The sequence below is a fragment of the Brassica napus genome, chromosome C2, assembly GCF_020379485.1.
Source record: "Brassica napus cultivar Da-Ae chromosome C2, Da-Ae, whole genome shotgun sequence".
Classification (NCBI taxonomy): domain Eukaryota; kingdom Viridiplantae; phylum Streptophyta; class Magnoliopsida; order Brassicales; family Brassicaceae; genus Brassica; species Brassica napus.
The window spans coordinates 21,139,882-21,264,719 of record NC_063445.1 but is presented as its reverse complement, the minus strand read 5'-3'; the positions used below and the strand labels follow the sequence as shown (position 1 = coordinate 21,264,719).

Genomic DNA, 124,838 nt, shown 5'->3' with positions numbered 1-124,838 from the left:
TGGTTACAAGGACAGAACCAGAACATGAGCTCAATCAAAATCCACACCACAAGTGGAAACCGAAATCTGAACAAAGATTGTTCAAGTGCCAAAACCTGAGGTAAATTTCACTCTAGATCATCATGATATTATTAATTCCATGACAAGATTAATGCACTTGTCTTGTCAAGGAAAAGTGAAATTATTACAGGAAACCAAGGTGAGTACAAGGCAAAGAAAGAACAAAATTTCTTGCTGCCACAACTGATTTAAGGGTTAATTGTTCTATGTTTATATCATTTTATAAATCCCTTTATTTTGGTATAATATACTTGTCTTTACCAAGATGTTTTGATCCAGGGATAAGTCAAGAGGAACATAAAAACCGAACTGAGCTATCAAAAGAAGGTGATCATACCAACCAGATCGAAAGTTGCAAGAAAGCAGCCACCAAATCAAACTTGTCCAAGGAAGAATATCATTTTTCATCATGCTAAAGCATCCAAGGTAAATTCGACCATAAAAAATTCTGTTCATGAAACTCCAGTATCAGATATAATTCACTTGGTCTTTGTCCAGAATGTTGAAAAATTTTCAGGTTGCAAAGAAGAAAGCTTCAAAGAAATCCCACCGGATAATCTTTTGTTGCTAGGAGGATCAACCCCAAAGATGGTCAGAACCGAGCCTAGTAGGAGTATGAAGGACCATCCACTGAAGAAGAGAGGCAATGCCAAAGTCCATAGCAGAGGCGTGATCATATCCTATTTGCTGAAAGAAGAGCCACCTGATGCACAATCCATCCCCAAACCGAAATAATATCAAGGTAAGACCTTAGAATCTCAAAAGAATATGAAAGCTGACTTGCTCTATCTTTGTGCAGGTTATCCAGTTTCGAGGTCGAACCTTTGTCAAGGGGGAGGGTGTGATGCGGCAATCAGATCAGCAACTGAACCAGAGGTCAACCCAAAGCCCTACTCAACCAGCTAAGCCGCCAACCAGGACATACGTGCACTAAAAATGTCATATCTTACAAACCAGGAGGTTTTAAATGACGAAGCTAATTTTTATGGATTCTACACTCTAGAAGAAGTCCATGAAAATTGGAATTGGGCCGAAATAATCACGTAGGAAGAAGTTATGAATTTTACAAGTCAGAAGTTTCTTAGCCCGTCCATCTGCGTGTACCCGACTTTAGAAGAGGATTCAAGCCCAATGAAGAAGCGGTCTGAACCAAATCCGATCATAGAAGTCAAGAGGAGTTTATAAACTTTCCAGAAAGCCCAAGATCAGGAGAAATAGTCCCGGAAATTAGGAGATATGATCAATTTCCCAAAACCGGCCAAACCAGTTCTACACTTGCCTTATTTGGAAGATCCGGGGTTCACATCAAACCAACCTCAATAATGGCAACCAGGCGAACTTCTAAGTCATTCAGAGGCACTCCACAACATCCTAGGAAGCACCAAGCCACACTGGATCAGGCGGATCCCAATCAAACCAAAAGATCAAGCCGGTTTACTCAAATTGGCAAAAACGATATTATTTATGGAAAGTCTTCAACCAACTCCACTTGGTTCGACCCAGACTTATTCATGGAAGCCAGGAGATCTTCTCAAACATACATAAGACATCCAAGAAGCCCTCAGCTGCACCAGCACCTAGGAGATCAGGCGGATCTCTCTTCCCATCAACCTTCCATATTTGGCAGCAACTACACTAAATGCTTCGAGGAAGTCTCTACAGATTTTTGCCCAAGACCAACGGCCATATTCTCTTTTATTGAGGCCAATGAGTATTTCAGGAAGGCTTGAAGATCATGTCCACGTCCAGAAGCTATCAAGATACAAGTCTTCACAAGTTTCTCTTTTGGAAGGAAGCAAATCAAGCCTAACGGCTATATTCCATGGAGCCATCAAAGCCTTTGCTCCCAAGACTTTAAGTTCAAGTTATTTTGTTTCCTTTTATCATTTTATGACTGTTAGAGTCTTTCTTAGTTGACCCTATAAAGCTCTAGTCGTTGCTTCATTGTAAATCACCAATTTTTTAAAGTAATAAGAATTATTCAGTTTTTCTAGTTTTGTCAAAACTATTGTTCTAAGTCTTTTGAGTGTGTGTGAAGCAGCTCCAGAGAATCTTGACTTATCAAGCCTCCTTTCCATAGAGTCTTGTGGCGTCCTCAATTCACCATCCTTCCATTCCAATTCGTTTGTCAAGCTTGAGAGTGATATACATCCAGCAGGCAAAGCACCATCTCAATCCACTTCAATCATCAACTGATTAGGCTGAGAGTGTCACACGACCAGCAGCCTAATTCCATCATATCTATCTTTATTTATCTTGTTTTATCATAGTAGAATTCACATCTCATTTGTTTTGCATTTGTTTTCAGGTTTACAACTTGCATTCCATTCATATCGCCCATCCGATCATCTCTTTGGTCGACCCATCCAAGCTTCCATCATCCATCTCGTCCACCCTGATTCCCAGCCTGCAACACTTCTACTATCAAAGGATAATGAGCCAAGGAGCTTTAAGGAAGCTAAAGACTTGAAAGAATGGAAAGATGCTTACATGGAAGAAATCATCTCAATCAACAAGAACAAGATTTGGATTCGAGTTGATAAACCAAGTCATATAAATGTCATTGGTCTCAAATGGGTGTTCAAGATCAAGAAAGATGCGGATGGAACTATCAACAAGATCAATGCCCGACTTGTAGTCAAGGAATATCTACAAGAACATGTGCAAGGACGTGTGCATGGTGTTGAACACATTCAAGGAAGTGTTCAAGGCGCGGACATCTTGACTAAGGCGTTGGCAAGAATCAAGTTCAAAGAAATGAGGGAGCTGATTCGAGTTCAAGACCTTAGCAATGGAAGATTGAAGCTTAAGGGGGATAATGTTGGAGATAAGCTTCAACATTACTAAAAAAGAAGTCACGAAGAAAAGAAAGTTATCCTTAAGTGTAATTGGGATAACTAGAAAAGGAAGTTATCCTTAAAGGAATTAGGATAACTAACTAAAGTTATTAGAATTAGGAAAAATGAAAGACCTAATTCATTGTGCAATAGGTTAAGTTAAGGATCCCTATTACCTATATAAGGAGATCTAATGTAAGAGAATCTCATAAAAAAAATAAGAAAGATAATAGCTTGTTTTAGTTTTTGAGAAGTTTCTAAACATTAATAAAGGAAGAACTCTTTATTAAAGCTATTGTGTTCAACGCCTAGAACTAGGATTTAACGTGTTATCGTTTTGGGTTACACATTTGTTCTTGGTTACATTAAGTTATACCAAAATTGAAATTTGATCTAACTTAAACGCATATCTAGTGAACTATGCGGCAAACTAAATTCGATTTTCTTATTTTTCCTAGCAAAGTCAACATTTCAGTTATGATCTTTAATCTTTATTAAATGAAACAAAGTATTTCACAATGAAAAGGTATAAGCATTTCGAACTGTAGTATGAAATTAATCCACAGTAGGGATCATCAACCCCGCGCAAGCGCGGGTGTGTGTGTTTGATGTGTTGCTGTTCGTTATGCTTGTAAGTTACTGGTTAATTTGTGTCCATTTTGGGCTACAACTTATTTATTCATATCTATAGTGTTAGTGTTTTTTATTCCTTATTTAGGTTCGTTACTTATTCTTCACCCGTAAGAAATTTACGCTGTGCATGTTAATTTTCATCAAGCATTATAGGGTGCTTCTCTACAGTCATCTTTCTGGTTTCTTATTAGTCCAGGCTATCATCTTTCTCAAGAGTTTGTTAAAACCATTATGTTGTGCAATTGTGCGTTAAAGCTCGGCAACTTGCAAACAACAACCATAACAAATCTGTAGAAATATCTTATGTGTGTATATATATAACACATTCTTTCTGTCATTTAATTAAAAAACAAAAGGCATAAATCCATAGTCCAATATAGTAAGTCAGCACAGAGCAAAAGTTCAATCATGTAAATTATCAGTCACAGTGGTGACTTATAAGACCATGGTCAACACAACTTTTAAGCAGAGGGGGTGTAACTATTATGCTATTCTTCTTTTCGGAAGATCATTTTCTTTATACTTAACAGTTGAACGCCGGCTCTTCTCTTCCATGCTATTTTCATCTTTGGCCCACTCGATGCTATCACCGGCGATGGTAAATAAAGAGTCGATAATGCTGTTTCAAAAAAAAAGAGTCGATAATGCACCCAAATGAATATGTTTGATAGAGATAGAGAAAGAGGAAGAGAAGAGAATGATACATAAGGTTACCAAATGGCGTCTGTAGGGATCAATGCTTGACCATGTATTTTAGCATTTGAAGTCAAGAATGATACATAAGGTTATGGTGTTAATTAGGGTTGGTCTTGTTTGGACGTAGTCTATTTGGGCTTTGACTATACATGTCCAGGAAATGAGATTGTCCAACTGGACAAACCCATTTGGAGTCATCATTTCTCTCCTCGCCTCTTCCTGCTTTGCACCTTTTCTGTGTCTCAACCTCTTTCGTCTTTCTCTCCACTATGGGTCTGGGTTTCTTATTTTGGAATTTTCTCCGCTCACGAGGATGCTTGATATCGGCGGTGATTCACTTGCTCTGGAGTTCAAGCACAGAGGAATGGCACGGTTTCTTGCAGGAATTCGGCTTTTAGGGTATGGTTCAGATCTATTTTCCTTCCTAGATCTGTCTCGTGGTCTCAATTCTCAGTTGCGGGGATGTCGGATCGACTCCTCTGTTCGGCGGTTGCGGCAATGCAGTAACTAGCTCGGAGATGGCAGTGGGCTTTGGCGTTTGGTTCTCTGGATCTCTACGGTGTCGTGGAGATGTGCTTCATATTTCGTTCAAGCCAGGTGAGCTCCGACGATTGGTTGTCACGGAGGTGAGCTGAGGATCATTGTATGCAGGAGGTGATGGTACCCTGCCCTGGCTCCAGCTCGTTAGGGTCGTCTGAGATCATCGAAAAGTGGTCGTCTATGGCCTTCTAGTAGCTACTCGATAAACCCTTCTCACTTCAGATTCCTCGTTGTTGTCACTTTCTGGACCTTTTTCTTGGTGGCAATGGCCTTCCTTGTCGGAGTTTGATTCTAGGTTTTCTTGTTCGGTTGCTTCACCATCGACACAAGTGGATTACTTAACGAGTCACGGGCATCTGATACTTTGGTTCTCGAAGTCGACAAAAGGCGTACCGACTATGTCTTGGTCATGACGGTGTCACTTTTGAGTTATGTTTCACATTCCAGTACTGATGGTAAATGATTTTTTTTTTTTTTTTTTTGAATAAATGTTAAATTTTATTCACCAAAAAAGCCTTTTTACATTCTGTGTAATCCTTTTTAAAAACTAAGATCAAACTTTAAAATATTTCTAACATTCTATTTAAAGTCCTGTTTGAAACCAAAATTGAAGAGCAGTCTCTAAACCTCTCCTCTTCCTTGTACTCATCAAACTCAACTTGTTTCTAATCCCCTTCTCAGTAAACTTTTGTAGCATGGCAATAGGTAAAGGTTTCTCCCCATGCCTGATACGATTTCTCTCCCTCCAAATAGCATAGATAGCAGCCTGGAAAGCATATCTAATGCAGAACATTCCCTTTTTATCCAAACTTCCACTTGTAACTATCCTCACCAATGAAGACCAGTTGATGGAATAGATACCCAACAATATACCCTTTGCGAGATACTCCCATAGCTGTGAAGCATAAGAGCATTCGAAAAACAGATGATTGCGAGTCTCTATAGCAGCTTTACATAGCACACATGCAGTATCAACTCCTTGGCTCCATTTCATAATCCTATCCATTGTGGATAGTCTATCCTTCATAGCCAGCCAGGTTGTAAATGCAAATTTGGGAGTTGCTTTTGCAAACCAAACACCCCGAGACCAGTCACACTGCACGTTAGTCTCCCTTATCATCATCCAGGTTTCATTAGTTGAGAAAGCCCCTCCGAATCCCGACCTCCGTTTCCAATTACTGACATCATCTCTCTCACCCTGAATATTACTTCTCACCGAATCAAGTATCCTTTCAACTTCTTGAAGAATATCTGATCTGTGGCGCCTTCTTCTACGCAAATTCATGATCGCTTCCTCGAGAGTAGCCTCCTTTCTTATACCCAAATCTATGATGCCTCTCTCACCCAAAAGATCAAACATCACACCTCTAACCGACCAGCAATCATACCAGAATGATATATGTCTTCCATTCCCAATCTCCATTTTGTAGAAATCTTTTGCAATGTCCCTAAGCTTCAACATCTTTCTCCACATCCATGATCCCATTTGAGAGTTTGATTTTACTGCCCAGAAACTTCTCTTCTTCAACAAATACTTCTTTATCCATTTACCCCATAGAGAGTCAGCCGTAAGCATCCTCCAAATTAGCTTTAGACCATACACAGTATTCACCTCTTTTAAAGCTCGTACCCCAAGACCTCCTTCAATCTTAAGTTTACAGATTTCCCCCCAATTAACCTTTGCACCAGTTGACTTCAAAACTGGACCTGTCCAAAGAAAAGAGGCACATAACTGCTCTACCTCCTTCATACACCTGCTAGGAAGTCTGAAAACAGATGCCCAGAAGTTTATTATACTCATAAGAACTGATTGAATCAACTGAAGCCTCCCCGCATATGAAAGAAACCCGACAGGTCCACGAACATATTTTCCCCCGAATCCTTTCCACCAACGGAAGATAGTCAGATCTCCTCATTGCTTGGGTTAGGAGAGGAAGCCCCAAGTAGCGCACAGGAAGTGTACCCACAGCAAAAGGAAAGTTGACCAATATACTACTCTTTTCCTCCTCTTTAATACCAGCCATATAGATAGTCGACTTCTCAAGGCTTATACACAGTCCCGACCATTTCTCAAACCCATCAAACACTGATAATGCCCCCTCTATAGACTCTCTTGTCCCTTCCACAAATACCATTAGATCATCCGCGAAACACAAATGAGTAAGAGAAAGGTTCTTACACCGAGGATGAAACTGAAACCTCCTCTCTTTCACTGCCTTGTCTATTTTGTGTGAGAGAACATTCATGCACAAAACAAATAGGTATGGGGAGAGCGAACACCCCTGCCTCAATCCCCTCTTGCTCTGAAAATACCCCGCAAGCTCTCCATTCACCTGAACCGAGAACGAAGGAGTAGAAATGCAGAGTTTGATCCAGTGAATATATCTCTCCGGGAATCTATAGCTTCCAGACTTTTGAGCACAAAACACCACTGCACTGAATCAAACGCTTTTGAAATGTCTATTTTCATCACGCATCTCGGCGAGACAGACTCCTTTTGATAATCTTTCACCAACTCTGTTGCTAATAAAACATTTTCCATTAGCAACCGACCCTGAACAAAAGCAGATTGACACTCAGAGATGATGCGCGGGAGCAACCTCTTTAGCCTGTTTGCTAAGATTTTTGAAACCACCTTGTAGAGCACATTGCAACAAGCTATAGGCCGAAAATCTTTCATCTCCAGTGAATCAGTTTTCTTTGGCACAAGAGCTAGGATTGTCGAATTTACTCCTTTTGGTAGAAATCCATATCTAAATACTGATTGAACAGCAATAGTGAAGTCCTGAGCAACAATGGACCAGGAGGTTTTGAAGAACTCACTGGGAAAACCATCCGGACCAGGCGATTTGTTAGACGGCATAGCAAACACAACTTTACGAATCTCATCTGCAGTAACCTCTGCTTCCAACAGAGTACAGTCTTCTTCTGAACACCGAAATTCCAACAGCTCCTTCAGTTCTTCAATAGATGCACCAGTATAGCCATCAGGTATACGGTTAAGAAATTCAGAAAAGAATTGAACTGCTTCTTCTTTTATATCCTTCTGCTGAGTAACCGTGCTCCCATTTTTACACTTTATCTCCCGAATGGAATTTTGCGCTTTACGAGAACGAATAGCATTATGAAATGTCGTATTATTTTGATCCCCCAAGTCTAGCCAGTGAAGCTTCGCACGCTGCTTCAGAAAATCCTCCTCCAGACTAGCAATATGAAGCCAACGTTCATAAGCAGCTGCTTCTTCCTGAATAGCCAAGTCACTTGGCATAGCAAGAGTCTGATTTTGCTTCTCACATAACAACCCGTGCGCTTCCTTTGCTTTCTTGGTGAGATTCCCCAACTTCTCTTTTCCCAACTCCCGAATGAGTGGCTTCAACCCCTTTAACTTCTTTGAGAAACGAAACATAGCAGAAGTTGAATGGAATAGTCTTGGAGTCCCATCCCAATACTCCCTCACCAAGGGAAGAAAAACTTCCAATTTCCCAATAGCATTTACATATTTAAACGGCTTCCTCAGCTTTTCTCCAGTAGGAAAGAGATTGATCTTACATCGTAGATGGTCAGAGCAACCTCCCGCCTCAAAGATTGAATAAGCAGACGGGAACCTCTGGATAGCAATATCATTAAGCAAAACTCTATCCAGCTTCTTACAAATAACACCCACCTCTCTCTTATTGCACCACGTAAATTTAGCTCCTTGATAACCCATATCAAAAAGTTTGCAGTGCAACGCCATTTTTTGAAAATCCCTCATACCTCCTGAAATTCTACCAGCCTCCAGATAAGCAGAACTCTCTTCCCCATCCAAAATCTCATTAAAATATCCTACTATCATCCAAGCTTTACCACTAAACATAGCAGAGTCTTTATGATGACACAAATCCTCCCAAAGTTCCACCCTATCTTCAGCCAAATTTTTTGCATAAACTCCAGTGTAAAGAAAAGCTTCTTGACCCTGCAGCTCCACAGAACAGGTTATAAACTGATCTGATTTATACACTGGAGTCATACTTACATCATCCCTCCAAACCAACCAAATTCTGCCTCCCCTATTATGCTCATAATTTGTTATATAAGACCAGCCCGGAAAAACCTTCTTCAAAATCTCCCCTGCCTTACTTTCTTTTACTCTTGTCTCCAAAATGCACCCAAAACTCAGATTACTCCCTCGTACCCACTCTTCTATCACGGAATGTTTTAAACTTTTATTGAACCCACGAACATTCCAGAAGAAACTCCCCATGTATTAGTGTTTACGTCGAGGCCGAGAGCTCTTTCCTGGATTTGGTTTGCGATTGGTAGTATTATTGGCTGCTTTGTGCAGGTCATTAGAGTTTCCATAATAGGTTTTGGTGTCAAGATCAGACCCGCTTTGGCGACGAAGGCACGGGTGTACAATCTGGCTATCAGATACTTGGTTAGTGTCTTTGCAGTACCTCTCTTTCAGTCGTCTGGAGCTTCAGTGTTGGGGACAATTACGAGCTTAGACAAGTTCATCGGAAGTTAGCTACACCGAAAATGACTGGGTTAGACTCGGCATCTGAGATAACGAGGTGCATCTCACCTTTCTGGGGTAATCATCAAAAGTTGAGAATGGCTCTCGATTTTCATTGAGGTTGAATCCAAACTAGTGGAATGTGTCGGATTGCAAGTCGAACGAAACTACCTAAAAACGGTTTAATTTGAGTTATTTTGTACGAGACGGTTTGTAATTAGAACCAAATTCCTGGTTTACGGGTCGAATGAATATAGTATAATATTAAAAAAAAAGAAACAGCCCGTTCTCAAACAAGTTACGTTTCATATCACTAACACTCCGTCTCAACCCTCACAAGCGTATTGTATTATCCAGGCCCAACTTAATGATGATAATATGATATAAAAAATCTATATTATTAAAAGAGAAGTACCTATTAAAAAACACCCCTAAGTTTTCTAATTTATTTACACTTCCCAGCCATTAAGAATTAAATTAAACTACCTATTTTAATGCTTGTCATTTCCAGTTAAATTAATGAGTTTTTCTTAATCAAATTTAAACTTAATGTCATTAAATGAACCTAAATATTTTAATGCTTGTCTTTTTCAGTTAAATTAATGAGTTTTCCTTAATGAAATTTAAACTTAATGTCATTAAATGAACCTAAAAATACATCATATTTAACGTAGCTTATTACGGACGAGTACGACCCAATAATGAACTTGAATTTTATTTTTACGAAAACGTGAATCACTTCACGTATGTAATATTTAAAATATATTAACTACAATATAACAAATGCATATAACCTTCCTATACTTTAGTTTGAAATGATCATGCTCAAGTTTTATATAGTCAACTTACATCATGCATCGATCGATGTATAATATTCAAACCACTTATAGTTTTCGTTTTCCTTATAGGAAGTATCAACCAACCAATCATCCTATTGATTTTCTAAGCTTTATAAAAAACGAATCAATAAATACAAACTCAAAATCCAATATCTTCTATTAATCAAAACAGAATATCTTCAATGTCGTATCTTTAATGTACCTATTAAATATAGAAAATGTAACCATAATTACACTAATTATAAGAATAGATTTGATTACAACCAAATGATCTATTTTTCCGGTAATTGATTTGCTTGCAGAAGAGGAACAATAAATTTAAAATGTGTATGAATATAAAGATATAGAGATTCCAACCAATTGCCTATATTTGCGTATGATTTTCGCATAATAAGCTTCAAATTGAACATTGAAAAAGATAGAGATGTTTTTTTAATCTTTTACCGACACAGAACTTAAACAAAATGAAGAGTTAAATGTAATTTTTTTTGTTACACTTCCCGGAAAAAAACGGTTACACCATGGGCTTTCATAATATGGTCTTTTAACATATAATGTTATGGACATTTAATAATTATCTTGACGAAAAACAGAGACTATAAATAATTTATTATTAATAAAATTATGAAATTATTTACAATTTGATGACTAATTCATCGCCCTTTTTTATATGTTAAATTTTTCATAGAAGTTTAAAAATCATTGTATTTTCTTTAAACATGTATAACTAATTTATAATCTTTTATGCCATACTAAGTCATAATATAATATTTCTTCATATTTTACATTAATAACCATTACTTTTATATATCGTCTACAATTCTCTAATTACGTCTGTTTGTTCTATTTTTTATATGATATTGAATATTCGTCATAAATAGATGGTTTAAGATGCCAAAAAATTATTTACTTGGTGAATATAATACATCAAATATTACAAATACATCATTTAGTTAAATAAATAACCAAAAACCGAAAATTTATATCCGCGTTGGCGCGCGGATCACGGTCTAGTTGAGTGTTAAACAAAAAGAACAAAGATGTTTTAAAAATCCATGACACGTTACAATAAAATATATTACTCCTTCTGTTTATACTGAGTGTCATTTTAACTTTTTAAATTTGTTTCATTATAAATATCACTTTATATTTTCAAACAAATATTAAAAAAAAATTCCAATTTTTATTTTATCTTTAGCTCATTAATTAACAAAATCGAACAAATTAACCTATTAAATAAGGATAAAACAAAAAAAAAATCATTTTTTTAATTTGGATGCAAAAACCTTGCAGTTAGTGATAAGTTCTAAGATATTTGATTTAACGACTAAACACTCGCACTACAAGAAAACACATGCTTAACGACGAAAATTAACGAGGAAAAACAATCCTCGTAAATTTGCGTCGAGTTTACGACGAATTTACGTGAAAAACTAAAGTCATCGTTATTTCCTCGTAACGTAACGACAAAACTGTTTCGTCGTAAAGTGGATGTAATTTTACGAGTATTTTACGAGGAAAAACTATTTCCTCGTAAATACGACGTAAACTTTGCGTGGTATTTACGAGGGAATAGTTTACGTGTATTTAGCGAGGAAATTTTTGAATCCACCAACTTTATAGGTGTTACACGTTTTTTTGCCCACCTAATTAATTTTCGTCGTAAATTCATAGCAAAATTACAACTACCAGATTCGAATTTTCCTATAAATATGGATGTTTGAACATCATTTTAAACACACCAACAACAAAAAACGTGAAAGAAAAAAATGGCTGGCTCCGGGACTATTTACGAGTTGCGGAAGTGGATGTATATGCATAGAGATGCTAACGGGAGAGTGACGAAAGAATACCTTGCGGGTCTGGAGACATTTATGCATCAAGCAGATTCAACACCGCTCGCCCAAGAAAGTGGTAAGATGTTCTGTCCTTGTCGGAAATGCAACAATTCGAAACTGGCAAATCGTGAAAATGTTTGGAAGCATTTAATAAATAGAGGTTTCACGGCAAATTACTATATCTGGTTTCAACATGGAGAAGGTTTTAATTATGATCAGAATGAAGCTAGTAGTAGTAATAGCAATTTTCAGGAAAAAGAACCGGTTGATCATCATTTGCATAATGAACATAGTTACCATCAGGAGGAGATGGTAGATTATGATAGGGTTCATGATATGGTAGCTGATGCATTCGTAGCTCATGATGAAGATGAAGAACCTAATATAGATGCAAAAAAGTTTTACGAAATGTTAAACGCGGCGAATCAACCACTTTACAGTGGTTGTAGAGAAGGTCTCTCTAAATTGTCGTTAGCTGCTAGAATGATGAATATTAAAACTGATCACAATCTACCTGAAAGTTGCATGAACGAATGGGCGGACTTGTTTAAAGAGTATTTGCCGGAAGACAATGTGTCTGCTGATTCTTATTATGAGATTCAGAAACTGGTTTATAGTCTTGGGTTGCCTTCGGAGATGATAGATGTTTGCATCGACAACTGCATGATCTATTGGGGAGATGATGAGAAGCTAGAAGAATGTCGATTCTGCAAGAAGCCACGATTCAAGCCGCAAGGACGGGGACGTAATAGGGTACCGTACCAAAGGATGTGGTACCTACCAATTACAGACAGATTGAAAAGATTGTATCAATCAGAGCAGACTGCTGGAAAGATGAGATGGCATGCCGAGCATACTCAGACGGATGGTGAGATGACTCATCCATCAGATGCAAGAGCCTGGAAACATTTCAACAAAGTACATCCAGATTTCGCTAGCAATATCCGGAATGTGTATCTCGGATTATGCACAGATGGATTTAGTCCGTTCGGAATGTCAGGGAGACAATATTCATTGTGGCCAGTCTTTCTTACTCCATACAACCTGCCACCGGAGATGTGCATGCAACGGGAGTTACTATTCTTGACCATATTAATACCTGGTCCGAACCATCCAAAAAGGTCCCTGGATGTTTTCCTACAACCACTGATAAAAGAGTTGAAGGATTTGTGGTCAACAGGGGTGAGGACGTATGACTGTTCAACGAAGACGAATTTTACGATGCGAGCGATGCTTTTGTGGACCATAAGTGATTTCCCTGCCTATGGGATGTTGTCTGGATGGACTACACATGGGAGATTAGCTTGTCCATATTGTAATGGAACGACAGATGCGTTTCAACTGAAGAATGGTAGGAAGACAAGTTGGTTTGATTGTCACCGTCGATTTCTTCCCATTGGCCATCCTTACCGAAGAAACAAGAATTTGTTTAGGCACAAAAGGGTTGTGAGAGACACTCCTCCTCCATATCTAACTGGAGAACAAATTGAAGCGCAAATCGACTACTACGGAGCTAACGAAACAGTTCGTTGGGGTGGTAATTGGCATGTCCCTCGTAATATGCCAGATTCTTACGGTGTTCATCACAACTGGCACAAGAAGAGTATATTTTGGGAGTTGCCATATTGGAAGGATCTTCTTCTGCGCCACAACCTCGATGTGATGCATATAGAGAAGAATTTCTTTGAGAACATCATGAATACAATATTGAATGTCCCAGGGAAGACAAAAGACAACATAAAATCGAGGTTGGACTTGCCGGATATTTGCTCAAGAAGCGAGTTACATATTAAAAGCAATGGACAAGTTCCCGTTCCGATATTCAGATTATCTTCAGAAAAAAAGTCGGTGTTGTTCAACTGGGTGGCATCAGAAGTGAAGTTCCCCGATGGGTATGTTTCGAATCTCTCTAGATGTGTTGAAAAGGGTCAAAAGTTCTCCGGGATGAAGAGTCATGATTGTCATGTATTTATGCAACGACTACTGCCCTTTGCATTTGCGGAGCTACTTCCAACAAACGTACATGAAGCACTTGCAGGTACGTAGTGTATTATATCACAATAATTTACAAAATAATATATGACTAACAATGTGTTTAATTTTTTTTTGAATATAAAAGGCATTGGAGCATTTTTCAGGGATCTGAGCACACGCACTCTTAAAGAAGAAGTTGTGGAACAGCTTCAGGAGAACATTCCCATCTTATTGTGCAACTTGGAGAAGATATTTCCTCCCGGATTTTTTGACGTCATGGAGCATCTAGCTGTCCACCTCCCATATGAGGCATTGCTTCGTGGACCTGTACATTACGGATGGATGTATCAGTATGAGCGAGCCATGAAATATTTGAAGGGAAAAGCAAAGAACCTCGCCAAAGTTGAAGGTTCTATAATTGCTGGAAGTTTGACGGAAGAAGTTTCTCACTTCACATCGTACTACTTTGCGTCAAAAGTACGTACACGGAGAAGAGCTCCAAGAAGATATGATGATGGTGGTGTTGCGCCAACATATGCAGTTGCTGGTGTTCCAGACATCTTTAGCCAGATTGGGCGACTCGGTGGGAAGTCTAAAGAGGTTTGGTGGTCGAGTGAAGAAGACGCTCATAGTGCACACACCTATATTCTACTCAATTGCGAAGATCCATTGATGCGTTATTTTGAAAGGTAACATATATTGACACTTCGAAACACATATAAGTATAATTAATTGTATAATTGCGAGAGATTCATTCCTATAAAATGTGATTTTACAGCCTATTTGTTTCTCAAGTCGAAGAAACATTTCCTGGTATATCCACAAGTGACGTAGACAAAAGGAAAGATCAACACTTCATTAAGTGGTTGCGGAATCAGGTATTAACTAAAACTTTTTTTTCATACATTATCTGTATTTCATTAACATTCTCTTTATTTTTGCAGGTTGATTATGACGACGACGATGCAGATTATCCTAAGTGGTTACACGAAGTAATTCAATCTCCACTTGTAAAGGTCACCACATCACAGATGTATTTCACACGAGGCTATACTTTTCATACATATGACTATGGTAGACAGCGGGCGACCAGTAACTATGGAATATGTGTGAAAGGGGAAACAGATTTCTACGGGATCTTGACGGAGATTATTGAAGTCGAATTTCCAGGGATACTGAAGCTGAAATGCGTCCTCTTCAAATGTGAATGGTTCGACCCCGTCGTCAACAGAGGTGTTCGGTCTAACAAATTCGGTGTAGTTGATGTCAACGGTGGACGAAGGTACAACAAATTCGAGCCTTTCATCTTAGCTTCACAAGCAGACCAAGTTAGCTTCCTTCCATACCCTCGGATGAGAGATTCAGGTATAAATTGGTTAGCAGTGATCAAAGTTACACCTCGAGGACGAATCATCAGTGGAGAAGAACCACCATTGCAAGAAGAACAGAAAAATGAAGTTGAGGAACCTGAACAAGAAATTGATGACATCCTTCTCATTGATCCGCATAATCACGAGTACGAAGATCTTACCGATGATGCCACAGACGAAGCTGTTGAAGAGGAGTTTAATGAAAATGATGATGTTTCTAGTGATGACGAGAATGTTGATGTATCCGATTGATGTATTTGTTTTATGAATAAGATGAGGGAGTTTTTTTTATGAATAAGATAATGTGGGGTTTGTTTTATGAATAAGGTAATGCCGGGAGTTTGTTTTATGAATAAGCAAATGTGGGAATTGTGGTTTGGAATGGAAATAAAGATGGGGTTTGGAGTATATGAAGTAGAAAATAAGGAATATGGGGTTTGGGGTTTCGTATTCAAGGGATTTAAACATAACACTCGTTAATTCCACGTAACAAAAAATCGTCGTAAAGGACTCGTAGGTCAACGAGGAAATAACGACGAAATATAAAAATAAAGAACGCGGGACTCGTTAATTCCACGTAGGACAAAATCGTCATAAATACCACGTAGGATGAATTCGTCGTAAAAACCACGTAGGATGAAATCGTCGTAAATACAACGTAAGACAACGAGGAAATAACGACGAAACCTAAAAATAAAGATGGGGTTTGGAATATATGAAGTAGAAAATAAGGAATATGGGGTTTGGGGTTTGGGGTTTGGGGTTTGGGGTTTGGGTTTCGGGTTTTTGGTTTCGGGTTTCGGGTTTCGGGTTTAGGGGTTCAGGGTTTGGGGTTTGGGGTTCGGGTTTCGGGTTTCGGGTTTCGGGTTTGGGGTTTCGGGTTTCGGGTTTCGGGTTTCGGGTTTGGGGTTTCGAGTTTGGGGTTTCGGGTTTAGGGGTTCGGGTTTGGGGTTTCGGGTTTTGGATTTTGGGTTTCGGGTTTCGGGTTTCGGGTTTCGGGTTTGGGGTTCTAGGGATTTAACCATAACACTCGTTAAAAATAACGACGAAACTTAAAATTAAATATGGGGTTTGGAATATATGAAGTAGAAAATTAAAGATGGGGGTTTGGGTTTCGGGTTTCGGGTTTGGGCTTTCGGGTTTCGGGTTTGGGGGTTGGGGTTTGGGGTTTCGGGTATGAGGTTTCGAGTTTCGGGTTTCGGGTTTCGGGGTTGGGGTTTCGGGTTTCGGGTTTGGGCTTTCGGGTTTCGGGTTTGGGGGTTGGGGTTTAGGAATAACGACGAAACTTAAAATTAAATATGGGGTTTGGAATATATGTAGTAGAAAATTAAAGATGAGGGTTTGGGTTTCGGGTTTCGGGTTTGGGCTTTCGGGTTTCGGGTTTGGGGGCTGGGGTTTCGGGTTTCGGGTTTCGGTTTTCGGATTCTAGGGATTTAAACATAACACTCGTTAATTCCACGTAGGATGAAATCGTCGTAAATACCACGTAAGCATAAATCGTCGTAAAGACCACGTAACCAGAAATCGTCGTAAAGACCACGTAAGCAGAAATCGTCGTAAAGACCACGTAAAAAGATTTAAACATAAAACACGTTAATTCCACGTAAGCATAAATCGTCGTAAATACCTCGTAGTGTAAAAACTAAAAAAAGGGAAAATGATCAAAATACCAGAATAACATGTGGCGAGACTTCCAGCAATTATAATACGTAAGTCTCGCCCACATGAATTCTAATATCTTATCCTTTTCCTATTTTTTCAAATATTTATAATTTGAATATGATTTTGCTGAGGAATGTGATTTCAGATAGGTGTGTGATTTGGGAGTTTATGTGTGGTTTGAGAATGAGAGTTGTGAGTATATTTATAGGAAAGCAAGCCTCGTTAATTCCACGTAGGCAAAATCGTCGTTAATACCTCGTAAACAAAAACACGGGCCTTTGTGATTCCTCGCAATTTCCTCGTAAAAAAAAACACGGGCCTTTGTAACTGCTCGCTATTTCGTCGTAAACTTACGACGATATATAATCTTATATATACACCCGAGCGCTCACTCTTTCTTTCCTCTCTACTTCCTCTCTACTTCCTCTCCATTTCGTAGCAATGGTAAGCCTCTCTGATTCCTCTCTAATTTGGTTAGTTTAGGATAGATTAGGTGGTTAGTATAGGGAATTTAGATAGGTTTGCGGATTTTATGTTATTTAGTGTTGATTAGGTGGATAATGTTGGGAAATATATTGTTGATGTTAATTTTAAAAATTTCATTTTTTTCCCAGGTTCGAAAAGGAAGACTTACTGCCCATTACAGAGAGATCTTCGGTGAGTCGGGTAGTCGTTTAGACCCGGCCTCTTCTTCCGCTCCCAGTTCTTCGGGCCAGGAGACTGTCCCCGAGACTCAGTACACTCAGAGAGTCTCTGGGTCTACTTCTTCTAGTGCACCATCGGCTCCTCATGTGCCTCCTCCGATGCCTCCTCCTGTGCCTCCTCCGATGGCACCTCCGATGGCCGCCGATATTCATTCTGATCTGATGGTGCCTCCGAGTGCTCCTTACTCGCAGTACACTGTAGAGGACATTCTCAGTCTGCCAGGCAGAGAAGGTTTACCAGTCATCGACCCAGACCGACCGGACGGAACGTTGTGGTATGTTGCATTAATTTTTTTTTAATTCATTTAAATTTCTTTTATAACATTAAAAAATAATTTATATTTTAAATTTGTATTTTCCAGGTGGGGGGTTGACGGATGTCTTGCATCGAACGTAACCGACACGATCAAGGGTTACTTCTCCATGGCACATACAAACTGGAGTAAGACGCCTCACTACGTCAGAAAGACGTGGTTCAAAATTTACGCTGTAAGTTTCTATTAATTAATTATATATATTTTAATTTTTTCATGATTTATATATATACTTTCTAAAAAACTAATTGTTAATTTATTTTTCCAACAGCAAAAATATAATTGGGCCTTGGGGATCACTGAGAGGGTGAGGAAGAAGTTTAACGCGAAAGCGAAAGTTCGCTTGTTGGACACGGTCTCCAACTGGAAGGGTGACTGGATCGTGAAGGGGTATGAGCGTGGCAAACCCGCTGAGCTCACCACGGATGTGTGGGATGGCCTCATCCGTTATTGGCGCCTTCCTGATTCCATTAGAATCGCCCAGGCTTGCTCTAACTCCCGTAACACGGTCGATGAGCACGGGAACGGGCCGATGCTTCACACTACGGGCCAAAAACCCCACGCCGGTGTCCGTTTGGAAATGGTAATTAAATATTTTATTAAATAATTTTTTAATACATATATTAATTTATTCTAACTTTCTTAACTGTTTTTTAGGCCAAAGAGACGGGACATCTCTCGTCTCTTATGGAACTTTACGAGAGGACCCACAAGAACAAGGCGGGCGTATTTGTAGATGGCAAGTCTGAGCAAATCTACAACGACGTAGTTGCTCGGGTTGAAGACCGCCAGACTCAGCTGACCCAGCAGTCTACTGACGGATTACCCGTCACCTTATCCACACTTGAAGTGGATAAGATTTACGAGGAGGTAAATTTTCAAAAAAATTAATTTTTAATTATTCATTTAATTTAACTTTAAATTTTTACTTACAATATTTATTTTTTGTTTTTAAGGTTGTCCCTAAAAAAAAGGGACGGACGTTGGGTATTGGTTCTGTCAACGATGTTCCGAGAGCGACATCGTCTTATGGTCAGCGACGGGATGATGAAGTCACGGAGCTGCGTAGAGAGTCCGCTCAGCTGCGTAACGAGTTGACCGCGACAAAATCTCGTATGGGTGGAGTCGAGGGCTTCTTGGACGTTATTGCGGCCACAAATCCGGAATGGGAGTCCATGTTGAGAAACATGCGACAACAACATCCCATTCAAGGCGAGTCATCCGACGTACATAACGAGGCGGATGTTACGAGGAGGAGTGATGAATTCTACCGGGCGATGAACGACCCTTAGTTTTTTTTTTGGTTGTTTTATTATATAAATTCAAAACTTATTTATATATAAAATATTTTCATATTGATTTATTTTTATTGTGAATTTTAATTTATTATTAAATTAAATAATTTTAATTATTTTTTAATTATATTTTTAAATTCTGTAAAATAATAAAAACGAAGTAAATTCGTAACCAATGTACGACCTCTTTACGTGGAAACCTTACGAGGAAATGACGAGAAACATTTAACGAGTATTTTACGAGGAACCATTTACGAGGAAATAACGAGGAAAAGTTTACGACCATCTTACGAGGAAATCATTTCGTGGTTGTTACGTGTATTTTGCGAGGAAACTCTTTCAAGGTATTTACGTGTAGATTACGAGGAACTATTTTCGAGGTATTTACGAGGAATTATAGCGACGTCCTTACGTGGAATATTGACGTGGTCCTTACGACGAATCGCCCTACTTCGTCTTTACGACTAAATATATTCCTCGCTAAGTTACGACGAATTAGCGAGGAAATATGTGTTACGACAGACGTGTAACGAGCAAACGCGTTTCCTCGCTAATTCGTCGTAAAGCCTCTTTTACGACGAAATAACGAGGAAAACCGCTCTCGTTAAGATTATGTTTTCTTGTAGTGTCGTGATTACTAGGTTTATTTTTCGGGACCATAAATCAATATCTGGAAACCGAAATATACTCCAATTAATCATTTACCAGATTTTACCCGCGCTTTCAAAACGCGAGATTATTTTTTGTTGATAAAATTATTAACCCGTTTGTTAATTCATAAAAAAAATATAAAAAAAAATATTTGTTCGATCTGTTTCTACTTGATAAATATTTTGTATATTCGATGAAATAATGCGGAAAATAGTAATTTTAAAAGATCTACTCATTAATGGTGAGTTGGTTTAGAAAACTAAACTTTATTTAAAGTTTTTAAATATTAACTAAAAGTAATTAAACTTTATATTGTAAGCGCATATATTTAGCAGATTTATGTAATATAGATTTAGAAAATAATTACATTCAATTTAAAATATATCTGATGCAATTAATACTGGTAATACTATGTAACATAAAAGGTATAAAAGCTATGTTTTGTAGTTGTAATTTTTTATGGTTTAGAGTTATGTTTTTATGGCTTAGGGTATATATAGTTAGGATTTTTTTTGCTTTACGAAGGCATCTAAATAATTATAATATAGGGTCTCGTTGATTTTGTGGCATTAGTTAAATTAATAAATGCTGCTACAATATAATTGGACAATAAATCCTGCATTTTTATTGGTTGAATATTTGGTAAAATATATATAAAAAAGATTATATAATTAATAAGTGGCATTTTATTGTAAATAACTTAAAAATAAAGGCAGAATTCTGTGACGAATTATACTTTTATAGTATAGATTGGGATACTCGTAATTACTAATTGTATAATCTTCAATTTGACGTATATCTATATTATTAAAAGAGAAGTACCCATTAAAAAATACCCCTAAGTTTTTTAACTTATTTACATTTTCATGCCACTGAGAATTAAATTAAAGTATCTATTTAATGCTTGTCTTTTCCAGTTAAATTAATGGGTTTTCCTTAATCAAATTTAAATTTAATGTCATTAAATGAATCTACCTATTTTAATGTTTGTCTTTTCCAGTTAAATTAATGAGTTTTCCTTAATGAAATTTAAAGTTAATGTCATTAAATGAACCTAAAAATACATCATATTTAACGTAGCTTATTACAGACGCGTACGGTCCAATAATGAACTTGAATTTTATTTTTACGAAAACGTGAATCACTTGACTTATGTAATATTTAAAATATATTAACTACAATATAACAAATGCATATAACCTACCTATATTTTAGTTTGAAATGATCATGCTCAAGTTTTATATAGTCAACTTACATCATGCATCGATCGATGTACAATAGTCAAACCACCTATAGTTTTCGTTTTCTTTATAGGAAGTATCAACCAACCAATCATCCCACTGATTTTCTAAGCTTTATAAAAAAACAAATCAATAAATACAAACTCAAAATCCAATATCTTCTATTAATCAAAACAAAATATCTTCAAAGTCATATCTTTAATGTACCTATTAAATATTGAAACTGTAACCATAATTACACTAATTATAATAATAGATTTGATTCCAACCAATTGTTCTATTACTTCGGTAATTGATTTGCTTGCATAAGAGGAAACAATAAATTTAAAATTTATAAGAATATAAAGATATAGAGATTCCAACCAATTGTCTATATTTGCGTATGATTTTCGCATAATAAGCTTCAAATTGAACATTGAAAAAGATAGAAAGATTTTTTTTAATCTTTTACCGACACAGAACTTAACAAAACGAAGAGTTAAAGGTAATTTTTTTTTGTTACACTTCCCGGAAAAAAACGGTTACAACTTGGGCTTTCATAATATGACATTTTAACATATTAATGTTATGGACATTTAATAATTATATTGACGAAAAACAAAGAATATAAATAATTTATTATTAACAAAAGTATGAAATTATTTACAATTTGATGACTAATTCATCACCATTTCTTATATGTTAAATTTTTCATAGAAGTTTAAAAATCATTTTATTTTCTTTAAACATGTATAACTAATTTATAATGTTTTATGTCATACTAACTCATGATATAATATTTCTTCATATTTTACATTAATAACCATTGTTTTTATATATCGTCTACAATTCTCTAATTACGTCTATTTGTTCAATTTTGTATATGATATCGAATATTCATCATAAATAAATGGTTTAAGATGCCAAAAAAAATTATTTACTTGGTGAATATAATACATCAAATATTACAAATACATCATTTAGTTAAATAGATAACCATAAACCGAAAATTCATATCCGCACGGGTCAGGGTCTAGTAATCATTTATTGGAAGATATAAGAACGTACATACTTGATTAAATACAAACAAAAAAAGGACAAGAACTATAAATTTTTGAAAATCAAACTTTGCAATCTTTACGCCATTGTTCAATAATAAATGCATTATGAACAAACAGATTCACAAATCACAAGCATAGAAGAGTTTGTTTTTAAAATGGTGGTTTAAGCATGTTTCTTAGAAGCTTTTTGTTTCTCGAGTTTCTCGAAAAGAGAACCATCATAGACAGCTCTCACTGTATCTTTGTGCAACAACCCGTTCTTGTCTTTGCATAGATAATACAAGATCTTCCACTCCGTAAATGCAGCAATCCTGTAAAATTTTAATTCACATATTAGTACTATTTAGAATCAAGTCCATACAATTAAACCGAAATGAACCAACCCAGTTCGAATACTTACGCTCCTTTACGATCATTAGCCTCTTTGTTTGAGTTGAGAAGTTGTTTGAGTTCCTTGTTTGTCAATGCATCGGGATGTGTCTTTGAATGCTTAGCAAATATCTCCTCGAACTTCGATTCCACAAATCTCCAAACGTTTGATTATAAAAAAGACAAAAAAAATTAATAACAAAATATACTTTATAAAAACAAACAAAATTAATAAACACAATACACTTTAAAACAAAAACACTTTATCTCCCTTTCTTTTATAATATAAATAATTAAGAGTATTTTTGTTTCAAAATATAAATTATTTACCAGTTCTATATAATTTTCATATTTATTAGATACTGCACAACTAATTTAGTTGGAAAATTTTCAGAACCAATATTGAATTTATAGGTTTAATTAAATATTTGAAGGAATAATATTTTCACATTTTTTCTTTTAGTTAAAACAACTATTATAAAACATAGAGGATATTAAAACTATTGGATATTATGTAATTTAAATTGGAAAATTAAAAAGAGAAGGAGATACCTTCCCTTCTTGTCGTAAACGCCTGAATCACTGCCATGTTTGGCTAGATGGATATTCTTTACCTCTATCGGAAATGATATCGAGAAACCTTTTCCCTGCAAATCAGAATACACATCATTTAAAAAAAAAAAATCTTTTGTAATAATGTATTGCAGTTAGCTGTATCAATCTTTAATTTTTAACTGTGTCAGTAATAGTTGATTTTCAAATATACCGGACGAGTTTTGCTGCTTAGACCCATATTGATGAACAGAGAAGCGAATGCCGACAAGAGATATCCACATCCAATTGCTCTAAACCCTGTTATTGTTTTGTTTGTCATGTTTCAAAAGTAAAAACATCAAAAACGTACTTTAATCACAGATGAGAGTCATAAGATCCACACACATATATACAGAAAACAAAAAGATCTGTAAGACAAATCTATTTTTAGCTATTACGAGATTAGTTAAGACATTTGGTCGAGTTTTATTACAAGAAGAACGTACCTTGAAATGTCTCTGAGGGATAAACGATGCCATCTTTGTTCCTATCGAAGAAGGCTACATGTCTCTGTAAGAAGTTATCTTCTTCTGGCACAAATTTCGCTCCTAAGAAAACAACACAAAAACCTTTTAAGCGACCGATTTTGTTACGGGTACAGATGCAGAATCACAAACTCTAAGTTCAGAATGTGAATGTAAGAAAGAGTACCAGAGGATGCAGAGGAAGCCATGATCGGAGAGACAGCAAAACGGAAATGGTCGAGAGAGAGAGAGAGAATGAGGTTACAGAAAAAGGTGAAGAGAGAATGGCGAAACACACGCTTCTTTTATCCTTAGTTTTTTAATCTTTAGAATTAAGAAATGTATTGATAAATGATAATAATTCAATCAAAGATTCAACTCGATGAGTAATTTATAATAGAGAGAATTAGCTCAATATACGTAAATGGTGTCAAAATTAGCAATCTAATTTGACATATGGGTAGATTGCTCTACATTTTTTTTTTGGATTTTCAATAATATTCTTCTTTACACTTTTTTTCTTCTTACACATTAAGCTATCTTTTTTCTTACACTCTCTTTCCTCTTACACATTCTTACATTCTCTTTCCTCTTACACTATCTTTTCTCTTATACTTTCATATTCACTTTCCTCTTATATTTTCACATTCACTTTATTAGTCTTAATTTAGAAAAACTACGAGCATATGAAAAAGAATATATTTGAGGATCTTCCAAACTGTCTAACAACAACGAAAATACATAAAGGTTTTATCCTCTATTCTAAAACGCGCCGCCGAAAGCCGTAAAGTCGCCGGAAAAACGCTATTCGGCCATCAACCGTGGCGAGTTGGGGAAATTCGGTGAAAAAATCGGATTTCTACGAAAACTTCAAGTTTTGGCTCGTTTTGCTCAAAGAATTGACTAATATACATGGGATTTATGAAATTTTCAAGAAAACAGCAAAATATATGAATAAAGTTGAACTAAAACTCGTCCAAATGGAGGAGCCGTCGACTGGAAAATTGCAGAAAACCTAAATTTGTAAAGAGAAAGACAACATGTAAATGACAAAATTGCCCTTCATTTAACTTAAATAGTAAAAAAAATGTCTTTTCCAAAGCTCGAACCCGGGTTCTTATCCGGACAAGACTAGTTTTAACCACCACACTACACAATCTTTCTTGTATTTCATCACAAACGTATCATATTTAATCAAAACAAATCGCCGATTAATCCCTGCATAATCTCCGATTTTTTCATTCGGCGCTAGACGTTAACCAAGCGTACGCGTAACGCCTAGCGAGTTTCCGAACAGGGGTTTTATCTAATGTAATTTGTAACTGCCAAAATATAGTGTTATATATGATCTAACATAACATGTACCAGATAACAAATTATATATCAGCTACCATAACATGTACCAAGTAACAAACCATCTATCAATTTTTTTATACCAAATTATATATCAGAACATATATACCAGATAACAAATATTTTATCAGATAACAAGTCTATGTAGCATACCAACCACTTGTCTATGTATAAACTAAAATAATATGTACCATATAACAAAATAATTTATCAAATAACAAAACAATTTATCAAAAAATATATTAGCTCGAAAATCATGTATCTACCATTTTATCAAGTAACAAACCATTTATGAAACAATGTATAATTCGATAAACTATTCACCAAAAAATTTATCAGCTACTAAATTAAGTAGCAATTGGTAACAAATATTTTATAACATCTCACTTGACAATTATTAATCAAATTAGACTCATAATTTGAATTAAACTTCTAATTTGAAAATTATTAATCAAATTTGAAAATATCCATAATCTTCTCAAAAGTTAATTAAACTCGTAATTTGAAATCCTTAACCAGAAGGCGTCTAGGGAACATAATCTAAGAACAACATAAATTATATGATTAATAATTTAAAAATTATTAATCAAATTTGAAAATATCCATAATCTTTTCAAAAGTTAATTAAACTCATGATTTAAAATTATTAATCAGAAGAAGTTTAGAGGACATAAGCTATGAACAACATAAATTATATGATTATGTCTTATCAAACGAATACCATCAATGCATAAACTCGTTTCTATTTGAGTTAATAAGACCATCTCCAACAATAGATCCACCATTAGAAATCTAAATCAATTTTTTAAGCGAAAATAATTAAATTAAAAATTTTAGATACTTGTTTAATTTTATCCCTCCAATGGTAGAACCAATTAAAGGTTCTAAATTTCAAAAATTTGAAAATTTGTAATAAGAGATTTGATTACTTGCATCACACTCTTATATAAATGGCATAAGATGGAGCTAAACTTTCTTTACTTGGTTAATGTGTTTTGGCAAATTTCTATGGAGCAAGTACTGTATGTTCTTTGTCTTCAACCTGTGGTTTTGATTTCAAGTTTTTCTTTTCTTTTCTTGGGGCTGGTTTAATATGGTAATGATGTATTCTTGACAAAGTGAAACAAGTAAAAGATGAATTTCTTCCTTACTTTTCTTGTTTGGTGGTTTTTTAGTCACAATTTTTGTTGGATTTTCAGTTTTAATGTTCTTGACATGCAATGGAGATGATTCTCGTGTCTCTATACAGTAGCTTGATTATGTGTTTTGTTTGTATTTTGTTTGAAAGATTGGTCCTTATTATTATCATTTTTTTGAAATGAATGTGTTAAAAATGTATTCAATCAAATCTGTTTTTTTACAATGGTTGCATCTGAGTTTTCCGATTGTTATGGGTGAGTGACAAAGAAAAGATCATGGTGGCTTTGTTGTGAACTCACCTGTGACAAAGAACATTTTTTTTTTAAATACCACCTCTCACAAAATGACACCTGTCATTTAGATGTGGATCCAAAACCTCCAATTGTAGAACCATATCTATCTAAATGATGTCTTTTTGATTTAAATTTAATCACATAAATACTTAGATACATCATTTAGAAGTACTTTGGATACTCCTTTGGACATGCTCTAATCACTTCATGTCTATGAAACTGACACGGTTTCAGCTGCACAGAGTAGAGTCTAAGGGTATTATGGTTTTGAAATTATTAATCAAAAGGGAGAGACATTTTGCCAGTATAGATAGAGACCAATTAACTCTTTATAATAATTTGTATACCAAAACGTGTAAGCGAGTGGGAAGCGTAGGGCATTTGTTATTGCCTCGTTCATGCACCACGTAGCTTTCGCTGATACCCCGTTATATAGCCCATTTCCTTTTTGTTTGACTTCAGTTTTTCTAAATAAAATTCTCAATTATTATTATTATCTTTACTAGAGCAAGACTCTCAATTATTCACAATCTCGGAAAATACTTTATGTTTTAATTAATTACTCACTGTTTGCTTTTGTAAATATTTCAAAAATAGTTTGACATCACGGCATCAGCCTTAACTTCTTTATTTTTCTTTTCCTGATAAAACTTCTTTTTAATCAATGTTTTGATATGGTGTCAAAAAAAAAAATCAACCAATCGTTTTGATTATTAATACTCCCTCTGGATTTAAATGTATGATGTTTAAGGTTTTACACACATATTAAGAAACAATAAATACACTATTTTAATTGTTACTTTTTGGTTATATCAATAAATTTTCACCACTCATAATTTTACTTTTTAATTTATGTTTAAATTTTAAAGATAAATACATTAATTATATCTCAAAACATTATACACTTGTATACAAAATAAAAAGATAGAACATCATACATTCGTATCCGGAGGGAGTACCTTTCATGTGCTTCTTAGATAACAAAATTTGCCGTTTTTGTCCGTCTCGCATATCCGTCTGTCGTCGTCTTTTGTAACATAACTATTGTCTTCACATTATCATACTCAGTTTCAAATTAATGTTTTTAAAACACATTAAAACAAAGGGGAACAATGTTTTACTCCAAAAAAAAATTTAAACCAAAACAAGTTTAGCACTTTGACCCAAAAAACACAAGTTTAGAATAAATCCATCACATGAGTTATATGTCATGAAAATATTTTATTGATGAACTTATACTCATCACTAACAAGTCGTTTATTGTATTGTAGTTCGACACAAATAAAATAGTTTTATTCAAAATAGTGTTAAAATAACTTTTGAAAACGAAAATATTAGTCTAAAATGACAATCAATAAAAACAGATGAATTTAGCATTTAGAAGTTAATATAGGTTTATATATTATTATATTTTGGTTCAAAAAAGTTTATATTTAATACCAATAAAATGGGGTCGAATGAGCGGAGACTATATATATATATATACTCATTTATAAAGAATCGTTCTTTCCATTACCTACCCGCAAAGGAGATCAAATTGGTGATAATGCAACAACTGCCCAAGGTCCATTAGGCTAGTGGTTTAGTGTTTGGAGTAGGTTCCATTGCATCTCTAGTTCGATTTTTATGAGAAGGAGTGCTTTACGCCATGTTATTGGTATCAGCGCAGGCCGGCCCCGGACCTATGGAGGATTAAGGACGAAGGCCCGAACCCATCCTGGTTAACAAAAATAATAATGCAACAACTGTGGTGGGTGTATTTCAAAAAAAAAAATGTTTCAAAAAAGCAACTATGGTGGGTAGATATGATAAAATTATTAGATTTAAAAAGTGCTTTTTGTTAGACAAGTTATTAAGAGTAATATATTATATATCACACATGTATTTTCTTATGGTGATATCATCGTTTTCGTAGCTGTTCTATCTCTCTTTTATAATAACGAAAGCCTACAAACTTTAATTATTGAGTTTTTGACTAGTATGGATGACTAACATTTTATCATTTGAATTCTTACTATGTTGGCGGATGGGTAGATTGATAACAGTCATGTGATATAGACTTATAGTCATTATGAATTATAGAATACAATTCTTAAGATTATAAATATAGTAAATTCTGCTGATTAGCCATCTTTAGAATTCACGTTTAGATGTTATGTTTTGTATGAAAGAAATAGTTTATGCTTACACACATATACTATCAACTATTGACCTCAAAAAGATTATGGATTAATTTTAAAAATAATTAGGTTAAGATTTGCGCCTTGCGCATAATGAATATTGTATATATAAATGTTTTATATACTATTATTTATTTGCGTTCCTTTATATATTATGAAATAATATACATATATTAAGTAATTGAGAAGTCAATAAACAATTACATCTATAATAATTTGTGCGAGTTCATAAATCTAAACAATCACTATAATTTATTTACAATCATTTTATAGTAAATAAATCCAAACAATTGTTTTATCTATTTTATATGATATATAATTAAATTTAAATGATATTAGCATATATATATATATATTTAATATGCTTATTTATTAAATGATTTTTTCTATTCGTATGGTTTTATAATCATTTATAATTTTATAACAAAAAAATTAAACCATTAATAACAAAATTTTCGTTATGAGATTTTTAATGGTTTTAGTAATTTTTAATCATTTTTAAAAGTTCAATGTAAGTTTTGAAATTAAAATAAGTTATCAATACATTTTTAGTGAAAATTTGGAAAATTAATTATATATATACTATATATAATAGTATATATTTAATTAAAATGATATAAAAGATATATATATATATATATGATTATTTGTGTCTTGTTATAAAAAAAATGAAACCACTGATCACATAATTTCTATGTGAGACTTTTAACAATTTTGTTAATTGATTTTCATTTTTAAAATTTAAATATTACATATACGAAAAAAACTAAAATTTTACTATATGATTAATGAGATTATTTAATTTCTTTTAATAATATAAATTAAAATTTTATATAAAATACATAAATTATTATCAAATCTTTATTATTCAAAATTATTAATTGTCATATATATTTATATTTTTAATCACATTAGATAATCCCATAATTTTTTTTAAAGAAGGAAATACATTTTATACATTAATAATTAATTTTATGATTATTTTAATAAAAAAAACTAGATCTTGATCCGCGCGCCAGCGCGGATATGAATTTTAAGTTTTTAATTATTTATTTTATTAAATGATGTATTTGTAAAATTCATTCATATTATATTCATTAAGTAATTTTTTTTTTTTGCATCTTACACTATCTATTTTTTTACGAATGTGTGATATCATATAAAAATATATAGAAAAATGAGTATACATAGTTAATTAGATAATTGTAAAAACGTAAATTTTTCTTTCGTTTGCGATATCATATAAATAATGATCCGCCCAGTTAACAAAAATCATGATTTTTTTTATGTGTAATTTTTTTTTTTGACCATTTCCTTAAAACTATATTAAATTTTACATATTTTAATTAGAATTTTTTTAATATCTTTACTTTTTTATTTGAAATGCAACTCAATATTTTTTTTTAACTTATAACAAAATATTTAAAAAAATATTTTTAGAATTTGTTTGAAAAATATGAAAATTACATTTTAAATTAAAATTATCCTAAAATATGATAAGTTTTGATGTAAACGAAAACTCAAATTATGTCAAAAATAATTATATTCAATGATAATAACAATTTAAATTGATTATTTAAAAAAAAAATACATTTACAAAAATACTGTTTGAAAGAAAATTCATTTCTCTTTCAAATATAAAATAAAAATATTATAATTAAATAATAAAAAATATAAATAAAAACCATAAATTTAGCAAATGACAACTGAGTTATATTATGCTAAAATTTTATTTCTAACAATTTATCAAATGACAAATGAGTTATGAGCAAATAATACCATATAATTTTTAAAAACATAGTCATTCTTAAATAGTTTTTGAATAAATAAATATTTTTTAATTTAATCAACTGAAAATAATATCCGTATAATTGTGTGAGTCAAATTCTAGTTTTATTGATGCATGTTATATATTAGTTTTGTATGTTTTAGGTAACATTTTAATGATGAACTTTTTTTAAAATCTCCATTATTAAAATTATGCACGTAAGGATAACTCATGAGTTTTTTTTGTTGATTAAATGACATTATGTCCAAATTTATTTAAGGATATTTCATTAAGGTAACTGAAAAAGACAAACAATAAAATAGGAAGTTTAAATTCATTTAAGCATATTTCATTAATGTAACTAAAAAGATAAGTAATAAATTAGGCAGTTTTATTCGTTTTAGGATATTTCATAAATGCAACTTAAAAAGACAAGCAAAAAAATAGGGAGTTTAATTAATGAAGTAAGAACATTTTCAAATAGGTACTTCTCTTTTAATAATATAGATATAATATGTGTTTAGATAGACCACGTGGCCTCATTGTTCCACATAGAGGCTTACGTCAAGGAGATCATTTATCACCGTATTTATTTATTCTCTGCACTGAGGCTTTGATTACAAATATAAAAAAGGCATAGAGAGGGAAACAACTAACGGAAATGAAAGTGGCTAGAGCTTGCCCATCGATATCTCATTTGCTTTTTGCGGATGATAGTCTTTTCTTCTGCAAAGCTCAAAAGGAAGAGCGTCAATCCATCCTCAAGATTTTAAAAGAATATGAGGTAGTTTCAGGGCAGCTAATAAATTTTGATAAGTCTTCAATTCAATTTGGACATAAGATCGAAGAATCCGTCAGACAGGAATTAAAGGATATTTTGGGCGTTCATAATCTTTGAGGAATGGGATCCTACCTTGGTTTACCAGAAAACTTGGGGGATCAAAGATCCAAGTTTTTAGCTTGGTCCAAGATCGCTTAAACAATAGAGTTAATGGGTGGACTTTTAAAACTTTCACAAAAGGCGGAAAGGAAGTGATCATTAAATCAGTGATTACGGCTTTACCGAATCATACAATGTCTTGCTATCGGTTACTTAAGGCAACTGTGAAAAAATTGACGAGCGCGGTCTCACAATTCTGGTGGGGTCCGGGGGGAAGTACAAGAGGTATGCACTGGAAATCATGGGACAAGGTATGTGTAGACAAGGATGAAGGCGGTTTGGGGTTTAAAGACATCACTGATTTCAACACAGCGATGCTTGGTAAACAGTTATGGCGTCTGGTAGAGAAGCCAAACACTTTATTCTCTCGTGTCTTCAAAGGGAGGTATTTCAGAAATGCTTCACCTTTGAAACCGATTCGTTCATACTCTGCGTCATATGGCTGGCAGAGTATTGTTTCTACTAGATATCTGGTAAGCAAAGGACTAATAAAACGGGTGGGATCAGGTTCTTCTATTTCTGTATGGAATGATCCATGGCTCCCAACCACTCGCCCGAGACCAGCAAATAAAAATCAACACAATTTATATCCGGACCTTAAAGTGGAGTCTCTCATAGACTCTACCTCACACACTTGGAATTCACAGGCAACTCGGGCTTTGGTGGATCCACAGGATGCGAAACTTATAGAAAGTATACCATTGAGCATGACTCAGAGGATAGATAGAGATGGATGACACTTCACAAAGAATGGAAAATATACGGTCAAATCAGGATATCAGGTGGAACGGATTTATCCAGATAGAGAAAGGCCACCATTATTAATTGGTCTCATTGTAGATGTTCTGAAGGCTTACTGCTGGAAAATACGTTGCCCACCAAAGTTAAAACATTTCCTATGGCAATTACTGACAGGATGTATACCAGTAAAGAAGAATTTACATGCAAGGGGAATACAAGGGGATATTTGTTGTGGAAGATGTGGAGCCCAAGAGGAATCCATAAACCATGTGTTTTTTGAATGCCCTCCAGCAATTCAGGTTCGGGCGCTATCGAAGATACCATCAAACCCAGCTATCTTTCCGACAAGTGCTCTATTCACAAATTTGGATCATCTGTTCTGGAGAGTTGTACCGCAGATGGAAGATCATCAGTTTGCATGGATACTATGGTATATCTGGAAAGCTAGGAATAATAAAGTTTTCAATAATCTGGATATTGATCCTTTGGATACGCTTAAATTGGCAGAAACAGAATCAACATTGTGGGCTGAGGCACATATTTTGAAGGAGCAGAGGACAATACCAAAAATAGTAGATATGACCCTGCCGTTAATTCCAGGAAGATGGTGTTTTGTGGATGGCTCATGGAAAGAGGGTGATACTTTTTCAGGACAAGGTTGGTACAATACTTTAGAAGGATTCGATGGATTGTTGGGGGCAAGAAATGTTCGGGCTAGTCTCTCTCCCCTTCATGCGGAGATGGAAGCACTACTATGGGCAATGGTATGTATGAGGAATTTACGTCAATTTCAGGTCACATTTGCAACGGATTGTTCTCAATTGGTGAAGATGGTTTCGGAACCAGAAGAATGGCCAGCTTTTGCAAATTATGTGGAAGATGTCAAGAACCTGAAAGAGAGTTTCACCCGATCAGAGATTATCTATGTACCACGGACGCAAAATACAAAGGCGGATAGAATAGCACGCAGTGTTAGGAAGCAGCCGTCTTTCGTCGTTCACATGGATACAGATCATCTGATTTGGTTTACAGAGTCAGTATGAGTCTGTATAAGTCGATGACAAAAAAAAAAGGATAGACCAATTTACTTTTCTGAGAATTTCAAAAATCATTCTAATGATATCATGTGGCATAGTTCAAATGTTGCAGTGATGCTCAAATAATATATAAGTGATTTTGTTGTTATAATGTGGTTATAGTTTAGTGAAATTTTAAGTACATTATGTCAATAACAACGGATAGAAGTGGATAGGTTGTGAATGGTTTTTCCGCAGATTGGATTTACCAAACAATTAGACCATTTCCAATGTATTTTGCTATATTCTCTTCTAAAAAAAAGATCTCTATAATAGAGATGAAGTTTGCTTCAATGTATTACCCTATCATAGCAATCTTCAAAATACAGAGTAAAAAATAGAGATTGTTATTTCTTCTCCTAAATATAGAGGAAAAAATAGCAATCTCTATTTTAGAGGAATAAATAGCAATAAGTTAGAATGAAATTGATTCCAAATACTATAATAGAGGCAAAAATAGCAATGGGTTGGAGCTGCTCTCGGTATCTCATGAAAATTAAGATAGTTCGTAAAGATATATACAGTTGAGACTTTAAAAAAAAAATTATTATACTTTATTCGTCTTCTTCTCCTTAACTTAGAGACTTAACAGACTTTAAAAACGGTGTCAACAGTTCACACGCATTGGATGAGTGCATTAATCAAAATGTCATTGCGTAAAGCCGAGTGCAACGGATTCTTTTATGCTTCGATATATTGTCTTGTACAAAGCCAACGTCTGGTGTCTGGTGACGACAACGCTACAGCATTTTCCCCCACATTCACACTACGTATAGATCGTTGCTTCTACAAATTACCAAAAACATTCCCTTTTTATATTACAATCCATTTTCGTTATTATGATATTATTACTCAACAAAAAGGAAAAATCAAATCACACAAATCCGAATACGATAGACAAAGTGTAATAACCCAAACTGTTTTTCTTATCGCAAGACCAATAAAAAGATTTAGCTGATCTTAGTTCTATTATTACACGATAAATCTTTTTATTGGTCTTGCGATAAAAAAAACAGTTTTGGACAATCAAAAATATAGACTGTAATAGCAATTTCATTTTTCAAGTTGGCAAAATTTAATTTAAACTTTGAGGATGTTCCTTTCCAAAACAAACAACTTCAAATATAGTTTTAGATTTTTTTACATTTTACACTATAGACTTTTTATTATAAAAGTTAAATAAAAAAACTGTTACACAACTATCGAACGTATAATAAAATATTATACAGTATTAATTAATAATATACTATAATATATTATAGTAGAATATTACATGTATTTTAAAATGAAAATTGAATTTTTATTTGTGTTTGTAAATTACAAGATAAAATTGTAGAAATATTGTATTTTTGTTATTTACAAAAGAAATATTGTATTTTTGTTAATTGATATAATAGGTATGTTTTCATATAATTTTATATTCATTTGATATTTTGTATTAAATGTGTATTGGAACATTGTTTTGTATAATACTTTCTTTTATTGTTATTAATATATTTCAGTTTTACATTAGAATAATAATTTACAAAAGACTAAAATGATAATTATAAAAATTAATAAAATTATTTGAAAGATAAATAATGGAAAGGACTTAAAATTTTTGAAATTTCAAATATCAAGTTTTGAACTTCAAAAATTTAAAGTCGCTTTTGAAGTATGAAAGAATTTTGATTTGGAATTGCTTTTAGAGATGCCTTTACAAATAAATTAAGATAATGAATGGTAACCAATATGCGGTGCGTAATTCAATTTTTTTTTTTTTTTTTTGAAAATCCGCATTTTATAATCAGTGGTTTTTTTTGTATGATTTGCGTTTTTCTGTTTATTTTTTTTTCCTAAAATGCTATTCGCGTTTTTCCATATAGCATATTTCTTCAGTGGACCGTTTTTTTTCTTATGCAACAGCATAATACTAGCGTATTTCAAACACCGCACTCAAGACATAATTTTTTTTTTTTTTGTAAGTAAAAGTCTAGTTTAAATTTTTAAGAGGAAATTGCCAAAAAAGAACAAAAAAACAACATAGTTGTCCCTATAGTATAAATCTAACCTTAAGTTGTATAATATTTCTCATAATGCCAAAAATAACCTTTGATTAATCATATTAAACATAATTAATTGGATTTTTTTTTAAAATGAAAAAATGTTGGTTTAATATTGTTTCCAAACGGAGGAAAAATTAAAAAAAAAAAAGGAAAAAGGGATCTAAACATAACTTCCCCTAACTCCCGTAACCCTAACATGGATCTCTCCGACTCTCTCTTTCACGGCGAGCAAGATGGCGATTGTGTCTTCGCCGTTGTGTTTTCTCCGGTGAAATCAACGACGACGACTGCAGCCACCGGTGGAACCCCTTTCTCTTCTCCTACATACCGAAGGTAAACACCAAAGTTCTCCATCCAATTTCAGTCATAAAGTTTGTTCCTTTCTCCTTCTTGTTCTAATACTTTTCTTTAGATCTCTTTCTCTCTAGACAAACGCAAAGGAGGTTTCAGTGCTTCTCTCTCCACCTCTCTGTGTCTCCGCTTTTCTCCGCCTCTCTCCGCTTCTATCCGCCTCTCTCCGCTTCTCGCCGCCTCTCCGCTTCTCGCCGCCTCTCCGCTTCTCTCCGCCTCTCCCCTTCTCTCTGCCTCTCCGCTACTCTCTGCATCTTCGCTTCTCTCTGCCACTCTCTTTCTCTGAAATCGTGTTGAGCTAAGGTATTATGTCCGAACTTTATCTTTCTTCATTTCATGTTCCTCGATCCGGTTATTGTTTGATGTGTCTATGTGTTTGTGAATTGATATTGTTTAATATGGTTTGGTTAATTGATTTCGTTTGTAAACAAAAAGATAGTCTTTGTGTTTCTGAGTTTTGAATTTGGTTTTGTTCTTGTGTTTGTCTCTGTTTCACTGCAAAGTTTGTTTCTTTGACTTGGAAGAATATGTTCTGTAAAACTGAAGGAGAAGAGCTTACCTGATTTGTGAATTGTCTTAGTTTGCTACTATCTAATTATATGAACCGATTATGTTTCTGACTTATGGTTTTGGTTCATTTCATGATTCGTTTCACTAAAATCATTTTTTTTGTTTTTTTGTAGATATGGAGTTAGAGCTACCTAAGCGACTGTATGCAGAGGGTTTGGAACCTCAGGTGAAGAAGATCAACAATTGCTGCCGCATGGAACTTATCAGGGATCTGAAGAAAGCCATGTCTGCAGAGTACAATGATGTGAAGATAGATCATGTTTTCAAACATATCATGGTTATTGCGGATAACAAGCTCGGGTTTTCAAGGAAATTGGTGGATAGTTTCTTGTGTAAGCAGCTGATTACCTCGAAGATGCATGAGAAGTGGTTTGTCTTTGCGAGGACGCCTCTCCGGTTTTCACTTCAGGAGTACCATGTTGTGACAGGCCTCAAAGTTTCTCGGGAAAGCAGCAATGACGTAGTAACATGGAAATATGACGGGGGGTTTTGGAGTAACCTACTAAGGACTGGTGATAAGATCACCTTGAAGTCGATCCGAAAGGTGCATCTAAAAGAAGTTCACAAGTGGACTCGGATTGATAGGATGAGGTTGATCTACCTGTGTGTGATAATGGGTGTGGTGATGGGGAGAGATGAGAAGGTGAACATCCCTGATATGTACATCAAGTTGGTGATAGATCTTGACAAGCTCCAGAAGTTCCATTGGGGTCTTCACTCGTATGACTTCCTTCTAAGTTCCATTGAGAAGGCTAGGAAGAAGTTGGGTAAGAAGGACATCTACATTTTTGAGGGTTTCTCATATGCTTTCCAGATTTGGATTATGGAAGCAATTCCTGATTTTGGAGAAATATGTGGGAGACAAGTCTCTGGCAGCTTCGTCGGTCCAAGGTGTGGCAATTGGAAAGGAGTTGCAAACGTTTCTTATGAAGACATCATTGAGCTTGAGGACTCCTTAACTAAGAAGGTAACTATCTCACATTGTTTTCTTATATATGGTTGTTGTATATAATTTGTATAGCTTTTAATGCTTTTAATGCTTTAACTGTTTTATAGGGTGACTTGTTCTCGGTTATTTCAGAGACTGGTAATGGTGATATGTTTCTGCATGTTGACTATACAAGGAAGGGTGAGATGGAAGATGAACGAGTGGACCTTCTTCTAGATAGGATTAGACAGAAGTTTGATTGGAGCAACACAGAATGGCCAGTTTTAGAGCATGAAGAGCCTGAAATGGAGAAATGGTGTAATATTGTGTAACCGTTAAGTAAATTGTAATATGGAATGTGAAACTTTGTGTAATAGTTTTCTAATGTGTAATATGTTTGAATGTTTGTGTATGAAAATCTATGAATGTACTGCTTTGTTTGTGTTATGAATGTAATGATTTGTTTGTGTTATGAATAAATTGCTTCTTATATGCATTGTTATTAGTTTTAATGAATAGGATGGGAAAAAGATTGCTACAGAAACTATTGATTTTGATTTTGGATTGAGTACACAAGACTTGAGGGACCTATCCCAAGATACATTTGTTGAGGGTTTTGATTTTTGGCAAGTTAAAGTTAAGACCTCAAGGAAATCAAGACCTTTGACCATGTCTCCACTGCAGTTACATGATGAGCAAATATATCGAACCAAAGAAGACTCACCAGATGCGGCGTTGGTGTTTTTCCGTGAAGAGGATTGGGAAAAAGTTAGAACTTGGTCAACTTCCTCCACGTAAGTACCCTATTCTCATTCATCTGTCATGTATTGTTACATTTTAAATAAAACGTATAATTGTTCTAAACTTTTATCATTGTATTTGGTTTCAGACGTCTACGGATTGGACCTGCTACTTTAGATTTTGAGATTGCTAATCGTCTTATGGATAAATCTGAGTGGGTTGATAGCTTGGTAAACCTTAGAGACTATTAGCTTCCATTTGTGTCTTTTAAATACATTGTTTGTGCTAACATCATCGAAATATGCAGGAGATTGACGCCGCAATGTACGTATTCCGGGAGAGAACATCTTTGAAACGATGGAGACCTAATCGTGTCGCCTTCATGATTGTCGTCTTCAGCAATATGATTAAAAAAGAGTATGGTCTTTTAGAAGGTCAGGGTAGAAAGAACTACACGCTTCATAATTTGCTACTGCAGTACGGTAAAGGGGTCCTTCCACCACATTGCAGGACACAAGAGATATGGAATGTAGATGTGGATCGGTTGTATGTCCATGTTCATGTCAGTGGGAATCATTGGATCGCCTTGTGCATCAGTTTCTTGACGAGGAGCATTGATGTGTTTGACTGCTCGGGTAGTAAAAGGTACAAGGATTTGGATGGGTTCGCAAACCTTATTCTTCGTATTGTCAAGGCAGTTCAGCCTACGAGACACCAGAAGAATTTCGCAGTCGGTGCATATACTGTTTCCTATGTCCCCGTTGGGAATCTGAATAAAAGTGCATGTGACTGTGGTGTCTATGCAGTGAAGTTCATTGAGTGCCATGCGCTTGGATTGGAGTTGTCCTTGTTGAATGATGATAACATTATTGAAGCTCGCCACAGAGTTTTATGGGATCTTTGGGAAGCAGCTAATGATCCGGATTTGATTGACAGGATGTCAAAGTATTAATCCCAGAGTGTCTCTCTTCGACTGTAGAGGAGATTCTGTGAGACATCTTGGTTTCTAGTTCTAATATAATGAACAAGACTGCTTAATCTAATCTAGTGTTTTATTCTGATTTTTAGGAACAAGACTATTAAATCTAATGTACAACTTCTAGTGTTTTATTCTGATTTTTAGGAACAAGCATGCTAAATCTAATGTACAACTTCTAGTGTTTTATTCTGGTTTTATTATTAAGAGTTCTTAGCCGAAGAATGCTAGAATGCTTAATCTCTTGTATAGGTTATGGTTTTTATGTTTAATCCGAGACCACTGTCAACCCTAACCTAACCTAAACCCTAAACATACCCTAAACGAGACTCTAGAAAAAAACACCAAATGAGAACCCAATCATACCCTAAACGAAACCAAAACATGGAACCTTTCCACAAGGTAAGACAATACTAATCACATCCAAAATCATCCCTAAAGTTCAAAACACTAAACTATAGACACTGAGTAATCAAAACTGTTTTACTAATTATCTTCATCCCGTAGGAGTAATAAATCGAATCAAATGTAATACACTTAACCTAGTAAAGAAACAAAAGTGGATCACATCTTTGGTCGTCGACAGCACTATTTTGGTCATTCATAACTACTTCAACGTATTTCATATGTATAAAGACGAAATAATACGCAATTGACCAGTAAAAAGACATAGGATTACAAAAACGAAACATGGAATGATAATGAAAGAATGAGTAAAATGTTACATTCTTAAATGTAGAGATATTATGAAGAACCATAGATACGAACTGATTAGAAAATTTACAATTTCTAGCTTCAACTGAACATTTTGGATGTGTGTTGGTGTGTTCTGGCCGTTGATATCTACAAAACCATGTGATTCATCTTTAGTCATGAATCGGATAATATTTCAGTTTGCTCAGCATAGCGTAATGAAAAAAAAAAGAATTAGAGTCTCACCCTGTCTTGTAGGCGTTAAGAAGCTCTGCAGAGTGAATGACTTTATCAGCAGGACCCAAGCATCAAGAGGAATAACTTCTTTACATCTTTTGGGACTACATATTCCTCCAATAAGGAATTGAATCCAGACCGACCATCTTTATTAAAAGCTATGTTAAGCTACATCAATGATATGTGGATGGTCATATAGATCATGAGTCCCAACAACAGATATTCCACTATCTCATCCTGCAATAAACAAAACAAAACCCCCTCTTTAGCATAATCATTCAGTGAACAACACAATTTTCACATGAAAGACGGAAATATAAACTTATAACTTGGTGAAATCAGGTTTCCACTGGAGTTGCAATGATAAACTGCTAGAGAAGATTCGTGTAAGGTCTTCTATCCACTATCTAATCCGGTCAATATGAGCTAAAGAAATCACAACAGGGTTCCTCAAATTATCCATCCCACTGTAAGATACTTGCTAACTCAACAGCAGCAAGACATATTAAGGTCTCAGGAACATCACACAACAAAACACCCGCAGAACTGTTAGTTTTGTCTATTTGTCACATCAGAACATCCATCTTCACCACACTTCCCAATCACACTCGCTTAGCACCAAGTCTGTGCACTTTGGTCACACCATCAGGTAACTCCACAACTCATCGAAAGCTTACCATCTGCAAAAGAAGAACAAAGAGTTAAAAAAGATACCTTTAAACTATATTTTACAGAATGAGAAAATCTAACATAGACTGATGCTTCTGTGATGGAACAATCCAAGCCACTTGAGTCTAACATCAATATCTTTTTCTTCCATAGATTTATGGGGAGCTCTCGATTAACAGTTTCTTTGGCCTTCTCGATCTTTGACCGTCTCCTGTGGATTAATTTCTTTTGAAAATTTTATCTTCAGAATGATAAATCCATCTCCCAATTTGAATCTTGGCGCGACGACTCGATCTGCGTTCACGGCAAGAAAGGCGGGGGTACCCATCTCGACACGATCTTTGAAATTGATATTATTGTTTAAAATTTATGAAAACTAAAATCTCAATACAAAAAAAATTAACACTATAAATATTTTACAAATATTCCAATATGTAAATAAATATCTTAACAAAATATGTAGTCATTTTAATATTATTTACAGTTTTGAACAATTTCTTAATGTTTATATATTAACCGAATGATATTCTTTATCTATTATCTTAATTTCCACGACTGTAACTTTATTTTTGAAAAAACTATTATCAACAAAACATAGGAACTACTGTAACTTCTACAATTATATTTTCTCAACAAAAAAAAAACTTCTACAATTATGTACCTAGAAATATCTTGTGCTATTGGGTTACCTAAATTATTAATATAAATACAAGCATACTTAACAATTTTTACCATCACAATTTCAAGCAAAAAATCACGGATATCATGTTTTATAATTTAAAAATCACAGCAGGTCAAATAGTATTAATCCATCTTAATGCAACTAGAGACCCATTAGAAACCAAATATTTATTAGTTTGATATGTTTTTAGCCATTTGAAAAAACAAATCATGCCATTTTAAAATCAATTTGGTAAATGTTTAGATTATTGGGATGTCAAATTAAAATTAAGACATCTAATAATTAATTACAGTTAAGTTACTTTATATACTTTTTATAGTAGAAGTTAATTATAGATATTCAGTAGGTATATATATTTCTCTTTTGTTGCAACAAAAATATGTACAAGAAATATTTAAGGATATCATTATCAAATTTTGGCAACTGACATTTTTCATTGAAAACTTTATGCGCACAACAAAAAATTATGCACACTAAAAATATATACAGTGACCATATTTTCATAACTAATTCTATATTATATATTTGAAAAAAAAAACAAATTGTAAAATAAATAAATATATATATATATATATATATATATATATATATATATATATATATAAGTATGTACAAAGATGTTTTTTATAAATAAAATATTAATTCTGCGCTTTTAAGCATGAATCAAAATCTAGAAAATCAAGAGTATCCATCTACACTTGCATGACTAGAAACACCTGCCATGATTCTACCCAAATATAAAAGTTATATGCTTTCCCACCCTCCCAACTTTAACTTTTCCAGCTATCTATGCAAAAGTCACTTATTTTGATGCCCTCTTTTCCCTCAGATTGGGGCCCACACACATACAGGTAAAAATAAGGTGAACGAGGAGAAGAAGAGCTAGAGTTTATTAGGAATTGATATATTCTCAAACATTACATGATACATAATCAAATAGGTAGGATTAATGCCTGTAGAAGAAAGGGGAGTCTGAGGCAGACAATGTCAAAGCGTAAAAATCTGATGTTTATATATATTTACACTGTTTTTTCTCTCTTAAATTCTCTTACAAATTCCTCATTTACCTTGGCTTCACATGACACAACATTTCACCACAAGTCCCTTTGGGTCTGTTCTCTCTTCCTCATTACCTGATTGTGAGACGTTCAGTTCTGTGTTAGAATCTAAACCGGGTATGTAAGAAGTTACCTTGTCAACCCAAAGATTTCAAAACCAAATACAATTCCTGATGCCAATTAAAAGAATTTTTACCTTCCAAGGGTTGAGACAACTTGCGGTTATGGGTTGACATCATCTCTTTTTTAAGCTGCATAAGTAAATCTTCCATTGTGTATTCTCTTCTCCAGTTGGAAAGCATAGGGAAGTGACTTGGTTCGACCTGATGGTTTTATTTGACACAGCTTGTTAAAAATCCTATGTATGTTGCTGAATTATGCAAAACAAACTCTCCTTATCACACTTATGTTGTTAGTTGTTGAAGCTTACCACTCCATTATCAGGGTTAACGCAAGACATGTTAATCCGGGTCAGGAACCTGACAGTAGGTGGGCTTTGTGGATAATCTTTGCCACAAAAAAGCTTGAGCTGGAAGATTTTCCCTTCATAGGCAGTCTGATAATTCACATAAAACAAAAACATCAACCAGATGCCAAAAGTGCAAACATATATTTCCTTTGGTCTCTCTGTCTCATTTACCAAAACTGGTATAAGCTCCATACAGTTAAACGCAGCTAAGGAAGGAGTCATTTGCAGTTAAACCCTAACATACTATTGGATTTATACCATATAGCAGAAACTTATATTTAGACAAGGGAACATTGAAACAGATGTTGCTGTAGTAATTCAAAAATTGTTTGCATTTTTTCTCCACTTAACACACATATATTTATATAATAAGGGTAAGATGTAGGAAGAAACCAACGTACACTATGAGGACCAATGATGGTGCCAGTCCAAGATTGCATGAGAATATCGTCAGCATCATCCATTCCATAGCTGACGGTACCGTCTCCGATACCTTTCTCACCTCTTTCAAGCTCTTCCAACAATCGAAAGTTTCTTGTAACTGCAACCCAAATAAAAGAAGAAGGTTAAGAGTGAGTGAGACTAGTCTGAGCAATATACTCTCCCTAGCAAAAGAATGGACTTGTCAATCTGAATGGTAAGAACGCAGAACCTATTAGTCAAAAAAAAAAAAAAAAAAAAGAACGCAGAACCCTAGGTTCCTCCAAAATCGAATCGAAATAAAAAAAACGTAGAATGGATTGGAACTTACTAATGACCTTCTCTTCCTCGGAACTCATCGCTCTGAGATTGTAATCGGAAGTTCTTTTCACTTGTCTGAAGAAGGATTCAGCGAATAGTAAAGGAGAGAGGAGAGAGGAGAGAGGAGAGAAGAAAGGGAAGAGAGAGTCCTACCTACTGTTCATAATATGGTACCGTAAAATAATGGAAGAAGAAAGAAAGCTGGTCAAGTGCGGGTGGTCTCACGCTCGGTTATTCTCCAACTCTATTTTCAGGAGTAGTAGGGCAGGTCCGCCCTACAGACAGAAACATAAGGAAAATAATTTTATATAAACATATATTTTAGCTTTGTAATTTATTCTAATCTGAAAGGAATACTATTATCAAACAGATAATAAATATAATTTTGAGATAATATTGTTATTATTAAAAAATATTTTTTTTGGTTTTGAGCTAAAAATAACATTAACATTCACTATTTTCTATTGTATAGATAATACAAAATTAGTAAAGATAATTTCAAAAATTTAATGATATATATATCACTCTGACATAATAAAAGGAAACTAAAGTAGGAATATATAATATTTTATTATTTCAAGAAGCTTCAAGTTTTAATATTGTTTTACGCTAATTAGTTTTTTGATGACAATAGTTTTATTCACCTCCAAGCTAAATTAATTAAACATAATAAAATTTGATAAATTATATAAATGTAATTTTTTAAAATGTTGTATAAATAGTTTCATTAATATCATAATTATTAATTAATGTTTTCTTATTTTACAGAAAATGATGTTTTAGAATATCTGTTTGTTTCAGATCATAATTATATTTTGAATGAAATATTAATTAATTTTTAGTGTTTAACAGATTATTTTTTTTGTAAATTATTATAGATTTTGTGAACTTTGTTTAAAACAAAATTCTTTGTTTGAATTTTTTTTCATTCTATTTTAGATTGTTTTCTTAAATTATTATTTTATAAATTAATAAAATATAAAACTTAGGATATTTTACGTTAGTTATATATCACTCCGTATCATATCATTTAGTTGAAGAAATTAGAGTGAACCATACCGTAACTAAACAAAAAAACTTAAATGTAGTGTAAATTACACAAATTATAGAAATTAAAATGAACCAAACCGCATATAAATGTTCTATTAAATTCATTTCTCTCTTCGTCAACTAAAGCTTGAAGAAGTAACTATTAGGGAATTTTTTTTATTGTAGATGCACTTGATTGTATACAATGAAAGCATGTAACTCATATCTCATCAAATATCCCTTTCTCAGTTTTAACATAGTAAAAACGACAACGTCGTAATATATATATATATATTATATAATTAAATAGAACAAAACAATCAAAAAATATGTTAGCTTTTATATTACCAGACCAAAAAGAGGCACACCGCAAAGCAAGATTTTTATATTACCTTGAATGTTGTCTATTTTCTAGGTGAAGAATTGTTTCTTTTGTTCCTCTCTGCTATGCCTACCAGCCGTCTTGACCCAAAAACCAAAAGCTGGTTTTGACTTGTCTGCCTATTTCTACAGGTAGGAAAATGTGGCTCGGATTAGCTGCACAATTAATTAGTAGTTTTTAGTGAAGTTTGTATATGCTTAAAAGTTAGAAAGCAGAGAAATGGAGAATCACTTACTGATTACTGATTAGGTTTTGAGTTTATTGTTTGTGATCCTAGCGCTTGTCTTCCTGTATCTATAGAAAACATTATCATGTAAGGAAATTATCAAAAACTTTCAGTGATTTTCAAAGGTTAAAATTAATGCGACGATATCACTTTCTTTTTGTTCCTGCTGGTAGGTAGAATCACTAAGTATCATGTGGAAAGAAACATAGAGCATAAAGAAATTTAACAGTTCAAAAACGGAAAAAGCCTCTTACTTCATCAGCTGGTTTGACTCTTTTCATAGTTCTCACCATGATTTTTTTGTAAGCTATCATTCAACTTTACATAGGCTTTGCATTTTTACACTAAAGTTTAACACTTTTAAAGCAGACCATGTGATAAAAGTTGAATGTTAATCTACGATGAGGACCAAGAATCCAAGATGAAGAACATTACCTAGATATTCCGATACTAAAGATCTCATTGGCGATTTTCACCTTAGACTTATGTGGAAGTATCTATATATATAACATAACTTAGAATTATTCTCTAGTAATATCCCATAAAATGAATAAATCAGAGCGAGCTAGAAGAGTAATATTACATTTTCTTACCAAAGTTTGGGATAACATACATTCTCCTTGTAACGTTCCGAATGCTAGAGTTTGCGAACGGTTTACTCATATATCACTAACAGTCCCAAGCATTCTCGTCATGGAGAAAAGCTTCATGCACCTATTTCATACACTTGAAGTAAGCTCACCCATAAAGATTGGGTCAAAGTCTTAAGACTTTTATAATCAAGAAATATAAAAAGAACTCACTTGATTCAAGGAAAGAGAAGGTCATCACCATCATAATCATCATTATCCTCAATCAACTTTCTGAGAATCATAAATGAATGATCGATTCTGCAGAAACCAAAAAGCATAGATGTGAAAGTTAGAAGCTTTACCTCTCTTTCTCCTTGAAGATCACTTGTCTTCATGCTGCAAGCGCCACTGCTTCAGCCACTGCCTCCACCCTAACTCTTCTCCCTGGTGCGCTCACTTCTGTTGCACTGCATTTCAGCTTCATTAGCTTCGATGGTGTTGTCTCGTGGTCGCGGATGAAACCAGAATAAGGGTTGTTTTTGTTATTGGATCCGAGACAACCGCGCTAGTCCTGACGGCTTTCGACGCAGTGGTTGCCGAAATCGAAGCAAAGGAGAACGATTAAGTCACCAGCGATTACTTTCTTTTGGTTGGTGAATGTGCTCCAATCGATCGTCGAGAGATGACGGTGAGGCGTTCCCTTTAGATATGCCGGAATTTCCACGTTTAGCTGTCCATATCTTTAAACGATAACTGTTTGTACCGTAGGCTCCGCCGTGTAACCAAGCCGCATGTCCGACCCATCGGCGATTGACGAATTTAGCTCACATATTACTCTTTTTTGCTGCTTCGAACTTCTCTTCTTGTGTTTTTACTGAGAAGAATGAACGAATGATTTTTTGAGAAGCAAAATTTTGATATTTATGATGGAGGATTCACAAAGGAATGAATGTGAGATTCATTGAATGGAGATAATGTGAGAAGTGGAGGATTGGTGTTAATGAAGATGCATGAATCAGGTTGATTTCTGTAATGGTGCTGAAAAAGATTCCCGAGTAGAAGAAGTCCAATCGATGAGTTTTGTTCGTTCAAAGCCCAACAAACTGCATAGTCGGTTGACCTAATTACAGCAAGAAGAACATGATGAGATGATTCCTAGAAATTGAAGGTGTCGCCATTATTGAAGAAGGAGAATACAACAATCACGATAAGCTTCTATTTTTTTGTCAGCCCAAAACATTACGTCTAAGCCCAACTATTAGCCCAAAACACTATATATACACAAAATGATATAAGCCCATCAGACTGTAGTTTAAATGCAACGATTCTTTTTGTCCGGACAGGACACGTGTCGCAACGCCAGAGCTCGACTTTCCTATGTAGATGCTGACGTGGCGCGCCCAGGAGAAAGGAAACAGTATTATATATATAGGTTTTTATTTATTTTTATTTTTATTACATCCCCTCAAATATCATTCTACTCTCGACGCGTGTGATATCTACTGACATGACATGCTTCATTATTCAATTACTCCCGCTAATTATTCAATTTATGACAATTATTATAGCAAATCAACAGCAAGAAGCACAATTATGGAATTATCATAACCGAACCCACAAAAAAATCATAACCGTTTTTATGCCTTTTTCACTATCACAAAATACGACATTAACCAAAAGCCAAAATAATTAATAGAACCTACCACCGGTTTGGCTTAGAATAGTTATTTGTTGAAAAAAAAAAATACAACCATAGCATTTTCAAACAATAAAGAACCAATAAAAAATCTACTGTTAAAAAAAATAAATACTCTTACATTACACCATTGAATCTTTATTAGAAATGGAAAAGGTTGGATGATTGTATTCGTAATTCTAATCGTAATTGTTCAACGTTTAATATACAAAACTAGCACTGTTTTCTCCGAAAAGAAATCGACGAGAAAAATAAGCATATTTTATAAAAGTAAAGGAAAAGTCTGTCTTTATTCATAACATAAAAATTCCTTATATAAGATATTACACCGTCATAGATAAATGAAAAGAGTACAAATCATAATCCAACTAGGAAAAAGAAAACATAAAGACATAAGGAAAAGGAAAAGTTGGCCGACTCTCTCTTTCTTAGGCCGCCGACGGTATAATCTCTTGGTTATGAGTCATCCACAATCTGGTTCATAACACTCCCTCTTGGATGCCATAACCATTTAGAGCTTGTAATGTGCTTTAATGTTGCATCATTAAAACCTTATCAGGAAAACCCAATTGGAACAAAACCATGGTGAAGGAAAAAGAGTATAATACACATTACTCCCCCTGATTTGGACATTATTGAAGGTCCTTTGGACCTGTCCAATTTTCTGCAATCCGTGGGTGATGAAGATCTAGGGCAGAATATGCTTCGTCCTCGAACATGATAGTTGGTTCTTCTTTACCATCGGCCATGCCACAATCTGATCGAACATATTGAGTCATCGACCTCAAATACACATACACGAAATCTTGGATGATGTTGCTGTGATATGCGTGTACCACCATGTGTAAAACATAACCTGTCTAAAAAACAAATCAACAAAACCAAATAACCCTTCTTTGGGTTGGTTAGTATAAAATAAACCAAAATCAAAGGCTTCTTCATCGTCCTTCTTATGGACCAAACAGATCAGTATCTAAAACAAGACTTCTGCATCGTCCATCTCAGGACTAAATGGACTTCTTTATCGTCTACCTTTGGACTGAATGAATCAGTGTTCAAAATAAGTGATCTCACGCCCATGTACTAGGTAATGGGTGAGACTGGTCCATATTAAATCTCTTGAGTACCCTTTTCTGTATATACTATTTGATGCACAAGGATTTCATTGTTAATGTACTCAAGCTGTAATCTCAAACAAAACTTTGTTTTACAAGATCTTTCATCTCAAACTCTTTCTTGAGATATTCAACTGTTTGGAAAATTGTATCCAGAGGTTCCTAAGATATTCAGATCATATACTTTGATGATTATCAATATTGTTCTCGAGAACTTGTTGTTCTTTCAGCTCAATACCCTCTAGTACTTTCATTATCCAATGGACCATATAAATATGCGGTCACTACATCAATTTGCTGCAAGTCTAATTTTCTCTCTTATATAGCCAGACTTGTGAGAAATCTAAAAGTAGTTGCATCCACCACATGGGAGTATGTCTCCTCATAATCTATTACTGGTCTTTGTGAGAATCCTTGTGCAACATCAGCTTTATATCTCACGATTTCTGTTCCTCACAAGACTCATTTATATCCACTGGTTTTAACATCATATGGCGTCTTAATCATATGGCCAAATACGCCTTTCTTCTTTAAACTATTTAACCCCACGTTTTCATTCAATCCAACCTGTTCTACGAGTGCGCACTCTTATATTGACGTGGGTTCATGATCCTCGCTTATATTCATAAATTCAAGTGCTACCTTGTATGCAAATAAATCATCTTATGTCGACATTCCTTATTGGTTCCATTATGTTCCAGACATGATATAATCGATTGAGATTCATTATTATCAGGACCTTTAATACTTTGCAGCTTGGCGCCCCAAGCTACATTGTTTGGTACATGTACCTTAGAGCCGGCCGGCCTTATCTCCATGTCCGGGATAGTTTCTTTAGTAACCTCGGATTTGGATTTTGATTATCATTCTCTGCACCTTTCTTTTGTTTCCTAGGATTCTTATCTTTTGGAACCTATTGGTCTACCACGTTTCATACGTTGTCTAGACTCTGTAGCAACTTGACTGTGTCTCTTCTTGGACATCAAATTCGTTGGTGCTTTACAAGCTGGTTTATATATGACTTAGTCATTCTTTTTCGGGTCATCAAATGTATCTGGCATTTTATTAGCTAGCTTTGTAAATGTATAATCTTTGGACGTTTATTTCACATTCTTTAGTCCGATGATCTTGCCAAGACATTGATGGTTGATTTCATTCTATTTCATTTACCATTCTTTTACCAGCTTTATTATTTTTCTCCTCCTGGTCTTAAAATAATTTGTGTACCTGGCCTCAAATATAATCACCCATAGTTGGCTCAAAGTACTTTATTATTGTGGGAGAATCATATCCAACATATATCCCCATCCTCCTTTTGAGGTCCCATCTTAGTTCTCTGTGGTGGAGCAATTAGTACATAGACAGCACATCCAAATGTCTTATGATGGGGTATGTCTGGCTCTTGACCCGTTAATAATTTTGATAAGGGATATCTATGCTCACTAAATGGCCTGATGCGTATTAACTTAGGTGCATGTAAATTCTGTGTGGCCCAAGCTGTGAATGGAAGTTTTGACCTCATAAGTTATGGTCTATCAATCAGCTATTTGCGTTTTAAAAGATTTCGGCCAAGCCGTTCTTGCTATGGACATGTATCACAGAATTATCCACACTTACCCCCATGGACATACCATAATCATTTAAACGCTTGGGACATGTATTCACCAGTATAGTCTTTATTATGAAAAAGGGGCTCGTAGCCGTTTTACTGGTGATGGTCTAATGAGTTTTCCTTGTGTACATGCTACACACGTGAGATTCTTTGGGATAACTCTTCTTATCTTTTAATGTGTGCCTTTTGAATATCAATTTTTGCATCATGTTTGGACCAGGATGGTCAATCCGGTCGTGCCATAAAGTGTATATTTTCGCGGGCTTTTAGCCTCTATCATACTGATCTATGCATAGTCTAGGTCAGTAGAGAATGCAGGTATAGTCTTTAGGACTTATTATGGCCTTGGGCAATTTTATACATATATCTGAAGGAACTCTTTGTTTGTTTCGCCCATTGTTTCAATATGGAAACCATTCATTCTTATATCTTTAAAACTCAATAGGCTGCTCTTGCTCTTAGAGCTGGGTGAATATAAGGCATCATTGATTTCTAGATGCATACCCTTAGACAATAATATATTAGCCTAGCCATAGTCTTCTTTCAGACTGGCGATACCTGCTTTAGTACTTATATTGGCGTTTTTCAGTGTACTCATATAGAAAAATCATTCATTCATTTAATATAAGCAGACAATGTAATAGAAATAAATTCAAGGAGATAAAAATCAGAGAAAGCATACAAGCAAAGCAATCACACAAGTTTGATGTCGAAATCAGATTATCAACTTGATTCTTTTAGGCAATAATAAGTCTTATATTCCATAAGATCATCTTGATCATGTTCAAAATTATTTTCACCATCTTTATAGACCAAGTGGGTTTCAGGATTCTTCCCTTTCAGACTCTCTTTGGGAGTCCTTCATATCTTAACCCAATGGTTCCCCATTCCACATCTATGGCACACTGATTTGGTCGAGCTTTGTGGTTTAAAGGATATACCACGGCCACTGCCATAGTGATTCCCACGGCCAAATGTGTTATAGTGGCCATGTCCACGTCCTTTCCACCCTCAACGGCCATGGCCGTGTGGTCTATCATTCTGGACGTGGTTACCTTTTTTTTCTTCTGTGACCTTATTGGTATCAGGTAATAGGGTTAATCCAGGAGGTCTCAATTCACTGTTTCTCATCAGTAATCCATTATTTTTTCCAGCTAGCAATATACTCATCCACGGACTTATAGTCCTGAATTCTGGGATTCCTCCAATCAAATAGGGCCTTTGGTAATAACACCGTTCTTTGGTGATCATATCTCGATTTTTTAACTCTGTCCAAAGGTCTAGAGGATTATCTATAGTCAGATACTGATCTTTGAGACTCTTAATAAGATGATGGCTAATAATTAATATTGCCTTGTATCAATCTTTCTCGTTTGGCATTATCGCCTTTTGTGATTCATTCACCAAGTCCTTTGACTTTAGGATAAACTCAGTATCCAGTGCCCATTTCAAATAATTATCTCCTGAGAGATTTAGGGCAGCAAAATCCAAGTTGATTTTCGACATCTCAAATCATATATCAATCAATTTTATATCTCATAAAATATTTAACATACGGTCATAAACAAGACATGCTATCAAGTCAATACATTTCTAATAAGCAAACAAGCCACACGGCCAAAGGTGATATAATGCAATAAGGCCACACGGCCAAAATGATATATGATGCATAATAAGTCACACAGATTTATCAAGCAAGGGTATCGACCAAACAAGCAATTTCTATATGTTTTCATGCGGCCATATTGTTATAATGCAAACCTAGCATACTGATTCTATATGTACAGGAGTGGAATTATGGAACCTCAATTTAAAACAATCAGATCATGCAAAGGTGATAATAATCAGATCGTGCGCATAACATAAACATGTTGGTCATGATGATATATGATGCAAACTGGACACACGGCCAAGTAGATATGATGCACTCATTCTTAGCAATCGGATTCTATATGTGCAAGGGTAATATTAAAACATTCAATCAAGGTTTAGCAATTAATCAATCAGTTTCAGGTATGAGATTTAGCTAGACTAACAATCAGATTCAATTAGGTTTTATCAAGACTAGCAATTGGATCAATAATCAAAAATAATCAAACAGATTCAAGCATTACACAATTTAGGGTTTCGATCCAAAAATAGGGTTTCAATCATGAAAAACCAAAACAATCAGTTTCAAGGCTGATTCTATCAATTTTATTAATCAGTTTTAAGGCTGATTGGTATTTAGCATAAACCATGTGTAAATAATTTATCTAGTATCCGAATTTATCAAACCTCACAAACATATAATCAGATCAATCAATTTAATCGAACTTAGCATACGATCTTAGCATACAATCTTAAACCTCAATCAATTATATTATTTAGGGTTTATAGATATAGGGTTAGGGTTTATCGGATTTTAACTTGTAAAATCTGATTTGGGGTTTTAATCATGTAGGAACATGATTTAGGGTTTATCGGATTATTAGAATCAGATTTGCAAGTTTTAAAGTTTTAGGGTTTAGATGTTTACCTTAACCTCCAAACGGGTTGAACGGACCACCGAGAATCGAGAAGAACTTTGCGAGCTGGTACGTGCCGGATCGGATCGTCGGGTCGCGAAGAGCAGTCGGGATCGTCAGTCGGATCGTTTATCGGATGCGCTATCGGGTTCGCCTGGTTGTCGGTACGTCAGAATGCGAACAGATCGTCTAGTCGGGTACTTATCGGATCGTCGGATCGACTGAGCTTCTATCGGGTCGTCGGATTGATGGTGCCAGTCCATCATCACAATCGTTTTTTTTTTTTTTGATACTACCAACGTGATGATGATCCATCAAAACTCCGTTGTGATGATCACCGACATTCTTTGAATCCAACGTCACGTCTGGAGCCCTTTCGTCTCTTGTATTGTGATCCACACTTCAAACATATTAAGTTTCTTCTAATTAAAGTGGATGTAATATCACCTGATCATGTATCAAAGTAATCTCTTCTAGTGCTTGTTCGTAGGCGCCCCTTTCACATTTCCCTCTCCAAGTTGCAAGAACAACACACACTTCCCGAGAGCATCTCCAGGCTCCAGCTCCGATGCAAAATTTACTGAAAGATAGAGTGGATTATGCAGTTGTGAACAAACAAAAAATGCATTATTTAATCTACTCCATTTTGCTGTGGAGTTGGTGATGCTAACCGCACTCTATTTTATACTCTAAAATAGAGTTTAGAGTAAAAATGTTTCGATAGTATTTTATTTTTCACAAAAATAGGTTTATATTATATATAGAGTAACTTGTTTTTTTCATCACTTTATTTTTCACTTTAAAATAGAGTACTATTGGAGCAACATGCAATTCTATTATAGAGTATTCTATTTTTTTTAAAAAAAAAGAGTAAACTTTCAATATAAAACTCTATTTTTTTTTTTCCAATGGAGTAAAAATGAATATAGAGTAAAATTGTTCCAATCCTACTCCATAATGGAGTGATAAACAAACAAAAAAATAGATTACTAACTCCATTATAGAGTGAAATATAGAGTTGGATTGAAGCATTTCTTATTCTATATTCATTTGAATTTTTACTCCATTTAAAAAGAAAAAAATAGAGCGAGGCCAGAGATGCCCCAAAGCAACAGTTTAAAGTCCCGTGAAGCAAGTTTCAAAGTGAAACCTCCGAAAATCAAAAGAGCCAAGGCCATAACTGTGTGAATCCACCTTATGTGATAAGTATTTCGGTTATATGTCAGAAAATGAATCATCTAAATGAAGTATATAATAAATCTTCAAACGTCAGAACAAAATTAACTTCTACAACACAAAAAGAAAGCTGCAATACAGGAAAGTCTTCGAGGGTTTCTTCTACAAGCTTCACGTGTGGCCTCTAACCTCAGCGTGCGGTTTTCAGTGTTTGTCTCACGTCTCCATCCTCTTGCTCGACCTGAGAGAGAAAGACAGACATATAAGATGATGATGATATGGACATAAAACACTAGAAAGAATTAGGTAGTGTGAATCTCACCTCAACAACTACTCTCTTCTTCTTCTTCTTTGATTTTCCAACATCATCAGCCTTTCTTGAATCTCTTTTTCCTTTCTTATGAATCACAACTTGCTCCTCAACGTCATCGTCTTCCTCCTCACCATCTGAATCTGTCAGAAAGTTTGTAGCTTTGTAAGTTATCCACAATGAGAAAAACCTGACCTGGCTAAAAACCATCAAAAGGGATCCATCCAAATTTGACAGAGAGTAACGAATGATCTTACCATGTTCATCATCATCGTCGAAGCCAGACCCATTAGAGGGAAAACCAGAGAAATCTTCCATGTCCTCCTCTTCTTCAAGTTCTTCATATCCTTCAACATATTCAATCTCTGGTTCCTCCTAATCCAATTCAACAAAGAATATCTGTTAAAAAAAAAGGTCTACAAGACAGAGAAAACAACAAATTATTAATCTTTTTTTAAATGTCTACCTCTTCTTCTTCCTCAACACCCTCAGCCGCTTGCTTCTCTTCGTCAAGAACCTTGTTCCACTCGAGCTCTGGGTAATTGTATATGTCACCATAAATACCTTTCTTCAATCGCTCCAGCAACTCGGTCTCAATGGCCTGTTCACAAGACCCGCTTATGAGTTATGAACAAAAGAGAAGGAAACATCAAAACACCAGAAGTAGATAGATATGGTGGTGACCTTATCCAAGACCGCTGCTTTGATAGCCTTCTCCTCTCTTCTTGATTCTCTCTTCATATCTCTCCTAGGTGTAGTCATTATCTTCTCCCTGTCAACACACAATCAAAACCATCAAACACAACAAACCACTAGGAAGCTGCAACAAAGACAACCTAGGGGACCAACCTTGTTTTGAGAGCAAGTTTCCTCATACGAATGCGCATCTGAGTCATTTTGGTCAGTCTTTGTTTGATCTTGTGCTGTAACAACTTAGGCCAATACAACTGAAAAGAAACAGAATCAAACCCATGCTCTTGTTTGCATCAATCAATGGACAAGGTAAGCTCACTAACCAAGTGCTTGTCAATGGTTTCAAGAGCCTTCTCGTAGTTTCTTGGTAACTTCACCCTCTCCCACAAGTTCTTTGGCATATGGGCTCTCTCTATTGTCTTCATATACAAATAAAATACACCTAAAACAGAGAGAATAATCAAAACTGAGTTAAAGACAAAAACATTTAAAAAAATGTGTAGGCTTTGAGTTTCAGACAAGTAGTACTTTCGTGTTCTCTAATGGTGGCATAGCGACTGTTAGCGAGAGGACAAGAGCTTCGGTTGCAGATTCCTGTTACGTTGTAAGGGTTTCTACAGAAGATTCCTGTTTCGATTCTACAGAGCAGGACAAATCTCAAATCAGTAAAAATATGTCTGGAGATGTATGTTCGAAGCAAGGAGCTTACTTGGCCATGTAACTGCAGTGCTTGTGCCTGATGACTTGCCATATAACCTCGTCATGCTGCATCTTGAATTCGAAATCCGGCGGCGCAGAGTGGCGATGATCGGAAAAGAGAGGTTTATGCCAAACTAGATTTGTAATGAAGAATGTGTTGTTTTTGCTGGCGATGTGTAGTAAAACTCATATTTACTAAAATAGTAGGTGTTTGCAAATATTGAGGGGTATACTGCAATTTTTAAAATTTGCGAGAATATTAAAAAGTGATGTAATAATATTCAACTGAACCAACAAAATTAATGATGAAGAACATTATATAGAGTTAAAACTAAACCAGTGTTTGTGTTTATTCTTATTAATAATCCCAATTTGAATAACATTTGCGATTAACTAGCTGCAGACTATGAGGCACAGCTCATCTATAAAGTTCAATTTAATATTTGCCTCTAGATTGATTGTCAATGCAATATTTCAATTAGTATAGGTTCTAGCTTTTCCGAGAATCCAAAACGATTTAGAGTGAAAAGAAATGGTAAGCTTAGTGGCGAGGACTACTGAGGATAACACACATATATGACCATCAAATGTTTCAGAGGTAGTAGGCCACCAACAAGTTTGCACGATACAATTACATAGGAAAACCTTATTAAACCACACACTACATAGTCAAATCAGAACAGTCAAAAAAATCTTTGGACATCACTGTCTCGAACTAGTGAGTGACTTTATACCCATGCCCAATTACCATTACCCAAACCCCATTGATCAACCTAGGCACATCCAGTATCACCAAATCTCTGCGCACAGCATTGTCCTAGCAACGGTTTGCTGAACTGTGTTCATTAATCCCGATGTCGCCTGCGGGGGGATCTGGACCTTGACCGCTTTGACCTGTATAGCAAACCATATTTGAGTTCCAATAAAAAGCATAAGGTAGCAAAATGACTTTTTAAATTAAAGGAAAAACAAAAGTTCCAGCTTTAACCACCTGTCAAGAGAGAAGTAACATATGAAATTGGGATTACGTACCTAGATTTTTCATGAGAAGAGTAGGAATTGTGCTTGTTCTCAGAATGCTTGCTATGTGGTGACCGCGAAGTAACATGTCTATACAATCAAAACATATATAATATCTTGTCTCGTGAGTTTCATGCTACCTTATTCCGCTTTGAACGATGCTTAGCCATCTCTCTTGGTCAAACTTTTGCTTTCAAAAGTTCTCTAACTTCACTAAGTCTAACAGACATATAGAAACACTAGTGACCTCGAAATGGTAACAGTACAGAAAAATTACCTTTTTCTGGACCTTCCAGGAGATGGTGACCGATTCCTTCTTCTAGAAAAAGACTTCCTGAAGTAGGCCAAAACGATCGTTAGAATCAGAAAAAGAAGTGCAAAAGAACAAAAGTCAGAACAGATAACTCTATTGCCACCTTCTTGAATCATCAGAAGATTCATCACTCGATGGAGAAGAGCGTTTTCTTCTGGACCTAACAGGAGATGGTGATATATTCCTTTTTCTCGAACGGGACTTTCTGAAAATGGGCAAAAGAATAATCATTATGAGCACTGAAAAACATTGGTAGAACAAGTTAATGTAGAACATCCCATGCCACCTTATTGAGTCATCAGAGGATCCATTACTAGTTGGAGAGCGTCTTCTTTTGTCTTTGCTTGAGTCTTGAGAATGTCTGTGTCTTGACCGTTGTTCCTTTTCCTTCTCCCTCTTTTTACCCCGGTCTTCCTTAGAATTTGTTCTGTGATGCCTCTCTGCATCCTTCGAGTCCTTTTTTACATCCAGATCAGTAGATTTTTTATTTGATTCAAAGCCTTTAACTTCCTCTGCTGACTTCATGTCCTGCTTCACTCTATCTTTTGAGCCATTCTGAGAATCTCCCTTCTCTTTTCCACTTTTCATTTCATCTCCTCTACTTTTATCCCTACTCAAATCGTAGTTCAAGTCTTTCCCGGAACTTTTATTGCAATCTGATTCCAAGCCAGAGTTCTTCCTGTGAGGCTGTTCTAGTATTGCTTCTTTATCACTGACTGTTCTGTCAGGATCGTTTGTTCTATCAGAGCTGGCACTTACATTAACAGTTTTGTTACCTTCACGGAATGAATTTCTCCTGGACCCCAACATCTGATCCAAGCCTGCCTTATTGTTATTGTGAGATACATCACCGGCTACTACTTCTGGATTTAATCTCGTGTCGACCATTGGTTTAGGTTCAGGAGGATTATCCGCGCCTGGCTGCTGAGTAACATCGTTTCTCGACCCCATGCCATGACTTTCAACTCCATCACCGCCATCGACATCAGCACTAGAGGCAGCATCAGTATCCGCATCATCATCATCAGACGCATAGCTAGCAAGGCCTAGTACATCTGCTTTTTTATCTGTGCCTCCTACTGAGACCAAAACTTTTGCCGAAGCCTTGTGCGTTGGATCAGCTGCCGACCGAAAAGAAGATGATGACTTAGGTTTGACACAGTCATCTAAAGTAATGATGAATAGCACAGAATAACAGCAAACAAACCTTTTTGTATTGCTCCATCTTCATTAATGACTTTGGTTGCAATTTCATCAAATAATTCATCTGTAACCTATTTAAAAAAATATGTCAACTGTTGCGAAAATGTGTTTGTAGACCAATTCTATCAGGCTATCTACCTTGAGAAGAACTTCAGTCAAGATACGCTTTATCTCCGAGTTAATTGCCGTGCTTCTAGCTGCATCCATCTCATCCTACAAGTAGCAAATCATGGGGGTAAATGATGGTGCTGAATAAAGTTGTAAGTAACAGGGAAGCTTGAATCGTCATAAAGAACCTCATCCTCATCCTCCTCCTCTTCTACGTCGGAAGATTTAGAAGCGCTGAACCTTTTGTCCTCACGCTGATCAAATTTCTCGGGAGGTTTATAAAGAGTATCATCGTCCATAGCCTCTCTCTCCTCAAAACTCCCTGAAGAAGGCTTTCCTTGAGATGGTTTGATCTTCGATAACTCTTCCTTGAGCCAGTTAGGTAAATTAACCTGTAAACCACCTAATTAGACAGAATCATGGAAGGTACTGAACTACACTAGAATATATTTATTCTTACGTTTTTAGAAGGAACAGACGATGCTGCATATGAGTCGTCCATGAAAGCAGTAACAGGGTGAAGAGGCGGCTTTGTCCCAAAAGCATAAGGGGGTCCAACAGGCTGGAGATTTAGTGGGGTATACCCTCCATATGGAGGCATGTTATGACCCGTAACAGGAGGTATAGCCATAGATGAATTATGCTGCCAAGAAAAGCATACATCAAACTTGCCAATACAAAAATGAAAGATAAAACCAAAAGCGTTAAGAGTACCTCTGGCATTGACGGTGCCGATGAAGGAATAGGAGGATAAACTACACCAGTTGAGGTATGGGGCATCCACGCGTTATGATGACTAGCGTAATCAGAACTCTCTCTGGTAGCAAACTGTAAAGGCTGATCGTGAAGGTTAGGTATTGGAGCGACGGTTTGATCCCCATACGCATATTGCATTTGCTGCTCTGTGCGAACAGCCCCCCCACCATTCGGCACTCCTATCTGCACATGATGCTGTGTTGCATTTCCAGATTCTTCTCTCCCTACAAACAGAGTAACGAGTTTAAGTTCTGGAGGTGCATGAGAATGATAATCGGTAAATGTCTAATCTATGTGCGGGATACATCTATGACTAAACCGGTTACACAACACATGACTATGCAGATGATTAATCATAGACTTAGGTCAAAGAAACTTTGAAGACATCCGTAGAATTTCTAGTTACAAGGAAAACCCACATAGAGTGCTTTGACTAGAAGCTAGAATGATGTTCCAAGTAAATTGTTACCTGCAACAGAAGAATAACTATAAGGTACCTCCTGCTGATGAATAGGCATGTTTTCTTGATGCGACAATCCAGCAGTTGCATAATTTGGATATCTCTCCGGGTGTGGAGCTGGAAACTGCTGGTAGTTATGAACATCTTGATAGCTAGGGAGCTGTGGAGCTGGAGCTGTCTGTTGATGAACATCTTGATAGCCTTGATCAGGGTGTTGGTGGTAGACTTGTCCACTAGGTTGATTCGTTGCAGAGCGTTGAACCTCTGCCCATTCTTTAGCTTTTAGTGCCCAATCCTCAGCGTTACTATTAGCTGTGTCATCGCGAGATTAGTCAGAAAGCTAAACCCTAATACTAACTCAGTAACATTGACTGCGATCTAGAAAGCAAACCTTGAGCGTTGTGACCTTGTTGAGACCATTCCTGATATGAAATATCAAAATCAAATCTAAGAATCAGCAATTCGACACAAGATCAATACAACGACGAAGTAAACCTGGGGATATGGCTGACGAGGAAGAGGTCCAGCAGGCGAGGGAAATTGGCTGTTACCGTTGGCGACGGCGTTAAACGGCTGCTGGTGAGAGTGAATCGGGTAAGGAGGATAAGCAGGAGGTGGTCCCCAGTGCGGCGGTGGTGGCGATGGAGAGTGAGGGCTATGGAATTGATTGGAGTAACCACCAGTCTGCGGAGGAGGAGGTAACGGTGGCCTCGCCGTATGCTGATAATATTGGTGGTAAGGATCCGCCGCTGGCGGTGGTACAGACGACGGTCTCATGTACGGGCGCGGTGGCTGGTACGCGTCCATTCCGATTCGCGAGAGATTAGCAATGTCTCGAGAGTCTTCACAACTTTAGACCTAGGTGTCTAGAAAACAGCAGGTCGTCTTTAGTCTTTTACTTTAAATTTCGTGCCGTTAAAAATCGTTGAAACGCCAGGTAGTTCCAGTTAATTATAAAGAAACGGGGAGGTAGTGTATACTGTGTGCACGACGAGTGGTGTAAAATTAAAGAATGATCTCTGGTTAACACCATTTTACACGGTTTTTGAAAATTAAAGCCCTAACCGATCGAAAACAAAAAAAACGATCTTTATCTCTAAAATCTGAAGGATTCAAACCCAAACCGGGAACCTGAATTAGCTGCCTAATAACCGATGTGAGGTCCACAACCGAATTCATCAGCCACAGGCCCACAGCTCACAAGGATACACCGGCGCGTGAGAAATTGCGCGTAGAGATTCAATCGTGTGGTGGTCAACTATCCCTTGTCCAAGGAAATTCTAATATTATATTGGGCTTAAACCTTATAGGCCCATATAACATACAAGCCCAGATAAAATATGAAAAACCTAGGTCATCACTATAAGTGTACGCTGCTTCTTCAGAAAACCCTAGCCGCAAGAGGAAATGACGACCAGATTCAAGAAGAACAGGAAGAAGCGTGGCCACGTCAGCGCCGGACATGGTCGTATCGGAAAGCACCGAAAGCATCCCGGAGGTCGTGGTAACGCCGGAGGAATGCACCACCACCGGATCCTCTTCGACAAGTACCATCCCGGTTACTTCGGTAAAGTGGGTATGCGATACTTCCACAAGCTTCGCAACAAGTTCTTCTGCCCGATCGTCAACCTCGACAGGCTTTGGTCTCTCGTCCCCGAGGACGTGAAGGCGAAAGCGACGAAGGACAAGGTTCCTTTGATCGATGTGACGCAGCACGGGTTCTTTAAGGTGTTGGGGAAAGGTCATTTGCCTGAGAACAAGCCTTTTGTGGTGAAGGCGAAGCTTATCTCGAAGACTGCAGAGAAGAAGATTAAGGAAGCTGGTGGTGCTGTTGTTCTTACAGCTTAGGTTTTGTTATAACTTGTCTTGTTTTGGATCTTGAGATTTGGAACTTATGTTTGATTTTATAAATGGTTGTTATGACATTTGGGTTGAGGATTGTGATTCAGCTATTAATCGTTCATGTTCTGGAATAATTAGTGAATTATCGTTAGGTTGAGGTTAAAAGAGTCGATTTCTTTGACACCACGGTACTCAAGAAAATAAGAGGCTTAGCGAGTAGCTTGTAATGCACGCCAGTTATTAGCTTTGTGTATAGCATGATTACGAGAATTCGCATAAAGCTGTTAGTGCGTATCCATTAATGTGACTAGTAGCTTTTACAAGACACAAGTCAAACGTTTCTCACTAATGTTTTGTTGCCTCGACTTAACCATACACACACTCTCAAAATCAATTATTACGGAAAAATGTTGGTTTTCTGTAAACACATGTAAATTATTTCTTATTTTTGGGTTGAAACCCATTATTTTTATTGAAAATTAAAAACAGCAAATATATAATATTAATTTCGTTGTACACATCAACGAACAAACTATGTATTAGTGAGAATCTTATGCGACTTATATATGTGTTTTTGAGAAGGAAGTGTTCAAATCTTGAATGGTCTTTTGTCGGATTCCGCCGCGTTCAGGTAGCGGAGGCTTACCCTTCGACGGAGCCGGAGGAGTCTTAGGCTGTGGTGGATTTCTAGATTGCAGTCCTTTTGGAGTGGTGAATCCATCTTCTTCTTTCTCCGGCTTGTTATTGATCGGAGCGGGCACCGGAATGTTCACTTTAAGCGACTTTTCGGAGGAGCCATGGCCTAAACAAAGAAAACGAACTGCTGTATGTTAATTACTTTAAAAACGTAAAAGTAAAAGACTTTTTCTTCTTCAGAGACAGATGAGAACCTGATTTTCTTGAGTTTTCTTGAGTAGTAAGTAAAATCAAAGTTTCTTTAAAACTATATCTGATTGAAGAAGCTTTGGAGGAATATATATAACACCAAAAGAGCTTTGACTAGCGGCTCAATTTCTAGTTACACCAAAAAGTCTTAAGAACATACTCTCAGCTAAGCTTTTGAGTGACTAGTGGCTATCTGTTTAAGTGTGAATAGACAAAAATAATAATGTTTCTGAGTCCTTAATTTCTCTAACATTCTTCAGTACACAAAGTTATGATGACGTAATTATCAAAAATTTTAAAACTATCCATAATCTCATAACCTCAGCTAGTAACAAATTGTTTTGATTAATTAATGTGGATAAATTATTGTTTTAACCGGGCCTCGTGGTCTGGTGGTAAAGGAACTTCGGCTGAGGTGCCCGCCATCACGAGTTCGAGCTCCAGCCATCGGAATGACTTAGGCCCCCTGGAGGGTACAGACGCAGGCTGGTTCCGGGCTGAGGGGAGGATTAAGGCCGAAGACCTGAACCCATCCTGGTTAACAAAAAAAAAAAAAATTATTATTTTTTTTTTGAACTTTAGATAAAAAATTTGGTCGCTAGAAAAGAATTACAATATGTGACTGTCTAATAAAGTTGACACTATATGACTTGCATGATACTTCTACGATTTCACCGGATAAGAGAGTTTCCTACAAAAAAAAACAACATTGTAGTATGAAATTATTGATGATTGTGATGCATAGGATTATATTCAGCTCGAAGCCGACTATTCACTTTACAATTCCAAACATGATGTACCTTCTATTTAGACTTCATGTAATTTTTGTGTGGCCGTGTGGGTCAACTTTCTCTAGTTCTAATATTTTTAACATTAAAGGTTTAAGGAAAAGTTGAAGCATGTGGCAGATTGAGTAGTTATAAAATCCAAAGTCGAAGCATGTGGCAGATTGAATTGTTATAAAATCCAAAGTCGAAGCATGTAGCAGATTGAACCATGTACCAAATACTTACTGATTTTGGATATAAAATCCAAAGTTGAAGCATGTGGCAGATTGAATAGTTATGTTGATTCTTTTCGTTGTAAACAATCAAATTTCTGATAAAAATAAGATAAATAGTTATGCAACATACAAGACGAAGAAAAGAATGACTCAACTATGAATTTTCCATTCACTGATACTTCTCAAGATTACAAGTTCAAATCGTTGAAATATAAAATTAACATGTTCTCGTCCAGACACCACGAAGATTATAGATCCAAAATCCATTAAATCTTTACAAAAAGTGTATGAATTTTAGCTGATTCATATCTTTAGTTCGATGGCAGACGAAATAATTCTCCTAAAAAATATAAAAACTTCTAAATCGTAACTAAAACACTAAAATAAAATGCATATACAAACCATTAATGAACGCACTAAAAGGCTAATTAAATATGTATCAGTGAGAATCTTGTGTGATTATGTATGTGTTCTTGAGAAGAAAGTGTTCAAATCTTCAAAGTTGACGGAGGTAAGTCTCCCTGCTGGGGTGGATATTTTCCGACGTTTTTGGATGGCCTTTTGTTGGATGCCGCCGCGTGCAGGAGCCAGAGGACACTCAACTTGCGATGGAATACTAAATTGCACTCCCTTTGGTGGTGAATCCATCTTCCTCTTCTCCTTCTCTCTTTTTTTTATCCGGCTTCTCATTGATCGGAGCTTTCACCAGAATAGTCACTTTAAGCGGTTTTCCGGAAGAATCCATGGCCTAAACAAAGAAACGAACTGTTATGTTAATTACTTAAAACGGAAAAGTAAACTTTCTTCTTCAAGAAAAAGAGAACTGATTTTCTTGAGTTTTCTCTGAAATAAGTAAAAAAAAATGTTTCGTGTAAGGAACAAGAGGAGAAGATTTAGGAGTTACGGTTTCTTTAACGGTATCTATTGAAGAAGCTCCAAAGAAAAATACCAAAAGAGACGAGGGAAGAAGGAGGAGTCCTCATATATAACGGTGGTTACTTTTATATTCCGTGTAGAAATGTTGATAAAAAAACTTTATTTATAATCATAGATTGTATAACTCTTTGGGTATAAACGGTGACCAATGAAGTACGAGGAATAATGCATTCCCTAACATTCCTAAAAAAAAACACTGTTCACAAGGAATAATTCTTTGTCATTCCCTCTCATTCCTTTTTTTTAAAGATAATTAAAGAACAAAATTATTTCTTGTTAAATTTGAGAATGACAAACCATTTTTTTTATTCCTGCTATTTTATTCCTATACATTCATTTTCTATTCGTTCTTCTTGTTTCCCGGTGGTTTGTTTTCTTCACAGTGTTCATGAAAATTTACATGAACACTATCACGTCTATATTCTTTACATTTTCAATATGAAAATATAAGATAAAATATTGTGAATCTTCTCCACTTAATATATGGATAATTACTAAATTTCTAGTTTCACCAAAAAGAAGAATATACTTCTTCAGTTTCATATCAAATATACTTGCAGCTAAGTTGTTAATTTAAATTACTGTCATTTTATGGATTCAAGAGTAAAAATGTTGATATAAAACTAAGATATTATTTTTGACTAAAAAAAACTGAGATATTATTTTGTGTTCTCTCAACTTCACTGTTAAATTTTATTTATATTATTCATTCCCTGAAAACTTCACTGTTAAAATGTTCAAAACTTCAAATGGAAACTAGTATCATATGCCAGGTTCAGCACTTCTTATATTCACATGTACAGTACCTCGTAGGTCATGATCAGTATAAGTTGATGAACAAATAAATAAATAAATAAATAAATAAAAGAGAACCGACCTTAACCACTAAACCAGAATGGACGCCTCTTCTTCTCATAAGCATTAGGAGAAGCTCTTCGTAGTCTTCATGGCAAAAACCAGCCACAAATTCCTTCCCTGTCGCCTGCAGTTAAAAACAGGCCATGAAATGTCTGAATACAACCCCTCTGGTATTATGTTTTCCTTAATTTTGTCTTAGGCATCACGACTTATGTATGAACTATCATTAACATCTCGAGCCATTAACTTTTGGTAGGAATTAGTACCTTGAGCTAGTAACAAATTATTAATGCTTATACACTAGGAGGTCTGGGTTTCAATTTCCGCAAAAGACAGAATTATGCGAATTAAGGGAGAAAAAAGCTTACAAGAGATCTGCAGTATGGCGCAAGGAGTACCGTCAAACGTGGATCCCATAGGGCGGCTCAGGTGATGCAGTCAAGCGTGAATCCTCGTACGGTAGGTATAATTATCGACTGTAAAATCGTCTGTAATATTTTTCAAAGTTGTAATAGCATAATTAACCAGTGTTAAAAAAAGTAACAAATTGTTTTGATTAATTAGTGTGGATAAAAAAATTGGTCAATAGAAAAGAACTTCAAGATGTGAATGTTTAAACGTTTTCTATTACCTAAACGTTGACACTATATATGACTTGCATGATACGAAAAGATAGTTTCCTACGAAAAAACAACATCATAGTAATAAAGTATTGATGATTGTAATGCATGGGATTCTATTCAGCTCGCAACCGACTATTCAATTTAGACTTCAATTACCAAACATGATGTACCTTTCAAGTAGTTGTTGTGTGGCTGTGTGGGTCAACTTTCCTTAGTTTGAACTCAAACAGGTTCAAAGAAAACTTGAATCGGATTCAAAAGTTTATTTAATCTATTTAACCAAATACTTATCGGTTTTGGATATAAAATCCAAAGTTGAAACATGTGGCAGATTGAATAGTATTATGTTCATTCTTTTCGTTGTAAACAATCAAATTTTTGATAAAATGTGATAAGTAGTTATGCAACATATAACAGGAAGAAAAAAATGAAATTTCCATTCACTAATAAAATACGCCTCTCAAAGATAGTTTAAGTTCAGGTCGTTAAAATATAAAACTAATCTTCGAGGCACCGGGAAGAGAAGATTATATATATAGACCCATAGTAGAGGAGTTTACAGTATGACTTTCAGTTGCTTAATCATGTACCTATAAGACGAAATAATCCTACTAAAATATTTTTTAGAAAAAACCACAAAAGTCATGGCCTAAACAAAGAAAACGAACTGGTATATGTTAATTGCTTAAAAACGTAAAGTAAAAAATTTCTTCTTCAGACACAGATGAGAACCTGATTTTCTTGAGTTTTCTTGAGAAGTAAGCTAAAACAAAGTTTCTTTAAGTGTATCTGATTGAAGAAGCTTTGAAGGAATATATTTATATATACCAAAAGAGCACTAGTGGCTATAATTAGTAGCTCAATTTCTAGTTTCACCAAACGGTCTTGAGAATATACACTTCTTCAGTTCATATCAAATATACTTTCAGCTAATAAACTTTGACTAGTGGCTATAGCTTTTTTAAGAGTGTGAACAGACAATAACAATAATGTTCTCCTGAGTCCTTTCTGTAACATTCTTGAGTTAACCAAAGTTTATCACCGTGTATTGAAACATGAAGTAATTATCATTATACTTTTTCAAACTATCCATAATATGAAAAACTCATTGATTTGAATATGAATAATATGAAAAAATCATTGGTTTATGTGTAACTTTCTTGATGTGACTAGTAGTGTGTACATTATTATAGTGGTTTTGAAATGTTATTTTTTTTTGTGATGTACATTTTCTTCAGTAATTTAACCATTCGCACTCTCAGAATCAAATTTTATTAAATGGAAAATGTTGGTTTTCTGTAAACACTGGTAAATTAATTCTTATTTTATGGGTTGAAACCCATAATTTTTTCAAAATTCAAATCAACAATAATATAACATTACTTTAGTTGTAGACATCAACGAACGCACAATGTATTAGTGAGAATCTTATGCAACTCATATATGTGTTCTTGAGAAGGATGTGTTCAAATCTTGAATATTGGCGGAAGGGTTAGATTTTTCCGACGTTTTTCGATGGTCTCTTGTTGGATTACGCCGCGTTCAGGAGCCGGAGCACACTCAACCTCCGGTGGAAGACTAGATTGTGCCCTCTTTCGAGTGTTGAGTCCATCTTCTTCCTCTTTCTCTTCTTTCTCCGGCTTGTTATTGAAAGGAGCTTGTTTTTTTAATCGATTTGACCAAATAATTATTGATTTTGGATGTAAATCCAAAGTTGAAGCATGTGGCAGACTGAATAGTCTTAAGTTGAATATGTTCCTGTAAGCAATCAAATTTCTAATAAAATGTGACAAATAGTTATGCAACATATAAGACGAAAAAAATAATATAATGACTCAACCATGAAATTTCCATTCACTTAATACGCCTCAAGATTACAAGTTCAAATCGTTAAAATATAAAATTAACATGTTCTTGTCCAGACACCGATAAGATTATGGATCTAAAGACACATAACGTAGAAGGAGTTTACAGAAAGCGTATCAATTTCAGTTGCTTCATCATCTATTATTCTACTAAAAATATATAAAAAATCAAGATAAAATCGTAACTAAGAAACTTTAGATAAATCAGAAATTCCATGCAAGGTATTAACGAACGTAATAAAAAAAGCTAAATATGTATTAGTGAGGATCTTATGAGACTTATGTATCTGTTCTTGAGAAGAAAATGTTCAAATCTTGAATGTTGACGGATGTAAGCCTCCATGGGGTGGATATTTTCCGACGTTTGTTAATGGTCTTTTGTTGGATGCTGCCGCGTGCAGGAGCCGGAGGACACTCAACCAGCGGTGGAATTTTAAATTGTGCCCCCTTTGGAGTGGTGAATCCATCCTCTTCTTCTCCTTCTTTCTCTAGCTTCTTATAGATCGGAGTCTTCACTTTAAGTGTCTTTCCCGAAGAATCCATGGCGAAGAAAACTGAATAAACAAAAACAACAAGGAAAATAAACCCTTTGACATAAACTAGTATGTTAATTACTTTAAACGAAAAAGTAAATTTCACTCTTCAAAGGATAATGAGAACTGGTTTTCTTGAATTTTCTAAGCAAAAGGAGGAGCAATAAGAAGATCAGGTTTTAGGGCTTTTTTCACTGTATCTGATTGAAGAAGCTTTGAAGAGAAAATACCAAAAAGAAAAGAAGAAGCAAAGGGTTTGAATGGTAACCAAGGGAATGAAGAGGAACATTACATTCCTTAACGTTCCTCAAAAATGTTACCATTCATGAGAAGTATTTTTTCCTCTTCATTCCTTCTCATTCCCTTTTTTGTAGAGAATTATAATGCAAATTTGTTCCTTGTTAATTTTGATAAGGAGCCCTCGTTCCTAATCATTCCCAAAATTTTATTCCTATTCATTTCTAATGTTCCTCGATGGTTACCATGGTTACCAGTCACACCCAAAGAGTTGTGGTGAATCTGATATCATTTTTAACTTAATATATAACGGTGGAATATTTTTCATCTAGAAACTTTATTTTATCAACGATTTGGATAACTCTTTGTTAATTTTCTTCGTAATGTGAATGAAAATAAACGTGAATCACTATCACGTCCATGTTCATTACATTTTTAATATGAAAAAATAAGATAAAAATATTGAGAAGCTTCTCCACTTAAGATCTGGATAATTACTCAATTTATAGTTTCACCAAAAATAAGAATATACTTCTTCCGTTTCATATATCAAATATACTTCCGGCTAAGCTTTTTTTACTTAAATTAATGTCATTTTATGGGTTCAGTGAAAAAGTTTATATAAACTCGAGATTATTTTTTTGTGCTATCCAATAAGTATAAAGGGATTTTAAAGAGCATGAGAAGAGTTATTGCAGACTAGGACCAGTAGTTATAGCTTTTTAAGAGTGAATAGACGATAATAATGTTCTCCGAGTCCTTTCTTCACATTCTTGAGTTAACCAAATTTGTCACCGTACTAAGACATGAAGTCATCATTTAACTTTTTTGAAACTAGTCATAATCCATGGCATTATCCTCAGATGAAAGATCCCGAAAAACAAGAAACCAAATAAACTCAAAGAGGTTGCAAGAACATGATAATGTTTGTTTGATCATAAAGGGGATAGGGGATAGGGGATATTCGTCATCTCGAAGTAACCACCTCGTTGCCCACATAGGTGTGAAAAGATATGAGCTGAACTTCATCGACTTGAATAGGATTAATATGAAAGAATCCGCTTAGATAAATTGTGAATCACTCAAAAAAACAAACATCAGAAATAAACATTTATCCTCAAGATTCTGTATATAGCATTCAACATCTATCCACAGAAAACCCACAAGCATTAATGTTGTGTGTCCACTCTGTAAAACAACACTCTGATTGCAACAAACAACGATAGATGTCCACAAAAATGAAACAAAAAAGATTCAAGGAAAGGTGTTTCTCTATTCCGTGTAAGATGATTTGTCAAAGACTCCAGATTGTTGGGAGGAGCTATTTCATTTTGCGTGAGACTAAACATGATGTACCTTTCTATTTAGACTTCATGTAATTTTTGTGTTAGCCGTGTGGGTCAACTTTCTCGAGTTCGAATATTTTAACATTAAAGGTTTAAGGAAAAGTTGAAGCATGTAGCAGATTGAAGCATGTAGCAGATTGAATAGTTATAAAATCCAAAGTTGAAGCATGTGGCAGATTGAATAGTTATAAAATCCAAAGTCATGTGGTAGATTGAACCATGTGACCAAATACTTACTGATTTTGGATATAAAATCCAAATTTGAAGCAAGTGGCAGATTGAATAGTTATGTTGATTCTTTTCGTTGCAAACAATCAAATTTCTGATAAAAATGTGATAAATAGTTATGCAACATATAATACGAAGGAAAGAATGACTCAACTATGAATATTCCGTTCACTGATACTTCTCAAGATTACAAGTTTTCAAAAAAAAAAATGTTCTCGTCCAGGCACCAAGAAGATTATAGATCCCAAATCCATTAAGTCTTACAAAAAAATGTATGAATTTCAGTTACTTCATATCTTTAATTCGATGGTAGACTAAATATTCTACTAAAAATATACAAAAAGTTATAGATTGTAACTAAAACACTAAAATAAAATCCAGGCAACCATCAATGAACGCACTAAAACGCTAAATATGTATTAGTGAGAATCTTATGCGACTTATGTATGTGTTCTAGGGGTTTTTGGCTTATTAAATCCTCAACTCTCTAATTTCGGCATATTTAATCTCTAACTTTTATTTAAGCATAATAAATATTAAACTCTTTTAAAGAATCCAATTAAATCCTGAATTTTCTATTTTTTGGCTGAAAAGAGCTTATGTTAACCTAGATTACTACTTCGTCACGTCTCCGTTACGTCGTTCTTCACAGAAAACTCAAATCGTATATCTTTTGGAACCCTCACTCATTGAATTAAGCAAACTCACTATGAATAACAAGAGACAAAAACTGGAGATTAGAAGGTCGACAAAAAGGTAAGCTTCGTTCTCAGCGTATTAATGTTACGATTCAATTCAATGAGTTGTGTTCTAAAACATTATTTGAATTTTTTTTAATGATATGTATCGGTAGTCTTTCCATGACGGGAGACATCGAAGGTTTAGGTTCTGAAACTCATGGTAGAAACAATGATGGTGAGAATGAAGAAGAGAATTAATTGTGACATGGTTGAAGAAGGTGCATCACAACTAGAAGAATTGTTTGGAGATATTGCACAAGATGATGTAAGTGATGATGATAACAATGGTGATTTATTGGAGGATGATACAATTCCTCATGTTTCTGATTCATCGGAGGATGAGTACGAAGACAATGAGGACATGGTACAATTTCATCCAAATTATATAAATCCAGATGAGCTTCTACATTTGGGAAAAACCTTCAATACTGCAGCAGATTTTAAGTATGCATTGGTTAAGTATTCTTTGAAGACAGAGTATGATGTGAAGCTGTATAAGTCAACGACTAAGAAGCTTGGAGCAATTTGTTCATCAAAAGAGTGTCCATGGAGGGTTTATTGTTCGTTTGAGAAGTCAAGAAACAAGCTGATGATTAAGGTTTATACAGCTGAACATGTTTGCAATAAATCAGGTTACTCAAAAGATGTTAAAAGTTCCTGTAATTGCCGAGCTGTTTGAGGAACCTCTTAGACTGAATCCAAAACTTTCACCAAAGGAGATGATGGAGTCTATAAAGGCAGACTACAATCTGAATGTTACACTGTTTCAGTGTGAACATGCAAAGAAAAAAGTGGTGGAAAAAAGAAGGAAGATGCATGGAACACAATTTGGTAGACTATGGGATTATGAGAAAGAAATCCTTGTATCAAATCCAGGGTCCACAATGGACATTGAGACACTTCCAGGTCCAACACAAGTAGAACACAAGTTTTACAGAGTTTATATATGCTTTGAAGCGCTCAGAGAAGCATGGAAACAGACATGCCGCCGAATAATTTGACTAGATGGTGCTTTTCTAAAGTGGGATATAAAAGGTGAGTTGTTGGCTGCGGTTGGAAGAGATGCAGATAATAGGATTTTCCCTATCGCATGGGCTATAGTTGACATTGAAAACAATGATAACTGGGAATGGTTCATCAAACATATCCAAACTGATTTGGATCTTGGACAAGGAGACAACATGACAATAATATCTGATAAGCAAAAGGTTTGTTGTGAAGATTATGAGTATATCTATCTAGTTTTAAAATTTATGTTTGTATTCTGATATTTTTCATGTTGAACTGATCTTAGGGTTTGGTAAATGCTGTGCATAATGAGCTTCCACAAGCTGAGCATCGAATGTGTGCTCGACATATCCTTGCAAACTGGAGAAAAACTAACAAAGATAAAGAGTTGGAGCCTATGTTTTGGAAAATAGCACGAAGCTATACTATAGGAGACTTTGACGACAACCTTGAAGCATTAAAAACCTATAATTCAGGTGCGTATGATTCCCTACAACGCACTGCACCTACTACATGGTCTCGGGCTTTCTTTAGGGAAGATTCTTGTACTATTGACAACTCGAACAACTTGTCTGAATCTTTCAACAAAACCATTAGAGAAGCTCGACGAAAACCATTGCTTGAGATGTTAGAGGACATTAGAAGACAAACTATGGTACGTAACGCTAAACGGTCTACTGCTGGAAATAGATGGAAGGGGAAATTTACAAAAAAAGCACAAGCTGAGATTGAAAAGAGTCGAGCTGATTCAAAAGATTTCATTCTGTATCAAACCACAGGTGATGAATATGAAGTTGATGATCACGGGACTGGATATCGTGTCGACGTACATTTGAAAACGTGTGGTTGTCGAAAGTGGCAGCTGAAAGGGATCCCTTGTAATCATGCTATGTGTGTTATCATAGGGAAAAAACTAAACCTTGATGACTATGTATCAGAGTATTTTACTACTCATAAATGGCAGCAGACATATGCTCGGGGAATGAGAGTTGTACAAGGAATGAAGTTGTGGCCACGTTTAAACAGACTCCCTATTATACCACCAGACCCAAGACTAAAACGAGGAAGAAAAAAGAATCATAACCGACGTAAAGAACCTCACGAAGATTCATCAAAAAAGGGAAGAATGACAGGTGATGGTAGGACAATGACATGTTCACATTGTAAGCAAGAGGGACACAACAAAACGACGTGTTCTAATCCTCCTATGGTGGCAGAAAAACGTCCTCGAGGTCGACCAAAAAAGAATCTACAACAGGTTCGTATATATGATTTAGCTATAAGTTATTTTATTTCTAGATTTGTTTATCTTAATTTATGTTCTTTTGATTATCTTTCTTATGGTTTATACATATAATATTTGTTCTTGTAGGCCGAAGAGATGTTGCAGAGATATGGATATACTAATCAGAGAAATCTGATTAAAGTCTTTGTTTCTTTTTATTCTTTGAATGGTTGTGATGTTGTTTGGATTTTTTCACGATCTTGTTTGACCATGCTTAGAATTTTGTTCTTTTTGAATAATTTTGTTCTTCTTGATGTTGAACTTATGATATACTAGCTTTTAAGAACAGAGCCATCATCATCGTGACTCCATAAGAACCTTAGTTGTGTTGTCTCATCTTCTACAAGTTTTCACTTTATTCTCTGTTCTAAATTAATCTGCAACTCAACTGTGTTATGTATTTAATATTAAGCAGAAAACAAAATAGATCTTCATTCTCCTTGGCTACTATTTCTTCCAGCAAACTAAACTAGTATTTTTCTTAGTTGACCAACAAAAGTTTAAATTAAACTTATATGCATATTCTATAGCTTAATCTAAAATTAAATTTGTTATCCCATCATTGTTCCCCAAATTTGATCAGTTGATTGTGGATTATGGATCGGTGTGAAAAGATTTTGGGTTGGAACTTAAGGTTGGTGAAAAGGCGACAAGAAAACAGCGTTAGTGACGGAGTCGTAGCTTATATTAACATAAGCTTTTTTCAGCCAAAAAATAGAAACTTCAGGATTTTGTTGGATTCTTTTAAAGAGTTTGATATTTATTATGGCTAAACAAAAGTTAGAGCTTAAATATGCCGAAATTAGAGAGTTAGAGATTTAATAAGCCAAAAACCCGTGTTCTAGAGAAGAAAGTGTTCAAATATTGAATGTTGACGGAGGTAAGCCTCCGTGGGCTGGATCTTTTCCGACGTTTTTCAATGGCCTTTTGTTGGATTCCGCCGCGTGGAGGAGCCGAAGGACAATCAACATGCGATAGAATCCTAAATTGCACTCCCTTTGGAGTGGTGAATCCATCTTCCTCTTCTCCTTCTCTCTCGTGTGGGTCAACTTTCCTCAGTTTGAATATTTTACTCAAACATTAAAAGGTTGAAAGAAAAGTTTAATCGGATTCAAATGTTGTTTTTATCTTTTTTGACCATGTGGCAGATTGAATAGTATAATGCTGAGTCTTAGCTTTCGTTGTAAACAATTAAATTTCGGATAAAACGTGATAAATAGTTATGCAATATATAAATCCGAAGAAAGGAATGATTCAACTTTGAATCTACGAAAAGAAAGCGTATGAATTTCAGTTGCTTAATCATATATCTATAATTCGATGGAAGACGAAACAGCTTAGTAAAAATATACTAAGATAAATAATAGTAACAATAATAAATAAACACAAAATCCATGCAAGGCAGTACTAACGAACACACTTATGTATTAGTGAGGATCATATGCGACTTATATATGTGTTCTTGAGAAGGAAGTGTTCAAATCTTGACTGTTGACGGAGGTATGCTTCCTTGGGGTGGACTTTTTACGACGTTGTTAGATGGTCTTTTGTTGGACTTCGCCAAGTCCATCTTCTTCTTTCTCTGGAGCTTGCACCGGAACCTTCACTGTAAACAACTTTCCCGGAGAATCCATGGCCTAAACAACGAAAAGTAACTGGTATGTTAATTACTTCTTTTTTTTTGCAAAAGGTATGATAATTACTTAAAACGTAAAATTAAAACTTTCTTTTCTTCAGAGACAGATGAGAACCTGATTTTCTTGATTTTTCTTAACATATAACTGCAAACTAAATGGTTCCCCCTCTGGAGTGGGGAATCCATCTTCTTTCTCTGGCTTCTTATTGATCGGAGCTTGCACCAGATTCTTCAGTGTAAACAACTTTCCCGGAGAATCCATGGCCTAAACAACGAAAATGTATTGGTATGTTAATTACTTTTTGTTTTTTTGCAAAAGGTATGGTAAAAGTAAAACTTTTATTTTCTTCACAGACAGATGAGAACCTGATTTCCTCGAGTTTTCTTGATAAATGAATGCATACTGAATTTTTCTTCTTTCTCTTCTTTCTCCTGCTTGTTATTGATCGGACTCTTCCCTTTAAGCGACTTTCCCGGAGAATCCATGGCCTAAACAAAGAAAGCGAACTGGTATATGTTAATTACTTGAGTTAAAAGGTAAAACTAAAAACTTTCTTCTTCAGAGACAGATGAGAACCTGATTTTCTTGAGAAATAAGCAAAAAAGCAAAGTTTCTTTAAAACTGTATATGACTGAAGAAGCTTTGAAGGAATATATATACCAAAAGAGCTTTGAAGGAATATATATACCAAAAGAGCTTTGACTAGTGGCTATACTTTTCAGCTGAGCTTTGACTAGTGGCTATAACTACTCAATTTCTAGATTCACCAGAAGGTCTTGAGAATATACTTCTTCAGTTTCATATATATCAAATATATTTTCAGCTAAGCTTTGACTAGTGGCTATAGCCTTTTGACTTGTGGCTTATAGCTTATTTTAAGAGTGTGAATAGACAAATAATAATAATGTTCTCTTAGTCCTTTCTTTAACATTCTTTATTTATTGTCTTTAACATTCTTGGGTAACCAAAGTCATCACCGTGTTACTGTAACATGAAGTAATAATATGAAACCAAATGAGCTTAAAAAAGGTTACAAGAACGGGTAACTAGTCATCGACTTGAATAGTGAATCACTCTAAAACGAGCTCAAAGAGGTTACTAATCATCGACTTGAATAGGATTAATATGAAAAAAATCACTAAGATGAATAGTGAATCACTCATAAACACATCAGAAATTTATAACCATCTCTTCTCTCTTACTACATTTTGTACATAGCATTCACCATCTATCCACAGAAAGGCCCCCACAAGCATTTATCTTATTTGTCCACTCTGTAAAGCATTTATCTTATTTGTCCACTCTGTAAAAACAACACTCGGTTTTCGACAACAACAACAACAGAGACTTAGAGAGTTTTGTCGACAAAAACGAAACAAAAAAGATTCAAGATTCCGCGTATGCATTTGTCAAGACGCCAGTTTGTTGGAGGAGCTATTTCATCTTGCGTGAGATCTCAATGTAATTCAAAAGCTTCTAGAGCCTTCCCACTGTCAATAGCTTCCTTTGCTCTCTCCATTGCTACAGTAACATCTTCTGCTCCTTCGCACCCCAATAAATGATCTACAATCCCAGCATTTAGGACGATTATATCATAAGCCGCTCCTTTTTCACCACGCAGCGCTGCCAAATCCGGCTCTATGTGCTTCGACACCTTCTCATTCAATAAAGGTATATCAAGTTCTTTCTCTTTCTCTTTTGTGGGTAACCATTGTCCCCAACAGTGTGAAACATAAGAGGTCTTATCGAACGATCAGTTCAGTTTCTGTTGGCTGAAACCCATAGTTTCTTGCATTCACCTCCAGGTTGAAACTCGGATTACCTAAAACTTGACGCTATTACTTACATGGTACTGCGATTACACCGAAAAATATATAAAATTTACGAATCTTAATGAGAGAAAGAAAAACAATCACAGAGTTAGTATCCTTGAAAATAAATAACATTATAATATGAAATTATTGATGACTGTAATGCATAGGATTCTATTCAGCTCGAAACCGACTATTCAATTTACTTGGACATTACCAACCATGATGTAGACTTCTATTTAGACTTCAAGTAGTTGTAGTTATGCCGTGTGGGTCAACTTTCCTAGTTTGAATATTTTTACTCAGAAAATTCGAGGTTTAAAGAAAAGTTGAATCGGAGTTACATTTAAAAAAAAAAATCTATTTGACCAAATAATTGTTGATTTTGGATGTAAATCCAAAGTTGAAGCATGTGGCAGACTGAATAGTCTTAAGTTGAACATGTTCCTGTAAGCAATCAAATTTCTAAAAAAATGTGACAAATAGTTATACAACATACAATCAAATTTTCCATTCACTTAATACGCCTTAAGATTACAAGTTCAAGTCGTTAGAATATAAAATTAACATGTTCTTGTCCAGGCACCGATAAGATTACGGATCTAAAGACTCATAACGTAGAAGGAGTTCACAGAAACTGTATGAATTTCAATTGCTTCATCATCTTTTATTTTACTAAAAATATACAAAAAAAAATAAAGATAAAATCGTAACTAAAAAATTGGATAAATTCCATGCAAGGCATTAACGAACGTATTAAAAAGCTAAATATGTATTAGTGAGGATCTTATGCGACTTATGTATGTGTTCTTGCGAAGAAAGAGTTCAAATCTTGAACGTTGACGGAGGTAAGCCTCCGTGGGGTCGTCTTTTGTTGGATTCCGCCGCGCACAGGAGCCGGAGGACACTGAAGCAGCGGTGGAATTTTAAATTGTGCCCCCTTTGGAGTGGTGAATCCATCCTCTTCTTCTCCTTCTTTCTCTAGCTTCTTATTGATCGGAGTCTTCACTTTAAGTGTCTTTCCCGAAGAATCCATTGGCGAAGAAAACTGAATAAACAAAAACAACAAGGAAAATAAACCCTTTGACCTAAACTGGTTTGTTAATTACTTTAAACGAAAAAATAAATTCACTCTTCAAGGGAAAATGATAACTGAGTTTCTTGAGTTTTCTAAGAAAAAGGAGGAACAATAGGAAGATTAGCTCACACCAAAAAAAAATATATATATAAGAAGATTAGGTTTTAGGGCTTTTTAAGTTTATCTACTTGAAGAAGCTTTGAAGAGAAAATACCAACAAGAAAAAAGAGAGGCAAAGAGTCGTGGAGAATCTGATATCATTTTTAGTTTAATATTATATATAAAGGTAGAATATTTTCCATCTAGAAACTTTATTTTATCAACGATTAAATAACTCTTCGTTAATCCTCATAATGTGAATGAAAAATAAACATGAATCACTATCACGTCCATGTTCATAACATTTTTAATATGAAAAAAAATAAGAAAAAAAATATTGAGAAGCTTCTCCACTTAATATCTAGATAATTACTCAATTCACCATAAAGAAGAATATACTTCTTCCGTTTCATATATCAAATATATATACTTTCGGCTAAGTTTTTTTTAATTGAAATTAATGTCGTCATTTTATGGATTCAATGAAAAAGTTTATGTAAACTTGAGATTATTTTGTGTGGGTTATCCAATAAATACAAAGTATTTTAAAGAGAATAAGAAGGGGTTTTTACAGAGTAAGGAACGGTAGTTATAATAGTATTTTAAGAGTGAATATCTTATTATATAAAGTTGACTTGTGTGATGCGCACAGCCCTCCATGTCAGCAAGGAGGAAAGGGCGTTTTTCGACACGACAGCTTTCTCTATAAAGTTCTAAACTTTCGTTGATGAAAAATTGTTCCAACGAATGGGCCCAAAAAGACCATAACAAGTCGAATCTAATATTGCTGACCTTCTATAACATAAACATAATCCATTTATAGCCCATGTCTCTTTCAATGACTTCGGCTTCTTCAATCTCATCTTTTGCATCGCAGATGTTGTAACGCCTCTGTAACGTTCGTAATCCTCATTCAAACCTTTCATTAATTGTTTTCATTTGCTCCCTACGGCCAGCTCCCCCACTACGTTCAATTTAGTGACTCCTTCTCCGCAGCTCTTAAACTCCCTAATTTTTGAGACTATAAATAAGTGATGGAGACGTAGTCAAGGTTCACTGCTTCACCCTGTTCATCATAATTCTCCTTACAGACATATCACCATCGAAGATCAAAACAACAATCGGTATCAACTATAAGAATATGGATCTAAAGGCAAATCATAAGATTCTTTATAATAGAAACAATTATATATTCTAGGAGAGCTAGAGATTTGATATACCTTTGTTGCAGGTTTCTTGGCCGTGTCTGAGATCCAATCTACATGGCGGATTATGGAATACACGGCGGTGAGGAGTTTAAGAGGCTCTGTGGTGAGTTCATGCCGTCGTCTTTTACAAAGTTGAGGTTTATTGAATAGGGTTAATGAGTTATCCAAATCCGCTAAAGTAAGTCTCAACATACTGAAATACAGAAAATTCATATTTTTCCTTCGCTTGATCTTCCCCGTCGCCGGATCTGAGATTCTCTCACGTAACAGTGGTCAGTACTCCTTTAAGCAGTTGTCAATACTCCTCAACCATTTGGAATACGCTCGCCTTGAAGCTTCGCTTATCTCTGCCATCATCTTTTTGGACAGATTCTCTGCAATCCTTGCTTTGTTTGTCGATAGACAAAGCACCATAAGTTTCTCTGTTTACTGGCGTTGCAGTCGCCGATCTATTTTATTTGGAGAGAACTCAATCACCGTCTCCACCGCAGCACATTCAGGAGCTCAGCTTCGATCCTTGCTGAGATTGATCAATTAGTTAAGAAAAGAATCTCATCCTTCAGAGAGACAAACATAGATTTCTCCAGCAGAGCCATGCAAATTTGGTTTTCAACAAACTGATTCTCGAATCAAAATCGAATCGTTTCTCTTGCCATCTCCATTACTCAATCCTCTATTTGGGCCTTCATTGAACTATCTTCAGCTTAATGGGCCTCCAGAAAATCAATTAAGGCTCCACTAATTGGGCATCTTTTAATCATCTCTTCATGACATATTATACTCCTCTTCATGGGTTCAGTCTGATTCTTATAATTGGCTTTATTTAGTTTTGTAACAATAACTCTTACAACCTTTTTATATATAATTCAACAGTGGTCGGTACTTTTCCCCTGGTGGTAGGGGGAAGAATCTGATTCAATCGGTAGTAAAGAGCCAATGCAGGTATAAGTTTTTTAATAAGTATATAGTATGTGCAGTTTTTATAAAAGTGATACATGTAAACTATGAAATATAATAAGAAAAATAAAGAAATATATACAACTTGGTTAATGATGTGGATGCTCTACGATTCATGAGATTCCTAAATTGCAGTTGCTAATGTAGTAATTATAATATAATGATACATGGGCCAGGTGGGAAGCCTCTTGGTTGTCATTTGCTTTTAATGAGATTTGAGTAGTAAGAACATTGAGTTGCTTGGAGAGGCATTGGTTGTTTAAATCTCATGATCTTTTTTTTTGTTTTGCCGTTTATGAGGTATGAATACTATCATTGCTGATTTGAATAACAAGTGGGCTATATATATGCTGAACCTGGTGGTTGGAATGGTAAACAATCATTTCAAGATCTCATAGACTATGCTTTCAACAAAACAATTTAATCCATCGTAACAGTAAATTAAATGGAATAATTTGGAAAAAAGAAGTCCAAGTCCTAATTTACAATATACACAACTCCATTTACAAACTAAAAAAAAAAATATGCAACACAATAATCATGGATTCAATATCATTTTGAAGACATAATATTTAACTAATACGTCAACAATGAAGCTTCTGACAGATTGCTACATCCATGGATTGTTACTGCTTTAAGCGGATGAAAGAATCTGTTATCTTCATTCAAACAAGATAATCACAAAACAAACACATGCATTTGCATGTTTTTCTTTTGAAACATAAACTTTACCATATGTTTTAAGGTCAACTTTACTTTGGTGCAACTATCATCTATTTATTATATTTTTATTGAATCGATAAATGAAAATTACTTATGCTATTCATCTTTGACCTAAGCAACTTCAAAACAAAGTAATACACTACAATCACTAACCACTATTAAATGGATCAATAATAGAAATTTGAATTCATTAAAGAATAAAATATACGAACCCAGCGCTACGCGCCGGAATACCACTAGTACAATAATAATGTTATGTGAGTCCTTTTTCACATTCTTGAGTTAACCAAAGTTGTCACCGTGAAGTCATCATTGAACTTTTTGAAACTAGTCATAATCCCTGGCATTGTCCTCAGATGAAAGACCCCGAAAAAAAGAAACCAAATGAACTCAAAGAGGTTGCAAGAACATGATAATGTTTGTCTGATCGATCATAGAGGGATCGAATACAAACTGTGGGAAAGGATACTGGTCATCTCGAAGAAACCACCTTGTTGCCCACATTGGTGTGGAAAGATATGATCTGAACTTCTTCCATCAATAGCAAAGGATCAAAATCCCACCTACAAAGCAATTTCATAGACCAATGAAACACAAAAAAAAAAGGATTATTTTCTTGGAACTGATACAGGGAAGCTCATCTTGCTATATGTTCTGCTGGCACATCTATATGAGCTGAATTCTTGTGAATCACTAAAAAACACACAAACATGAGAAATAAACATTTCTCCTCCAGATTCTGTACATAGCATTCACCAACTATCCACAGAAAAGCCCCCACAAGCATTTTATCTTATGTGTCCACTCTGTAAGAAAACAACACTCAGTTTGCAACACTCCAGACTTGGAGAGTTTAATTTGTCCACAAAAAAAGATTCAAGGGAAAGGTGTATGCAATTCTCTATTCCGTGTATGTCAAGACTCCAAGATTGTTGGGAGGAGCTATTTCATCTTGCGTGAGATCTCAATGTAATTCAAAAGCTTCTTTAGAGCCTTCCCGCTGTCAATAGCTTCCTTTGCTCTCTCCATAGCCACAACCACATCCTCTGCACCGTCACATCCCAATAAATGATCTACAATCCCAGCATTTAGCACGATTCTATCATAAGCAGCTCCTTTCTCACCACGAAGTGCTGCCAGACCAAGCTCTATGTTCTTGGACACCTATCAAATTCAACAAAACTATATCAATATTTTTTTTTGAGTAACCATTGTCCGCAACAAGTGTGAAATAAATATGTTTTAAGAGGTCTAACCGAACGATCAGTTCTTGGAGTCTCTGTTGGCTCAAACCCGTAGTTTCTTGCGTCCACCTCAAGGTTGAAACTCTGACGTGACACCCCTACAATTACAAAAGTTACTCGAGTCATAAGTTGCATGGACCAACAATCTAAACAAGTGACAGCTCTTGATTAGTTGACATAGCAATCTAGAATGGCTAATTCGCCAAAACAACACTTCCATCACCAATGGAATATAGTAATACTAAGACTCCATGCCAACTATGGAGTCCCATTGGTTCATATAAAATATCAAAGCAATAGATTCTGCAATGAGACTAGGAACGTTGTTTTAATTAGTTGTTCTTACCGTCAGCTTCTAGAGCGGTTTCTGAACTCAAAGAACGGAAACCAGAACAGTAGTTAACTGGAAACCCTTTTGATGCAGTTGCAGCTCGCACCCTTGTTGTCATTGAGAGTGCCCCTTCTTCTCCCTGCATTTACCAAACGAGAACTCTTGTTTATTCCCTGAAATCTTCACACTGTAAAAACTTAAAAGAAAAGAGAGTTGACCTTAACCACCAAACCAGAATGAACACCTCTTCTTCTCATAAGCATTAGGAGAGGCTCTTCGTAGCCTTCGTGGTAAAACCCCGCCACGATTGATTCCTTCCCTGTCGCCTGCAGTTAAAAGACAGTCCATGAAATGTATGTATAGAGTATACAAGCAGCTTCTCTCAAGTCCTATGGAGCATGTAACGCGGTCACCTCTGATAGATCCCCTTACCCTTACAAACTGCTGAACTTTCTCCGTTGTTGCCAGAGGAGGACGCTTCTTTATATGCTCCCTCATTCCCACTAGCGAATATCTGCAACCACCAAAAAGAAAAAAAAAATAGTACACATTAGCATAGCTCCATGTCTAAAGCTAAACAAAGGAATAACTCAAACAAATATTTATCAGTTATCATACAAAGATGGCCGAGCTTCCCGTAGACTAAGATATGCAAATCCAGCCTTCTCATCCTATAATTTAAAAACTAACAGGGTCATATAGTGATAAGCTGGCTATAGAGCCCTGTGGGACATTAGTTAAAACTATTGTAGGCACCTCGATGAGTTCTTTTGCCTGGTGAACAGACAAGCTTGTTTTTGCTCCCATAAACTTCAGCATTTGCTCCTCAGTCACACCCCCCTGGACCAAAAAGTAAAAACTTATCATCTTTAGGAAACTGAAAGAGATTAATTTTCGTTATTACTACCTTCGGAGGCATCCATTCAACGCCATGGAGCAGTGACGATTCACCATAGCAAGCTCTAACAGTAGCCACAAACAGCGTGCTCCGAAAGAACCGAGTGTTCCCATCATAAGGCTCCCCATAATGTGTCAACGACTTGACATCAGCAACAGGAGCACCCCCTGAAAATTTAGTTAAAACATGTGTTAAACTCAAGTCATAACTTTCATTTGAATAGTCTGGTTTCTTACCAAGCTCGTCATCAAAGGCAAGGCAGTAAGCTTTAAGCTCACGATCCGTCTCTCTATTCATACGCTGACCGATCAAAAACGCCGAAAGCAACGACTCGCTCACTCCAGAGGCTAACCCCCCATCTTCACTTCCAAGCGGCAGAACGTCTCTTAAAACACCCTTGACCTCTTCATACCCAAGATGACCACCTGCCAAAACCTCTCTAAGCGCACCAACCAACCTCATCTCCTTAGATTCATTGCCGACAAAACTTGGCCCAACAGAGTTGCTAGTACCCAAAAGTGAGCCTTCAGGGTCTGCAATGAAGAGCACATCAGGAGGTAGCGCCCGGACCAGGAGCGGCCAGAACACATCCATCGCCCGCTTTTCGCCTTCGCTCCATTGAGTCTCCTCAGGAAATGCGTTTGCACGGATTGTCATCCCAGCAAAGAATGCACCAAGCTGGGCCTTTGACACAGGCGCTTCTCCTTTTAGTTCCCCTCTAGCTGCATCATAGTGAGAACCAGTAAAGACTCTTTTTTTCAGTCTAAAATTCTTTTATTCAATATTGTCTGTCAAAGACAGTAACATAAAAGTTGATCAAGAAAAACCAAAACAAGCTCTTCTAGAAACAATCTAAGCCGTTAGAAAATAGAATCTGACAAATACGACTATAAAAAAAAGAGATCGATGATGAAGTCCAAACAGAAATTTGGTTCCATGTTGCCAAATACATTGATATATCCACTCAAGAAACTATACAGAGTCAATCACTAAACAGATTGTTGATTCTGGAAATGACAAATCTCGGTGTACTAGTAAAGAACCACATGTATGTATGTATTTTAGGATAAAGAATATCATTCACATAATCAATAAACAGATATTTTCCTCAATTAGTTTTGTTAATTTGCGTTTGTTCATAACACAAACCAAGAAGCCTAACCAAAACAGACTAAGGTCTTCATTCACATTATTAATCATAAGAACATGAAACCAAACAAGCTGAAGATATAAAGTTTGAAACTTTAATATAAAGGCCTAAGCTTTCTTGATAACGATTAAGTCAAACATGAATCCGCTGATGCTTCTTTACCTGATCTGAGTATAGTATCAAACACCTTGAAAGCCTGTTCTTCGCTGAGGGGTCTTGTCTGAGTAGGTCCGGTGCAAACCCTAGCTTGAGCGTCAAGAACGGTAGGGTTAGCTTTGGGAATCTCCGATCTACGGTAAGTGGAAGAAAGAGCCGGATTCTTGATATCAGACTCCTTGAGCCCAAACTGCTCCATCATTGCAGAGTCCAACACTGCTTTCATCTTCAAACCACCACCGTGAGGGAGGAGCTTCCGCCGCCGCGGATGGCCGTTGAAATCGGTTAAAGGGAACCGGAGGCATGAGGAAGGCAGGGCGTCGGAGTAGGTAGGCCTCTTGATCTGAAGCGACGAGATGGAGAAGGAAGGTTCGGGGCTGAGGAGAGCTTTCATCGGATTGGATTTGTCTGTGTTAGTCTCGGTGTGGGAGTTTCTCAGATTACGGTATGAACCAAAACGTTAAAACTTAACACTACTTTTTATTACATAATTTTAATCAGACTAAAGTTGGTAATAATTATTTTGCTTTTTTTCTTGCCTTTTAAAGATATGATAAGTCACATTCAAGTTCGCATCTTTGTGACTTTACAGGGAATGTCTCATGTTCTATTTATAATGAACTTGGTAGGTACAACAGAGAGCAAGGCAGAGAATCAAGCTGAATACCCCGCCGAGACAACAATCGGTTCTCGAATTTGATTTAAAACAGAACATCCAGGGTAGTGTTTGTTGCTTCTGGGGTTTCTCTCTTTATCCATACTAATTTTTGTGTCCCATAACAAATTTGGCCGGCTGTATTTCCATTGATCCTCCATGCTCCAAAAACTGCATGTAATATCACTCTTTATTCATTTTCACTTTTGAATACTTTTCATTTTAATTGATGTTTTGAAATTAATGCATATAGATTAAGAAGATGCAAAATTTTTACATAAAAATATCATTAACAAAACTAGTTCAATCAATAAAAAAAATCTAATATTATGTAATTGATAACAAATCTCAAGCAATATTAAACTTTTATCCTTTTTTATCAAAAAACTTTTATCTAAGATAACTAAAACATCACTTATTTATTTTTGCAACAAAAATAATTTATTTAACCATCAAATAAATTGAGCTCTGCCTGCGAGATGATGGAACACGAGGCTTATCTACTCCGGTTCTCTTTTATAGGCGAGTCTATGGGCTGCGATTTTGCGGACAAAAAGACGAAAAACTCTTAGACGATTTTCTTTGAACCCACGTTAAGACGGGCTTATTGGGCCTATAGTTTTGTCATTAGTAATTGAAGAACAAAACTTCAATTGTCGACCAATCCTGTGCCAGATCGTCTAGTTCATTTGGTTTGTGGGCTCAGCTCCACCTCTTGGGTTCGATTAAGGCAGAGAGAAGAGAAAGAGTGATGATACTGTGATTAACATGTATATGTCAACTAGGTGTTTTCATGCAGTTAGTAATTTATTGATTTGGCCAACGATGATGCCTCCACTACAACAGAAGAAATGGAAGCATTGACAAAACAACTGACCATGGCTTTTAGAGATGAAAATACTTTCTGGGAACAAAAGAGCAGAGACCAATGGCAGGCTGGTCGAGAAAGAGATCGAAGTGGAGAATGTAGCTGTTCAATACTTTCGAGATCTTTTCTCCACCTCTTTGCCAACACAATTAGACCCCTCTCTTCGGTTTATCTCGGAAAAGGTGTCTAATAACGACAATAGGTTACTCTTAGAGGAACCGTCGGAACGAGAGATCAAGAACGCCCTTTTTGATATAAACCCGGATAAAGCTCCAGGCCCTGATGGTATGACCAGCAAGTTTTTCCAGAAATTCTGGCGAGAGATGCGGCAAGACATTATCAAGCTTGTCCGTGATTTCTTCGTAACTGGTAGCTTTGACCCGCTGTTGAACCAGACCAATATCTGCCTCATCCCAAAGAAGAAGAAGCCACGGGAAATGACTGAATTTAGACCTATTAGTTTATGCAATGTCAGCTATAAGATTATTTCTAAACTCCTCTGCAAGAGACTAAAGAGAATTATTCCACACTTGATATCGGAGACACAATCAGCCTTTGTGGCCAAACGTTTGATTACCGATAATATCCTAATAGCACAAGAAAATTTCCATGCCTTACGGACGAATCAACGATGCCGCGAGGAATTCATGGCAATCAAAACAGATATGAGCAAAGCTTATGATCGCATGGAATGGAGCTTCTTATCCTCATTGATGCTAAAGATGGGTTTTGATGAAAGACTGGTTGACCTCATCATGTGTTGTGTCACATCTGTCTCATATCAAGTCTTAGTCAATGGACAACCAAAGGGAAAGATCATACCGAAGAGAGGACTAAGACAAGGAGATCCCTTATCCCCTTTTTGTTTATCATGTGCACAGAGGCTCTGATTTCACTCTTGAACGGAGCGGAGGGAGAAAATAAAATAACGGGGCTCCGTGTCTCTCGCGAAAGCCCTAGGATTTCTCACCTCCTTTTTGCCGATGACAGTCTTTTCTTTTGTAAGGCAGATCCAAGCCAATGCAAAGAGATCATAGACACCCTCGAGACTTATGGAAATGCATCAGGACAACGACTAAATGCGTCTAAATCATTGATGTTCTTTGGAAATCGAGTGGAGCATTCCCGCAAACAAGAAATAAAAAATGTCCTAGGCTTCTCCCGTGAAGGCGGGATGGGGATGTACCTTGGATTTCCAGAATTTATTGGCGGATCAAAGATGAAGGTTTTCTCCTACGTACAAGACCGCTTTAATGGACGGATCAACAATTGGTCATCGAGACTTCTCTCTAAAGGGGGAAGAGAAGTACAAATCAAAGCTGTGGCCCAAGCGGTCCCGACTTACGTGATGTCGTGCTACTTACTCCCACAAGGCATTACTAATAGATTGAGGAGTACCACATCAAACTTCTGGTGGAGTTCCAACCAGAACAGCAGAGGCTTACATTGGATAGCATGGGATGAAATCTGTACCCCTAAAGATTCAGGGGGACTAGGTTTTCGCGATCTCCATGATTTCAACATAGCGCTTCTTGCTAAACAACTATGGAGACTGATCCATTACCCAGACTCTTTGCTAGCGCGAGTTCTTAAAGGGAGATATTACAGACATACCTCTCCACTGGATGACCACCAGTCATACTCACCATCCTATGGATGGCGTAGTATCATGGCAGCAAAACCCCTTCTCACACTAGGACTACGGAAGACGATCGGCACGGGTGGAGACACAAGGGCCTGGTCAGAACCTTGGATCCCAGATACAGTTGCCCGAGCACCTAAACCTGCGGATCATATAGTGTACAGACTCCCCCAGCTTCCTGTTCAGTCCTTTATTAGGAATGATACCTAGGAGTGGGATACACAACTTCTACGAGATTTTTTTCATCCTGATGATATACCTCTGATACTAGGACTGAAACCCTCACCCTCGGGTGCTCCGGATGGATTTATTTGGAACCACACAAAATCAGGGGTCTACTCCGTCAAAACAGGCTATGACCTTATATGGTCACACAAGTCAAGTCATTCACGAGAAGGTGCTTCGGAACCGAGTATCACAGGCCTTCAGAGCCATGCATGGAAGATCCAGGCCCCCAACAAAATGAAGCATTTTTTGTGGCAAGCAGTCTCCGGTTGTGTGGCAACGGCCGAAAGACTCACGTATAGACACCTGGGCACCGATAGGAGTTGTCCTAGATGTGCTGGCCCAGTGGAGTCGATTAATCATCTTCTATTTGAATGCCCCCCCGCCCTTCAGGTTTGGGCTTTATCGGACTATCCGTCCCTTCCGGGTTACTTCCCGAGTACATCTATCTATCAAAACATGAACTTCCTTTTCTGGAAGCGAAAAGAGGTGGCTCCGTCGAGTCCACAATTCGATATTTTCCCTTGGATCTGCTGGTTCATTTGGAAAGCTAGAAACGATAAGTTATTCAATGGGAAAGATGTTTCACCCATGGATACCCTTCGTCATGCCTCCAATGAGGCTGAATGTTGGAAAAAGCTAATGAAAAGGAGGAAGAGGAGGATGGCCGTGACGACCCGCTATCCTCGGAAACTATGATGGTGCCTCCTTGGATATCCCGAATCCCTACCTGCCAAATTGATGCTTCATGGATCAACAATGGCAGGGTCAGTGGTTTAGGGTGGTGTTTCAAGGATGGTACGGACCTAGAACACTTCGGATTACGGGCATGCCACAGGAGTCTTTCTGCCCTTCAGGCAGAGATGGAAAGCTTACTATGGGCTGCCTCGTGCCTGCGCGATATGAGGATATCATCGGTGCGCTTTGAGACGGACTGCATGGATCTAGTGGAGATGACGGCTAACCCGATGGACTGGCCAGCCTTTGCGACAGACTTAGACGAACTTCGGAAGCTACAAGAGAGCTTTGAGGATGTGAGTATCTCTCATATTCCGAGGAGTCGTAACGGACGCGCAGATGCTTTGGCGAAGAATGCACGGTCCAGAGGCTACTTTTTTTCCCACATAAATCAGACCCAGGCAGACGGAGATGCTCTTAGGAGGATCGACTCGCCTGCTCTCCAATTGATTTAGTTTTTAGTTGGGTAGACGACAAAAAAAAAAAAAATGCAGTTAGTAATTTTTTAAACTTAGCTTATATTTAAAAATAAATTTTATTAAATATTATAGTTTTTACTATTTTCTTACTAATATTTGATTTATATTAAATCAATTTGTATAAATTAATAAAAATAATATAAAATTGTATAATTATCAAAAATTTAGCCTAAACAATATTTATAAAATTTGTAGATATATAAGAAACTAATGATCTTACGATTAGATATTTAAATTTAAAAAAAAATTGTAGAAATTTTTTAAAGTTTTAGTAATACAATCAAAAGTAATAATATTTTGAAATTTAAAATGTTATATATGAATATATTTATTTTATAGATAATGTATGAGTTATTACCATATTTTAAAAAAATTTACCAAAAAGAAATATCAATATTAAATGTAATATATGAATTATTACCATATTCTAATAAGTTTGTCAAAATATAAATCAACATTAAATGAAATTATCCATGTCATATTTTTTCGGAAACCATGTCATCAATTTCAGTAGACATGTCATATTTGTTTTGTGAAATTGATTGTAGAAAGGACTTGTGGTAAAATCACTTCACAAATATAGTCATATTTGTTTTGTGAAATTGATTGTAGAAAAGACTTGTGGTAAAATCACTTCGCAAATATAGTCTGTATCTTAATTAAGGTATTCTAAGGTACCTTTCTTTTTATATTCTTATTTAGTTTTCTTTTTTCGTCAGGTCATCTAGTATATTTAATAAAATCCAAAACATGATACAATATTTGTTATGTGATATAACTGACAAGTAAATTTCTTATAGATCATTAAAATTTCGTATACTTTGATACTTTCAGTATTTTTTGGATTGTCTCTTCTTTTCCCTCTGTGACACATAATCAATCTTTTAACCTTATAAAACTTTCAGTAGTATGCTATTCAAATATTTAAATAAACTGAAAGCATTTATATATTTCACATATAAAAAAGCCCACATATATTTTGACAGACACCGGGAGAGAGAACCTTTTATTGTTTGAGACTTATTGTTTCTACATATATGTAGACGACTAGGGTAAGAGCTAGACATACTAAAGAGTACTTAATTATAATAGTAGACTCTAATTATAAAGGCTTTTTATAAACCTTTAACCATTAGACTTTTATATGCGCTTATTATTTTAAAGGTCAATGCTTTTAATGAGCTTCATGTTGGCGAGTCTCTCGAGAAACACATTGAAAACATCTTCACGACTCAGCATACTGACTCGGACATGCTTCTTGTCAGAACCACAGCGTTCTCCTGCCCTGCTCATAACCTTCTGTCTCCTCAAATCGTTAACCAGATCCGTCTCTTCCTTCGTCCCCAGCCACGCAAACGCTTGTGGTTAGCACATGAAAAACACCAACCGTTACGTCTTATTCAATTCACAAAAATCCAAAAGTTACAATAACATAAAACATGTGTCGTCTAGTATTAGTTACCAGGGTAAGATTCGAGTGTCTTGCCAAAAAAGTTGCAATAGCCTTCGGGGTACTTAGGAAGAGTGAAATCACTTTCCTTCACCACTTCACGAAGCCCCTCCCACCTGTTCTTCATCATCTCACGACCGTACTCGAAGAAGTTCTCCGTTTCGCTCGCACAAGTCTCCTTGAGAACTTTGAGAATCTTGGCGGTTCGTACCTGTGACTCCTTAGACACACCAATAGAGTTCACTATGATATACTCAACCATCTTCTTTGCCACCTCCTTGTCCTTCACCAGTGCCCACCTTCACCATCCAAACAAACCAAACCCATTAATTAGTTTTAATGATTAATTAGGTTTAAATTCAGTAAACATGCGTTTTAGTCCAATGCATGTAATTAACTTATTATGAAAGAAGGAAGGAACCTAATGCATAACCCAATATGAATATCTTACCCGATGCGGGACCCAGCGTGGCCTGTGATCTTGGAGAAAGTGAAGAGCATGATGTCATGGTCTTGACAGCGAGTGATGGGAGTGTAGTGGGGCCAGTAATAAGCAAAGTCATGGATCACTTTAGCTTCGTCGTCGTCTGGACGGTTCACCACAGTCTCTCTGATAGTGCCGTCTGGGTTATTGGGTGACGTCACCAGCTCGATGAACGGACCCTTCTTATTGAAACGCCACGCGTCTCCTTCCCACTTGTACATACCCGACCGAACATATGTTGTCTCCTCCACATACGTCTGTTTAAAAAATAAAGTTGTAAACATTTTTTATATTCCAAAGAATGAAATTATTTAAGAGAAGAAGAATGGTTTTTGGTAAATGCGAAAGAAAAAAGTGGGGACATGAGCATGTTACTGATGTCTTTGCACATGAATCCATAAACATGCAGTATGTAAGAAGGAAACATATTTTTGTAAATTGTTAAATCAAAAAGAATGGTGGATGTGAGGTGTTGTGTTCGATAAACATGTCTGTCACTGTGTCTTTTAGATCTCCAATCTTTGATATTGTAAACAAGACCCCCTGAGTTTCAAAAAAAAAAAAAAAAAAAAAAGACCCCCTAAATCTTCCCATCAAATCAACTTTTTAATTAAAAACGACTTCTGATTAAAAAAAAATTAGCATTTTATATAAAATTAGAATAAAAACCTAGAATAAGACGTAGTAACGTTGCGAATGAATATTCTTCAAATTTTTATTATATTATGCTTCGATAGTTTTTTCTAAAATGTCATTTATATAATACTATATGTCATCCTAAACAAGTAAAAATAAATAAAACAATGGTTTTTTTTGTCGGGTTTACATTTGGCTAGGCAGTTTTAAATAGATAAACCCAAATCAACACCAGAAAAAACAGTCAAAATATGTTTATATATTTTGTATTTACGTTTAGATTTAGTTTATTTATTTAGAGGTTTTAAGAAACTACTTCTATCTGATATCCAGCAGGTACAAATGTTTATTTTTTTTAATAAACTTAATTTAATTAAACAAAGCACCCAATATAGATCTGGACTTGATCCAAAACCCTACTCGAATTAAAAAATAATCCATCACAGATTCAGAGTAGTGGTTTTGTAGCTAAAAAATCGGTTTATTAGTTGTTAATCGGTTTTATTAGTTTTTAAAATATATGTCAACGCAAAAAGGAATGAATTAAAACAAAATTAAAAAAGGAAAAAGATACGAGGAGAACAACGATGAGAGTTTAGTTTAGTGGTGGGGGCGGGGGCTTACGGAGTAATAAGGAGCCGCGGCGACGACACTGACAGGTTCGGTCCCACCAGCAAGCAAAGATAATGCGTGGACGGCCGCTTGACAAAGCTGCGTCGAACCGGTCCCGACCACGATGTAACGATCCTCGGTTGCTGCGTTTCCGACGGCACCGTGCAACTCTTTGATCGCTTCGGCTAGTTCCGGTTCAAGGAACCAACACAGGTTGTTCACGTCGCTGAAATAGCTCATTAGATCACAACCACGTATCGTCACCGTACATCTGTCACCAATCTTCCTCCAGTATTCTTCGTACGCCGTTGGATCTCCACTGCAACAATTTTTATTTTAAAAAAACATGAGAAACTGATTTTCTTTTTTGGAGCCGATGGTTATGCAATGCGGTTAAGGAAATTTGTGATATTAAAAAGAAAGACGTACTGATCAAGGTTGATGATGGAGTCAGACATGGCGATGCTCTTCGTGTTCTCCACTTTCACCATCTTCTTCTTCTTCTTGGTTTTGCTCTTATGTTTTGTTAGTGTGTAATGATTAGAGAATAGTGTAGGGCTGAGTGTATTTATAGGAGGAAAGCGATTTCTTATTTTATTGTTAGCCTTTCTTCTAAGGGTGATGTATTCTGGTTTTAAATGGGAAATATCTTTATTAAAAATTATGACTTATTATTGTATTCACCTCTACGTTCACCAACCAATAAAATTGTGTTATTTTATATTCGACATCTTTTAAAAAAGGAAATAAAATATTGTCAAATTATATTATCTTTTTAAAATTAAAAGATAAAAAGAAATAAATAAAAAATAATAGTAATTACAAAAAAAATATTTTTAATGTCGTCAACAAAACATTAAACCCTAAATCCTAATCCCTAAACCCTAAACCCTAAATCCTAAATCCTAAACCCTTGGATAAACCCTAAACTCTATGATAAATCTTAAACTCTAAATCAAAATCACTCAAGAGCTTAGGGTTTAGAGTTTTAGGGTTAAGTGTTTTTATTTAGAATTTAGGATTTATCGAAGGATTTAGGGTTTACCCAAGGGTTTAGAGTTTACCCAAGGGTATAGGGTTTACCCAAGGATTTAGGGTTTACTCAAGGACTTAGAGTTTAGGGATTCGGATTTAGGGTTTAGTGTTTTGCCGACGACGTTAAAAAAGATTTTTTTTTATTTTTTTTTCTGTAATTACTATTTTTTTTTTACTTTTTTTTTTAAAACATAATATAATTTGACAATATTTTTTTTCCTTTTTAAAAAGATATCGAATTTGAAATAATGAAATCCTATTGGTTGGTGAACCCAGAGAATAACTCAAAAATTATTTACTTTCTAGAGTCAATAATATGACACTTATTGGAAAATCAATTTAATTAATATTCAGTTTACAGCAACAACAAAACAAAAAGCTAGAGCACCAATATATAGTAAGAAATATAATACAAACGTAACAATAAGTTGAATATATATATTCGAAGAAATATATTTTTTATACGTAGTAGTTGAATATATATTTGAATCAATATATATTTCATCAATACTGAGTATATATTATTTTTCATATGTATTAGTTGACTATATATATATATATATATATTTCATATGTATTAGTCGAACATGGATGCGGAATTATCAGTTTTGTTTGCAAAATCAGTATAAGTCTCTGTATTTTGATGACAAAACAAAAAATTGAATATATATTTGAATTAATATTTTTCATCGATAACATGTATGAGTGCTATGTTAAATATTTTAATAATTATTATAAAACTATAAAAATATAAATTTGATAATATAAATAGTTATCATAGACAAACATAAAGAGTAACATTCAATTACTTACTGTGTTACGTTCACATTATTTTTCATGATGGTTAATTACATTAATAACTTTAATGAATTAATATTGTTATGTAATTGCCATTATAAAAATTTCCATTTTAGTTTCTTATTAATAATTATGTTTTAAATAACAAAGATAAAAATATCTATATATCTTTCAAAGGTTATTTGTGATGTTTTCTATATGGATGTTTTTTATGAACCATTATTATGTTTTTCTTTTCAAAAGTCAGTAATATATGTATACTGGATTAATAAGATTAAGTTTAACAAATGATTATTTTTAAAAAATGTCATTTAAAAATATGTATATAAAAATTACACTAAAAAAATATTTTATCCTTTATTTATTTTTAATAAGCATGAAATCTTTTTTACAAAATATTTTTACGGACTAAAAATATTTACTATTTTCAAAATAAAAGTTACTAATTATTTAATTTTAAAGTGCAAAATAAATATTTTGATAAGTTAGTTTCTTACATGTCACGCTCACGTTAATTATCATGATGGTTAATTATGTCGATAACTTTAATTAATTAATATTATTATGTATTTTATTTATCAAAATTTATATTTTAAATTCTTATTAATAATTTTTTCTTAAAAAAAAGAAGAAAATATCTATATATTTCAAAGGTTATTTGGGATCTTTATGAACCATTATTGCATTATTTGTTTCAAAACTTAGTAATATATGTATACTAGATTAATAAGATTAAGTTTAACAAGTAATTAATTTTTTTTAAAATATTTTTTTTCAATATGTATATAATAAAATATACTAAACAAATATATATTATTTATTTTCAATAAGTATGAGATCTTTATTTTCAAAATAGTTTTATGGAAAAAATATTTACTATTTAAAAAAATAAGAAAATACTAATTATTAAAATTAAGTGTGGAATAAATATTTTTTATTTTTTTATTGTAATATTAGCTTTTGACAACTTATATCAAATTTTATAGAATTTTATAAATAAATATTTACATATGTAAGATGAGTAACCAAACTAAATTAAAATAATGTAATTGTTCAAATTTTAGCCAAACTAGAACAAAAATGGAACAAAAATAACAGTTAGTTTAATTTAGAAGAGTTGTTTGAACTAATATGTTTTAAAATAATTAAACAAATTGGTCTGAATTATTATAACTTAAATTATATGTCAAATTAAGCTAATACAATTCAAAAAATTCTATTTAATTTTTATATATATATATTATAAACCATCTTATATTTTATAAGCAAAACATTAATAAATTATTATTATTTATTTATAAATATTTAAATATGTGTATTAATTTTTAGAAAATAATATTATTTGAATATATTTTAAATATATTTATAAGCGAATAGGATGAATCAAACTAAATATATTTAAAAGAATTTTATTTTAATATATTTAAAACTAAAATAAATTATGATTCAATTGAAAAATAGAATATTGTAATATAACAGGGAATTAAACTGATATAGATTGTTATAAATGAAATTGCATATTTAATTAAGATAAAAACATAATTTTATTTAAATAAATATTATATTTACTTTTCATACATATAGATTATAAAATGATTTAAAATTTATCAACAAGTGGAAACGAAATATTAACTAATAAAAATTTAATTATTTTGTAAATATTTATATATATGCATGAGCACGAGAAAGTCATTCTAGTGGTAGTTTAGTTTTGGTGAAAACAATAAAAAATATACATCTAATATCTTGTAACAAATTGTGCAAATATAAATGAAACGATGAAATTAACTTTGCTGGATGATTTAAATTACGAAACAAACTCTGTATTATCAAGGTCTCCAAGATAAATACTTTAAAATCGGATTTCTTGTCCGATTATATTGTACTTATAATTTAATAGATACTGAAGACGGAGAAGTATTTTATCATTTCGATCTCTAGTAAACAAAACATTAATCAGAATGATAGAAACATAATCTTCCATCTCAATATGGAACGATTCAGGAATTTCAATCTCTCACCCGAGATCATCAATTTGTAAATTCTATCATTATTATACTTTTGTCAGATTAGTCAACTAATTGGTATAGCAACAAGAACATATAATTCTCAGTTGGTTAATGCAATTATTGTGTCAGAATATGTTATACTTAGCTTAAATATGTCAATTAGATACAATTTATCATCACACACTTACGGATGATAATTTATTGAAGATAACATGGGAAGCAAGATGTGTATCTTGCGAATCAACTATTGTAAACCGTTAAGAATATAAAGTTAAGCCCGTAGAGTCTTTCAAGCCCAAACCCAAAAGTATCGTATGAATTTTATTCTGATAAAGGTAAGTTGATCTAGATATATATCATAATTAGATAAGTTCTAATTCTATAAGAAATGTGTTTATGTCTTGTGCATATATGTACAACTTCATGTAAATTCATCAAATAGAAACACAATATTACAACACAATAATACTCTTACTATATAATCGTACATGATATCAAAAACTCATTTTTGACCCAAGTTTAGTGTTATCGGTATTAAAGTGAGATTCAGTTTGAAATGAGACGATAAAACCATCATATCAAGGGGACGTGCTGAGATCCCATATCGAAAGTTTAAACATATATGGTTTGGACCATTCCGCTTACATCCAATTGGTTTTAAGTAGAAATCCATGATACGCTCAAATTTAACATGGTATCAGAGTCTCATTTGTTGATCCAAGTACGGTGGCCAAAAAGGTTTATTATCAGTCCTAAAATGGGACACAAATCAAATATAAACCACATCTCGAGAGGATGTTTTGAAATCTCACCCCCAAAAGTTTACAGAGACCAACACTATTATATAATCTACTTCAGTCAATCCGCTTATGACCACTTGGGTTTAAGTTGGAAACCCAAAAACATAACAAGATATCATGGCTATATACAACTTCATGTTATCCACCAAATAACAACACAATAATATAAACACAATAGTATTCTTACTCTCTAATACGACATAATTAAAAAATCTATAAATATACAGTTAAGTCAGGATATCGTATCGAAAATAATTTCCTTTTAATTTGTAACTACTCAATATGTGGCCCAGGAGGTGATAATTTTACATGCTTTCTTATGGAAATTCAAATGACCCCATTTTGTTTGGTAAATTATTTGACATGTTTATTGGTACCTCAATTCTGAAAAACAAATTGTGATATACAATACGATGATCGTGGAATGGACGGAGAATTACTAAACAATGTATTTTTTTTTTAATTTTCATTGGCACTCCAAACATTGACTCTTTACCAGTTTCGTCTAACATATGTGTGTGTTTATATGTCATTAATTTTTTTCATAAATGGATTATTTATTCAAGAGTGTACTTTCGGAAAGCCGTGGTTTTTGGGCTAGGATGGTATAGCAGTCAAGAAGGATAAGATGTCTGGATGAGGTGAAAAATATACTAAGTAAAAGTAATCTCTCACTGTTCCATGCTGAGCTAGAAACACTAATGTGAACAATAAAGGGTGTGATTGCATTACGATATACAAAGATAATTTTTGCAATACTGCTTGAAAATGGTAAAAATGATGTCTTAACCAATAGGTTGGCCAATGTTCTCAATCCATTTAGAGGAGATTCACCGATGTAAAGAGTTTTCCAATAATGTGTTATCGCTCTAGTCTATCGTACAATCAATACAAATACAGATAAAATAATATAGTGTGCTCAAACATAACCGTCTTATTTTGTTTTGTAAGAATTTATCACAAATATGTAGTTTGAATCATAATAAAATTTGAATGATGTTGTTGACAACATATTTTTATCATAAACAAATACAATATTTAATTGGCAATTGTAAAACCAACACATGAGACCATTATGATTAATAACTCTATGTAATGTGTATATATATAATTATATATTTTCAAGGTTCCAAATTAAAAATAAAAATTATTATAGAAATTATGAAAAATAAATTATTTAATACACCAAAATATGTACATATACTAAATACAATTAAAAACTGAATTGCGAAATTATTATACTAACAAAGTCTTGCTAAAAGATTACTGAATCCATTTTTTTCTTGTGAGCCTCTGATGAAATTTTTTGTGTGTGGTTATGTTAAGTTTATAGAATTTCAAAATTTTATATTGCATTACAAAACCCAATAATTTTACTGATAAATTTAAATAGTTTATAACTTTGTATCAAATATTTTGCATCATTTTCATTCTCTAAAAAAAATGTTTGATTTTCTTTTAACCAATCCCAAAAGAAAACAAATATTTTTTGGTTAGTAGATTATTTTACACAAATATATTCATGTTAATTTTTTTCCAAAAATGCTATTGATAACTCCAAATATAAAAATGGACACACTTCGAGGATATATTGTAATCCAGTAAAAAACTACCAACAAAGAGAACCATCTTCTTAGGCAATTGATTGAAATCTCAAAATATGATTGAAGATATGCATCCTCAAATAATCGACATAATTTATATAACAAGACGGTGTAGCAACTACGAGAAGCAGATATCATATTTTTCCCATATATGAGAAGTTCATATTATGAAATTGCCGATAAAGGTATATGAATTGGTAATCGTCATGAATCTGTTTTACATCTGAGAAATAGATTGACTTCAATGATGAAGAAACATATTAAGATGATAAATGATAAAATATCAAAAATACCCGTCATCCAAGATGGCTGTAGAGCTTCTTTATCAATCATATAAGATTTCTTTCATTTCTTCATTTTGTTTTTTTTACAGACCTAAACCAGATCTTCCTTATCGAGATACAACTTTATAAATTTAAATAAATTTGGAAACTGTATGAGTAAAAGAACGATGAGGAAGACGAGATAAATATATGGAGTTCCTCTTAGTTAGAGACGAGAACAACAAGAATACCTAAACTATTGCTTCCATATATGTGTATCGTAGGTCACTATATATATATATAGCATTTTAATGTGACATACATATTTTGTGTAGTAGACATATCTAAGAGGTTTCTTGTTTATTTGTGACGGTAAATTAACGAAAAAAGATTGTCAGCTACCGAAACAAAATATCACTATATTTCCACACATCTAGAAAAAATAATTTATTGAAAATTACACAATTTCTATGGGTCACATAAAAACATCAAAGAATTATATGCATTATGTTGCTAATACCATTAACATCATTCTGATAGTTTAAAAGGTGTGTTGGACATGGAATCCATTGACTTGTAATCAATTTTTTGACATACTTTCCCATATATTGGTTATATAACATTGCATTTGAATGTCTAATCTATCTATTTCTTTTGTTTTTTTTTTCGATATTTCATATGTGTCATGGTATGTTCTTTGAAATTTGGTTGATAAATTTCTTATCTGCTAGATTTCAAATTCCATATATTTTCTAGCTATCGAAATGATGTTGATAATGATAGCAACATAACATATAGTAAATGGATGTTGTTAGTGATTTATATAATTCACATAATTATAAGAACATTAGTTTTTTCTAGAAATGTGGCTCGTTCATGTTGTTGACAATCTTTTCTTTTTGCTAGATTTATTGTGTTTGGTGATAGATAAAATTATGTTAGATGTATTTCCACTGGCGATAGTCTTTTCCACAGTATATATATCATAGTTAACTTATTTGTTAATATGGTGGTATATTTAAAGTAGTAGACATGCATCCTTTATAAAATTGATAGTGATTTATACTTTTACATATAATGATGATAAACTTTTTATTTTACATATAAACGATGATAAACTTATATGTTTTCGTCAAATGATGATAAATTTCTATATGTATATATAATGAAGATGGGTTTGTATGTTAATTTGTATACATACAATAATTTTAATGCAAATATTGTAACATCTAATAGATAAAAAATATATCATTATCAATATAAAAATTTAATATCATAAAACGCATATACTTTGTAAAAAAAATATATCACTAATAATAAGTTATCTTTGCATATTATAAATGATTTTATTGTAACATCTAAAAGATCAAAATGTCTATCATGATATTAATTTCAAACGCCAACTGCAAATGTTAATCCCAAATATAAGCCACTAACATTGGTCCCATAAGAACATATATTTTGCAGCCTAATTTTCATACAATTAGGATATAAACCAAAACAAATCTTAATGTTTATTTTCTTTTGCTAAAAGGTAAATATTAGAACAATAAAACTAAGATAAATAACTATGTCTATTGCACAATATATTTGTAGAAGAGAAATTTTCTATGATAGCAATTTTTAAGTTTTTGTCACAAAAATATCTCTCAATGAAGAAAATGACCAAAATAAGTTTTATTTAAGGGTAAAAGGGTTAATTAATATAGACTTAGAGTTTAGAGTTAAGTGGTGGAGTTTTGGGGATAGGGTTTCAAATTTTAAAAAATAAAAATAAAAAATTTCAAAATAAAAAAAAGTTATTTTGGTCATTTTCTTTCTTGAGAGCTATTTTTGTGACAAAAACTTAAAAATGGCTATTTGAGATAATTGCCTTTTGTAGAATGGCTAAATTTTAATAGAATATACAATTAGAACAATAAAACTAAGATAAATATACCAAATCTGATGTTTTATTTATTTATAGAACTAATTAATTGTATATTAGATTCTGTGCAATATAATTTTGAAGATAAAATTATTCTCAATATCTTCAGAATTATACTCAATAGTGTATTGTAGAATGATTTTATAAATGTTTAAAGTAGACTTTGTGAGCAGTATTTGAGTTATTTATCTTAATTTTATTGTTCTAATATATATATATATATAATATTCTATTAAAATTTAGAACTAATCTTATGTTTACGTGGTATTTAAAAGGAATACCAGTTAAATTATCCTTAAACATTTCATTAAAGTTACTTTGGCAAACAATAATAAAGAACACTAAATACATTATTATTATGTCTAGCAGTCTAATATTTCAAACCGGTTATATACACTGGCGGAGCTAGGTGAGGAGTGGGTGGGGCAGATGCCCCCCATGTTTATTATTTTTTGCTAATTTTTATATAATTTTTAGTAATATTTCTAATGAAAATTTGAATTTGTAACTATATTACTAGTGTTTTAAAATTTTGTCTCGGGTGAAAACTATTCCTAGATCCGACATTGGTTATATATATTGGCAACTCAGTGGCAAGAAATACACATTTTCACTCACGTGTTCGAGAATTTGTTTTCCATCTCATACATTTCATTAACATCGGATGAAGTTATATGTTTAATTTAACTATTATGAAACCAGTTTAGATTTTATATTCAACAATTATCTTCTTTTTTAATTACTTTTTGACACTTCTCGTGCCGTGGTATGGTGATATTTGGAAGCTATACGCACGTCCCAACCAAGACTGGAGTTTTGGCCGTGGACGAACGCATAACCATGTAATTAGTAGGCATAGAATCAGCTAAGAAACTGGCATACCAAGAAAAATGTTTCATCGTTCTCGGGTCGTTCTATTTTCTGGATATTACGGATAATTATCTTACATATAGGGTTTCATTATTATGTATAATCGTAAATGCCATGTTATAAATTTTGACAATGACATAGTTTCATGAATCTTTAATAAACTGTTTTTATAATTAGCTAAGTTTATAATATTTAATAACCATACATTTTAATAACATAGTTTTTATATAATCTATAATAAACCATAAAGCAATATATATATTTGATTTCCTGTTAATTTTCTATGTATGTATAATATTCATAATAATTAAATCAGATCCTCCTGATAAAATGTATGGTATTAGATAAGAACTTTGAAAACAAATTTCCATAATAATTATAAAAATAAATTGAAACAAGAAATATATGGAATTATATATCTTTAACCATTAAAAAAATCTTTGACCATCTTATTCCATAACAATCAAATCTAATAATAAAAACTTTAGACAATTTTTTTTTTTGGAAACTCACCTAGCATTAGAATTTAAAATTTTCTAATTTGTTTATGTATTCGTATTTTTATTATTACAGAAAATTTATTTATCATTTGTGTATTCGTTATTTTAGTTTTTAATATAAATTTCCTATATTTTGATTAGATATCGAATAATATATATATGGCATCTAAAAATATTTACTCAGATTTAATGGAAATATTTACAATGGAAAATGAAAGAAAATTGTGAAAGAAAGACTTCGACTTTCCACTTATAACTTATATTATGCAAACAAAAAGAATAAAAAAATATTTTTAAAGATATAAATTATCACTTGAACTACATTATATATAATATCAAAAATTTTATATAAAAAATCAATTATAGGTTATATTAGTTTAAATTTTTAATAAAAGTGAAAAGAAAACTTACACAAACGTGTGGATCCAAATCTAGTGTTTTTTTTTAATAAATAACAGATGTTGATGGTTTTAATCAAAATGCATGAATTTGAAACTATATTAATAATCTCGACGATCAAAAATATAAAAGACTATGTTACTTGTCTGATGAGCTATCCAAGTGAAAAAAACATTTGTGACTACTATGATGACAAAATTCAATTATTATTTTGGATACAGGAAATATTTCTGGATTGTCTGAAAATATGAATTAACATAAATATATATTTTATAGAAGTTTTATAAAACTGATATCTTAATATTATCTTATTATACTTTACTAATTCTTGCAATGGATTAATTCATAACCCACATATTTTATTATTTTATGTTTGGTAATTTACAGAATATTAATTTACATTGATTATACTACATTTACATTATTTTGTGTTTATTAATTTACTAAATAGTAGTATTAATTTACAATGATTATAGTACATTCACATTACAGTTATAGTCAAACTGGGAAAGATAAATTTTATTCAATCCGTAAAAGTATCAATAAAATTATAGTAGAACTTTCATTTTTGTTTTTAAATAAATCATGATAATTTTTAGGTCCTTTTTGAAAGCTGTAACGTTTACTTCACTAAAATAGGAGTATAAATTTTCATATTGCAACAAACTATAAAACTTTCCGATTTTATTTTTATACTCGGAATTTTAATTTCAAAATCAGCTTCATTTATTGCGAGTGGGCGTGGCAAAATCTTGTAGGATTCTCTCTTTAATTTCGTTGGTTTATTCTTTCGTATACATTGAATGAACACCAAAGAAGAAAGTTCAAGGGCAGTTAATGCTTTCAAATTTCTAACGCCATTTTACCTCTTGGCTTCTTGCAAACCACATTACTCCCATGCTTCTTGTAGACCACAGTACTGTCATTTACCTGTACGTAACCGATGCATGCATAATATTTCATATTTTTCTACATAATGACACATTGACACGTGGTTTTGAGCGTTTTTGAATTGTAGAACTGCTCCATTTGTCCATTACCTCGATATACTCCCTTGTAAAAGCTACTTTCATATTTAAAACCTCATATTAGTTATCGAAACGTAAATGTTGGATGTCAGCTATCTAGAGTAACCGATGCATGGCATTTCATATTTTTTCTAAATATTGGATGCTGGATGAGCAATTGACATGTGGACCTGTGGTTACGCTCCATTTGTACATAACCTCGACATCTATAAGCTGAGATTTATGCTTAAGATTTCAACGTCATTTTTGGGTCCATTTGTTAAATTTTCAAACGTCATTTTACTTCTTGGCTTCTTGCACATCATAGTACTTTGATAAATCCTCAACACATAGTGAATACATGATTCACCGTAAAAACATTTTTTTTTAAGAAAGGACTTTGCATACATAAAATGGCTTAGAAGGCAGTTATTTTTTGGGCTTGTCCCATTACATCAAGTTAATAATTAAACATTAGGATGGACCTGACCCAATTTGAACTACAAATGAACACAATTACAGATAGAGAAATTGAAGAGGTGATTGTCTGATCGGTGATTATTGCGAGAGGAAAGAGATCATGCTTAGTCATTGAGCCAAATTTGAATCATCTTGGAGGAGAGAGATGGGTTACAGAGCGGAAGCTCAAGATATGATTTCTGATGAGAACATCTGCTCAATTCCACTGGATGAATTGAGAAGGCAGATTCATACCACGGAGACAATCGAAGATGAAGTCCCAATTGACTGTATCAAAAGATTTGACAAAATATCTACTTTAATGGTAATTCTACTTGGACCTTTATTCCGATGATAACCATGAACTATCTCTGATGCTAGGATTGTATTTTCCACTAATAGACGACCTTTAACAAAATCTATTTGGTTTGGAAGTAGATGCTTGAGGCGTTTTACCACTATTTTGAGATGAGCTTGTTAGTTTATTGCAGCATGAGATCGGTCGGAAGACTCCAATAGTTGAAGCTCCACTATGTTTGGGAACCAGTGATAAAAAATTTTCATGTTTCTTTTTCCTTCATATTAGGTTCAAAACTGAAACGTTGGATGTAAAATTTTCAACCATAACTAATGATATTTCGTATTAGAATTATATCCATATACTGGGCTGTGTTTAAAAAAAAATATTTTGGGCTGTGGTTATTGAACTCAAAGAATATAAGGTTTAAAATCAAAGACTAACTTTCTTTATTGCTTTAGAAAATTACTCAAAACTAAAGCTCTCAAACCTCAAATTCTAAACTCATAAGTTATGTCACAACTTTGATATCTCCATATATAGAGATAGATAACTCATATTCTCATTAAGTTTAACTTATTTAGATATCTCTTAAACAAGTATATTTCTTAATTCTTTCATACCTAGGTTAGTTTGGAAACCAAGCTAACTTCAAGTTTACTTTTAACATTCTCCCATTTAAACTTGAAGTCCATTTTTGACAAGTCTTCAACACCGGCAAGTCCTCTTATCTCTTTGAACTTCAATTTCCCAATGTCAAGATGTCATCTCTCTGTTCACTCCCGTGTATATGCTGAACCATGATCAAAAATCATTTTCCACACACTCTCTTATGAGTGATAACATCGATGTATGTGTTTGCTTTGTCCGTGAAATACATGATTATTTGTGAGGGCTATGGCAGAATTATTATTTGAATTGTTACTTTCTCACACGCCCTACTGGTAATCTCTCCAAAAAGTTCTTGTAGCCGTATGGCATGCTTAGCCACCTAAGTTTTGTCATAAACTAGGCTTCACAAGGGATAGCGCAACAATGTCTTGCTTTTGAGAAACCACGTGACGGAACTATCGGAGAAATAGAAAATGTGTCGACTTGTATTTCTTCCGACATCAATGTTGTGGCTACTGTCGCTATATCATATAAGTTTTAACACCAAACCGTGTGCAAGAGTTCCTCGTAAGTACCTCAAAATATGTTTTAAAGCTGTTTTGTGCGACTGTTTTGGAGCTTGCATGCACCTACTTAAAACTCCAACACAAAAAAATAGGTCTGGTCGTGTGTGTAGCAAAGACCCGAGGCACCCAATGTTGCAGTCTTCCATTTCAGTTTCTGTTAGGCATTTTTAGCATATATCTCTTGTCTCAGTGTAATCCCTTATTGTTATCATGTGATTAAGAAAATGCCTAATAATCATGTTATCATGTCAACCTTATGAGTGTCAAACGGTAAACTCTAACCAGCCAAATCCACCACCTGGGTAAGCTTCTATCAAATAAAATATATAGTATGTAGGACTTGATAAATTTTTTAAAAGGTTTGTTAATCACTTTGCGAAATAGAAAACCACATTGAAATTACTACAGTTTCATCGAGACTGAAGTAGATATTTTCGTTATATTAAAAAAAATAACAGTAACAGTAACAACGTAGTGGGTTTTCTTTAAATTAAATAGAGAGGGTATTGAGACCACCAAGTTGGAAAGCGAGGAAGTAGGGGGAATGATGAAGTCACAATCCCATTCGATATAAATAATTAATTTGTCAATTCTCATCGCTCTTCATCATCACATATCATTTTCCTAGATGGACCTATCGTGACACTATCTCTCGTTCATACCTTTGATCTTGAAAATCGTCATTCGAAATTAACTTAAAAGACAGTATGTAATATCATATGGACGTGATCGACTTATCAAATGACAACGATGTACACTGATTTATGTGTTGTAAACTACTATATCAAATCTAATTTTATTTTGTGTAAGGACGATTCAAGTCCTTTGATCCACAATTATTCCAGTCCCGGGGACCAAGTACTTATGTACGTGTATCTTTCGTCAAAGAGTCCCGCACAATGATGACTCTGCATATGATGATATCGAAAGCCTTTATATTCTGAATCGTTATGGTTGTGTTTTGATCTTCATAAAGATGCATATCTATAAAATGAACACTGTGTATTCTTAATAAATTGAAAAGTTATAAAGTTATGAAAATACGTAATATATAACTCTTGATCATCTTAAGAAAGAATTTGCTACATTTGTATAAACGACCTCTACATAAAGTTAACCAATACACAAATAGAAATATAATAATGTTATCATACATAAAAAGAACTATGTGGCTTTATAAAAAGTGTGCGTATTACACTAAAACTCACCTAGTTATTTTTAAATTATCAGTTTAGGGTATGTCTATTTGAAGGGTCGTGTTATCACGTGGAAAGGTTCGATATGATCATATGCTTCAACACAATTGAATGCGAAATTCGAAAGGTGAAAGCTACTACTATGTAATTAGCTTTGACATTGAATTGTCAACTCTCTGATACAATTTCTTAATTCCAGAGTCACCTTCCTTTTAATTCTCCTTAGTTTTTTTAATATTCTTAGTTTGTTTGATTAGTTTATTCTTAGTGAGTGTTTGCCAAATGGCGAGCTCACGTAGTTAGAACGTTGAGGTAAGGACAATAACATGATGAGTCGGTTTGCATGCTTCGTGCTTCCACTTCACTCGCCGTTGTTCTTGTTACTTGTCGTCGTTTTATATCTTTTAATTAATAGAAAGTGTTATTTATGTTAGTTAAGTACAATCAGATATCCAAATCATATTTCCACTCTCTTTCATATGGATTGGTTACGAGTTCCGACCATCGCTTAGGTTTTTCCCCTCAAACCTATCGATTAAAAATAAATAGTCAAATTACAGAAAAAGAAGACTTAGTTGATCATTATATATTTATTATATTAATCACTAAATTTATCTGGTTTCAGTCTGAAACTCAAATTGTATCAAATTGAAATTGCAGTAACCAAATTATAATATTTTGATTTTATTTAACATTTTCGTAACTGTGCAATATTGTCGTTTCTTTTTGTCTTTGTGCAATATTACGAAAATGTTAGTCACAGAAAAAAAAATGACCAATGTTTGCGACTGTGTGCATTATTCAGAATATGAGAGATGTGAAAACAACCATTTCGTACCCAACATATCACGATACACTCAATTCATACGCGGTTTATATGACCGTGCAAAAACATATTTATATTTTCGAAAATTTCAAATAATATACCTTTTGGTGAAATTATACACCAATCACCACATCAGCTGAATCATCTAATTTTTCTAACGTGCATGATACGTTAACTAAACTTGTTGACGAGTATGCCATGTGTACAATGTTTTTTTTAAACAAAATAGTCATTTTGTAAAAATAACTTTTTTAAAAAATATAAATTTTATTATTTAGTAATATTAACAAAATTAATTAAATCATAAAATTTAATCTTAGATAAAAGATATATTCATAAATGTTATATAATAAATTTACATCATAAATTTATTAAATGTATTGTTCGAGTACCCGTTGGGTTCGGGTCATGTTTCTCGGATTTGGTTTCATTTTGTAACACGTTCTAAGACCCATACTGATATTTTTGTAAGTATGGATCATGTTTTTTTTTTGTAACACTGCACAAGACTCATTCGGGCATTTTCTTACATTTAGGACCAGGTACGGATCAAATTTTTGGGTACGGGTTTGGTTCAGATTTAGGTTTTGGATTTTATGTTCAACCCTAAACACAACGATGATTAATCCAGAGTTACACAACGGCAACAGTAATATTGAATTTGAATCATTACAACATATACAACTCTTATAAGAACGGTATTGTGATAAGATCAAAACATTTATGAATATATTTGTTATATAAAGTTAAATTTTTATGATTTAATTAATTTTTAAAATATTACTAAATAATAAACAATTATAAAATTTTACATTTTCTAAAAAATTATTTATATAAAACGACCATTTTTAAAAAAAAATCGTACAAATGGCATCATCGTCAGCAAAATTAGTTCATGTAGAATCTACATCAACAAAATTAGATGATGTGTTAGCTGATGTGATGACTAGTATATGATTTCACCGAAAAGATAAACAATGGGTATGTTATTTGAAAAATTTGAAAGTACATATATATTTGTGTATGGCCATATAAGCTGGATATGAATCCAACGTATCATTGTCATGATATATTCGGTATTAAATGATAGTTTTTATATTTTCGTAAAATTTGTGTTTGCTTCAAAATGGTCAAGGCCGCAGTCCAGTCTAGTGTTTTAAACTACGTCTATTGGGCTTACAAAAGGCCCATATTTCTCAATCCTCTATTCATAAAGAAAATCTAAGAATAGCTGGTAAATCTTCTTGACAGCTGAGTTATCTACGTTAAGCACTACTTTTGGCCAAAGAATAGAGTTTCAAACTTCTTTTGCACAGCCTTATATGAAAATATTATGATTAATTAGGGGTCGGAGGATTCTGAAATCGAACGAAGCTTATTTATAATTTAAAAGTGTCATGAGATATGACTCTGAAGCCTAACCGTTGAATGTATATGAGATTTCTAGCTTCGGGATGCATATGTTTTATATGCATACAAACTAAACATAGTGCTTTACGAATAGGGCGCGGGACAAACCTAATTGAGATTTGGACCATTGTTGGTTGTTATACTCAAAATAGTATAATAACATTGAAATTAACACATTTTTCTAAATGAAAAAAACGAATTCTGTTTTACTAAATTGTATCAAATTCAATGATATTTTATCCAAAACAAATATTTTAATCATTTTTATTCTGCGAATTATTTTATTATTGGTTAATTTTTAGGTAAATAATTAATGATCTATTGATTTAGAATTAGTTAATTAAATTTATGTGCAAAGTCTTGAACATCTTTTAAAATATAACGTAGGAAATACTAAATTTTGAGGAATTTAGTAACATGATGTATACTTGATTTAGTTTGAGTTAGGGGTATTAATCAGAAATATCACCAATCATGATGTAGTTAGAAATGTCACCAATCATGATGTAGGGGTATAAATTTTTGAGTTTGTCTTTGCATTATAATGTGGTAAAATTGAGTTATATTTTTGAGTTATCTCCTTCGCAAAATCAACAAATCAAATATTAAATCAACATCAAAGAAAATGGCATGTATTAGACATTGAGTTAACTTGAGTTGGTTGTCCACGTTTGTTTTCTTTTTCTAAGGAAATTTATCGACTTTTGAAACATGGCAATTGTCCAACATCTACTGTTGTATACAACAATTTATTTGCTAATAAATAAATAAATATTTTCAATAGTTATATACATCTATTTATTTGTTAGTCAGTTTCATTATAAAAAAACTTATTTCTATTCAATTACTTAAAATAAATGTTTTATAATTTAAATTGTTAATTTTTGGTAATTAAAATTTACATCCATAAATTTATTTTTATATGAGAGTTTTTTGTTATTATACATGTATATTTAGATAATTATTAATTTAATAGGTTTAAATTTTCTCTAATATATTTTAATTATTAAATTAGTAATAACTGTTATTATCTTTGTATTTATAATTTTTATTAATTTAAAAAATAATTACTACAATTTATAAAGTAAAAACATTACCAATCAATTTTATTAATTTTTAAATTCTTATCTTCTATACATATTCAAAATAATATATTTTTATTCAATAATAATTTATTTTAAATTAGTTTAATATTTATTTTTCTCTAATAAATACTTCATTATTTATATGTTTATACATTAATTATTTTATTTAAATCGTTACTGCAATTCATACTTCAAAAAAGTTACCAGTCAATAGATTTAATAAAATAATAACTCTTATTTTTACTGCAAACTTACTATATAAGTTTATAGTTTTTACCACATTAATTTTACTGCAAATTATATCGATTTGAAATACATACTGCAAATCAACCCTAATACTACGTATCACCGATAGGAGCCTTAGAGAGGGCTTCATTTGAAAAAAAATGTGTTGTAGGCTTGTAGCTTAAGTAATAAAAGAAGGCACATGGGGCGATTAATGAAAGACCATTAAAATCGGCATTTTAATAATGGTCCCATCCCATGTAAACAAACACATCACCACCTCTAATAGTTTCAACCTTTGCTTAATTCTTCATATTTTTGGGGTATTCGATAAAAATAGACAGTTCACAGTTATGCGACATGAATGTTTGAATCTAATCGTCAGAACTAACATTTATAACCATTTCCAATTATTATTTCAGTCTCTGCTCTATTTCCACAGAACTTGTCTTCTGGTCCACCAGTGACAAATCTTTCTGACCATTTTATATATATTTAAAATTTTGAGAAGAACCTTAATTAGTTGCGAGTACACGACATGAAAAATCAACATTCAATATCCTTTTCAATAGTCTACATTTACACATTGGTAACACTACTAAACATAAACATTGCAAAATCCATTATGCGATACCACATTCCTCATTAATAATAAACAAAAGAAATCCAAGGGAAAAATGTATAAAACTATCAAACCTTTTTTTTTGGTAAAAACTACCAAACTTTTTGTTACTAAAGAAACAACTCATCCACATGATATTTGCAAAATCACCTAGCCGCAAAGATACTTTTAAGTTCCTAATCTTTTTTTTTTTTTGAGAAAAGGCTTTTAAGTTCCTAATCTTCTAATCCCAAAATCCATTAAAGCACACAGCATGCTAGAATAACAACAATAATAGAACGTTTCTTGATCCTTCATGGACATCTAGGGTTTTTTCCTGGACCTCCATAATAAAAATAGTTACCCCACACACGATTCGTCCCACCTCTTATATCATAACAATTGGGATGATCAGCAAGAATCTTTAGATTCGAAACGGGAATAAGAGTATTGTCCCAATCAACCATTTGGAGATTCCGGAAATAAGATGCTTTACCAAAACCTTCACCTGCGAAATGGCCACTGCCCATTTGTGTCGAAGTGTGTGAACCACCAGGCCGGGTGTTCACAATCTCGCCTCCGAACTGGACCATGCTCCCATGTTGCCTTAGATGCGTGAATAGAAACGCCGGCCAGTACCCGACTAATGCACCCGACCCGAATTGTAGCCACCAGTGACCGTGCTTCGGATCCTAAGTAGTACATGTTACGAAGTTGCATTAACATCATTGTTATTATTATTATCATTAAAGTATTTAAGACTTTGTGGAGACACATCTTATAAATGACACGTTAAATGAGCTGGGTTGACGTAGGAAACATTGATGTGAAACATGTGCTTTGAATTCTTTCTTAACTGCTAGGTTTGATTGGTAACGTTTCTGAATTACATAATACCAAAAACATATCTATAATTCTATAGAAAATAGTGATTATCAAAAGGTTGCTTAATCATGAAATCATTATGCGATACTGCCACGTATCAACTAAGCAATGGTATAACTATAAGGTAAATTTTGATAATGGATATGGAGTAGTGAAGAGATTACCTTCCAGATCAATAAGCTTATATCGAATTGTCCACCTTTATAAGAAGATCTAGGAGAAATGGCTGCTCCGATCGCGATTCGACGGTTGGTTTGGACAAAACCGGAACACAACAAATTGTAGCAACCCGTTGTTCGGTATGCATCAGACTGAAAATCACTATCATTACTATTGTTAGAAAAATGTTAATTCAAGCAATAAAGTCAGTGGTGGAGCTAGATCTCACGTTTATATGGGTCATAACTCATTTATTAGAGACAAAAATATACATCTATGTGTTTTGAACCTAGGAACATGTGGGTCAATAGGAGAGATCTTGACCAAATTACCACAATAGCAACATGTAAAATGGCCTTACAAGTTTATATTTACTAATTTCACATGGGTCATTTGACCACCATGCTTCTAAGGTGGCTCCGCCACTGGTTAAAGTAATGAAGTAAACATTTACCGTCCAATAGGTGAAGAATCTTGGGTAAGTATCTCTATATAGCTCCGGGCTAATCTGTGCAACGTAATCAAATAAACTTATTAGTCTACAAAAAATCTAAATGGATAAAAAATGAATCTCATAATTAGTATAATTTTTTATTAAATATTTTTCTATAAAATAAATAAAATGAAAAATCGAGACGTACTTGCCAACCGGCTTCGATAGTATTAAGATCGTGAGTGAACGAACCGGCAATAACCCAAATCTGAGAGAGACTGAACTCGTATTGGCTAGTGACTCGTGGCGACCACACGTTTATACTCGCTTTTGCTCCGTAATATTGTCTCCCGGATACGTATCCTACCGCATGCTACACAAAAACTAACTTTATCATCAAAATAAAATATTATTTTCTATTTAAATGATAATTTATAGATTTTATATATTAAGGAAAATAAATATATAATTATTTATTTATTAAGTTTCAATTATGTTAATATTCTATTTGTTTTCAGTAATTACTACTCCTATTGCTATTTATTTATTAAGTTTCAATTATGTCTAAACTAACCTTTTGAATCTAAAAAAAAAACTTTAAAAAATACTATTAAACTGGTAAAAAAATAAATGTGTTTTACTGAATTTCATGTAAATTTCTAAACACTGAAAAAGAGAAAAAAGGAACAGAGAATAATCTTTTGACGATGTGAACAGAGAATAAACTTTTGTAATGTCACGCTACTCTTTTGAGACTTTGGAATACAAGAAAGTGTGTGATGGTCGTGCAAAAAAATAACGAAAAACCTGAGTTTTGGTATCATTCTACTATCTTTTTTCCTTTATAAGTTTATAGGTAAAAGAAAGCTCTGACTTTTTCTTGGATAATTATAGTAACTTACTTCGTGTCCGTTACTTGTGGAATCTCTCCTCACGCGCCTGATTTTCCGACCAAATCTCCGAACAGAACTTGCTCTTAACATGTCTTGTTCCGTTGTTCTTCTTATAGGAACCGTACCTTCTGGACATGACTCTCCGGTTAAACTCCACAGCTGAGAATCTTCACACGATTCATCATCTTTGCTATATCTTTTGGGCATCTCAGGCGGATCCTAATGTAAGAAAGATTGAAAACTTTGATGTTAGACTTATGGTTTTAAATGAAAATGGAGAAGAAGATGGAAAATAACTTACCATTGGTCTCTGTCCATGTAAGAGAGGATGATCGAAAGCTGGTTGCTGATGAGTCGGAACACAATCTATTGTATCTCCGTCTGAGCTCTGCAAGAAACATAACATACAGAGAACAAACAGAGTATAAACAGAGCAAAAACAGAGTAAAATGCTTGCATGTTGATGATAAAGTAAAATAGAGAGATCTGAATAAATACATTGATCAAGGACAACGCTGGGGGAGATAGAAAAATTACCTGAATAGTTTTAACGGCGGGCTTGTTGATCTTGAGAAGCTCATTTCTAATCAGTTTCAGCTTCTGTATCTCTTCTTGAGGCCGGAGAGTTTGATCTGAGGCAGTAAAATTGGAGGGAGAAGTGGTGTAGGAGAAAGAAGAAGAGACGAGGGAGAGTAACAGAATCAGTCTGAGAAATCTAGAAAAGACCATCTTAACGGACTTGAATGAAACCTGGTGTGGACTATGACGATGATGAAAACATCTGATGTGCTGTTGTTTTCTTCTTCTTGAGTGATTCAAAAGACTTAACATTTAATATGGTTTCTTATTGTTGTTCGTCTTCTTGATGTTTCTGACACATCTCCCAACAAACACATTAAACACATAATCGCTTTCTCTAAGGAAACCCAGATGTGATCAGAAGCAATAAAGAATGGATCAAGAAAATTTATTAGGGTTGAGTGTTGCGAAAGTTTTGGGCATGTGGGTACATAAGGAAATATAAATACATGGTTTATGATGAAATCAGAAGATTCATGTATCAAAGTTATGCAGATTTGTAAGAAGTAAATGGATAAAAGAAGAGAGAAAAGGAGAAGTAAACTTCATATATATGTGAGAGGAGTAATAATATATAGGGAAACTTGGTTTTGTGGTGATCATTCTTTGGTTTGAAGAAAGGGACCAGAGTTCAGATGAATACTGAGTACCTTTGAATTTGAGTTTCTTCAAACTTTATTACCCTCTCTTTCCACTTTCTTTTAAGTTTTTTTTTTTCGTTTTTTCACAGTTCATGTAGAACAAAATATGAGCCCGTTACGAATTTTGTTTGATGTTTTAGTTTAATAAAAACCATAAAAAATAAATCATTTTATTATAATTTGATGATTATTTTTTGCATATGTTGTTTGAGATTTATTTTATAATTAAAATCCGTTTTCACACATAAGTTCAAGTTAATATTTATGGTGCATAAAAGAATTGTTATAAACTTTGTACTTAGAATTATAAAAAATATTATACCTAAACGTTTAAACTGAACACAACCTGAAATAAGAAATTGAATGAAAAGTAAAAAAGAAATGAAAGTCAAATACACCAATCGTGTCAATGACAACATTATACATGTTCTTATGTACTAATTTAATGTTTTATTAAAAAATCTTTAAAATTTTATTTTGCTAAGACTTTTAAAAAAGGAAAACATTCTATTTTATAAATCTTTTTTTGATTTAAAAATTTAAAAAATAAAAATATATATTTAATACTCTTTTACAATTTTTTTAAGATTTTAAAAAATGAAAATTACTGTCATATGACCTATTACAATTATCTTCTCTTTAAAATTTCTAGAAAAAATAAATTACTATCAAATAATTATTTTTAGTTATTAATAAATAATTTTAAAATTACTATTTCTACAATTTGTATCAATACTAATTTTACACTTCTTTTGTTAGTTAAATAATTTTTAGTATCATGTTAATTATCAAATACTCTCTTAAAAATATTGTCAAATAAATTTTTACAATTCTCTTCTGGTTAGGACTTAAAAATATGATACAAATTTCTTTTGTTTAGGAATTTTATATATAAAAAAAGAAAACAACTATCAAATATTATTTTACATTTTTTTTAGGATTTTAGAAAAAGAAATTAATATTACATAATGTTTTATAATTATATTTTGTCTAGGATTTAGAAAAATAAAATTTCTATTAAATAATTATTTCTAGTTAATATTAACTATTTTAAAAAGTTGCCATTTTCAAAATACGTTTTTTTTTCAATATCACTAATAGTTTTAGAACTTTTCTTGTTAATTAAATAATTGTTACTATCAAGTTTATCATTAATTTTTTAACTAAAAATTGCTATTAAATAAAATTTTACAATTCTCTCTGTTAAAAAAAAAATCTTGATTGGTTAAGATTAGAAAAAATTTTTTTTTTTTTGAGAAATCTATTTTATTTAGGATTTTAGGAAAAAAAAATTATTTTCACATAATTTCAGTTTTTATTAACACATTGACTATCTAATTTTTTTTAATTAACACATGTAACAGTCATATTAGGTGAAATATTTGAAGTTAATTTTGGTTTATATTTTTCTAATACAAAATTATTAAAAATTAAAGTTAGTTAATTATAAAAAAGATTACTTTTACATTTTTATTTTATTTAGACTTTTAAAAAGAAAATTAATTATTTTGAAATTAGTTTTTCTTTTATATTTTTATACAACTATTTTATTTTTAATAGAAAAGTTTATGTTTAATTATTTATATTTTTGTCTTATACATATAAACACATATTCATCATATTCACACAAACTCATGTACGGCAACAACATAAAAATTAAAAATTATGTTAGCATCATAAGATGTAATAAGGATAATATAAGATGAGTTGTATCAAGAAATTAAAACAAAATACCCAGGTAATACTTTTCATGTAAATAAATATTATTGTGTTTTGTTAGAATAATATTTGGAAGCTTAAACCTAAATATAGATGTGAAATATTTGTAGCTATTTTTGGTCATAATTTTTTAACATACAATTATCTATTGAAAAGGAAAATTAGTTACTTATAAGAAAATAATAAGAGTACTTTTACAATTTTTTTTTAGTTAGGCTTTAAAAAAAAATAATATTATTTATTTTAAAGTTGTTTTTTCTTCATTTTTTTATTAAATACTTTATTGTACTTGTAGGATTTTACAATTCGTTTTTGCTTAACATTATTTTCTTAAAAGTTAATATTTATCTTTTATAATTCTCTATCTTTAATATCTCTTATAACAAACATTATAATAAAAAAATAATAATAACAATAATAATAATAAGACTATTAATTAATATTTATAATTATTTTTAACGCTGGATAATTATGTTATTACAACTATGAGAAATATTAGTTGACGATTCTACAATCGACAATTCTACATGCCGTATGAGGATTCACGCCTGACTGCATCACCTGAGCCGTCCTATGAGATCCACGCTTGACGGTACTTTTTGTGCCATGCTGCAGATCTCTTGTAAGCATTTTCTCCCTTAATTCGTATAATTTCGCTTTCTCCGGAATTGAAACTCATACCTCCTGGTGTAGAATCATTAATGAACCCTTGGTCAAACCACTGGACCAAGGGGGCTTGCACATTTATAATTATTTTTTTGAGAAAATCACTTTTATTATTTTAGTATATATATTTTTGATTATAAGATAGATTAACAACACATGTCCCAATATTAAATATATAATTGACTTGTGTCGCGATCATGCTTTTAACGTTTTTATTATTTTAGTATATATTTTTTGATTATGATAAAGTTTAACACATATCACATTTTTAAATATATAACAGACATGTGTCACAATCATGTTAATTATCAATTTTGAAGAACTAAGATCAATATAATCTTTTATAATTAAATTTTCATTAAAATTTTAGAAAAGGAAAATTATATTAAATTAATTGTTTTCAAATCTATTTTTAGGATTTTGAAAAAGGAAAATTTCTATAAAAAATTACTACTAAATATTTTTTAAAAAATTGTTTTTACTATTAAATAATTTTTGAAAGTAGTTTTGTTTTTCCAAAATTCGTTTTTGTTATCTTATTATATATATTTTTAATCATTATATATTTAAACACATGTCAATATTAGAAGAAAAATTTTTATCAAAAAATATTTTGCAATTATCTTTTTATTAGGGTTTAAAAAAAGAAAATTACCATTAAATAATATTTTTAATTATTTTTAATAAAATTCATTTTTGTTAATATCTTAATATATATATTTTTAATTATGAAATAGATTAACACATGTCACAATCTTAAATATATAATTACCATGTGTCGCGATCATGTTAATTAGCAACTTTGAAGAACCAAACTTTATATAATAAGATACTATATTAATATTCCATGCATGCATGTTGCAGTTAAGAAAATATGAAGGGGATAACATCTTTTATTCCACAGTGTTACTTGTGGAATAGTGAACAGTTATCTTATTAATTCTCAAAGCAAATATATTATTATAGGTCCCTATTATTATATGATCACTTATCTTTTGTATTTAAGGTGTGGAGTTTACTGTACGTAGTCTCTTTAATCAGAGATTAAAACTATGCTTATAATTTAATCTTCTCTTCAAGCTGGAAGAAGAAGAAAATACAACAACAAAAAAACTATGAATTTGCGGAAAACAGGAAAACAAAACGAGTTTATTGATACAAAACATTATTATAGCATAGTACAAGTTGTGAAATTAAATTGTCGAGCCTCGAGAGTGTCTATTCGTTAAAACACAATCATATTGTCTCTCAAAATTGAGGGATTGCTTTAACCAAAGCATGCTTAGTTCGTCTTTTTTTTTTAAAGAAACATGCTAAATTGAATCGTATGTATGTTGACCAATATTATAAGATTCCAGCGACATTATATTGCAACTTTATACGAATTTAATATACTTATTTTAAGATAATATTTATAAGTAGGTCGTTATAATGAAAGGGGGTCAATAGGTGGTAATGTAAGTTGGGGAAGAAAGTGGGTGCAGTCCTCGTAGGGACATATATTCAGTAGCGGATCTAGGATAAATTTCTATCCGGGGCAAAACAACAAGACACCAGTAATATATTTACAATTCAAATTTTCTTCTAGAACATTAATAAAATTCTAAGCAAAATTACACACAAAAAAATTATGGGGGGGAGGGGGCACTCGCTCCCCACCTAGTTCCGCCAATGCATATATTGATGATCCTTATGTTAGCCCATTTACAATCAAGTAATGGGCAATCCCTCTTACATTTTGTAAATAATTCAAAAGTTGTTGTTGTTGATAAGTCTTGTGTCTTTAGAATCTTTTACCATAATGTATTTCTGGGGAAGATCTGTATATCATTTACCCTTTGAGTTAAAAGCTTTACACTACAAGAAAACACAAATTTAACGACGGCCAAAATCGTCGTTATTTCCTCGTAAAAGAAGAGTTACGAGGAAATGGCGATAAAAGGCGTTTCGCCGTTATACGTTTGTCGTAAGAGAAGATTCGTCGCCATTTCCTCGTCCATTAGCGAGGTTATATTTTCCACGTAAAGAAGAATTAAGTTTTCCTCGTAAAGACCACGTGGGCTTTCCACGTAACGCGGTCGTTGTGCTTCCTCGTAATAAACTCGAAAAGGATTCGTCGTAAAAGACCCGCAAAAACCTCTAAATATATTCGTCGTAATAAAAACGTAAAGAACACGAAAATATTTCGTCGTAATTGAATCGTAAAGTATACGAAATAGAATCCACGTAAAATCCTCGTTAATAGTTCCTCGAGATTTTGTCGTTAATTTTCCACGTTAATACATCGGGAATTAGCGACGAAATTACTTTGTTTTCTATTTACTGAATTTATAAATAAAAATAAAATAAAAATTACATCTATTTAATTTATTAATAAAATTTTAATTGAAATTAAATCGAATAGAAATTTTTTTTTTGGCCGAATCAAAATGAAATTATATAATATATAAATAAGTTTTGAATTTTAAAATACAATAACAAAAAAAAAAACTAATGCTGCATTGCCGCGTCGTAGAATTCCTCGCTCCTTCTCGAGAGATCTGCCTCGTTGACTTGCACGGATGTCTCGCCTGGAATGGGGTTTTGTTGTTTCATGGTCCTGAACATGGCCTCCCATTCCGGATTTGTGGCCGCTATGACGTCCAAGAAGTTCTCGAGACCACTCATACGAGCTGTGAACGACGTTTTTGTCGAGGCCAACTCGTTTTGTGTCGACGTCAGCTGATGTTGTGTCGTCTCCAACACGTCGCGCAGCTGAGAGACTTCATCATCCCGTCTCTGGCCATAAGAGGAAGTCGCTCTCGGAACATCGTTGACGGAACCAATCCCCAACACACGTCCCTTTTTCCTAGGAGCGACCTTAAAAAACAATAAAATATATATTAAAATTTAAATTTTAAAGTAAAATGGAATTAATAAAAAATTTATATAAAATTTACCTCCTCGTAAATTCTATCCACTTCTATTGTGGATAAGACGACGGGTGATCCGTCGGCGGACTCCTGCGCCAGCTGGGTCTCACGCTCGTCAATACGAGCTGCCACATCATTGTAGATCTTCTCAGACTTCTCATCTACAAATCCGCCCGCCTTGTTCTTGTGGGTCCGATCGAAAAGTTCCATAAGAGTCGGTAAACGTCCCAACTCCTTGACCTAAAAACAGTTAAGAAAGTTTTTATTATATATATATATATATATTAAAAATCAAAAAGTTAAATATTTAAATTACGTACCATTTCCAAACGGACGCGGGCGTGTGGCTTTTGGCCCGTACTATGTTGCATCGCCCTGTGGCCGTGCTCATCTACCGAGTTACGGAAGGCGGAGCAAGACTGGGCGACTCTCATGGCATCAGGATCCCTCCAATAACGGATGAGGCCATCCCACACGTCCGTGGTGATGGTTGAGGGTTTGCCCCGCTCATAGCCCTTCACGATCCAGTCAGCCTTCCAGTTGGAGACCGTGTCCAACAAACGTTTCTTCGCCTTGTCGATAAACTCTTTCCGCACCTTCTCAGTGACCCCCATGGACCAATTAAATTTTTGCTGCAAAAAAAAAATATTAATAATTAGTTTAGAAAAATAAAATTTAAAAAAATATAAATCAGGAATAAATTGTAAAAACTTACAGCGTAAATCTTGAACCACGTCCTTCTGATGTAGATCGGAGTGGATTTCTAGTTGGGATGTGCCATGGAGAAGTAACCTTTAATCGTCTCGGTTACTTCTGTTGCAAGACAGTTATCAACCCCAAACCTGAAAAAAAAAAACAAATTTAAAGTTTTAAATATTTATTAAAGCCACAAATGAATTTAAAAAAATTAATGTAACATACATACCAGAGAGTTCCGTCAAGTCGGTCGGGGTCTATGATCGGTAAGCCTTCTCTGCCTGGCAAACCGAGAATGTCCTCAACAGTGTACTGAGAGTAAGGACAACTCGGTGGCACCATCAAATCAGCATGAACCTGATTGGCGGGCATCTGAGGAGGCACATGAGGAGCTGGCATCGGATGAGGAGCTATCGGAGGAGGCACATGAGGAACTGATGGCGATGCCGTAGAAGAAGGCGAGACTCTCTAAGAAGATTGAGTCTCGGGGACGGTCTCCTGCTGACCCGAAGAACCGGGAGCTGAAGAAGAACCGGGAAGTGAAGGCGGGTCTAACCGACTACCCGGTGGACCGAACATCTGCGAGTAGTGAGCAGTACGCTGGTGCTTGCGAATAGTCTGCAAAATTTAAATTTCTAAATTAAAGTCAAGAGTAAAAAAAAAATTATGAACAGTATTAACTACGTAATTAATAAAATTACGAAACCTAAATTTTCTAAACTAATTTCGTAAACTAAATTCCCTAAACTAACCACCTAATCTAAATTCCCTAAACTACTTAGAGAGGAATGAGAGACTTACCATGGTGAGGAAATAGAGAGGCTGTAGAGAGGAAATAGAGAGGAAATGAAGAGGGCCTGCGGTTTCGCCTATATATAGGATTACGGTTCGTCGAAGATTAATCGCAAAATAACGAGGAAAGACAGATGCCCGTCTTTCGTTTCGTCGCAAGGCTCACGCAAATTAACGAGGAAATACAGAGGCCCGTGTTTTTTTTGCGAGGAAATACAGAGGCCCGTCTTTTATTTTACGTCGTTCTTGCGACGATTTTTGTTTTTATCATCGATTTTACGTGCAAATGGCGAGGCTTTTTTTGCTAACCCCTAAAATCTTAAACCCCAAACCTCAAACCCTATCTTTCTTATCTCCAAACCTCAAACCCTATCTTTCTTATATTTCTTATCTTATACTTCATATATTTCTAACTCTTTAACTTCAATATATATATTTTTTTGAATTTGAAAGGTTTAATACGTTGAAAAACAATTTTACAATATCTTACGTATCAAATATGAAAGGTTTAATATGTGTTTCCAATATCTTACGTATCTCGTCATATGTGTTTCCAATATCTTTTTTCTCTTTTTTTTTTTAAGTTTATATAAAATAGAAAATAATTTTTTTTAGGGTTTGCACATTTGGGGTTTAGGGATTTGGGTTTCATTTTAGTTTAGGGTTTATATTTACCGATGTCCTCGTTTGTATGTCGATGTCCTCCTTCATCGACATACAAACTGCAACAAATATAAAACTAACGTAATAATAAAATAGAAAATGGATATTAAAGATATTGTTGTCAACAAAATCAAATAATGACACCTATTATAGAGTTATCAGTTTTGCATTTAATATGTAAATTAGAGATATTTTCTCTAATTTCTTTTTTTTTTCGCTGAAAATGCATTACTTATAAAAATTGTCAACCAAAACACAAGTTCTCGCCAAGAAATTAAAAACAGAGCCTCAAACTCTAATTTATTTTCTTGTATTTATTTTTATTCTTCTTTCTTTCACTTTGGAATGTAAACAATAATATATACAGAGATGAAGCAAAAGATAGAAAGAGAATATTTTTACTATGTGAAATTAATACTGAGGATAGAAGAACAACAAAGCTCTTCTTCTCCGACTATAGTTGGTGATTATATTTTTTCTTTCAAATTTTTTTTATTGGATCTTACTGATTAATCTTAGGATTATAATTTTTTAGAGATTGATTTCTCTTTGATTTTGATAAATTAAGGGTTTTGATTTTGGATTTGAGATGAGTTAGTCTAATAATATTAATATCTCATGTTCTTTTTTTAAGATGGTTTTTATGAGATGAATATGAATAATTAATAATTAATTTAGATTTATAATTATTTGGGAGTTGGTTTTTTTTTGGATTTTGATCAAGAAAAAGATTTGATTTTTGATTTAAGATCAACTAGTTTTAATGATGAGGAGGTGGATCAACATGTAAAAGCTTCAGGAAATTTAATTATTGTTACAACAAAACAGAAGCAAGTATTGTATGATATAAAGTCCGTCTAAAAATGCCATTCATTTGGGTTTATCTTCACATTGGGTAGTTCATGGTAATGAAAATGTAACCGGATATTATACATAATAATAGAACGTTTGTAAAATAAATGGTTAACATGACCATAAATAAATGATATACGTTTAAATTACCAAATTATAATTAAAACATCAAATTCTAAAAATACTACCTGGTTATTCAACCACGCGTCTGTGGTCGGGTGGTCAAGACGTTCCGTAGATTCCTAAAAGGATCCGAATTCAAATCTGCATCATTCCAGATTTCCACGCGTGTGATCACCGGAGTTTTCACATTCTCTCCGGAGAATGGTTTATCATTGTTTTTTTTTGTTCCTAAGTGGTTATTCCAATTATTTTATTATTAGTCCGATAAAAATTGTTAATGAATAATGTTTCTTTCCAGGTAGATGCAGCCAAATTCGATCAGTGACAAACAAGTAGTTATTGCTATCGGTGACTACAGAACACTCAAATTTCCAATATGAATGTCCTTCACTTGATCTAACGAAGGTGATCATGAAAGATGCAAAACCATCTAGGTGGATGAATCGTCTTATGAAGTAGTTGGAAATGTTTGTGGGTATTTAAAATATTCCTTGACATAAATATTGCTAGTATGGTGTAATGTGCATGAAAATCAGTATGTATCCGGCATGTTGTTTTTTAGTTTTTGATGGTTAGATATAATTTAACAACTGGATAATGTTATGTATTTCTATATATGTTTAATATAATTGATTTTATTTAAATATAACCAGATTTGTTGATGTTTATGTTTAAGTATAAATTATACTCCCTCCGTTTTTTTTTTAATATAAGTCGTTTTGGAGAAATTTTTATGTTCCAAATTATATGACGTTTTCGGTTTTCTATGCAAAATTTATTAACACTTAGTGTTATATGACTAATGATAATATACATTCTATCCCCTAGACTATATTTGCGAAGTGATTTTGCCAAATGTCCTATCTACAATCATTTTTACAAAAAAAATGATGACATGACTAACAAAATTGATGACATGACTTATAGTTAATATGACATGGACAATCACATTTATTACTGACATATATTTTTGGTACACTTTATAGAATATTGCAATAACTAATACATTACATTTAATGTTGATTTATATTTTAGTCGGATCAATGAGAAGGATGTCATCAATTTCTTGTTCAGGTTCATGAACTTCATTTATTTGTTCTTCTTGCAATGGTGGTTCTTCTCCTATGATGATTCGTCCTTGAGGTGTAACTTTGATCACGGCTAACCAATTTATACCCGACTCTCTCATCCGAGGGTATGGAAGGAAGCAAACTTGGTCTGCTTGTGAAGCTAAGATGAAGGGCTCGAATTTGTTGTACCTCCGGCCACCGTTGACATCTACAACACCGAATTTGTTCAACCGAACACCTCTATTGACGACGGGGTCGAACCATTCACACTTGAAGAGGACGCATTTTAGCTTCAATATCCCTGGGAATTCGACTTCAATAATCTCCGTCAAGATTCCGTAGAAATCTGTTTCTCCTTTCACACAAATTCCATAGTTACTGGTTGCCCGCTGTTTACCATACTCATATGTGTGAAAAGTATAGCCTCGTGTGAAATACATCTGTGATGTGGTGACCTTTACAAGTGGGGATTGAATTACTTCGTGTAACCACTTAGGATAATCTGCATCGTCGTCATAATCAACCTATTTAAAAATAAAAAGAACGTTGAAATACAAATCATTCATGTATGAAAATTTTAAAAGTATTTGATTAATACATGATTCTTCAACCACTTAACAAAGTGTTGATCTTTTCTTTTGTCTACGTCACTTGTGGATATACCAGGAAATGTTTCTTCGACTTGTGAAACAAACATGCTGTAAAATCACATTTTACATGAATTAATCTCTCTCAATTATATAATGTATACTCAATTTAAGTTACCTTTCAAAATAACGCATCAATGGATCCTCGCAATTGAGTAGAATATAGGTGTGTGCACTATGAGCGTCTTCTTCACTCGACCACCAAACCTGTTTTGATTTCCCACCAAGTCGTCCAATCTGGCTAAAGATTTCTGGAACACCAACAACTGCATATGTGGGCGCAACGCCACCATCATCATATCTTCTTGGAGCTCTTCTTCGGGTACGTACTTTTGACGCAAAGTAGTACGATGTGAAGTGAGAAACTTCTTCTGTCAAACTTCCAGCAATTATAGAACCTTCAACTTTGGCGAGGTTCTTTGCTTTTCCCTTCAAATATTTCATGGCTCGCTCGTACTGATACATCCATCCGTAATGTACCGGTCCACGAAGCAATGCCTCATATGGGAGGTGAATAGCTAGATGCTCCATCACGTCAAAAAAGCCTGGAGGAAATATCTTCTCCAAGTTGCACAATAAGATAGGAATGTTCTCCTGAAGCTGTTCTACGACTTCTTCTTTAAGAGTGCGTGTGCTCAAATCCCTGAAAAATGCTCCAATGCCTATTCCAAAAACAATTAAACACATTGTTAGTCAAATACTATTATTGTAAACTAAACCAATTTAATATTATTGTCCTATTGTAAACTACCTGCAAGTGCTTCATGTACGTTTGTTGGAAGTAGCTCCGCAAATGCAAATGGCAGAAGTCGTTGCATAAAGACATGACAATCATGACTCTTCATCCCGGAGAACTTTTGACCCTTTTCAACACATCTTGAAAGATTTGAAACATACCCATCAGGGAACTTCACTTCTGATGCCACCCAATTGAACAAAACAGACTTTTTTTCTGAAGACAATCTAAAAATTGGAACGGGAACTTGGCCATTGCTTTTTATATG

At 33.9% G+C, this 124,838-nt stretch overlaps 10 protein-coding genes and 2 long non-coding RNA genes across 13 annotated transcripts; 3 read left to right on the top strand and 9 right to left on the bottom strand.

Annotated features, from left to right (window-relative positions):
• Positions 1 to 3,817: 3,817 nt before the first annotated feature.
• LOC125582028 lies at positions 3,818 to 5,226 on the bottom strand. The gene is made up of 2 exons (XR_007319862.1): positions 4,235 to 5,226; positions 3,818 to 4,149 (listed from the first exon to the last, which is right to left on the bottom strand). It is a non-coding gene; the product is annotated as an uncharacterized LOC125582028 (long non-coding RNA).
• A 16,928-nt stretch (positions 5,227 to 22,154) lies between these two features.
• Positions 22,155 to 24,047, bottom strand: LOC106357059 (probable peroxygenase 4). The gene is made up of 6 exons (XM_013796746.3): positions 23,804 to 24,047; positions 23,599 to 23,700; positions 23,325 to 23,410; positions 23,111 to 23,205; positions 22,590 to 22,715; positions 22,155 to 22,500 (listed from the first exon to the last, which is right to left on the bottom strand). The coding sequence occupies exons 1-6, from the start codon at positions 23,823 to 23,825 to the stop codon at positions 22,353 to 22,355; spliced, it is 579 nt and encodes a 192-aa protein (XP_013652200.1). The 5' UTR covers positions 23,826 to 24,047; the 3' UTR covers positions 22,155 to 22,352.
• Positions 24,048 to 41,862: 17,815 nt separating this feature from the next.
• On the bottom strand, positions 41,863 to 43,828 carry LOC106353782 (ubiquitin-conjugating enzyme E2 variant 1B). Its single transcript, XM_013793577.3, has 6 exons — positions 43,421 to 43,828; positions 43,278 to 43,342; positions 42,928 to 43,067; positions 42,488 to 42,613; positions 42,254 to 42,380; positions 41,863 to 42,132 (listed from the first exon to the last, which is right to left on the bottom strand). Exons 1-6 carry the CDS (start codon positions 43,429 to 43,431, stop codon positions 42,074 to 42,076), a joined length of 528 nt encoding a protein of 175 aa, XP_013649031.1. The 5' UTR covers positions 43,432 to 43,828; the 3' UTR covers positions 41,863 to 42,073.
• Positions 43,829 to 53,587: 9,759 nt separating this feature from the next.
• On the bottom strand, positions 53,588 to 55,483 carry LOC106357058 (protein MAK16 homolog A). The gene is made up of 9 exons (XM_013796745.3): positions 55,295 to 55,483; positions 55,114 to 55,223; positions 54,909 to 55,027; positions 54,742 to 54,839; positions 54,577 to 54,664; positions 54,359 to 54,493; positions 54,150 to 54,267; positions 53,905 to 54,035; positions 53,588 to 53,823 (listed from the first exon to the last, which is right to left on the bottom strand). The coding sequence occupies exons 1-9, from the start codon at positions 55,354 to 55,356 to the stop codon at positions 53,773 to 53,775; spliced, it is 912 nt and encodes a 303-aa protein (XP_013652199.1). The 5' UTR covers positions 55,357 to 55,483; the 3' UTR covers positions 53,588 to 53,772.
• Positions 55,484 to 55,842: 359 nt separating this feature from the next.
• LOC106353781 (arginine/serine-rich protein PNISR) lies at positions 55,843 to 60,011 on the bottom strand. Its single transcript, XM_013793576.3, has 13 exons — positions 59,640 to 60,011; positions 59,536 to 59,566; positions 59,154 to 59,456; positions 58,643 to 58,908; positions 58,389 to 58,571; positions 58,117 to 58,320; positions 57,959 to 58,033; positions 57,825 to 57,891; positions 56,904 to 57,738; positions 56,721 to 56,822; positions 56,582 to 56,638; positions 56,317 to 56,394; positions 55,843 to 56,178 (listed from the first exon to the last, which is right to left on the bottom strand). The coding sequence occupies exons 1-13, from the start codon at positions 59,949 to 59,951 to the stop codon at positions 56,130 to 56,132; spliced, it is 2,562 nt and encodes an 853-aa protein (XP_013649030.2). The 5' UTR covers positions 59,952 to 60,011; the 3' UTR covers positions 55,843 to 56,129.
• Positions 60,012 to 60,498: 487 nt separating this feature from the next.
• Positions 60,499 to 61,120, top strand: LOC106353779 (60S ribosomal protein L27a-3). Its single transcript, XM_013793575.3, has one exon. It carries the CDS (start codon positions 60,552 to 60,554, stop codon positions 60,990 to 60,992), a length of 441 nt encoding a protein of 146 aa, XP_013649029.1. The 5' UTR covers positions 60,499 to 60,551; the 3' UTR covers positions 60,993 to 61,120.
• Positions 61,121 to 70,445: 9,325 nt separating this feature from the next.
• On the top strand, positions 70,446 to 72,655 carry LOC106355841. The gene is made up of 5 exons (XM_048748830.1): positions 70,446 to 70,793; positions 70,873 to 71,146; positions 71,276 to 71,448; positions 71,535 to 72,381; positions 72,621 to 72,655. Exons 1-5 carry the CDS (start codon positions 70,446 to 70,448, stop codon positions 72,653 to 72,655), a joined length of 1,677 nt encoding a protein of 558 aa, XP_048604787.1.
• A 1,166-nt stretch (positions 72,656 to 73,821) lies between these two features.
• On the bottom strand, positions 73,822 to 74,862 carry LOC106357057. 2 transcript variants are annotated; one of them, XM_013796743.3, is made up of 4 exons: positions 74,747 to 74,862; positions 74,536 to 74,658; positions 74,285 to 74,434; positions 73,822 to 74,170 (listed from the first exon to the last, which is right to left on the bottom strand). In XM_013796743.3, exons 2-4 carry the CDS (start codon positions 74,653 to 74,655, stop codon positions 74,069 to 74,071), a joined length of 372 nt encoding a protein of 123 aa, XP_013652197.1. In that variant the 5' UTR covers positions 74,656 to 74,658; positions 74,747 to 74,862; the 3' UTR covers positions 73,822 to 74,068. The 2 variants fall into 2 exon arrangements, with proteins under 2 accessions (XP_013652197.1, XP_013652198.1); XM_013796744.3 differs by having other exon boundaries at positions 74,536 to 74,676; positions 74,747 to 74,839.
• Positions 74,863 to 75,081: 219 nt separating this feature from the next.
• On the top strand, positions 75,082 to 79,117 carry LOC125582104. Its single transcript, XR_007319964.1, has 2 exons — positions 75,082 to 78,469; positions 78,571 to 79,117. It is a non-coding gene; the product is annotated as an uncharacterized LOC125582104 (long non-coding RNA).
• Positions 79,118 to 80,633: 1,516 nt separating this feature from the next.
• Positions 80,634 to 84,352, bottom strand: LOC106353778 (anthranilate phosphoribosyltransferase). Its single transcript, XM_013793574.3, has 10 exons — positions 83,832 to 84,352; positions 82,756 to 83,241; positions 82,529 to 82,686; positions 82,378 to 82,461; positions 82,240 to 82,292; positions 82,054 to 82,135; positions 81,840 to 81,947; positions 81,637 to 81,760; positions 81,303 to 81,388; positions 80,634 to 81,210 (listed from the first exon to the last, which is right to left on the bottom strand). Exons 1-10 carry the CDS (start codon positions 84,217 to 84,219, stop codon positions 80,989 to 80,991), a joined length of 1,791 nt encoding a protein of 596 aa, XP_013649028.1. The 5' UTR covers positions 84,220 to 84,352; the 3' UTR covers positions 80,634 to 80,988.
• Positions 84,353 to 89,355: 5,003 nt separating this feature from the next.
• LOC106353777 (L-tryptophan--pyruvate aminotransferase 1) lies at positions 89,356 to 92,256 on the bottom strand. The gene is made up of 5 exons (XM_013793573.3): positions 92,044 to 92,256; positions 91,627 to 91,933; positions 90,334 to 90,623; positions 89,895 to 90,181; positions 89,356 to 89,790 (listed from the first exon to the last, which is right to left on the bottom strand). Exons 1-5 carry the CDS (start codon positions 92,103 to 92,105, stop codon positions 89,591 to 89,593), a joined length of 1,146 nt encoding a protein of 381 aa, XP_013649027.2. The 5' UTR covers positions 92,106 to 92,256; the 3' UTR covers positions 89,356 to 89,590.
• A 17,786-nt stretch (positions 92,257 to 110,042) lies between these two features.
• LOC111202915 lies at positions 110,043 to 113,652 on the bottom strand. The gene is made up of 7 exons (XM_022696120.2): positions 113,012 to 113,652; positions 112,776 to 112,862; positions 112,484 to 112,693; positions 111,790 to 111,954; positions 111,603 to 111,656; positions 111,154 to 111,300; positions 110,043 to 110,796 (listed from the first exon to the last, which is right to left on the bottom strand). The coding sequence occupies exons 1-7, from the start codon at positions 113,303 to 113,305 to the stop codon at positions 110,419 to 110,421; spliced, it is 1,335 nt and encodes a 444-aa protein (XP_022551841.2). The 5' UTR covers positions 113,306 to 113,652; the 3' UTR covers positions 110,043 to 110,418.
• Between the last annotated feature and the right edge of the window lie 11,186 nt (positions 113,653 to 124,838).

What these genes read in the sequence shown, in the direction of transcription:
- LOC111202915 (XM_022696120.2), bottom strand. Translation starts at nt 113,305, where the DNA reads ATGTTAAGTCTTTTGAATCACTCAAGAAGAAGAAAACAACAGCACATC. An exon ending in CTATCGAAGCCGGTTGGCAA is followed by an intron (nt 111,657 to 111,789) that starts GTACGTCTCGAT and finishes TACGTTGCACAG; the next exon opens with ATTAGCCCGGAGCTATATAG. An exon ending in GATTCTTCACCTATTGGACG is followed by an intron (nt 111,301 to 111,602) that starts GTAAATGTTTAC and finishes AGTGATTTTCAG; the next exon opens with TCTGATGCATACCGAACAAC.
- LOC106357057 (XM_013796743.3), bottom strand. Translation starts at nt 74,655, where the DNA reads ATGGATTCTCCGGGAAAGTCGCTTAAAGGGAAGAGTCCGATCAATAAC. An exon ending in AGAAAACTCGAGGAAATCAG is followed by an intron (nt 74,435 to 74,535) that starts GTTCTCATCTGT and finishes TTCGTTGTTTAG; the next exon opens with GCCATGGATTCTCCGGGAAA. An exon ending in AGAAAAATCAAGAAAATCAG is followed by an intron (nt 74,171 to 74,284) that starts GTTCTCATCTGT and finishes TTCGTTGTTTAG; the next exon opens with GCCATGGATTCTCCGGGAAA.
- LOC106353777 (XM_013793573.3), bottom strand. Translation starts at nt 92,105, where the DNA reads ATGGTGAAAGTGGAGAACACGAAGAGCATCGCCATGTCTGACTCCATC. An exon ending in TCCATCATCAACCTTGATCA is followed by an intron (nt 91,934 to 92,043) that starts GTACGTCTTTCT and finishes AAATTGTTGCAG; the next exon opens with TGGAGATCCAACGGCGTACG. An exon ending in GACACTCGAATCTTACCCTG is followed by an intron (nt 89,791 to 89,894) that starts GTAACTAATACT and finishes GCTAACCACAAG; the next exon opens with CGTTTGCGTGGCTGGGGACG.
- LOC106357059 (XM_013796746.3), bottom strand. Translation starts at nt 23,825, where the DNA reads ATGGCTTCCTCTGCATCCTCTG. An exon ending in TCCCTCAGAGACATTTCAAG is followed by an intron (nt 23,411 to 23,598) that starts GTACGTTCTTCT and finishes AAACAATAACAG; the next exon opens with GGTTTAGAGCAATTGGATGT. An exon ending in TAAGCAGCAAAACTCGTCCG is followed by an intron (nt 23,206 to 23,324) that starts GTATATTTGAAA and finishes TCTGATTTGCAG; the next exon opens with GGAAAAGGTTTCTCGATATC.
- LOC106357058 (XM_013796745.3), bottom strand. Translation starts at nt 55,356, where the DNA reads ATGCAGCATGACGAGGTTATATGGCAAGTCATCAGGCACAAGCACTGC. An exon ending in CACCATTAGAGAACACGAAA is followed by an intron (nt 55,028 to 55,113) that starts GTACTACTTGTC and finishes TCTCTGTTTTAG; the next exon opens with GTGTATTTTATTTGTATATG. An exon ending in GTGTTGAGGAAGAAGAAGAG is followed by an intron (nt 54,268 to 54,358) that starts GTAGACATTTAA and finishes GAATTGGATTAG; the next exon opens with GAGGAACCAGAGATTGAATA.
- LOC106355841 (XM_048748830.1), top strand. Translation starts at nt 70,446, where the DNA reads ATGGTTGAAGAAGGTGCATCACAACTAGAAGAATTGTTTGGAGATATT. An exon ending in CAAAAGAGTGTCCATGGAGG is followed by an intron (nt 70,794 to 70,872) that starts GTTTATTGTTCG and finishes GCAATAAATCAG; the next exon opens with GTTACTCAAAAGATGTTAAA. An exon ending in AAAAAAGGGAAGAATGACAG is followed by an intron (nt 72,382 to 72,620) that starts GTGATGGTAGGA and finishes TTGTTCTTGTAG; the next exon opens with GCCGAAGAGATGTTGCAGAG.
- LOC106353778 (XM_013793574.3), bottom strand. Translation starts at nt 84,219, where the DNA reads ATGAAAGCTCTCCTCAGCCCCGAACCTTCCTTCTCCATCTCGTCGCTT. An exon ending in TTGAATGGATGCCTCCGAAG is followed by an intron (nt 82,462 to 82,528) that starts GTAGTAATAACG and finishes TTTTTGGTCCAG; the next exon opens with GGGGGTGTGACTGAGGAGCA. An exon ending in AGGCAAAAGAACTCATCGAG is followed by an intron (nt 82,293 to 82,377) that starts GTGCCTACAATA and finishes TTTAAATTATAG; the next exon opens with GATGAGAAGGCTGGATTTGC.
- LOC106353779 (XM_013793575.3), top strand. Translation starts at nt 60,552, where the DNA reads ATGACGACCAGATTCAAGAAGAACAGGAAGAAGCGTGGCCACGTCAGC.
- LOC106353781 (XM_013793576.3), bottom strand. Translation starts at nt 59,951, where the DNA reads ATGGACGCGTACCAGCCACCGCGCCCGTACATGAGACCGTCGTCTGTA. An exon ending in TCCTCTGATGACTCAATAAG is followed by an intron (nt 56,823 to 56,903) that starts GTGGCATGGGAT and finishes GCCCATTTTCAG; the next exon opens with AAAGTCCCGTTCGAGAAAAA. An exon ending in CCTGGAAGGTCCAGAAAAAG is followed by an intron (nt 56,395 to 56,581) that starts GTAATTTTTCTG and finishes TTGATTGTATAG; the next exon opens with ACATGTTACTTCGCGGTCAC.
- LOC106353782 (XM_013793577.3), bottom strand. An exon ending in CGAGGAAGAGAAGGTCATTA is followed by an intron (nt 43,068 to 43,277) that starts GTAAGTTCCAAT and finishes TTTGGGTTGCAG; the next exon opens with TTACAAGAAACTTTCGATTG. An exon ending in GTTGTCTCAACCCTTGGAAG is followed by an intron (nt 42,133 to 42,253) that starts GTAAAAATTCTT and finishes TCTCACAATCAG; the next exon opens with GTAATGAGGAAGAGAGAACA.